This window comes from Engystomops pustulosus, chromosome 6 (genome assembly GCF_040894005.1).
Source record: "Engystomops pustulosus chromosome 6, aEngPut4.maternal, whole genome shotgun sequence".
NCBI classification, from domain to species: domain Eukaryota; kingdom Metazoa; phylum Chordata; class Amphibia; order Anura; family Leptodactylidae; genus Engystomops; species Engystomops pustulosus.
In genome coordinates this window covers 140,513,832-140,658,010 of record NC_092416.1, presented here as the reverse complement: position 1 = coordinate 140,658,010, position 144,179 = coordinate 140,513,832, and the positions used below count along the sequence as shown (strand labels likewise).

The following is a 144,179-nucleotide window of genomic DNA, read 5'->3' as shown; positions in this document are numbered from 1 at the left end:
CATGGACGCGCCTCCGCCGGCAAGAGAAGACAGAAGACGCTGCCGGGGATCAAGAGCCACCGCAGAGGATCGGGGGTGAGTATCGCCGGAAGGTGAGAATTAAGTTTATTTTTTTTAAATGTGCTCAATATACATGGGGGCAGGCTGGCTGTATACGTGAGGGGGCAGGCTGGCTGTATACCTGAGGGGGCAGGCTGGCTATATACCTGAGAGAGCAGGCTGGCTGTATACCTGAGGGGGCAGGCTGGCTGTATACCTGAGGGGGCAGGCTGGCTTTATACCTGAGGGGGCAGGCTGGCTGTATACCTGAGGGGCAGGCTGGCTGTATACCTGAGGGGGCAGGCTGGCTGTATACCTGAGGGGGCAGGCTGACTGTATACCTGAGGGGGCAGGCTGGCTGTATACCTGAGGGGGCAGGCTGGCTGTATACCTGAGGGGGCAGGCTGACTGTATACCTGAGGGGGCAGGCTGACTGTATACCTGAGGGGGCAGGCTGGCTGTATACCTGAGGGGGCAGGCTGGCTGTATACCTGAGGGGAAAGGCTGGATGTATACCTGAGGGGGCAGGCTGGCTGTATACCTGAAGGGGCAGGCTGGCTGTATACCTGAGGGGGCAGGCTGGCTGTATACCTGAGGGGGCAGGCTGGCTGTATACCTGAGGGGGCAGGCTGGCTGTATACCTGAGGGGGCAGGCTGGCTGTATACCTGAGGGGGCAGGCTGGCTGTATAGCTGAGGGGGCAGGCTGTATACCACTTGGGGCTGGCTGTATACTACACCCTCGGCTTATACTCGAGTCAATAGGTTTTCCCAGTTTTTGGTGGTAAAATTAGGGGTCTCGGCTTATACTCGGGTCGGCTTATACTCGAGTATATACGGTACCTTTATTTAGCCAAAATAATTAAAATTTCAAGATTTTGTTTTAATCCCTGTAAAACAATTAAAGGGTTAGCAAACTTCATGAAAGTTGTTTTACATACGTTAAGGGCTGTAGTTTCTATAATGGGGCCTCTTAAAGTGACTTGAAATTTTAGCAGGTCCCTCAACGATGTGACTTTGTGTTTTTTATGAAAATGTGAAAAATCGCAGCTAAAGTTCAAAGCCCCATAACATCTTACAAAAATGAGAAGATGCATAAAAACCATGTCCACATAAACCAGACATTCCATTAATGTTAGTTATCATTTTGAATTTCGAAAATCGCTAATCGCTAATTTTTTCACAAATAAACACAAAACATACTCCAAAATTTAGCAACTAACATGAATTACAAATTGTCACGAGAAAATCATTTCAAATCACTTGGATATGTTAAAGCGTTACAAAGTTATAACCACTTATAGTGACACAGGGAAGAGAAAAAATGGGCCGTGTCAGGAAGGTGAAAATTGGCTTCGGCATTAAGGGATTGTAAAGGGTTTTTAGAGCCCTTACCACTATAGGTTAATTCTTAAAGTCATTTAGACATGTTTGTGCCCTGCTGTGTAGCAGGAGTCACTCATGCTCGTAAATGAATGTAACTGAGCAGGAAATGACTTGCAGTACCAGACACTGCCATGTGCATGAAGATAGCGTTCAGTCTAGTTTGGTGGAACACTAAAACTAGATAGACAATATAATAGAAAGATGATGGATAAATTTGGATTGTAGCTTCCCTTCAGGGTCCCCTGAAGAGGAAGAATAAGCGGACCCAGAGCAGGAGCTCAAATGACAACCCATCTCTATCCACACCTTCTGGATCCTACTGTAGTCCTGGCAGCAAAGGATGTCCCTCTAAAATAGCGCTGAGCATGGCACATCCTGGGCTTTATTGGACCACAGGAGAAAGCCTTGATTCTTATCGGGCAAACTCTGTGCTGGGGTGAAGGCCTGGGTGCCCACAGAAAGGGCTCTGTACCCGTAGCACCCGTACCACCACTGTCTATAACATTCTCCTACAGTCCCATAAAACAGATTGTATTACCATACTAATGTGTGTAACTACATATTGTTATTATTGTGCAGGGCTAAAGGAGCCTCTTACTGAAAACAGTTTTATTTTGGGGCCCCACTTTAAGTTTTGCCCCAGGCCCCAACTTGTCTAAAACCAGCCCTGATTCCAGGCTTCTTTACCCGTGAATGTAACATAGACAATAATATTCCTTTTTATATAACCTTTTAAAGATAAGGTTGAAACTTTACATCTATAATAATTGTAGATGCTACTATGGTTGCAGGTCAGGTGTTGCTGCATCAAAACAGATCACACCCATCAGACCACCCATACAGTTTCTATCAAGTACTTTGCCAAAAAATAAAACATTATTATTAAAGAACAGTAGAGCACACATGACATATCATTAAAGGAAACCTACCACTTCCGATATGGTTTCTAAGCAGCACATGCCGTGCACCAGCTCAGGGTGAGCTGGTGCCGATGCTTATCTTCGTTATGTTTTTAAACGGTTTTAAGGCATTTAAACACTTTATTAATCTTTATATCTGAAGAAGCTTCCCTGCAGCGTGGTCCACGCTCGGCGCACCTTGCACACGACCACTTCCTATTCAGGCGCACGCACGGTCGAGCGCATGGTACTGCTTAGAAGCCATATCGGAAGTGGTAGGTTTCCTTTAATATGACACAATAAAACGCAGTTTATATGTGATCAATACAAAGCAGACCCTAACAATCAATCTTTAGCGTTGGAGCCTGGGCTTATTCTCTATTATTCTGGTGGGCCAGTCTGACGCTGATTCAATATACAGCCTGGAACATGATTGTTCTTCCTCGGAATTTGTTTGTCACACAGAAGTAGGTTTAAACTATTGTATAATAGTGCAAAAAATTTTGATAGATTCTCATATTGGGTTGACGTTACCAGTGGAGTGCCACAGGGGTCAGTATTGGGGCCACTTATTTTTAATATTTTTATTAATGACCTGGTAGTGGGTTTACACAGTCAAGTTTCAATATTTGCAGATGATACTAAGCTGTGTAAAGTAATAAATACTGAGGTCGATAGTTTAGCATTACAGAGGGATTTGTGGAAGCTTGAGGACTGGGCAGAGAAATGGTTGATGAGGTTTAATGTAGATAAATGTAAAGTTATGCACTTGGGCCATGGAAACAAAAGGTATAATTATGTTCTAAACGGTCAATTACTTGGTAAAACTGGACCTGAAAAGGACTTAGGGTATTGGTGGATGGTAAACTTAATTTTAGTGACCAGAGCCAGGTGGCTGCTGCTAAAGCAAATAAAATTATGGGATGTATCAAGAGAGGAATAGATTCTCATAGTTTCGCCCTTATACAAATCCCTGGTCAGACCACACATGGAATATTGTGTACAGTTTTGGGCACCAGTGTATAAAAAGGATATAGTAGAGCTGGAACGGGTGCAGAGGAGAGCAACCAGGATTATAAGGGGAATGGAGGGATTAGAATACACTGACAGATTACAAAATTTGGGATTATTCAGTTTAGATAAAAGACGACTGAGGGGAGACCTCATTACAATGTACAAATACCTGAATGGACAGTACAAGGATCTCTCCAAAGATCTTTTTATACCCAGGCCTGTGACCAGGACAAGGGGGCATCATCTACGCCTACAGGAAAGGCGATTCTACCATAGCCATAGACAAAGGTTCTTTACTGTAAGAGCAGTGAGACTATGGAACTCTCTGCCGCAGGAGGTTGTTATGGCGGACTCTATGTACATGTTCAAAAGAGGCCTGGATGCCTTTCTGCAGAGAAAAAATATCACGCGTTATGGGGATAAAACATTTATTTAATTCTTAAAGGTTGGACTTGATGGACTTGCATCTTTTTCCAGCCTTATATACTATGATACTATGATAATTATCCCCATAAGTCAACAGGTGAATCCCCAAGCAGGCCAAGTATGACTCTGTTTTCTTATTGTACTTTAAACCATTACTCATCATATTGTACCATCAATCATTGCCAGTTTTATGGCTTAGAGGCAGTGAAATAATCACACATTCTTGGGCGGTGCACTAAATTAAAATAGTGAAAATGCCACCTCCAAGCCATGTGGGCATGGAGGGTTTGTAGCGTGATGCAGCGGCCAGTGGAGGGGGAAGGCACAAGAGTTTTCCGTTCTTTGGAAAAACCAACAAACTTTTGCTCACTAGATTTATGCAAAACTATGCCAGTTCGGACCTCGCTTAGTTTGAACCAGCAGCCGTTCCAGGCCTAAGCCTCTTGATGTATCTAGCTGGACATGGGGGAGGGGGGATGTGAGCTATGAGAGGTCCTAAGGTGAAGGCCAGGGCCAGTAAGCAGTACTAATAAATCCAGTTCAATCCATAATAGTCCTAGACAAAGGGCTAGGAAGCAAGTTACTGCTGAAAGAAATTTGTGTCAACTATATTGATGAGATTAAAGCGGATGATGCTGCCTAGATGAAGCAATCACAAATACGCTAGCGCTGGTTATAAGTTCTTTTGCCAATACCGGGGCTTGCAATACTAAATTTCTAGCTGGTTTATCTATGCAGCCTTTACCTATAATGTTCATTTTTCTAAGAGCCGCTGAGCAGAAGCCTAGCTGCTGTGACCCACTCCTACCTTCCACTGTCTCAGGGAGCTTCTGTCTATTCTGCTAGCAAGACAGAATTCAGCAGGGATTTCAGTGTGAAAAGTAGATTAGGAAGGACAGAAGGGAGGTTAATACCAAAGTATCAAATACCAGAGTACCAAAGTAAATAGACTAGGAAGCTCTGATAACATATAAAAGAACATTTTTTTTATTTTTGCTTGTAGAAGAGATTCCTGCAAAGTCTGTTAAAAAAATTATTGACCATTAAAAGCCATCATAACACCTTTTGTTACATTGACGGACTATTACGATTTTATGAGGTGACGCTACATTGAATCCCTTCTGTACTGTGTAAATATCATAAATAATGATGTGTATCTTGTTGAAACATCTGTGCCAAAGACTTCCACTGTCCGCAGAGTGTGGCTTAGGTGGCGTTAATTTTCCTTTGTATTTTGTATTATGTGTGTGAACTGTGGCTAAGGGGATTGATTGAGCCACACCCAGCTCCCTGCAGCCCAGCCCTCTAAAACAAAGGTTACTAGAGTGATGGATGGCCTGTCCACTTAGCTTCTGGAAGCTGAATCCAGCAACTCCCCAGGCCCATTACACTTTGCTGGTTCTACTAGTCTCCTCATACCTGTTTCCCTTTACCTCATGTTATTACGTTCTGTATCTGTCCTCAGCTAAGTTTACTTGACCTTCCTTTAGTGATTCGATTCAGTAGTTTTGCTGCCATCTTGGTTTTGACCCGTTCCATCTGACTCCGTTTGTTTGTCGTGTATATGTTGTTTGTCCCTCTGTGTCCTTGTGTGTACACTGGTATATTTCTGACTTCTTGTTACCTGTCCGCATTCCCTGTCACCTTACGGAGTCTCTCAGGGTCCGTTAGTTAAGCTCCTGATATCAATTTGGCCCTTATCAGGGCAGCAAATCTGCTTTGGGCACTTGGTAGCCTGCAGGAACATTGCAGGGTGACTTCACCACCGGTCACCCAGTCTGACAGCATGTGTCAAGTCTGGTTGTGGTTACGATGTTTGTTGGACAGGTTTTTGACACCTGCTTAATGATTTGTTCTATAACCAGCATAAGAAAGGGCGCCTACGGATGCTGTCCTTCGAACAGTTAATTAAAAAAGCCTTGACCTATTCCGAGTGTCCTTTGCCTTTTTACCATTTGTGGTGTCTGTTTTTGACTTCCCACGGCTAAACTACATTATGAATATTTCATGTACTCTTCATAAATTAGGGATAAACATTTCTTTCATGCACTAATTGCACTAATATTTTTTTCACAGTTATTAAAATAGATACACGTAGTGATCTGAATAATGAACACACACCCATCTTCACTCAACACTTTGTTTATGGAGTTCTCAGGGTTAGCAACGGTCCTTAAAAGTATTAAGAAGAGGACAATTTGTAACCACTCTGGTTGTGGGAAAATCTGCAGATTAGATCACACCCCTCCATAATTCGTCATTCGATAATAATTAGGGACTAGATGTGTCCTAATTTAACAGGATAATCTAATCTTATTTTTCACTGAACTCATCCTAATGATATGTGCTGGGAATTCCTGCATTAATTGCTAAGTAATGTGTGTTATATATAGCTTGATTGAATTGATTATTTTATTGTTGTTAAAATACATTTGCTACACTATGGGGCTCATTTAATAAGGGTCCGCAGACCGCATTTTCGCCAGGCTTCCCGATGATTTCCGATTAGTGCCGCATTTAACAGGGGTTTTTGGTGCACGTGATCGGATTTTGGTGCATCGCGCCGGCTTTCACGTGACACAAATGTAGGGGGGTATCGGACGATCCAACGGATTTGGACAACGTGCAGGATTTAACATCGTAAATTGTGTCGCAAGACATGCACTTACAAGCACCCGGAAGAAGAAAGTGAACTCCGGTGGAACTCAGCGGGGAAGCGACACATGCAGGATCTTGGGCGCACACTGTTGGGGAATCGCGCTGGAAATTTGCATGGGTAAATGGTCTATGTTCTAGTGTCCAATGTTTTCAGCCAATATGTTCAGCCGGCTAATACACAAAGGGGGTCATTTACTTAAGTTTTTTCAGTTTTTATTTTTAAATGTTAAATGCACCCTACAAAGTTCTCCGCAACAAAGTTCCTCTTAAGGATCCAAATGTGGACAATTTATGCAATTTCAGTAAAAAGTCACCATTTTTGCTGCAAATAAACTCCAGTACAGAGAAGGCATAGCTAATAGTCTAGATGCATTAGCTCAAACACTTGTGACTTATAAGATAAATCAGGCAAGCCCAAAGCCTTAATAACTAAGAAAATGGTATCCCTCTAAGTGTTACAAGTTACAGATTTCATCTGGATTTTATGCACATATTTAGTTGCAGAAAATCCAGAGTGTATTACAGTAAAACATCATGTAGATTTTGCCCTTTTTTTCCATGGCAATTGCTGTTCAATGTGAAAAATAAAGTAATAATCATGTCACTTTTGTTGTACATCTTCACAGATTTTTGCATGCGTTTTTTTTATTGTCGTCTATGGGAGAGTAAAAAAAACCGGCATAAAATCTGTCTCAAATCTTCATCAGAACTGCATCATGACGTGAATATGATGTAGATTTTTGCTTGAAAGATTTGCTGAAAAAAAAGATGAAAAAAAGTTTAAGAAAAAGACACATATGAATCCACATCAAAAACATCCATAAAATGTGTGTGTATTTGATGTGGATTTTCATGCGTATTATTCGCATGACAATCCGCAACACGTGCAGGTAGCCTAAATGTCCTAAATCAGGCTGTCCCTCTCATTTCTTATCTGACCCATGGGACCCATTATGCTTTGCCTTTTTACTATTCTTTGGCAAAAACCCTCCAGTAGGCCTATCCTGATACAAAAGCACAGAGGTAGAGTATAAAACAACCTAATTTACATGCTAATTTGGTCTTTTTTGTAAGGAGACAATGGAGGATGTGCCCCCAGAGTGAGCCTAGGGTATCCACAGGTTGAGCCTAGGTACCCTGTTTGAAAGTACCTAAGGGGCATTGCTGAAGAGTTGTAGTAAATCAGTTAAATGTAAGAAGGTTATAAAACCTATTTTTTGTTATAGAAAAAATTGGTATAAAGTTAATGAAGCAAAATTACATACATATATCACTAATATGACATGATGTATGCACTGGGTGTTACTGGTGTCCTCGGGCTGGTACTGTTCTTGGGTGAATGCACTAATAATTGTGTTTAGTGACATTAAGCACCTAGGACATATGTCCCATCTTTCCTCCACCAGCTACACCCTTGCTTGAGATCTTGATTCATTCCCACCTATACCATGCAGTCCTGCCCTTAGTTCAGGTCACTGCCTCCTCAAGTTCAACATCCTCATCCCACACTGCTGTCAGCATTCATTTCAATGATGTTATTTCTTGTTCTAGCCTCATCATCAGTAAAGCTGGGACATCCGGTATAAGTGGTAGAATACAATACTAATAATACATCGATAATACAAATCCCACAGATTAGGAGACTACAAGGGGCCTAGGTACAGTTGACCCCTGTCTATAGATATTGTGTTATTCAGTTTGTCTCTTTAAAGAACAGCCCTATAATACAGAAATGAACCTGTCTCTGACTTGATCTAAGTCTTTAATTATGATAAGTCACATTATCCCATAGAATGGTTTAGTAAACAGGTGAGTCTTAAATCAGAGATGGGTGTGGGTTGTCTTTGTGATCAACACAAACATTTCTGTCGTGCCTCACAAGAGTGTCAGTCCGTCAGGCTGTCTCTGTGGGTTTAGTTGGTGCATTATTATAGTACTGACAATGTACAGGCTTTACACTTCTGGTCGGCACTAGACTCAAGACTTTTAGAGATGTATAATTGCATTGAAGATCATGTTTATAGGTAGGACAGGAAGGAACACAAGAATCTATTTAGATAAAGAAGACCTATATTTTGTTGGATATGTCCGGCACCATACTGCTCTGTACATGAGGAAAAGATAGGACATGGCCTATCTTTCCCCATTATATGGGCCATATGTAATGCATTGCAATGGAGAGGGGAGGGGTAACCCCTCCTCCTCTCCAACCCGGCAGACATATGCCCGCCTGGTCATAGCCGTGTGTGAATACCTGTGTGTGCATGAGGCCTTATTACAGTGATGGCGAACCTTTTAGAGCCTGAGTGCCCAAACTTCAACCAAAAGCCGCTTATTTGTTGCAAAGTACCAGCACAGCCATTTAGGCAGCAATTTGTTTCTTCTCGTTCATTGACAACTTTCAATCGTTCAACCTCCTAAAGACACCAATGCAGTTGAAAGGAGGAGGGCAAATTTGTCTATCATTGTAGGAAGATTCTGTAGGAAGATTCTTTGAGTCCTGTCTAAAGAACTTCATGCTGGGGTGATGGCCTGGGTGCCCAAATAGAGGGCTCCGAGTGCCGCCTCTGGCGCCAGTGCCATAGGTTCGCCACCACTGCCTTAGTATCTTCTTAGCTTTCATATTAAGTTTAGTCAATTGCTATTTTACTTGTATATTTTTTTTATTTTTATGTTTGGAAAACAAAATCAAAGTTCAAAAGTCAAATTGTGATGAATGAAACCTGAACCTTTGCTATTCGCAGCCTACAATCAGGAGCCATTAAATAGATAAGCTCACTCGTGTTGTCCTCAGCTCTTGTAGCCTAATGGCAGGGCCAAACCAAATGCTCTTGTGGACCTTGTATGGCCCTTTGCCAGAATTTTTGTTGTCTTTATCTTAAAGGAAAGCTCCGGAGGAACCTTCTTCACTTTTGCTATACCTGATACATGAGGAGACAGAACATGACTCAAGATTCTACTAAATGCAGATGCACGCAATAGTGAAAATTGGCCATGTGCCCTCTCCTCCCAGGCTCTCTGCACACTGCTAAGATAGGTGTAGGAAATGTGCAAGGAGATGATTCACCAAAGGATCATAATCTTATGGTGCATATAATGTTGCCTATTCATATCCTAATAGGTTTTGGATCAAATAATTAGGGCATGAAGAGGCAGGGCTGTGAGCCCAATTGTCTAGTTTATCCACAACACATGCAAATAACTACTTGTTATTGGGACATTTCAGGACCCTTCCCCAAAGGAAATCTACCCTTTGTTTTTATGTCTTTTGAAACAAATCTACCTTGAGAATGCTGTTGCGTCACTGATGCAGAAAAATATCTTGTTTAATCCCTGAACCGAGTTTTTTTACTTAAAAAACATTTTAAAAAATGTGGGACCATGGGAAAGCTGGTGACTACATAAACACATTACACACAGAGCTTCCTGAATTGTCCAGACAGGACTAATCAACCTGAGCTGGATGACTCATACACAGCAGCTGGGGGGTGGTGCAGCGATTGATTACTTCTGCCTGTCAGAGTAAACACAGTAATGACGTATTCTCGGCTTTGTTGGGCAGGACAAGGCTAGAGCATTGCGTAATTAGTATGAGGAGAAGCGCGGAGCAGCCACTGGAGCGCCAGAACCCCAATATTATAATTTGCATGCTGCACTTACCCGCAGGCATAGTAAAGGCAGGCAGGGGCAGTCAGAGGGAAGGCCGAGCAGGTACACCCCGTCGCGCGTTTCGCACATGCTTTGTCAGCCCATATATACACCTAACCGGCTACCACGTGACGTGTCCGTCCACTGAGGTTGCGCACCGGACATATGTCATCATGGTGCGCCCGGCCCGATCACATGATCGTGTCAGCGCTGACATGGAGACGCGTCCCATTATTGTGCACTCCCCCATGGGCCGACGCGGCGCACGCGCCTAGGCGCGTCGACAGGACGCCGTGATGCATATCTACAGGTACATATAGGTTAAAAATTATACAATGAAAAACAAAAATTAAGAATAAAGACCAAATGCCTGTCAGTATCACACATGGAAAGAGTTTGAGGAAAGGTGGAAATATTAGCCCAAATGCATTGTTACGTACATTGCGGTACACATCGCACAAATCTGCATTTTTTAAGATCCTATTCCCCCAAACATATGTATAATGAATCAATGAATGGACCAACATATTGTATACATAATAAATGGATAGATAAATAATTATATACTTTTAAATATACATAGTAAATAAATAGACAAATGCGTGCATGTATATATATCGAAGCACCCTTGAGGTCAAATAAAATTCATACCTCTATCAAAGTGGTCTCAATCTACATAGCCTATATAACAACGCACATACCAGATATCCTAAAGTATGTCCAATAAAAAGTGCCTACATTATATTGTGACATCACAAGTAAGAATAGTGATTAGTGCAAAAAAATACCGAATAAAGTGCAAATTAATGGTCCAAACATGTGTATGTAAACAGTAAGAGTAAAGTGACTGTGCAACATATATATGTACACAATAAGAATAAAGTGACCGTGCATTAGAAAAAGAGTTAATAGGGCTGGCATAGCCGCATATAATATAAAGATTATCAAAATACAAAGCTAAAACAAGAGGCAAGACAATAGTCATAAATATATATATATAATTATATATATATATATATATATATATATATATGTATACTGTGAGATGCACGTACTTAAAACTGTGTGACTGGGTGCAACATAACCATCATACACACATATTACAACCCATAGGGATGGTTACTACCTAAAAAAACACTACAAATTACCCAATAAACATATAGGGGGATATTTATCAGGACCTCTGCGCACCGCCAGTGGGGCGTGAAGGGGCGTGAAGGGGGGGGCGCGGCCGGCCGAGCGGGGGGCGCGGCCGGACGGGAGTGGGCCGGCGCGGGGCGTTACTGTCCCCGCGCCTGCGCACTCGCTGCTGCCGGCGACTTTTCATTCGTGAAGAACGCTGCGCAGCTGGCAGCCCGATACATGAAGAGGCAGAAGCCTCTTCATGTATCGGGCTGCGAATTTGCAGCGGCGGGGCGATCATACGCTGGCGCACGAGCGCCAGCGTATGATAAATATCCCCCATATAGTGTATGACATATATACATACATTAAAACATATAAATATACACTAGGCACCCATAATATGGCAAGTTAAAGATGTACGTATGAATCAATAAAAGATGGATGTCTCCAATCAAATTCTACTCCTCCCCTTGAGAACACCCTGCTCCAAAGTATTTAGCAGTCCTAGCAGGTATCCTGGGATGGAGAGACTGTATGTGCAAAGTATTTAGGAATCCTAGCAGTTATCCTGGGATGGAGAGACTGTATGTGCATCAAACCGTATCCACAAGAACATATGTATAATCTACAGGCAAAGACAAAAATTAGACACAACATCAAAATAACTCAAAAAACATTATAAAAAAGGTTTAAAGCTAGTTGCCTCATTAAGACCTTTTGGCTGTACGGTATCCAGGAGGGTGATCCATTTAAGCTCTTTTTGCAAGAGCCTTTTCTTCCCATCACCCCCTCTAGATCCCATAATGACCCTGTCTAACCCACGTACTGTGAGTCCACTTGGGTTACAATTATGTTTCTCGCGGAAGTGTCTAGGGACAGGTTGCAGTTTTAAATCTTTCAAAGGACCCAAATTATCATCATTCCTGACTGCTCTAATGCTCCGAACATGTTCAAGAACCCGTACCTTTAGGGGTCTGGTTGTCATGCTAACATATAGCTTCCCGCAGGGCAGCGCAGACAGTAGACCACAGACTCCGTATTGCAGTTGATATGGTACACAATTTTATATTCCTTCTCTGCGAAGGAGTCGGTGAATGTCCGTGTGCGCTCCATGTATTGGCAGGCCTTGCATTTGCCACAGCAATATGACCCCCATGTTGGACTGCTCCTCCCAAACCAGGTCTTCTCTATAAAGGGAACAAGTAATAGATGGATTCATCGTGAGGCACTGTGCTAGATCTTTATCTGTCAATAGGATGGACCAATGCTTATCGATAATCTCCCTGAACCCCTCCATTGAGAGTGGAAATCAGTGATCAATCTTACTGTTTCTGTTACGTTTTTCTTCTTTGGTCTACTCACCAGGAGGGAGCCTTGTTGGATTGTAGCTTCCCTGTAGCCTCTGTCCTGGAATCGTTTGGACAAGTTACTGGCCTGTTTTTCGAAAAATTGGTCCCTGGAGCAGATACGTCTCATTCTTAGGAACTGACCCCCGGGATGGCTTTTTTGAACTGTGGATAGTGGGAGGAAGATGCATGGAGGAGAGAATTAGCGGATGTCTCTTTTCAAAAAACATCGGTAGTAACAAAACTTTCCGTGTTTTTTCCAATAAGGATGTCCAGAAACTCTATCTGATCTTGACTGTACTTCTAGGTGAGTTTAATGTTCTGTTGGTTGACGTTGAGGCCCTGCAGAAATAAATCCAAGTCAGTGGCATAGCCCTGCCAAATGACCACGAGATGACGGCATTATAACCTGGGGTGTTATCAACGACTTCACTCTCCTACAGCCCCAGGAAAAGGTTGGCATACGAGGGCGCACAAGTCACCGCCATAGCCGTTCCCTGGAGCTATAGGAAAAATTGGTCGCGGAAGATGAAAAAATTATGTTTTAAAACAAAATCCAAAAGGAGCATAATGTACTCAACCAGGTCTGGGTCTAAATTAGACATTTCCAGAAAATACTTAGACGCCCGCATCCCGTGGTCATGGCATATAGATGTGTACAGGGCCTCAACGTCAAATGTAACCAGCCACACTGAGTCGAGGTTAACCCCCTCCAGACAGCGCAGAACATCTGTGGTGTCTTTTACAAAGGAGGGGAGTGTTTCCACACAACTTTGCAAATAGAAATCTATGTTTTAATAGGCTTTTTCACATAATTATGTATTATGTATTTATTATGTATACATTATGTTGTTCCATTCATCGATCCATTATACATATGTTTGGGGGAATTGGATCTTAAAAAAATGCAGATTTGTGCGATGTATACCGCAGTGCACGCAACAATGCATACGGGCTAATATTTCCACCTTTCCTCAAACTCTTTCCATGTTTGATACTGACAGGCATTTGGTCTTTATTCTTAATTTTTGTTTTTCATTGTATCATTTTTAACCTATATGTACCTGTAGATATGCATCATGGCGTCGGCCCATGGGGGAGTGCACAATGATGGGACGCGTCTCCATGTCAGCGCTGACCCGATCATGTGATCGGGCCGGGCGCACCATGATGACGTATGTCCGTTGCGCAACCTTAGTGGACGGACGCATCACGTGGTAGGCGCGTCTTTAAGCAGATACGCCGGTTAGGTGTATGTATGAGTGGACACAACACACACACTTTACCTCCTGACGAAGCATCTGCGAAACGTGCGTCGGGGTGTACCTGCTCGGGACTTCCCTCTGACTACCCCCTGCCTGCCTTTACTATGCCTGCGGGTAAGTGCAACATGCAAAGCTAAAAACTGTGCATACCGGAAGGTACCTCCGGTTTATTGAATTGGCTGAATTTGTAGTGTTGTTTACCCTCCTCTATTTCTGTGGCCCTATCGCTGGGCTTAGTTACAACTACTTTCTATATTTTGGCACGCTTTTTGGGGCATAGGAAGGAGGGGGGGGGCGTTTTGGTACTCTGTGTGGTCCCATTTCCATCTGGGTACCTTGTTCCCCTGGTATTTTGTAAATTCTTAAACTCCCTTTTTGGGAGCTGTATATGTATATGTGTATTATTTGGAACACTAATAAAATATATGTATAATTTTTCAAAAAACTTTTCTAGCTCTTTATTTTTGGTATTGCTGATTCTCTATTACTGAGAGCTGTATTGATACATTTTAAATGAGGGCATAGTCGGTTTTACTTTTTAAAATAAAAGGCTGAAAAGGCCCTAGGCACTTTGCATAGAAGTCAAATTTCCAAGGGAATTTGTCCCATTTAAACTTATTGGTTTGTCCTCCAAGTCAACTAGGGCTTAAAAAATTATATCCGAAGGATACACCATATGCAGTCCACCTATATCTACTGTTGTATGAGAACCACCAACACCTTTGCTGGTTCTTTTTAATATCTGCAATCATAAATCATAATCCAGACTCTCAGCAATACACATAAGATTTCTTCATATCTGGCACAAGATTGCGATGAGATCATTTAGAAACAGAAATTTACATTACAAAGATCTCTCCACCAGCTGTGCCAGTAGAGGCAGCGGCTTCCCTGTTTACACACACATACGCTCTGCCAAGACCTTTACATTATGTGTGAGTACATCATGTTCAGTCTTAGTGACCAATGTCAGCCAAGTGACTCATTGGATACCTCTCCACACAATAAATCTGATAACTTAGGGGCTTTGTTTTCACGGTGTTTAGTGTGTAGTCGGAATAATACCTACCTTTAGGGTACGGTCACACATGCGGCTAGCACTGTGTTTGTAAACGCACCACAAACGCACCGTGCAGAACACAGACTAATCACATATGCGTTTCCAGTTACCGATCACATGCATTTAATTGAAAACGCATATGCAATCCGTCCTAGCCCCGCCCCCAAGTGCAAGCTTTGTGTAAACGCTGTGCTAGTAGCACGTATGACTTCCCTCTCTTAGGTGTATGTAAAAGAAAAATAAGTGTACTTACCTTGCTCTGGCTCCCAGTTCCAACATCACTTTTGCAGCCTGTGCAATATTACTGACATGTTATAGGACCTTCTGTGGTCAGTCACTGTGGCCACTGATTTGCCACGGTGGCCACCAACACTAACTGTCCAAGAAACATTGTGAACAGGAAAAAGTCAATAATCACTTTTACAACGACCCCCGCAGGTCCTCTTCTTACTTCCGGGCCAGCAGGTCCATGTGCGCTGGTCACGCACACACTATAACATTAGCCACCGCTGATGTCAGCAAGCGGCTGACGTCATAGTCTGTGCACCACCAGCGGTCATGGACATGCCACTGACGGATGCTGGCTGGCCCCTGGGGGCAGAGGCTAGCTATATGCTGGGGAGCATGTACTGGCTATGTACTGGGGGATGCCTGGCTTTGTACTGGGGGCTAGCTTGCTACATACTGGGGAGATGGAGGCTGGGTAGCTATATACTTGGGGGCAGGAGGCTGGCTAGCTATATACCGGGGGGCAGGTGGCTGGATAGCTATATATTGGGGGGCATGGGCTGTTTGGCTACATACTGAAGGTCATGGGTTTATACTCAAGTCAATAGGTTTTCCCAGTTTTTTATGCTAAAATTAAGTACCTTGACTTATATTCGGGTTGGCTAATACTTGATTATATATACAGTAGGGCATATGTATCATAGTTTCAGCTTGCCAAATTGTCTAATTTTGCGACTTTTAACTCTGTTCTTTTTCAAGTACGCCTTTGTCTGCACCCTGTGCAGTGTGCCTCATGTATCTTAACTTTCCAGGTGTTCCGTGCAACATTTTTGGCGCAATTATGCACCTGGTCAAGGGCAGGTGCAAAGGAATTTTTTTTTCATGGACCCGATTTTAACATGTAATTTGGAATTATTTCACATGCTTTAAAAGGAACCTACCACCACGAATCTACCTATAAAGGTAGATCGGGTGGTAGGAGGATCAATAAGATGTGAGGATAGCCCTTTTAAGGGCTAATCCTCACGTCCCCGCACTGTTTTGATAACTTTTATTAGTTTTTTATGCAAATTTTCTACTGGGGTGTGGAGTAGCTGCATCTGAGGTTACACGAGGTGGCTACTCCGGTAGCCTCTTTTCGCCTCCTACTCACAATCTTCGGTGCGCAGCTCCTCGTAGTTTTGGAGCAGTGATCGCACAGCCACGGGCCTGCTGTTCTGCGCATGAGCAGACGGTAGGTTCGTCGGACGAGGGCCGCAGTTACGAGGAGCTGCGCGCCGAAGATTGTGAGTAGGAGGAGAAAAGAGGCTACCGGGACATGGAGTAGCCGCCCCGTGTAACCTCAGATGCGGCTAGTCCACGCCCCAGTAGCCGCATAAGAAAATTTGCATATAAATCTAATAAAAGTTATCGAAACAGTGCGGGGACGTGAGGATTTGCCCTTAAAAGGGCTATCCTCACATCCTTTTGATCCACCTACCAACCGATCTACCTTTATAGGTAGATTCGTGGTGGTAGGTTCCCTTTAAATGTTTAGCATATTTCACAGTAACCTCTTTTGTCAAATTTATTTTTTTTATTGGTTACTTCTAAGGGTGAGGTCACACGTAGCTGTTTAATTGTGTTTATAATGCATTTTGAAACTAATTACAACAGCTGAGGATAGATGATTTGCCTTATTTCATTACTGTTAACATTTGCATTTACAAAACGCAATATAAACGCCATGTTAACGCATGTGTTAACATTGTGTTTACTATGCTTTTTGTAAATTCAAATGTTAACAGTAATGTAATTAGGAAAATTCACTCTCCTCAGCTGTTGTAATAGGTTTCAAAATGCATTAAAAATGAAACATGTTAAATCCCAAATTAACAGTAGTGTCCACTTCTGTATATAACCCCCTCACGTGGCTTGTGTCCTTGTGGATTTGAGACATTTGCAACAAAAAGTCTCAAAAAGAAGTCATTTGCTCCTGCCAGGATAGGAAAAACTGAGCATGTATCACAAGTAAAAAGAAAGGATCATACATAAGGTGCAAAAACTAGCCGCCAAATGTCTCTAAAATGCACCTCAGAGAGACCAAACTATGATACATGTGCCCCAGTATGTTCATTTAATTTTTCCCTTTAGGCTTCCAAAATTGCCAGAAGACCCATTTAATCTGCTGATCTCTATGATCACATGATACTAAATTTACATACATATACATTTGCACCTTCAGAGTTTAAGGCTGCCATTTTTTTATGGGGTGAATTGTAGTTTTCACTTATATAACTTGGTATATTCAGTACTTTTTGACTGCTTCAGACATTGATGGTTGTTTTTGATATTATTTTTGGAACTTGATTTCATTAGGAATCCAGGGGTTTGGACTTGTGTCCAATGGATACCATCTGCTGTAAGAAAACATTGCTATCGAAGTCTATGGAAATCACACAGAAAGGTTTAATTAGTATATATACAATTTCAGGCAAGGGACGTCTCCAGTGATTATACAGAGGTAAGAATGGAAAGACTTGCTCCTGTTTTGTGTGTCGGACCTCTCCTGGTTTTGGCTTTGTTTGAGAATAACAAAGAAAATAACTGAAGATCCAACAGAGATGTGAACTGGCCTTTTACTCTAAGATACTGGGGCAGATTTACTTACCGGGTCCATTCGCGATCCAGCGGCGCGTTCTCTGCAGTGGATTCAGGTCCGGCCAGGATTCACTAAGGTAGTTCCTTCGACGTCCACCAGGTGGCGCTGCTGCGCTGAAGTTCCCCAAGGCCCGCTGGAATGCACTGAAGTTCACCGGCCTATTCCTAGTGAAGGTAAGCGCTAGTCCCGCAATTTTTTTTTTTTTAAATGCGGTGGTTTTTCCGAATCCGTCGTGTTTTCGTTCGGCCACGCCCCCCGATTTCCATCGAGTGCATGCCAGTGCCGATGCGCCACAATCCGATCGCGTGCACCAAAATCCCCGGACCATTCAGGGAAAATCGGCGTAAATCGGATATATTCGGGTAACACTTCGGGAAAATGCGAATCGGGCCCCACTGTGGTTTGAGAACTTAAGTCACGGGCATCAAAAACGAGGGCTGTGAGCTGCACGTTTATACGGCAGCATATGTTGTACAACCGTATGCAGCACGTATGCCACCTGTATTTTATACATTCCCATAGACTTCTATGGGGCACACAGAATGGAAATACTGGAGAAAATAGGACATGGTACGGCACAGTGGCCAATAGGGACATGTAAATGAATGGCTGTATTGCCCATTGAAATGAATGGGGCCATATGTATAGCCGTATATATGGGCATTTTCATACGTTAGTGTGAATGCAGCCTAATGCATCAAAATGTAACTGACTAACAGTTTGAGTAGACACATAATACAGTGATAAAATAACATTTGACCCCTTTTTGCTAACTATGAAGCTGGTGTGGCCCCCTATGAAAATGAGTTTGACACGCCTGGCTTAAGGGTTTGTTTTTTGAGTTGTCTATGATTATGGGCACTGCTGTCACTCATTTTCAGGCCTGTATCATGTATTATGATGCAGGCAGACAGGGGGCATTACATTGTGTCACGGGTGCTCCCGCGATCGCTCGGCCCCCGGTCCCGGGTTCCGCTCACCTTCCCTGGCTCCCGCGATGTCCTCCCTGGCTCCCGCAGCTCGGCGCGCGCGTCCCCGTCTCCTAGGGCGCGCGCGCGCCAATAATTGGCGCTGGCCTGCTATAAGTTTCTTCCCCTTCCTGTGACCCTTGCCGGATCTTTGTGCCTCATAGCCTTAGAGAAAGCTTCCAAGCGAGTATCCCTGCGTTCCTGTGTTTTCCTGCGTTTTCCTGCGTTCCTGTGTATTCCTGCGTTCCTGTGCGTCTCCGCTCCCAAGTCCTGTGTTTCCCGTGTTCCTCCGTGTTGCTGTGTTCCTGTGCCTGTGTTCCCGTCCCCTTCTGCCTGGACCTCCTGTTGCTGACCCCGGACTTGGACCTGACGTTGCATCTCTGCCGCCTGCCCTGACCCTGTGCCTGGACCTGTCTACGAGATTGTCATCCGCTAAGGTACCTCGACCTCGGCTGCCACCGTGGGCTAGTCACACCTGGGAACGACCTAGTGGTATCCTGCCGCAGCAAGTCCAACCCGCTTTGCGGCGGGCTCTGGTGAATACCAGGTGCCGCTAGGCTCCGGTTCCGGGTGTTGGCTAGTTACATCTCCCGCGGTGGTCCAGAGGATCCACTGATCCTGACAGTAAGATCCGGCCATGGATCCCGCCGAGGTTCCGCTTCCTACTCGTCCCAACTTTGCCGCCATTGTGGTCCAGCAATCCCGGGAGATTGCTGCTCAGCGTGAACAGCTGGATCAAGTCACCACCATGCTGCAACAGCTGCTAGCCTCCCAGCAACATCAACAGGCTCCTGTGCCCGCTCCAGCGACCCCTGCCGTTCCGGTCTGTCCTCCTGCCGCTGAACCCCGACTTCGGCTGTCTATGCCCAGCAAGTTTGACGGAGACCCCAAGGATTGCCGGGGCTTTATAACTCAGTGCTCTCTGCAAATAGAGCTCATGCCTTCGCAATTTGTCTCGGAGCGGTCTAAGGTGGCATTCTTCGTCAGTCTCCTCTCCGGGAAAGCTCTGGCCTGGGCTACCCCTCTTTGGGATAGAGGCGACCCAGTCACGACTACTCTCACGGCTTTTCTGGCAGAGTTCCGGGCCGTATTTGAGGAACCTGCACGGGCCTCTTCTGCCGAGACTGCTTTACTGAACCTGCGCCAAGGCAGCTCGTCTGTGGGAGAGTATGCGGTTCAGTTCTGCACCCTGGCCTCTGAACTTGCCTGGAACGATGCAGCCCTCATTGCTACCTTTAAGAAGGGACTCTCTGCGCAGGTTAAGGACGCTCTGGCTGCTCGGGACCTGCCGTCAACTCTGAGTGGTCTTATCACTCTGGCCACTCGGATTGATGTTCGGTTCAAGGAACGTGCCGAGGAACTCCGCACCGAGCACCCTTAAGCCCGGGTAAGACGTTTTCCTCGCCTGGCTCCTGCCTTTCAAAGACCTCTCCAGCCTTCGCCTGAATTGTCTGCTGAGGAACCTATGCAGGTGGACAGAATTCGGCTCTCCCTACAGGAACGTTCAAGACGACGACAGGAGAACCTCTGTCTGTACTGTGCCAGCCCAGAGCACTTCATCAGTTCCTGTCCTGTCCGTCCTCAACGTCTGGGAAACGCCAGCACCTAGGCTTCTTGGGAGAGGCGTCCCTAGGTGTAAGTACAGCTTCTCCACGTCTGACTCTTCCCGTACTCCTCAGCGCTGGCATCGGTACCCAGATCCAGGTTTCTGCCTTCCTGGATTCTGGCTCTACAGCGAACTTTGTGCATGCACCCTTGGTCTCTCAGCATCACTTCTCGGTGGTTCGTCTCGAGAAGCCATTGTCCATTGCCTCGGTCAATGGTCAGATTCTCTCCGTGCCCATCTGGTTTCGCACGGAACCCCTGCTTCTGCAAGTTGGTGCCCTACATCAAGAGAGACTTTCTTTTTTTGTGCTGCCCCAAAGCACATCTGCTCTACTGCTGGGTCTCCCCTGGCTGCAGCTTCATGCCCCTGTTCTGGACTGGTCTTCTGGAGAGATTCTCCGTTGGGGTCCGGATTGTTCCTCACATTGCATGCGGGTCCATTATCCACTGCCTGTCAGGACTTCTACGTTGTCTCTCAAATCCCTGCAGAGACTTCCCGATCCGTATATGGACTTCGCAGATGTGTTTTCCAAGAGACAAGCTGAGACACTACCTCCACATCGTTCCTATGATTGCCCTGTGGATCTCCTTCCGGATGCTACTCTCCCCAGAGGTAGGGTCTATCCGCTTTCTGTTCCTGAGATGGCTGCTATGTCTGAATACATCAAGGAGAATCTTAAGAGGGGTTTCATACGCAAGTCCTCCTCTCCTCTCCGGCTGGTGCAGGATTCTTCTTTGTCACCAAGAAAGATGGCTCCTTACGTCCCTGTATAGACTATCGTGGGCTTAATAAGATCACGGTTAAAAACCGATACCCCTTGCCGTTGATCACGGAACTCTTTGATCGCCTGCGCGGCGCCAAGGTGTTCTCCAAACTGGATCTTCGGGGTGCTTACAATCTCATCCGGATCCGCAAAGGTGACGAGTGGAAGACGGCGCTTAATACCCGGGATGGGCATTTTGAATATTTAATAATGCCCTTTGGACTGTGTAATGCCCCTGCTGTCTTTCAAGAATTTGTTAATGACATTTTCCGGGACCTCCTCTATACATGTGTCGTGGTCTACCTGGATGACATCCTGGTGTACTCTCCGGACCTTGAATCCCACCAGAGACACGTACGCCAAGTTCTTGATCGACTTTGTGCCAACCATCTCTATGCCAAACTGGAGAAATGCCAGTTTCACCAGCACAGTCTACCATTTCTTGGTTATATAATTTCCGACAAAGGCCTCCAGATGGATCCCGCAAAACTGTCTGCAGTTCTTCAGTGGCCTCGCCCAGAGGGCCTCTGAGCCATACAGGGGTTCCTGGGGTTTGCAAATTATTATCGACAGTTTATTCACCATTTTTCCACTGTGGTGTCTCCCATCGTGGCCCTCACTAAGAAGGGTGCCAATCCACGTTCCTGGTCTCCTACAGCTGAAGAGGCCTTCTCCAAGTTAAAGTCCGCTTTTGCCTCAGCTCCAGTACTCTCTAGGCCTGATACCGACAAACCTTTCTTTCTTGAGGTGGATGCGTCCTCCGTGGGAGCTGGAGCGGTCCTCACCCAAAAAGGGCCCAGGGGCCGAACTTCCACTTGCGGCTTCTTTTCAAAAACATTTTCCCCAGCTGAAAGAAATTATTCGATTGGTGACCGAGAGCTCTTGGCCATTAAACTTGCTCTGGAGGAATGGCGGTATCTTCTGGAGGGTGCTCTTCATCCTGTATGTGTGTACACTGACCACAAGAACTTGTTATACCTCCAGTCAGCCCAGCGCCTGAATCCCAGGCAAGCCCGGTGGTCATTGTTCTTTTCCCGTTTCAACCTGCTAATCCATTTTCGTCCGGCTGACAAGAACGTCAAGGCTGATGCTCTATCCCGTGCCTCTGATGTGACTGGAGAGGAACCAGCTCCTCGGCATATAATTTCTCCGGACCAGCTTGTTGTTGCAGCTCCTGTTGATCTTCGGCAGCTACCTCCTGGCAAGACATATGTTAGACCTGCTCTTCGGAAGAGGATTTTGTCTTGGGGGCATTCTTCCCGTGTGGCTGGGCACCCTGGGGTGCAACGCACCGTGGCCCTCATCTCCCGCTACTACTGGTGGCCTGACCTGGTCAAAGATGTTCGGGAGTTTGTGGGATCCTGCTCCTCCTGTGCCCGCAACAAAGCCTCTCGTCTCAAGCCAGCTGGACTGTTATTACCGTTACCGATACCCAGTCGCCCGTGGTCCCACGTGGCAATGGATTTTGTCACTGATCTGCCTGTCTCCTCGGGCTGTACTGTCATCTGGGTGGTGACGGACCGGTTTTCGAAGATGTCACATTTTGTTCCTCTTCCAGGTCTTCCGTCTTCTCCACAGCTTGCCAGCCTTTTCTTCAGACATATCTTCCGGCTGCATGGTCTTCCGCTGCACATCGTGTCCGATCGTGGAGTCCAGTTTGTGTCAAAATTCTGGCGTTCCTTGTTTAACCAACTGCAGGTCAACCTTGACTTTTCTTCTGCCTACCACCCTCAGTCTAATGGTCAAGTGGAGAGGGTGAACCAGACTTTGGGCTGCTATCTCCGTCACTTCGTCTCAGCCCGTCAGGACAACTGGGCTGACCTCCTACCCTGGGCTGAGTTCTCATATAATTCCCTGGACTCTGGGTCTACTGGCTTGTCTCCATTCTTCGTGGTCTATGGACGTATTCCTCGCCCTCCTCTTCCGCTGTCTACTCCCTCTGATGTCCCTGCGGTTGAGGATCTGCTGTTGGACCTCAACTCTATTTGGAACCAGACCCGCCAGTCTCTTCTGCGAGCTACAGACCGTATCAAGACCCAGGCTGATAAGAGTCGTCGCGCTCCTTCCGTCTTTTCTCCTGGTGAAAAAGTATGGTTATCTTCCAGATACGTCCGACTCAAGATACCTAGCTACAAGCTCGGTCCCCGGTTCCTTGGTCCTTTCGAGGTAATCAAGCGCATCAATCAAGTGGCCTACAAACTCCGCCTTCCTCCTTCTATGCGCATACCGAACTCATTCCATGTCTCCCTCCTTAAACCTGTCATCCTGAACCGTTTCTCCCGACAATCCCCTCCTCCTGCTCCTGAGGCGGATTCCCCAGACGTCTATGAGGTTAAGGAAGTTCTGGACATGAAGTTCGTGAGGGGTAAGCGGTTCTTTCTTGTGGACTGGAGGGGGTTCGGGCCTGAGGAGAGATCCTGGGAGCCCGCAGAGAACATTTTGGATCGGACTCTCCTCCAGAGGTTTATTGGCCGCAAGAAGAAGAGGGGGAGGCCGAAGGGGGGGGGGGGTACTGTCACGGGTGCTCCCGGGATCGCTGTCTCGGATCGCGGGCACACCCGTGTTCCTGCTGCTGCCCCCGGTTCCGGGTCCCGCTCACCTTCCCTGGCTCCCGCGATGTCCTCCCTGGCTTCCGCAGCTCGGCGCGCGCGTCCCCGTCTCCTAGGGCGCGCGCCGTCACTCTTAGATTTAAAGGGCCAGCGCGCCAATAATTGGCGCTGGCCTGCTATAAGTTTCTTCCCCTTCCTGTGACCCTTGCCGGATCTTTGTGCCTCATAGCCTTAGAGAAAGCTTCCAAGCGAGTATTCCTGCGTTCCTGCGTTTTCCTGCGTTCCTGTGTATTCCTGCGTTCCTGTGTGTCTCCGCTCCCAAGTCCTGTGTTTCCCGTGTTCCTCTGTGTTGCTGTGTTCCTGTGCCTGTGTTCCCGTCCCCTTCTGCCTGGACCTCCTGTTGCTGACCCCGGACTTGGACCTGACTTTGCATCTCTGCCGCCTGCCCTGACCCTGTGCCTGGACCTGTCTACGAGATTGTCATCCGCTAAGGTACCTCGACCTCGGCTGCCACCGTGGGCTAGTCACACCTGGGAACGACCTAGTGGTATCCTGCCGCAGCAAGTCCAACCCGCTTTGCGGCGGGCTCTGGTGAATACCAGGTGCCACTAGGCTCCGGTTCCGGGTGTTGGCTAGTTACATCTCCCGCGGTGGTCCAGAGGATCCACTGATCCTGACACATTGTACATTACATGGCCCATTTATATTATTTTATATGAATGTACCCATGTAGGCCTTGCATAGTAACTCACTAGATTATGTTATATGTGCATTGTGTGGTACACCACTATGTCTCAAGTGACAACTGTGGGAGATTTGGCCCAGTAGAGACCGTGGTAGCGGGGTGCTGTGATGCAGTTCAAGACAGTGACACCAAGGTTTAGTCCAAAACAGGTCTCGCCTGCATTTATTGTAGCAGCAAAATAAAACAGCCTTTACACTCAGGCATTAAATAAACAAAAAAATCCTACCCGTTAGGGTGCTAACTATACAGGTGTTCACTAACTCACCACTATACAAAATCACTTGGCTGCTCCAGGCACAGAGGTCAGGGCTGTGTGCTCTCCAGCCTCCTTCCAGAGAGAGACAACAACTTCAGCTCTGCTGAGTGGTTTAAAAAAAAGACTGATTGGGCTGCTCCCATCACCTGTGTCCAAGGTGCTGGACACCCAACCTCAGCACTAAGGCCTTGCATAATAGCAAAACCTAGGGGAAACATACCGCCCATCCACAGTTAACCCCTTCAGTGTCTCACATACCCTCCCCCTCTGTTTGACCCTGTGGGGGCGAACACTTTTGGCCATCAGACAGTAGGTACGAGACAGGGCATCGGCATTCCCATGCAGCTTTCCTGCTCGATGTTCTACTGTGAATTTGAAATTCTGCAACATTAGGAACCACCTTGTGACCCTGGCGTTCCTCTCTTTGGTCTGACTCATCCAGGTGAGGGGAGAGTGATCGGTCACCAGTGTAAACTGTCGCCCTATCAAGTAATACCTCAGGGATTCCAGAGCCCACTTTATCGCCAAGCACTCCCTCTCAACTATGCTATAGTTCCTCTCAGGAGGTGTGAGCTTGCAGCTCAGGAAGGTCACGGGATGTTCCTCACCCTCCACTACTTGGGACAGGACAGCCCCTAAGCCCACGTCGGAAGCGTCAGTCTGCACAATAAGGGTCTTGGTGAAGTTAGGGGTGATCAGTACCGGTCCCTCGCACAAAACCGTCTTAAGTCGCTGAAACGCCCCCTCAGCCTCTTCACTCCACTTTATCATCACCGCCCTGCTACCCTTGGTCAGGTCAGTCAGGGGTGCCGCTATGGTAGCAAAATCGGGGATAAATCGGCGATAATAGCCCACTATGCCTAGGAAAGCCCTCACTTGCTTCTTGCTCATAGGTTGTGGCCACTGCTGGATCGCCTCCACTTTATTTACTTGGGGTTTGATGACACCTCGCCCAATACGGTACCCCAGGTAACGGGCCTCTTCCAGACCCAGAGCACATTTTTGGGGGTTCGCTGTCAACCCTGCTGCCCTCAGGGAGTCTACCACTGCTTGCACCTTGGCCAGGTGACTCTCCCAATCGGTACTATAAACTATGATGTCATCCAGGTAGGCCGAGGCATATCTCCGGTGAGGTTTTAGGACGAGATCCATTAACCTCTGGAATGTGGCGGGAGCCCCATGTAGCCCAAAGGGGAGTACCACGTACTGAAAAAGCCCATCAGGAGTAACAAAAGCGGTCTTCTCTTTGGCCCTGTCAGTAAGGGGTACCTGCCAATACCCTTTCGTCAGGTCAAGGGTGGAGAAGAATCTAGCCTGTCCAAGTCGTTCTATCAACTCGTCAACCCTGGGCATGGGATAAGAATCAAATTTGGACACCTCGTTCAACTTCCTAAAGTCATTGCAGAACCGTAGGGAACCATCAGGTTTGGGAATCAACACAATAGGACTCGACCAATCACTTTTAGACTCCTCGATAACCCCCAGGTCTAACATCTGCCTGACTTCTTCGGATATGGCAAGCCGGCGCGCTTCAGGGACCCGGTAGGGTTTTTGGTGTACCCGGATGTGGGGTTCGGTTATGATATCATGCTTGATGACTGAAGTACGTCCCGGTAACTTAGAGAACACATCCACATTTTGGAGGACAAACTCCTTCGCTTCCTGAATCTGGGCCCTGGAGAGGGACTCCGAGATCCGTACTTCAGGCACCTTGGCATCGGGTACACCTACCTCGGGTGTCGCCTTCTTGGGGACAGACGCTTTTTCTACTCCCACGGCCATCAGGGACTCTCTTTCCCTCCATGGCTTTAGGAGGTTCACGTGGTATATCTGTTCGGGTTTCCTCCTCCCCGGCTGAGATACCTTGTAGGTTACCTCCCCTACTTTCTCCATGACCTCATATGGTCCTTGCCATTTTGCCAAGAACTTGCTCTCAACGGTGGGCACCAGAACTAGCACTCTGTCACCTGGGTTAAAGGTCCTGAGTCTGGCTGACCTATTGTAAACCCTAGACTGGGCCTCTTGTGCCCTTGTCATGTGCTCCTTTACAAGGGGCATTACCGCCGCTATGCGGTCCTGCATAAGGGAGACGTGTTCTATCACACTACGGTGGGGGGTCCTCTCCTGTTCCCAGGTCTCCTTGGCTATATCCAAAAGCCCACGTGGGGAACGGCCATATAACAGCTCAAAGGGTGAGAAACCCGTGGAGGACTGGGGAACTTCACGTATGGCAAACATCAAATAGGGCAACAAACAATCCCAGTCCTTCCCATCCTTGCTGACCACCCTCTTTAGCATCCCCTTCAAGGTCTTGTTAAACCTCTCGACTAGGCCATCTGTCTGAGGATGATACACAGAGGTGCGGAGCGGTTTAACCTGCAGTAACTTACACATCTCCTTCATTACCCTAGACATGAATGGGGTACCCTGGTCAGTCAAGATTTCCTTGGGGAGGCCTGTGCGTGAGAATACCTGGAACAGCTCCCTAGCAATATTTTTGGAGGAGGTGTTCCTTAATGGAATCGCCTCGGGATACCGCGTAGCGTAGTCCAGGATAACCAGGATGTATTGGTGCCCCCTTGAGGATTTGACTATGGGGCCAACCAGATCCATTGCAATCCGTTCAAATGGCACCTCTATGATTGGTAGCGGGACCAAAGGACTCCTGAAGTGGGACACCGGGGCAGTAAGTTGACACTCAGGGCAGGAGCTACAATACCGGTTTACCTCCTCCCACACCCCGGGCCAGAAAAATCTCTGCAGGATCCTCTCCCGGGTCTTCTCAGCACCTAAATGCCCTCCCAGCACATGTTTGTGTGCCAACTCTAGCACCAGCCTACGGTGAGATTGGGGTACTACAAGTTGCTCAACCTCCTCACCCCGTATCTGGTCGACCCTGTACAACAGCTCCCCAACAATCACCATTCGGGGGTATATTTTGTCAGCCCCTGGTATTTGGAGTACCCCATTTATTACCTTAACATTCTCCCGTGCTTTAAACAAGGTAGGGTCCTGTAGCTGTGCAGCCCCAAAATTCTCACGGGAAAACTCAAGGTCCGGCATGTCGGCCACCTCCTCGTGGCCCTCGACCTCACCAGCTAGGACCTCTAGGGGAGAGAATTCATCACATGGGGTCACCCCTACTGCTGGTGTGGGTACATCGGCCTCAAAGGGTTCAGGGGCCAAGGCCGGACATACCTGCCGTCCATTATCTGCAACAGCACCTGAGGTGGGTCTTCGTCTCCAGAGGTCCCAAAACACCGGTAAGTCTCTGCCGATAATAGCCTCATGAAACAGGGTCCCCACCACCCCCACTTCATGGGTAATAGTACCACAAGGGGTATGTAGGTTGATGACAGCAGTGGGATATTCGCGAGTGTCCCCATGTATACACAACACTCCCACTTTACACCCACTGTATAGTCCAGGATCAACCAAAGTTCCCCGCACCAGGGTAACCAGACTCCCTGAGTCTAGCAAGGCTTCCACCCTGTGACCACCGATTGTGACCATACACACTTGGGGTTCTGCATCCGTGACTGACTCGGCAGCCAGAACCGGCCGGGCAAACAGTGACATTCGCCGGGTCTGGTTGCAGTCCATTGGCTCCACTGACAGGGGACAGTTGGCAGCAATATGGCCCATTTCATGGCATCGCCAGCACTGGATACGGCTATGACCTCTGTCACGAGCCTCACTGGGTTTCTGTGTATCTAAGCCCCCCAGTGTACCCCCTCCCAACCTGACCTGTTTCCCTTTTTCTGCAGTAGCAGTCTTACCAGATGGTTTAATGGCCTTGTCACTGGCACTGCTTCGTGTGGGAGGGATAAGTAGAAGATCCTCCGTAGCCCGATATCTCTCTACTAGGGACACGAGTTCCTCAGCATTTGTGGGACCGGCCTGTCCAACCCACCGCTGGAGCCGAGAGGGCAGAGAACGGGTGAACTTGCCAAGAACCACTCTCTCGACCATCTGTGCTGGGGTGCAGTCCTCGGGTTGTAGCCACTTCCAGACAAGATGGATCAGGTCATGCATTTGGGAGCGCGGGGGTAGTTTTTCAGAGTATGCCCACTGGTGGACCCGGCTGGAACGAACTTGAACGGTGACCCCAAGACGAGCCAGAATCTCCGCCTTTAGCTGGGGGTACTCACGGGCCTCCGTTTCACTCAGGTCGTAGTAGGCCTTCTGCGATTCGCCTGTCAGGAACGGCGCCAGGACATCTGCCCACTGCTCAGCCGGTAACTCCTCTCGCTCAGCTACACGCTCGAACACAGTGAGATACGCCTCCACGTCGTCGGTCGCCGTCATCTTTTGTAAAGCCTTCTGCACTGCAGCCCGTGCGGAATGCTGGACAACCGGGTACCCTTGCAAACCAGTATGGGACCCCTGAGTAGTCGTCGCTTGCGGTGCTGCCATAACGCCAGAAAACTTTTCCAACATCAGCTGGAACATGGCTCGGGACTCTTCCTGCTGTTGCTGGAGCATGGCTTGCTGCTGGCGGGACCTCTCCTCCTGCTGCTGGAACATGGCTTGCTGCTGACGGGACCTCTCCTCCTGCTGCTGGCGGGACCTCTCCTCCTGCTGCTGGAGCATGGCTTGCTGCAGCTGTCGATTAGCCTGGGACTCTTCCTGCTGCTGGCGGAACCTCTCCTCCTGCTGCTGGAGCATGGCTTGCTGCAGCTGTCGATTAGCCTGGGATTCTTCCTGCTGCTGGCGGGACCTCTCCTCCTGCTGCTGGAGCATGGCCTGCTGCTGCTGCCGATTAGCTCTGGCCTCCTCTTGCAGGTATTTAATAAAGTCCTCCATCTTGGCTTTATCCTGCAATTTGCCTGCTGCTTTCACCCAGGCCATGCAATGTTGCAGGATGTAGCGAGCCTTTCAGGTGTGTGTCTTTTGAACTGCCCGCAATCCGAAGCACCATATGTGGGAGATTTGGCCCAGTAGAGACCGTGGTAGCGGGGTGCTGTGATGCAGTTCAAGACAGTGACACCAAGGTTTAGTCCAAAACAGGTCTCGCCTGCGTTTATTGTAGCAGCAAAATAAAACAGCCTTTACACTCAGGCATTAAATAAACAAAAAAATCCTACCCGTCAGGGTGCTAACTATACAGGTGTTCACTAACTCACCACTATACAAAATCACTTGGCTGCTCCAGGCACAGAGGTCAGGGCTGTGTGCTCTCCAGCCTCCTTCCAGAGAGAGACAACAACTTCAGCTCTGCTGAGTGGTTTAAAAAAAAGACTGATTGGGCTGCTCCCATCACCTGTGTCCAAGGTGCTGGACACCCAACCTCAGCACTAAGGCCTTGCATAATAGCAAAACCTAGGGGAAACATACCGCCCATCCACAGTTAACCCCTTCAGTGTCTCACACAACATACAACTATTATGTGACAAGGAGATGCTCCAGACATTACAATTCGTTGCATTTTGTGCATCTAAGGTGATATAATCTGTATAATAGTTAGTCATCTGTGGTATGAGGAAAACAATTAACACACCACAAGTTCATCTATTCATGTCAATTAAATGACTAAAAGAATATAAATGGTATGTATCAGCTGACCTGTCTAGTAATTATTTTACCAGGTATGTTAATAGCATAGATTATAATTATTGAGATTATAGTCTTGTAGAGCACTATTCTGCACAATGCAATTTCTATAAATTTGTTCACCATTTGGGTGTATATGTAATATGTGGAAGTACTCTCAGATCTTTGGTGGAGCAGAAGTTCATTTTCCCTGCAGCGCCTCAAAAGGTTAAATGAGGAATTACTCAGTTCTTACAGAAATTACAATGTACTTTAATGTTTTGGGTCCTCCACAATGAGAAAGACCATAATATCCGCCGAATAAGGGCCCTTCACTTTTAACTTGCCTAAAGAGAAACTTAAAACAAGTGTCATACATTTGGGCTAAGGCTAGATTCACCCAAACTAGCGGATTCTCTTGTGAGAAAGCGAGAAAAATCTGTAAAAAAAAAAACTATAAATAAGAGTGTATCCTAACAACCACCAATTTTTCACAGATGGCACTTGAATTCCATCCGAGTGCTGCTGTATGCATCTATACTTTAAGGACATCTACCATCAGATTTACTGACAGTAGACTGTCCAAACTTACCTGCTCACTCTTAACTCCAGAGAAGGCAATGTATTTTATCTTATCTGTATGTATCTTATCTTCTGGAACAGCCATATTCTTGTACAAAAAGTCTTAATACATTTATGCAGATATGCAGGCGCCCCAGCTATGTCACCAGAGCACCTCTTGGCTCTGCCCTCTGATTATTTATGGACGTCTGACTTATAGTAGTCGAGAAGGCAACCGGTGACAATCGATAATCGATGGGTGCGTTTTAGGGGTCTACCATCAGAATCACAGATGGTAGACCCCTAAAATACACCCAGTCCTTTAAATATAAAATCAGTGTTAAAAATACACAGCATAATGATACCGCAATATAATATAATATATGACATGCAAAATTAATTTATAACATCATGGTGTGCGAATGCAAATCATTTTATAGCATTATGTTAGTAAAGAATATAAGAAGACAGAATATCAAACAAAAGCAATAAGAAGATGATTTTATACAGATCAAGGGTGCTAAAAATCCCTTACACCTCTAAAGGCTTCATCAAAGGTAGCCTTGAGGTTTGAAACATGTGTTGGGATTTATATTTATGTTTAATATATAAAGATAATCTACCATCAAAATACAGCATGATAAACCAGGGGCACTTACACATAAATCCAGACATTTGTTATCAATGCTCCCCTTCCTCCTAAAATCAACTTTTAAAATTATATTTACAGAGCTCCTGAGTGATGTAGCTTCACAGGCTGTTACAATGAGCAGAGCAGATCTCCTCCCCTGCACTTCCTTCTGCTGCTAGATTACACATGCAGAGGGAGGAGGGAAATAGCAGTGTAACAAGCTCTATGGGCTCTATCTACGGCCATTATAATAATTTTAAAAGTTATATTTAGAAGGAAGGTCATGGATAACAAATATAAGAAGATTACTGCAGACACTGTGCCTGAATCTCCTTGTACATGATACAAAAAGTCAGGGCCGATCCTAGACGTTTTGCTGTCTGAGGTGTAAATTGAAATGCCACCCCCACCCCCCTCCAAAACCAGCCCACCCTTGTTCGGCCTACTGAACTCACAGACAAACTTTTAAAAGGAATCTACAACCTGGCAAAAGAATGCTGCCAACATTACTTAAAATGAATAACTGGTCCTCTGTGACTGACACTTTAAATGCTAAGTAGTCAGCCAGTGACACAGACAATAGTGGCATCTAGTACCTCACAGATGACGATCAGCCCCATCATTATGTCTTCTCTTACCCTGGACTGATGAATTTGCTGCCAGATGTCTTCAGCTACCAGCACTACATCCCCGTACTGCGCTTACATTATATCACAGCCAGCCCCCTTTACCACAGCCAGCATCCCTTTATCACAGCCAGCCCACCTTTATCATAGCCAGCACCCAGTTATCACAGCCAGCACCCCTTTTGTCACATCCAGCCCCCTTTTATTACAGCAATTACCCCTTTATCACATCATCCCCTTTTTATTGCAGCCAGCCCCCTTTTATCACAGCCAGTACCCTTTTATCACAGCCAGCCCCCTTTTATCCCAGCCAGCATACCTATGATCACAGCCAGGAACCCTTTTATTACAGCCACTCCTCGTTTATCACAGCCAGCAACCTTTTACCACAGTTTTTTTATCATATAGAGTACCCCTTTATATTTTTATCACATCCAGCACCCCTTTATATTTTTATCATAGCCAGCACCCCTTATTACATAATATGCCCATATCTAAAAATAATAAACTCAGCTCACTCCCACGCCACCGTTTGCCCCCTCTTCCTCTTCACGGGCGCAGGCAGCATGATGTCATCTCACACTGCCTGGGTCCTCCAGAGTAACAGTACATCAATCGTGTCTATATCTTAAAGGTACAGGCATGATTGATCTTTCATGTGGGCGATTCGGGCGGCAATGGGCACCTGAATCGCCCACATTATGAACCCATATTTTGCCTCTGCTGCCTGCATCCCTGTAGCATAATCGCACCATACTGATTACAAAACAATATTATATTACATTGTGGAGGTCTCGCCGGAATGTGGGAACTACTTGTATCATATATAACAATGATGCATAGACTCCCATCTCCAGAGTAGTGTTTGATCCATGAAATGTGACCATCACACCGTTAATGTTTCATGGGTCAAACATGTTAATATATTTTAGACCTAATACCATTACACCTGCTAACATGCTATTTAATACCTATATATCAGCACTTACACACCAAGCATCAGACACATAAATGGAATATAGGAGGAGGCCTTGAGCATGTTCCCGTTTTCCTTCGATATAATCAGGTTCTCCATGTAGACGGGGCATGACATGACCTGTTGATTTCTTTACCACCTCATATATAAATATAATTAACTTGATGACATTTTCTTTGCACCTTGATATATAGTTGTGATGAAAACTAGTACAAAACAAGGGTGGAGGTCACCATCCTGTACTACAACAATGAAAGCTATATACTGGCATTCTCTGTGGCCAACACCTGCAGAGTTTCATTGCACACAATTTTGTAAAGAACCCTATTGCTAATAAAAGTTGATGTTTCTGTATTATATATTGTATGATATTATTATGGCTTCCATTGTGAGTGGTTACCTAATCACTGACTAATATTTAGTGTTGAATATATAGATTCCCCGAAATACATCCCTATCCCGTGTGATTACTCAGTATTTCTCTGGAATTATGTAACACATGATTCACATTTCTATACATATCCCTGGTAATTAGACAAATACAGTTCATCAATAGCCAAAATGTGTCGAAATACAAAGAGTTTCAAGTTAACTTATATTTAGTGATAGAGATACAATGGGAATGTTTCCTCTAAGCTGAGAAATAAGGAAATGAGACTGATGTGACATGAGGTCATGCTCTCCAGGGCGAGAATTACATTTTCTACAACAGGTTCCCAGAATGTGGGGTGGATTAGGATGGGTTGTTACTTCATAACAAAACCCCCAAAATGGCACGAACAAAAGTGCCACAGAAATTTAATGCAAACTACTGAAATATTTAAATATTACCATATAGCTATTAAATATTACCACCATACTACCAATAAACAATACACAGCATACAGAGGTCAAAATAACACTATAAAAGGCCTAAGTAATACCACTGTACCCTAACCATTACAGTTACCATCACTTAATGGCTAAATAATAGCACCATACTAATACTAATATAAAACCAAGAAGTGCTTCTGCACAGTCTAACAGCCTTTGAAGCCAGATCACATAGGTGCTCTGGTAACACTAAGATAGATGAATCACCGGGGCCAGATGGCATATACCCCTGGGATCTACATGAACTATGTACCATGATAGACAAACCTGGACTGGTTATGTTTCACAGGATTGGTGCATAGCAAATGTGCTACCAATATACAAAAAAGGATCAAAAAGCAATCCTGTAAACTACAGACCTGTGAGTCTAACTTCTGTGGTGGGGAAAATATTTAAAAGTTTTTTTAGAGATGCTATCCTGGAGTATCTCACTGTAAATAACCTTATAACCCAGTATCAGCATGGGCTCATGAGGGATCGGTCCTGTCAGACTAATCAGATTGGCTTCTACAAGGAAGTAAGTTCCAGACCAGGATCTGGATCTGGAGGATGCTGTGGATATTGTATATCTAGATTTTTCAAAGGTATTTGACACCGTGCTGCATAAAAGGTTGGTATATAAAATGAGACTGCTGGGACTAGGGGAAAATCTGTGTATTTGGGTAAGTAATTGGCTTTGTGATAGAAAACAGAGGGTGGTCATTAATGGCACATTCTCAGATTGGGTTGACATTACCAGTGGAGTAGAGGGGTCAGTATTGGGGCCACTTCTTTTTAATATTTTTATTAATGACTTTGTAGTGGGTTTACACAGTCAAGTTTCAATATTTGCAGATGATACTAATCTGTGTAGAGTAATAAATACTGAGGCCGATAGTTTAGCGTTACAGAGGGATTTGTGGAAGCTTGAAGAGTGGGCAGAGAAATGGTTGATGAGGTTTAATGTAGATGGAAAGAAATAGTATAATTATTAGTTTTGGTAAAACTGGATGGTGAATTTCTTTTTAAATAACACAGAATATTATTATTTGCTTCATCTGAACAAGAGTTGGAATACTACTTTTCCACCAATATGTCTCCAATAATACAGCTATAATGTAACCTCTGTTGTTACCATTGCAACATCTGAATATTACCACCTTACAAAGACAGATTTTACCACAAACATTGAATTAACCGTATGGCCTGCATTTACCATTTTGCAGAAGATATACAGTAGGTATGGAAAGTTTTCAGATCCATTTAAAATTTTCACTCTTTGTTTCATTGCATCCAAAATTAAAAAATAATGATTTTTTTGCACACTAATGAAAAATACAGAAATGTAAATACTGTATTTTTGCTTATTTTTTAAATCAAGAAAAATTACCATAAGTATTCAGCCTTGTTGTTCAGTATTGAGTAGAAGCACCTTTTGAGCTGGTACAGTCATGAGTCTTTTTGGGAATGATGCAACACGTTTCTTACACCTGCATTTGGGGATCCTCTGCCTCTTCCTTGCAGATCATCTTCAGTTCCCTCAGGTTGGATGGTGAATGTTGGTGGAAGCCATTTTCAAGTCTCTCCAGAGATGCTCAACTGGGTTTACTCCGGGCTCTGTCTGGACTAGTCAGGAATGGTCACTGAAAGCCCATTTCAGTGCAGTATTTCGTGTTGTGTTGGGTATAGTAAACACAAATGTATCGCAGACACTTTATAAATACATGTGCAAGCAGTTTGCACTAGAAAAATGTGCAAAGTCAGACATCTTTCCTTTAATTGCACACAATCATTTTGTCCCTTCCCCCATAGCATGATGTTGACATTACCATGTTTCACTGCTGGGGATGTATTTCACAGATATGAGCGGTGTCTGGTTTTATCCGCTTAGAGTTAACACCAAAAAGTTCAGTCTTCCTGTCTAATCAGACCAGAGAATCTTATTTCTCAGTCGGGGAGTCCATGTGGTTTTTTGCAAACTGTATGCAGCTTTCATATGTTTTGCAATGAGGAGAGTCTACCTTCGGCACACTCTGTTATAAAGCCCCTACTGGTGAAGATCTGCATTTCTCCCATCACCCTACTGCATCTATGGAGCTCAGTGATCTTGGGGTTTTTCTTGACCTCTTTTGTAACATTGGCCAAATCTGTACTTTTCCAGAATTGTGTCTCTGAGCTCCTAGGGCAGTTCTTATACCTCATGGTTCTCATGTACTTTGACATGCACTTTGAGCTGTGAGGGCTTATATAGACAGGTGTGCACCTTTACTAATCAAACCCAATCTGTCACTCCCAAAAGACCCCCACCAAACATGCCCCCATAATCCTCTCCCTAGACCCTTTCTATATACGCTAAATTTATTTAAATTTATGTTGGGACAGTTGTTCCTAAAAGATCTGATCTCTTACCAAATAAGGGGTTGGGTCCTTGTATTCCCTATCCATGGTCATTAAATGTATTGTGAATGTTTCATTTTTGGGCCAAAATGAATGTATGAATGTAAATCGCATCTCCATTTTGCTTTAACTCCTGTAAAACACCTAAAGGGTTAACACATTTCTTAAAATAAGTTTCCATAATGGGGTTTTTATGGGTTTTACTATTATTTAGGCCTCTCAAAGTCACTTAAAAGCTTAGCAGGTGCCTCTACATATAGGTTTCAGTGATTTTCCAAAAAAATTGAAAAGTTGCACTCAAATTTTAAGCCACATTGTCAGGGAAGGACTTATATTCAAGATGTAGAATTCTTGAAATATATGACAATTAGTATCTCTTGAAGTATATTGGAGGTCCGAAAACCTGAACCGAATAGAAACAGTATAAAACATTGTGATATTAAGGAAAACAGGGTTCACTCTACGGGGGCTGCTTGACGAGCTGGTGTCTTCCATATTTCTCCCACCTACAGGGAATCAGGAATTTGCTTAATTTGTGAGTTTCTGTTATTTTTCTCCCTGTGTTGTGTGTCATTTTATTTTGTAATTCTTTTGTTTTTAGCATCTTTTTGGACGCACTGTACACCTTTTGCAATTAAAGTGTTTACTTTAATGTTGGCCCCTGTTTGCTCTGCGAACTCCTAGCCTTGTAAAGTGTGGTTAGCTCTATGACTGCTAGAGAGCTGAGTGTGCATGTCTAGTGGTATGACCCGGTGACAGCTAGGGAGCCAAGAGTGGATGTAGAGTGGGATACTTATTGGTCCCAGTGTAAATGCAATAAGTGTAAGTTAAATTATAGTTGTACCCCAAGTCAGGTGATGTGGTTGTCACGGGCAACTAGAACAGTTCTGCTTATTCTGATAAATCTCCCCAAATGTGTCATGAGAAAACAATGTATGTTATACCATTAGAAAGTCATAACCACGTATAGGGACACATGGAAAATTTGAAAACTGGGTCTCCTTTCAAATTTGATTCAGTATTAAAGGGGTTAATGGACATTATTATGATCCTGTCGCTGTCCTGCATGATAGGTTGGAGATGGTTTATGGACTTGTAATGTTGACCAGGAATAGTATGATACTGAGCTGTGAGAATCCCCTGATTTTGATCCGAGTTAGGCCTGAATTCAGTCCTAGTGCTATGAAATTACAGGCGGTCCCAAACTTAATGACACCCAACTTACAGACAACCCCTAGTTACAGACGGACCTCTCTGACCACTGTGACCTCTGTTGAAGCTCCCTGGATGTTAATATAGTCCCAGGCTCTAATGATCAGCTGTAATGTGTCTGTATGCAGCTCTGTTGATAATCCTTGTTCCCATGGTAGCACAAAATTTTAAAAAATCCAATTGTCACAGGGACAAAAAAATTTGGGGGGAGTTACAATTATAAAATATTCCTGTTCCAACTTACATACAAATTCAACTTAAGAATAAATCTGTTTCAAGTGGTTCCGTCCGTTTTTTACACAACCACCGACTTTAATTGGTAAGTTCATTCACGGCTTGGAAGGATAGCACACTCTTCCAGTGCTGTGCAATGTAGACCAGGGTAGCAGGTTCGAGAAAAGCATTTGTGCGACTGGCCTAAATAGAAGTTTTGAGATTGAGTCACAGTCTCTTCCCAGGAACTAGACATTTTAAAGGTTGAGGTCCGTGAGTGAGAACGCTCACACTAACGGGTCATTTCTGCATTAGGACGAGTATTCTCATCCTCATGATAGAGCTGACATTCTGAGAGTGTCAGCCCGATTAACAGCAGCATACCAGCGGTTACAGACATCTTAGTCTCTGCTGCATCCTGATCTCTCTGTCACCCCCATGGCGGGGGTTTCTTTGGCAATAGGAGGTCTGAACAAGAACACTGTAGGTATATTCATAACAAGGTCTATTAGGTCCAGTCCAAGACAGAAGTACTGCGATGTATTCTATAACAGATCAAGATATCCAAAGTGTAAGTCCCCTAGTGGTACAGTTAAAATAGTTGAATTAACGTTTTAAAGAATAAAAATAAATAAATATTTTAAAATAATTTTAAAAAACACTCCAAAAATCTCTTTTTCCCCCATTAGTCTATATACAGTGTATTAAAAATTAAATTTTGAAAAAAAACCCTACGAAATGGGCATTGCTGCGTTCATAGTGATTTTGGAAAATATTCCGTTATTGTACCCGTACTGTGAAGGGCATAGAAAATACAAACAAAAAAACTATTACAGAATTGTTATTTTACTGTTTCTCGCCTCCCAAAAAATTGTAATAAAAAGTGATCAAGAAGTCAGAGTACCCCGACATCAAACACTGTTTTGATTGAGAAATTATAATTATAGGCTTCATAATCATATGTATTTCCCCCAGAAATGTGTACAGGCGGTCCCCTACTTAAGAACACCTGACTTACATACGACCCCTAGTTACAAACGGACCTCTGGATGTTGGCAATTTACTGTACTTTAGCCCTAGACTACAATAAACAACTATAACAGTTATCAGAGGTGTCTACAATGAAGCTTTATTGTTAATCCTGGTTCTAATGACAATCCAACATTTTTAAAATCCAATTGTCACAGAGACCAAAAAATATTTGGCTGGGGGTTACAATGATAAAGTATACAGTTCCGACTTACATACAAATTCAACTTAAGAACATGTTACTCCATGTTACTCCTTAACTGTACTGAACCTACCAAACCTTAATCCACCAATCTCATTTTGTATACTCTAAGGATTAAATGTTTTAATTAAAAAAAAGCAGTGGAATCGCCTTAAGGTGTTAAACACAAATTTTATATAACTTTTCTAAAGGGACAGTAAAAATATACAGAACAGGAAACACACTCCCCTATTATCTTTGGGCAGACACAGCTTACTCTTATAGCTTTCATGCTTATGCACACATAGAGACAAACGACGCCTTTCACACCTGAAAAGTTAAAGAACTGACTTTGGACAAAGCTGATAAAGTCCATATGCAATATTCAAAAAGCAATAAAAAGTATTTATATCCTATGCAGAACCATTACAGGGAAATTAAGTAGTACACCATTCTTAATGGCATCAATATGCTGTCTGTAATTTTGGGTCCTCTAGGGGAAAGTAGTTAATAATTTGTTCCCCTCCATGGATGCAATGTTAACAAAAACAGTTTGTAAACTTATAAACAACTCAGTTGATGTGAGTTCAATTAATAGAGTACCACCTATTAAATTTTATTTGCATTGCCCTGCCTCATTTTTTCCTGATTGACAGGTCTCACTGCTAGGACATGCTGCTGTGTGGAACTTTGAGAGAGAGCTCTGTTACATCACTGATACTTTTCCCAGTTACATTTGCATCATCTACCCCTTATATGCATCTGATCAAATGAAATCACGTCATGTCTCCATAGAAGATGGGGAGAACTAGAAATCCATGGAGACATACTGTGATTTCATGTGATCGGATACGTACATGGGGTAGACATTGCAAATGTAACTGGGTAAAGGACTTTAGATAACATCACCGTGGCCACATGACAAGGAGAATGGGTCATGGGTAGCAGTTGATGGAAGGGGCTAGACGAGCAGGACACACCCCCTGTGAACATTAAATAGACTTAAGGGGATGTGAGAGAAACAATCTTAGCTAAAATAAGGCTGTCAGTTAGTTAATAGGGCACTATGGGAACCTGTCACTAGCTGTGTGAAAATGTGGTTACAGATTCCCTGTAACTGTGCCAACCAGATACAAATAGCTGAGAAATCAGTGCTGCACTGGTTAAGTCCATCTGATCCCCACTCACAGCAGTATCTGGCTGATGTGTACATAGGATTGGAATGTAGCACTGTTCTTGTATTAGAAATAGTTCCAATGACGTAAGCCTTGGGTGTTGCAGACTTAATCAATATATTGAAATTCCAGACGCACAGTTTCGGGGAGAGGAGAGGAGATCCCTGGGGCTTAGGTGCAGTTTAGGAATCAACAAATTAGTGGCAAAACCAATCGGAGAATAAAGGCACCTGCCCTGATTTAGTAAGGGTGTGCCAAGTATGTTTGCATAGTGCGAGGAAGAACCTGCAAGTCAGAAAACACACTTCAGCCGGATGACAGATTTCCAGGTCTCTCCTCTTTAAATCAGATTTCACTGATCTTTTTGTTGAAAGTCAAATGTAATACCTTCAAATAATAAACACTAGAGAGGAAGTAAGGCTAGAGGAAAGTGTCTTCAAGAGGTGCTGGCATCTTAACTGTTTATTACTCATACATGTTGTACATGGAGTGATACAATGCAAAGTGTGGTTTGGTCTAAGAAGACAGGAGAAGAGCCATATGCCTCATACGTTGGTTTATCTATGAATCGTTTACATCAGGCCAACATACATTAGATGGGGAGATCATCTGAAGGTGCCTGCTGACCAAAAAGTACACGATTAAATTTTGACATAATAATAGACCCCAACCATCCAGCTGAAGGCAACTCCATTGTCACTGTTGCTGGATTTACAGGGACCTTGTTGCCAGGTATTACTACTATTAAACTACTATTTCCCCAGGTGGGGTATAAAATGTTCTTTCTAGAATTCCCTCTTTTATAAGGAATACCTTACTGTAAGGTATCAAAGCTCAGTTATATTAGGTATAAATCTTGGCTCATTGGTAGGGCACAGAGTATACAGTCAGCTCCGAGTCAAGTTTGACATAGAGGAAGGACTAGCACATGTCTAACATATTTTACATTCTCCAAATATTTCAGACAATGGAGACAGCTCAACAAGTTACTTTGCTTTAAAGCTGACACAGCTCTACATCAGTCAGCGTGGTTTCTGTTATTAGTAAGAAGGGGTAAGTGAGCTACATATGTAGATAGGTCTTGTTATTACACATGTTTGTATTTACATACTGTCTACATATCCAATCCAGAACTGTCCATATCATATTTACATCAAAACATTTACAATAAGGTCAAAGAAGAGTCAGAATCACCAATACCAGAAGATCCAAATGGACCCAGCTTCAGCCTCTTTATGTATCTGGTGGGGTCTTGTGCAGAGTTTATCTCTACTCCAGGATCTGCCTGGCATAGAAATAAACTCAGCCATTGACTTCCACATGTGAAAATTTGCCGGCTGCAGCAATGTACTTCAGCAAATGTCCTCTCCTAGTTGTTGTATTAACTTTCAAAATGCATGTGTTAATGTCACGTGTGAATGTCTGAGCGCTGCACTGATTTCAAAGTGTAAGAGTATACCCTGCCCCCCCCCCCCCCAGCCTGAGTAGAGATGGTGCCCTAGACCACTGCCTACGTCTGCCTACCCCTTTTCCTGGGCCTAGAGCATCCACATAAAAGTGTTTCCAGAAAAAGTGCTCTGTTCAATAATTCTTACAGATTCAAAGCAGAAACCTATGACCTACATAGTGCAAGGGCCATGCTCTCAAATGTATGATGTGAGGATGTGAGACCGAGGGAGACTCATCCAATCACATGCATTCACATTTCTCTTTTTGTTTGTGCCTTTTTAAAGATCTTGAGTTGGATCTTTCCTTGTCAGATATTAGGCAAAGTTGTAACAAGCTTTTGGAGCAGAACGATTGCTCCAGTACCCTGGACACAGTGTCCAACTAGAGGGAACATGGGCTATACTGCATGTTACCTACTAAGAATTTATAAACTTAATCTTTTTTTTGTATAATTGTATTTTTATTGTAGTTTTTCCAAACAATGTAACAACCAATATCAGCATAAGAATAAGCAATAACAATTTTCCAATATTAACACACAAATACAGATCTTATCAGATCTAGAAACAATGCCCACATCAATCCCATGCTCTAGCTAGGAATTACCCACCCAGACAATACAATGAATATTCAGCAATCCTCAGGTGCGTAATCACGCAATATAAGATATGGACAATGGTTGAGACTAGAGATGAGCGAACATACTCGTCCGAGCTTGATGCTCGTTCGAGCATTAGCGTACTCGAAACTGCTCGTTGCTCGGACGAATACTTTGCCCGCTCGAGAAAATGGCATCTCCCGCCGTTTTGCTTTTTGGTGGCCAGAAACAGAGCCAATCACAAGCCAGGAGACTCTGCACTCCACCCAGCATGACGTGGTACCCTTACACGTCGATAGCAGTGGTTGGCTGGCCAGATCAGGTGACCGTGGAATAGACTAGCCCCTGCCTGCGCTGCTCGGATCATTCTGTGTCTGGATGCCGCTAGGGAGAGAGCTGCTGCTGGTCAGGGAAAGCGTTAGGGTGTTCTATTAGCTTACTGTTAGGCAGGAGTGATTCTACAACAACCCAACAGCCCTTCTTAGGGCTACAATAACGTTATACTTTTTTTTTTTTTATTTGCTTGTGGCTGGGCTTGCTGGCACTAGTAGTGCAGCTAGTACCATATTGTGAGGAATTTGCAGGGGGACTTGCTACCGTTGTGTTTGGCTCTTAGTGACACACATATCCACCTCAAACACCAAAGTGGGACAATTTATTAGGGCTTTGATTAGAATTAGGCAGAGTCTGCTGATTTATTTATTTTTTTACCTTTATTTCATTTTATAGCTCAAACTCATCTTGCAAAGCAGTGTGCTCTCATTGTAGGCTACAAAATAGCCATAGGAGAACCCCAACGGCTTACTTAGGCCTACAATAGCGTTATATTTTCCTTTTTTTTGTTTGCTTGTGGCTGGGCTTGCTGGCACTAGTAGTGCAGCTAGTACCATACAGTGAGGAATTTGCTGGGAAACCTGCGACCGTTGTGTTTAGCTCTTAGTGACACGCATATCCACCTCAAACACCGAAGTGGGACAATTTATTAGGGGTTTGAGTAGAATTAGGCAGAGTCTGCTGATTTATTTATTTTTTTTACCTTTATTTCATTTTATAGCTCAAACTCATCTTGCAAAGCACAAAATCCAGTTGTGTGCTGTCAGTGTAGGTTAGAAACTAGCCATAGCAATAGGATAGCATCGTTTTGTTAAAAAAAAATAAAAAACTAAAAAAAAATAAACACAAAATTTTTTTTTTTTTCAAGTTTACACTTTCATTTGGAAAATGTTTAACCCGAGGGCTAGGGGTAGAGGACGAGGGTGTGGACGTGGGCGTCCAACTACTGCAGGGGTCAGAGGCCGTGGTCCTGGGCGGGGTGAGACACCACCTGCTGATGGGGGAGCAGGGGAACGCCGCAGAGGTACACTCCCTAGGTTCATCATGTCTCAAGTTACTGGGACTCGTGGTAGAGCACTGTTGAGGCCAGAACAGTGCAAAGAGGTGATGTCGTGGATTGCGGACAATGCTTCTAGCCATTTGTCCACCAGTCAGTCTTCCACGCAGTCCACCCATGTCACCGAAATCGGCACTCCTCCAGCTCCTCCACCTCAGCCTCCTTCCCCCCAGTCTGCCCCCTCCCACGAAAATTTGGCATTTGAACCGGCATACTCTGAGGAACTGTTTTCTGGACCCTTCCCACAGTCACAAACCACTTGTCCTGCTGCTGCTGAGCTATTTTCCGATGCCCAGGTTTTCCACCAGTCGCAGTCTGTGGGTGATGATGACATTATTCACGTAGTGGAAGAAGTGTGTAAAGAGGTGTCGGACGATGAGGAGACACAGTTGTCAGACAGTTGTTGTCAGGGCAGGAAGTCCGAGGGGGGAGCAGACTGAGGGATCGGAGGATGATGAGGTGACAGACCCAAGCTGGGTTAATAGGCCGGGTGAACACAGTGCTTCTGAGACGGAGGCGAGTCCTATAGCAGAACAGGTTGGAAGAGGCAGTGGTGGGGCCTGATGGAGAGGCAGGGCCAGAGCTAGTGCATCTGCGCCAAATGTTGCCCGTGGTCAAGCTCCCGTGGTGAGGGCTAGATTTTCAGAAGTCTGGAGGTTCTTTAAAGAAACACCGGATGACCGACGGACTGTGGTGTGCAACCTTTGCCAAACCAGGATCAGCAGGGGTTCCACCACTACTAGCTTAACTACCACCAGTATGCGCAGGCATCTGAATGCTAAACACCCCACTCAATGGCACCAAGCCCGTTCACCTCCGGCCGGGCACACCACTGCTCCTTCCCCTGTGTCATCTGCTAGTCAGCCCCCTGCCCAGGACTCCGGCCCAAACACCTCCCATGCGAAAACCCCATATTTGCCTCCACGATCCTCCACAGCATCCACCAGCTCTCCATACCCCAGACGCTGGAGCGCAAAAGGAGGTATAGCGCAACCCACCCACACGCCCAAGCCCTCAACGTCCACATCTCCAAGTTGCTTAGCCTGGAGATGCTGCCCTATAGGCTGGTAGAGACCGAGGCCTTTCGAAACCTCATGGCGGCGGCCGCCCCCCGGTATTCGGTCCCCAGCCCCCACTACTTTTCCCGATGTGCCGTCCCAGCCTTGCACAAGCACGTGTCAGAGAACATCCTCCATGCCCTGACCAACGCCGTTTCTGACAAGGTCCACCTGACCACGGACACGTGGACGAGTGCTGCCGGGCAGGGCCACTATATATCGCTGACGGTACATTGGGTTAACTAGGTGGAGGCTGGGACCGAGTCTGACCCTGGGGCTGGTCATATACTGCCGACGCTGAGGATTGCGGGGCCTACCTCGGTCCAGGTCTCAAAGGCCTACTATGCCTCCTCCTCCTCTCACCCCTCCTCCACCTCCTCCTCTGAATTACCATCCGTGGGCATGGCGCCATTAGTCGGTAGCTCTAGGCACAGCAGCAGTGCCATCGCTAAGCGACAGCAGGCGGTGCTCAAACTGCTGAGCCTAGGCGATAAAAGGCACACCGCCCAAGAGTTATTACAGGGCATCACGGCGCAGACTGATCTGTGGCTGGCACCGCTGAACCTGAAGCCAGGCATGGTTGTGTGTGACAACGGCCGTAACCTGGTGGCAGCTCTGCAACTCGGCAGACTGACACATGTGCCATGCCTGGCCCATGTGTTAAATCTCATAGTTCAGCGTTTCCTCAAGACATACCCCAATCTGTCTGATTTGCTCACGAAGGTGCGCCGCATCTGTGCGCATTTCAGGAAGTCCAGCACAGATGCTGCCACTCTCAAGGCAGCGCAGCGCCGCCTCCAACTGCCCGCTCACCGACTGTTGTGCGATGTGCCCACGAGGTGGAATTCAACACTAACCATGTTATCCAGAGTTTACCAGCAGCGCAGAGTGATTGTAGACTGCCAGATGTCAACTTCCACCAGAACTGGTAGTCAGGTCAGTCAGCTTCCTCAAGTCTACAATGAGGAGTGGACGTGGATGTCTGATATCTGTCAGGTGCTGAGTAACTTTGAGGAGTCAACACAGATGGTCAGTGGTGATGCCGCCATCATCAGCCTCACCATCCCGCTGCTTGGCCTGTTTAAAAACTCTCTGGTCAGCATGAAGTCAGAAGCTTTGCGCTCGTCACAAGAGACAGGGGAAGAAGATTCCCTTGTTGATAGCCAAAGCACCCTTAGGTCTGTTTCTCAGCGCATATCGGAGGAGGTGGAGGAGGAGAATGTTGGCGAGACAGAAGAGGGGACCATTGTTCAGTCCTTTACTGTTCAGCGTGTATGGGCAGAAGAAGAGGAGTTGGAGGAGTTGGAGGAGGAGGAAATGGACAGTCAGGCCTGTGAGGGGAGTGAATTCTTGCTCTTTGGGACTCTGGCGCATATGGCATATTTCATGCTAAGCTGCCTATCCCGTGACCCTCGCGTTCAAAGAATTTATTCCAGCACCGATTACTGGGTATTCACTCTCCTGGACCCACGGTACAAGCAAAATCTTTCCACTCTCATCCCTGGAGAGGAAAGGAGTGTGAGAATGCATGAATACCAGCAGGCCCTGGTGCACAAGCTGAAACAGTATTTCCCTTCTGACAGCGCTAGCAGCAGAGGGCGTACTTCTGCGGGACAAGTAGCGAGGGAGAGTAGGCGACCAGGCAGCTTGTCCAGCACTGGCAGGGGTACGCTTTACAAGGCCTTTGCAAGTTTTATGTCACCCCAGCAAGACACTGTCACCTGTCCCCAGTCTCGGCAGAGTAGGGCTGATCTTTACAGAAAGATGGTGAGGGAGTACGTAGCTGACCATACCATCGTCCTAAATGATCACACAGCTCCCTACAACTACTGGGTTTCAAAGCTGGACATGTGGCACCAACTGGCGCTGTACGTCTTGGAGGTTCTTGCCTGCCCTGCTGCTAGCGTGTTGTCCGAGCGGGTTTTCAGTGCAGCTGGTGGCATCATCACCGATAAGCGTACACGCCTGTCGACTGACAGCGCTGACAGGCTGACGCTTATCAAGATGAATAAAGCCTGGATTTCTCCGCATTTCCATTCTCCACCAGGTGAAAGAAGCTGAACCTAAATAATGTATGCACTCCTCCTCCTCATTGTCCTCCTTCTCCTCCTCTTTGTACACTAAAGCAGAGGAAACTGGCTATATTTTTGCCAGTGCCAACTGGCTCTGGCTATAGTACTCTATGTATTTAATTTTTCTGGAGGGCCAACTAGCCTGTCCTCTGTTTTAAACAATTTTTGGGAGTGCCACATACAGGCACTCAATCTATGTAATTTTTCTGGAGGACCAGCTACCTGCTCCTCTGGTTTGAAAACTTTTTTGGACTGCCACATACAGGCACTCAATTTATTTAATCTTTCTGGAGGACAAGCTACCTGCTCCTCTGGTTTGAAAACTTTTTTGGACTGCCACATACAGGCACTATCCAAATTAAATTGTCTCCATAGCAGCCTCCACACGTCGTCTTTTTAGCTGCCTTCACACGTTGTCTCCATTGCTACCTCCACACGTCATCGCCATAGCTGCCTCCAAAAGTAGTCCATATAGCTGCCTCCATACATGGTCCCCTTATCAAACGAGCTGTGTCAGGCAGAATTTTGGATTGTTTTCATGGCTTCCATGTTAACTTTGTCGCCACCCTGCTGTTTAATTCACAAAATATACTGGCAAACTTTTATCATTTACCAATATTATTTCAGCGCTTCTTGCGCATCTGTTTACATTCCCCTCACCCGCCAGAACCCAAACTTATAAGAACGCTACTACACTTGATCTTATACAAAAGGTTCTTAGAAGTGCTGTTTGGGGAGTAGCCTAGAGACAGGGGCTTGGATTGGCGAAAGCTCGCCTGGCAGCGGAGCGCCAGCTCCATCCCAAGATCCAACTAACATAGTTTTAACTGCAGCACCTTTAATCTACTACTAGTTCACTGCCTCCATACATGGCCGCCTTATCAAACGTGCTGTGTCAGGCAGAATTTTGGGTTGTTTTCATGGCTTCCTCATCAAACTTGTTAACTTTGTCGCCACCCTGCTGTGTAATCCACAAAATATACTGGCAAACTTTTATCATTTACCGATATTATTTGAGCGCTTCTTGCTCACCTCCTTTGGTTCCTCTCTGCCACCCATTGGTTTTAAGCCTGAGTCCATTTGGACCATGTTACCAAGACACTCTCTAGCCTGCCACTGCTGCCGCTGCCTCTGCATCGTCCCCTATAGTGTCAGGGTCAATTATTGGATGTTTTAGATGCTATCTAGCCTCATTCGGTCACTCTGTCATTGCCATGCTGTTGCCCATAGTTTTGGCATAATGGTGCGATTAAGCAGCCTCAGAGGCATCCATGCATGCTGCCCCTGCTGTTTCCATCCTTTTCTGAGGTTCCCAGGTGCTTGGCCAAGCTTCCCTGTGCAAATCCTTGGTCCCCTTGAAAAATGCTTGAGTATTCCATTGACTTCAATGGGGCTCGTTATTCGAGACGAGCACTCGAGCATCGGGAAAAGTTTGTCTCGAATAACGAGTACCCGAGCATTTTAGTGCTCGCTCATCTCTAGTTGAGACCTATATATAAACAAGCATGTAACCCATATGGCTGACGAAATTGTTGGTCTCACTACCAATGCCTATGATTGTACGCACCACATTAGGTGCTAATACCTTCTTAGTAAAGACCCAGATAAATTAATAAAAAAGAAAGACCATTAATAGAAACACAGGGGTAACATTTATACTTACAATGACGACAAACAACATGCAAGAGGAAACAAAAAGGTCCATGTCACTCTTCCTCTCGCCCTAACTCCCCTGCCCAGAAGCGATCCCATTGATCCCATACTTTATCAAATGCTAAAGTGCGGTCATTCAGGGAGGCGGTCATGGATTCCATTGTGTGGATTCCCCTTATTCTAGAGAGAAGGTCTAGGCGGGAGGGGGGAGCTTGCCATTTCCAGAATTGCGAAATCAGACACCTTGCTGCAGTGAGTATGTGTAAACACATCTTGGTGGTTGCCTTGGCCAAAGGCTGGGGGGAGACACTCAATAGGTAGAAGAGGGGGGAAAGTGGGACGTCCATCGCCGTGACTGCTCGGATAAGGGTCCTCACTTCTTCCCAAAAGGGCTGAATAAATGGGCAGCCCCAGAAAATATGTTGGACGGTCCCACCAGCGAGGCCACAACGCCAACAAGTGTCAGGTGTATCCGGAAATTATACAATTATAAACTTAATCTTAAACAGGGGTCATTTTCTTAATTTATATGATTACTTTTTTTCCTGAAACAGCAGCACAATTGTCCTCCGATTGTGTCTAGAACTGCAGTCTACCCTGCTACGGTGAATGTGGTCAATCTGCAATAGCAACCTGTGGATAGATATGTAGTAGTTTTTCTCCCATACAACTGGTTCAATGCTCTGGGATACTTTTGAGGCTATAAGAATATTTACATGTTCTGTGTGACAGCTTTCAACTCATCTACGATGGAATTTTCTGGCATTTCGTATACATGAGAGTTTGCTTTAGATGGACCTTTTAATGTGAAGCTTAGACACCACTTTGTGGCAAGAATGTAGTACTGCAGGTACAAAGCACCTGCCACCTGTCTGACAAGGTGACTCACCTGAAACCCAGTAGCTGAAAGCAGTAGACAGCACGTGCTGTTCTAATGACAGAGGCATATTATATGAATCGCTTCATGTTCCCAGGAGGGAAAATACTTCTCTTCAATTTTCCTAATTTATTGATGTGCTGAAATACTAACACTCCCTCAGACTATTGCTTCATTCTGCTGTGTTACCATTCAGTACATACCATTCAGTACTGCTGACTGGTGAAAGCTAAACCCACCCAACATGTACCCAGAGAAAGAACATAAAACATGAAACATAAAATAGCAATGATCAGACCCGAAACCACATTGAAAACCCAAAGCCGAATATCAGCCAGTCATTCAGACTTTGGGTTCAGCCAACATGAAAGCTGGTTGGTTGACTGCATTTCAGCTCCTAATCAACCACTGCCATGTCCAAACTGAGCAAGGCAGGACATGTGAACCTGCTGAATAAGTGAATGCCCTTTTGAAGACAGATAGGGAGAGAAGACTGAAAGGGACATATATAAACAATTGCCCTTTTCAGGGCAGTCTGAAGAAGTGTGACAGAGAGATAACTGTACTGAATTACCATCATCAATTTGAGAAATTGCAGTACTCTTACTAAAAGAGTATATACCTAATTTGCTAAGTTCACTCCATCTGTATACATAAAAATTCCAGAGTTCGTGATCACTGCATCTGTGTTTTCCTAAATTACAATTATCCTGTGTAGGTCTTCCATACCTATCTAAATTGCAAAAACTGTCCTATGAGGTCAGAAACAGAATTGTGGCAAGGCACAGATCTAACCAAGGTTACAAAATAATTTCTATAAGGTTCATAAGAGCCCAGTGGCCTCCATAAATCTTAAATCGAAGAAGTTTGGAACCACCACAACTCTTCCTCTTCCTGGCTGCCCAGCCAAACTAGGTAATCATGGGAAGAGAACCTTGGTGAGAGAGGTAAAGAATAGAGATGAGCGAACATACTCGTCCGAGCTTGATGCTCGTTCGAGCATTAGCCTACTCGAAACTGCTCGTTGCTCGGATGAATACTTCGCCCGCTCGAGAAAATGGCAGCTCCCGCCGTTTTGCTTTTTGGCGGCCAGAAACAGAGCCAATCACAAGCCAGGAGACTCTGCACTCCACCCAGCATGACGTGGTACCCTTACACGTCGATAGCAGTGGTTGGCTGGCCAGATCAGGTGACCCTGGGATAGACTAGCCACTGCCCGCGCTGCTCGGATCATTCTGTGTCTGGATGCCGCTAGGGAGAGAGCTGCTGCTGGTCAGGGAAAGCGTTAGGGTGTTCTATTAGAATAGTGTTAGGCAGGAGTGATTCCACAAGAACCCAACAGCCCTTCTTAGGGCTACAATAACGTTATACTTTTTTTTTTTTGTTTGCTTGTGGCTGGGCTTGCTGGCACTAGTAGTGCAGCTAGTACCATATTGTGAGGAATTTGCAGGGGGACTTGCTACCGTTGTGTTTAGCTCTTAGTGACACACATATCCACCTCAAACACCAAAGTGGGAAAATTTATTAGGGGTTTGATTTCAATTAGGCACAGTCTGCCATTTACTTTTTATTTTACGTTTATTTTTTCATAACTCAGCGCCATCTCATCTGGCATAGCAGTGTGCTTTCATACTTGGCTAGAAAATAGCCATAGGAGAATCCAAACGGCTTACTTACACCTACAATAGCGTTATATATATTTTATTTCTGGTTGATCTGCTGGTGGCTGTCCTTGCTGCAGTGCATCTACTCGCCAATTGTGAGGAATTTGGAGTGAGACTTGCGACCTCTGTGTTTAGCACTTAGTGACGCACAAATCCATCGCAAAGACCGAAGTGGGAAAATTTATTAGGGGTTGGATTTCAATTAGGCACAGTCTGGCAGTTTCTTTTTATTTTACGTTTATTTTTTCATAACTCAGCGTCATCTCATCAGTGTGCTTTCATACTTGGCTAGAAAATAGCCAAAGGAGAATCCAAACGGCTTACTTACGCCTACAATAGCATTATATATATTTTATTTCTGGTTGATCTGCTGGTGGCTGTCCTTGCTGCAGTGCATCTACTAGCCAATTGTGAGGAATTTGGAGTGAGACTTGCGACCGCTGTGTTTAGCGCTTAGTGACGCACATATCCATCGCAAAGACCGAAGTTGGAAAATTTATTAGGGGTTGGATTTCAATTAGGCACAGTCTGGCAGTTTCTTTTTATTTTACGTTTATTTTTTCATAACTCAGCGTCATCTTATCAGTGTGCTTTCATACTTGGCTAGAAAATAGCCAAAGGAGAATCCAAACGGCTTACTTACGCCTACAATAGCGTTATATATATTTTATTTCTGGTTGATCTGCTGGTGGCTGTCCTTGCTGCAGTGCATCTACTACCAAATTGTGAGGAATTTGTAGTGAGACTTGCGACCGCTGTGTTTAGCGCTTAGTGACGCACATATCCATCGCAAAGACCGAAGTGGGAAAATTTATTAGGGGTTGGATTTCAATTAGGCACAGTCTGCCATTTACTTTTTATTTTACGTTTATTTTTTCATAACTCAGCGTCATCTCATCTGGCATAGCAGTGTGCTTTCATACTTGGCTAGAAAATAGCCATAGCAATAGGATAGCATCGTTTGGTTTTAAAAACTAAAAAACGCAAAAAAAAATAAACACAAAAAAACACAAAAAAAAGGCGTCCAACTACTGCAGGGGTCAGAGGCCGTGGTCCTGGGCGGGGTGAGACACCACCTGCTGATGAGGGAGCAGGGGAACGCCGCAGAGCTACACTCCCTAGGTTCATGTCTGAAGTTACTGGGACTCGTGGTAGAGCACTGTTGAGGCCAGAACAGTGCGAACAGGTGATGTCGTGGATTGCCGACAATGCTTCGAGCAATTTGTCCACCAGTCAGTCTTCCACGCAGTCCACCCATGTCACCGAAATCGGCACTCCTCCAGCTCCTGCACCTCAGCCTCCTCCCCCCAGTCTGCCCCCTCCCAGGAAAATTTGGCATTTGAACCGGCATACTCTGAGGAACTGTTTTCTGGACCCTTCCCACAGTCACAAACCACTTGTCCGGTTGCTGCTGAGCAATTTTCCGATGCCCAGGTTTTCCACCAGTCGCAGTCTGTGGGTGATGATGACCTTCTTGACGTAGTGAAAGAAGTGTGTAAAGAGGTGTCCGACGATGAGGAGACACGGTTGTCAGACAGTGGTGACGTTGTTGTCAGGGCAGGAAGTCCGAGGGGGGAGCAGACTGAGGGATCGGAGGATGATGAGGTGACAGACCCAAGCTGGGTTAAGAGGCCGGGTGAACACAGTGCTTCACGGAGGAGAGTCCTCGACCAGAACAGGTTGGAAGAGGCAGTGGTGGGGCCTGACGGAGAGGCAGGGCCAGAGCTGGTGCATCAGCGCCAAATGTGTCACGTAGTGAAGCTCCCGTGGCGAGGGCTCCCGCGGCGAGGGCTAGATTTTCAGAAGTCTGGAGGTTCTTTAAGGAAACACCGGATGACCGACGGACTGTGGTGTGCAACCTTTGCCAAACCAGGATCAGCAGGGGTTCCACCACTACTAGCTTAACTACCACCAGTATGCGCAGGCATATGAATGCTAAACACCCCACTCAGTGGCACCAAGCCCGTTCACCTCCGGCCGTGCACACCACTGCTCCTTCCCCTGTTTCAGCTGATAGTCAGCCCCCTGCCCAGGACCCTGGCACAAAAACCCCATCGTCGCCTCCACAATCCTCCACAGCATCCACCAGCGTTCAGCTCTCCATACCCCAGACGCTGGAGCGGAAAACGGAAATATAGTGCAACCCACCCGCACGCCCAAGCCCTTAATGTACACATTTCCAGATTGCTTAGCCTGGAGATGCTGCCCTATAGGCTAGTAGAGACCGAGGCCTTTCACAACCTCATGGCGGCGGCCACCCCTCGGTATTCGGTCCCCAGCCGCCACTACTTTTCCCGATGTGCCGTCCCAGCCCTGCACCAGCACGTGTCAGACAACATCATCCGTGCCCTGACCAACGCCGTTTCTGACAAGGTCCACCTGACCACGGACACGTGGACGAGTGCTGCCGGGCAGGGCCACTATATATCGCTGACGGCACATTGGGTTAACTTGGTGGAGGCTGGGACCGAGTCTGACCCTGCGGCTGGTCATATACTGCCGACGCCGAGGATTGCGGGGCCTACCTCGGTCCAGGTCTCAAAGGCCTACTATGCCTCCTCCTCCTCCCACCCCTCCTCCACCTCCGAACTACCATCCGTGGGCATGGCGCCATCAGTCGCTAGCTCTAGGCACAGCAGCAGTGCCGTCGCTAAGCGACAGCAGGCGGTGCTCAAACTGCTGAGCCTAGGCGATAAAAGGCAAACCGCCCAAGAACTATTACAGGGCATCACGGCGCAGACTGATCTGTGGCTGGCACCGCTGAACCTGAAGCCAGGCATGGTTGTGTGTGACAACGGCCGTAACCTGGTGGCGGCTCTGCAACTCGGCAGACTGACACATGTGCCATGCCTGGCCCATGTGTTAAATCTCATAGTTCAGCGTTTCCTCAACAAACTGCCTCCAACTGCCCGCTCACCGACTGTTGTGCGACGTGCCCACGAGGTGGAATTCAACATTAACCATGTTATCCAGAGTTTACCAGCAGCGCAGAGCGATTGTAGACTGCCAGATGTCAACTTCCACCAGAACTGGTAGTCAGGTCAGTCAGCTTTCTCAGGTCTACAATGAGGAGTGGACGTGGATGTCTGATATCTGTCAGGTGCTGAGTAACTTCGATGGTCAGTGGCGATGCCGCCATCATCAGCCTCACCATCCCGCTGCTTGGCCTGTTGAAAAACTCTCTGATCAGCATGAAGTCGGAAGCTTTGCGCTCGTCACAAGAGACGGGGGAAGAAGATTCCCTTGTTGATAGCCAAAGCACCCTTAGGTCTGTTTCTCAGCGCATATCGGAGGAGGTGGAGGTGGAGGAGGATGAGGAGGAAGAGGAGGAGAATGTTGGCGAGACACAAGAAGGGACCATTGTTGAGTCCTTCACTGTTCAGCGTGTATGGGCAGAAGAAGAGGAATTGGAGGAGTTGGAGGAGGAGGAAATGGACAGTCAGGCCAGTGAGGGGAGTGAATTGTTACGCGTTGGTACTCTGGCGCATATGGCAGATTTCATGCTAGGCTGCCTATCCCGTGACCCTCGCGTTCAAAGAATTTATTCCAGCACCGATTACTGGGTATTCACTCTCCTTGACCCACGGTACAAGCAAAATCTTTCCACTCTCATCCCTGGAGAGGAAAGGAGTGTGAGAATGCATGAATACCAGCAGGCCCTGGTGCACAAGCTAAAACACTATTTCCCTTCTGACAGCGCTAGCGGCAGAGTGCGTAGTTCTGCGGGACAAGTAGCGAGGGAGAGTAGGCGAGCAGGCAGCTTGTCCAGCACTGGCAAGGGTACGCTTTACAAGGCTTTTGCCAGCTTTATGTCACCCCAGCAAGACACTGTCACCTGTCCCCAGTCTCGGCAGAGTAGGGCTGATCTTTACAGAAAAATGGTGAGGGAGTACGTAGCTGACCATACCATCGTCCTAAATGATCACACAGCTCCCTACAACTACTGGGTTTCAAAGCTGGACATGTGGCACGAACTGGCGCTGTACGCCTTGGAGGTTCTTGCCTGCCCTGCCGCTAGCGTCTTGTCCGAGCGGGTTTTCAGTGCAGCTGGTGGCATCATCACCGATAAGCGTACTTCAGGAAACATTGGGTAGGAATAATGTACACTACTCTTGACAATGGTTAAAATTATATCTTGGAATGTGAGAGGGCTAAATGATAAATTAAAAAGGAAGGCAATTTTCGATCTATGTAGGTCATACTGTCCGGAGGTAATATGTTTCCAGGAAACACACCTTGTGTCGGATACTTGTAAAGCTCTAAGCAAGGCTTGGATAAGCCGATATTATAATTCTACCTTCTCCTCGTACGCTCGCGGAGTGAGCATTTTGATCCATAGAAAGGTGTGTTTCCAGGAATTAGAGATAAAAATAGACCCTCAGGGCAGATATATTATACTTCATGCCATACTAAACGGGATAAGATTAGTGCTGGTAGGCCTATACCTCCCACCAACAGCTTGTCTGGAAGTTCTAGTTAGCATAGCAAAAAAAGTCGAAAAATTTGATAATGCCCCCATCTTTTGGATGGGAGATTTTAATCATGTATACAACGAGGGACTAGATAGAAATAATCGAACTCCCACTCAGACAATCTCGGTATTTGGCAGGTTGATGACGGAGCTGGGCCTTAGAGATATCTGGAGAGAACTAAACCCGAATAGAAGAGCTTATACATGCCACTCTAAGTCATCTAATTCTTTATCTAGAATTGACCTTGTGTTAGTAAATGACACAGGGTATGAGCTAGTGGAAAAAATAGATATGGGAGCTAGAGGTCTGTCCGACCATCTACCAGTGTGGTTCTCGTGAGAGAAAATGGGGGTGACTGGTTTGGTTTTTTACAAAGTTAAACCTTTCTGGTTTGACTTGGTAAAAGATGATAAAGAGATCCTCAGGAACATTCATCTGTTTCTGGACATGAATATAGGATCCCAGGACATTGACATTGTCTGGGATGCCCTGAAAGCAAACCTGAGAGGACTTGTGAAATGCCAAATCAGCCGCTTCAAAAAAAAGAAACAAAAGAGGTTGGAAGAGCTCCAAGAAAAAACCATTGCCCTGGAAAGGGACTTTATTAATTATCTCACAGATGGGAATAAAAAGCTCTGGTTGGAGGCCCAGCAATGCCTAGAAAGATATTGCACAGAAAAAGCGGTTAGGGACAAAACAATACAAAGTCAAAAATTGATTTTGGGACAATATACTTCAACAAAAAGATTAGCTAATTTAGTTAAAAGACAAGATGAGAACAACACTATTAGAATAATCAGAGGAAAACAGGGCACACTAGCCACAACTCAGGAAGAAATCAGGGAAGAATTTAAACAATATTTTGAATTACTCTACACCTCAGAGAGGGTAACAAACTTAGAGGAGATCAAGGATTCCCTGACAGGGATTGGGATCCCTCAACTGTCCCATGACGAGGCACATTCATTAGATCAACCGATACTGTTAGAAGAGCTATCAGACGCCCTTAGAAAGATGCCAAAGGGTAAAGCGGTGGGAACAGATGGGATACCGCCGGAAGTGTTATCCCATTATGCCGAAATATTGCTGCCTCTATTGTTGAGGGTTTATAATCATTCACTCACTAAGGGCCAATTACCTGACTCTATGAGGGAAGCGATTATTATTATTTTAATCCACAAGAAGGAAAAAGACCCACTGGACCTAGACGCCTATAGACCGATCTCCCTGCTGAACACCGACTACAAATTGTTAGCAAAAATTTTAGCAACAAGGCTACTGAAAGTAGTCAGGACAGTAGTTCACGACGATCAGTCGGGGTTCATGCCGGGGAGGTCGGTCCGGAACAACATTTTACGTCTATGGTGGAGCATACAAACACCAAGTGACCCAGAAGGGGAACGGATGGTGGTCGCACTCGACGCGGTCAAAGCTTTTGACCGGGTCGAGTGGGACTTCATCTGGTGCACCCTGGAAAGAATGGGCTTTGGACCCCAGTTTATTAACTGGGTGAAAATCCTCTACAAGGGGGTATCGGCAAGAATAAGTGTTAACGGGCGGGCCTCCGCACCATGGCAGCTATATCGGGGCACAAGACAAGGATGCCCCCTTTCCCCACTACTATTCGCATTGGCCTTAGAGCCGTTGGCATGTGCTATAAGATCATCCAACCAGATAAAAGGATTTAAGTGGGGGGATAGAGAGTCCAAGGTTCAGTTATACGCGGACGATATGTTGATATATCTTGATAACGGTAGGGAAGGTATAAAAGAAATTATCACTCTAATAAAAAAACATGGCAATCTATCAGGCATATGTATTAACTGGAGCAAGTCCGCATGCCTCCCTCTAGAATCATTTGGCCCCCTAGGGGAAACAATAGACCAACTCCCTGTAGTCGAGAGTATGAAGTATCTGGGGATAATTGTAAGTAAAAATCTAAATGACTATATCTCTCTTAATATCAACCCCCTGATTCGTAAAATAAGACAGAAAGTAGCTGTATGGAGGAAAATGAATTTACCTATGGCAGCTAGATTAGTTTTATTCAAGATGATTATCTTACCACAAATTCTCTTTAAGTTTCAAAATAGCCCAGTAGTTATACCAAATAAATTTAGTAAAATAATTAATGCACTATTAAGGGAACTTTTATGGGATGGGAACAGACCACGTATAGGTTTAGAAAAATTATATTCACAAATAGATAAAGGAGGACTTGCGATCCCGGATCTATCATCCTACTTCATTGCAGCACAGTGGCAAAATTTACTAGATCACGATATATATATGATAAAACACATACTAGCGGAAAATTACAAAATTTTAGGGGTCTATGACATTTGGTCACTATTAGAATCAGGGTTTTTTTTGAACAAAGAATTGAAAACACCGTTCCCTATGTTAAGGCTAACACAATGGATATGGGAAAGGACTAAGGATAAAATGCACTACAAGGGTTATATGGACACAACACCCTTATTCACAAATAAAAATTTAAGATTAGAAGAGTATTCTAAGTTTTGGATAGGGAAAGGGGTATGGTTCCATAGTCAAATATTGAAGCAAGGACTATTAAAATCTTTTGAGGACCTGGCCGTAGAGTTCAACCTGCATACAAGAGATTGGTACCCTTATATGCAACTTAAGAATGCTTACAAAGAGTTTGCTAAGAGGGAAAAATTTACCCTGGAAGATCACCCATTAGAGCCATTCATAAACCACGAAGTAGCTAGAAAGGGTTTAATGGCACGTGTATACAAGCTACTTACTGAAAATCGTTTGCTGCCTCCGGCTAAAGAGAGATATATACAATGGAAGAAAGAGATCCCCGAATTATCTAAGGAAACATGGGTAGATGCTCTGGCAATGGTCAAAAGCAGCACTAAAAACATGCCACATACAATCTCCCAGATATTTATAATATATGGTGTCCACTACACGCCAAAACGGCTGAATCAATTTAAGAAAAGCAATGAGGAAAAGTGCCCAAAATGTAATTTGTTTGATGCAGACCTGGTACATATGCTCTGGCGATGCCCGAAGCTTCATATATACTGGGTTAAAGTCATAAGTAGATTAGAGACAACATTTAACTGCAATATCCCAATAAAAGAAAGTGTTTGCATCTTAGGATCAAAAATGGGTGTGAAAGGTTCAGTGGGGGCGGTGATGTATGTAATGAAGGGCTTATTACTGGCAAGGAAAGCAATCCTATTCAAATGGAAAAGTAAAACAGCTCCGAGTCTGCAGGAGTGGGAAGGCAGAATGGACCTACTCTTATACGCAGAACAACAGGAGGGAACAAGAAAAAATATAGAGGCCGAAAAAATAAGGAAATGTTGGTTTGAAAGACCAAGCCCAGAATATAATAAAGTAGAAATAAAGCCCACATCACAAGACATGGTAAATTAGGGGATTAATAATATCCCAACTATTGACCCCAATGTTTCCCAATTGTATATGTTCTTTATAGGCAACGCATCGACAACCACTCGGGGTGGGTTGGGGTGGGTATTTATAAGGAATAAAATGTTAAATTATATATGATTGTAATCATAAATTGTGTAACCAAGAGCATTTTATATGACTGTATATTGTGTATATTGTATGTTAAGTTAATTTTGCAAATAAAAATATTTAAAAAAAAAAAAAAGATGAATAAAGCCTGGATTTCTCATAATTTCCAATCTCCACCAGGTGAAGGAAGCTCAACCTGAATAATTTATGCACTCCTCCTCTTCCTCATTTTCCTCCTTCTGCTCCTCTTTGTACAGTAAAGCAGAGGAAACTGGCTATTTTTTGACAGGGCCCACTGGCTCTAGCTTTAGTACTTTATGCATTTAATTTTTCTGGAGGGCCACCTACCCGGTCCTCTGTTTTAAACAATTTTTGGGAGTGCCACATACAGGCACTCAATCTATTCAATTTTTCTGGAGGGCCACCTACCTGCTCCTCTGGTTTGAAAACTTTTTTGGACTGCCACATACAGGCACTCAATCTATTTCATTTTTCTGGAGGGCCACCTACCTGCTCCTCTGGTTTGAAAACTTTTTTGGACTGCCACATACAGGCACTATCCAAATTAAATTGTCTCCATAGCAGCCTCCACACGTTGTCTCCATTGCTACCTCCAAAAGTCGTCCATATAGCTGCCTCCATACATCGTCCCCTTATCAAGCAAGGTGTGTCAGGCAGAAATTTGGGTTGTTTTCATGGATTCCACATCAAAGTTGTTAACTTTGTCGCCACCCTGCTGTGTTATCCACAAAATATACTGGCAAACTTTTACCATTTAGGGATATTATTTCAGCGCTTCTTGCGCATCTGTTTACATTCCCCTCACCCGCCATATCCCAAACTTATAAGAACGCTACTACACTTAACTTGGTGCAGGCTGGGACCGAGTCTGACCCTGGGGCTGGTCATATACTGCCGGTCCAGGTCTCAAAGGCCTACTATACCTCCTCCTCCTCCCACCCCTCCTCCACCTCCTCCTCCGACGAATTACCATCCGTGGCCATGGCGCCATCAGTTGGTAGTTTTAGGCACAGCAGCAGTGCCGTCGCTAAGCGACAGCAGGCGGTGCTCAAACTGCTGAGCCTAGGCCATAAAAGGCACACCGCCCAAGAGATATTACAGGCCATTCCACATCAAACTTGTTAACTTTGTCGCCACCCTGCTGTGTAATCCACAAAATATACTGGCAAACTTTTATCATTTACCGATATTATTTCAGCGCTTCTTGCGCATCTGTTTACATTCCCCTCACCCGCCATATCCCAAACTTATAAGAACGCTACTACACTTGATCTTATACAAAAGGTTCTTAGAAGTGCTGTTTGGGGAGTAGCCTAAAGACAGGGGCTTGGATTGGCGAAAGCTCGCCTGGCAGCGGAGCGCCAGCTCCATGCCAAGATCCAACTAACATAGTTTTAACTGCAGCACCTTTAATCTACTACTAGTTCACTGCCTCCATACATGGTCCCCTTATCAAACGAGCTGTGTCAGGCAGAATTTTGGGTTGTTTTCATGGCTTCCATGTTAACTTTGTCGCCACCCTGATGTGTAATCCACAAAATATACTGGCAAACTTTTATCATGTACCGATATTATTTGAGCGCTTCTTGCTCACCTCCTTTGGTTCCTCTCTGCCACCGATTGGTTTGAAGCCTGAGTCCATTTAGGGTATGTCGCCATGCCACTCTCTAGCCTGCCGCTGCCTCTGCATGCCGTCCCCTATAGTGTCAGGGTCAATTATTGGATGTTTTAGATGCTATCTAGCTTCATTCTGTCACTCTGTCATGGCCATGCTGTTGCCCATAATTTTGGCATAATGGTGCGATTAAGCAGCCTCAGAGGCATCCATGCATGCTGCCCCTGCTGTTTCCTGTCCATTTTGTGGTGTTTCCATCCTTTTCTTAGGTTCCCAGGTGTTTGGCCAAGCTTCCCTGTGCAGAGCCTTGGTCCCCTTGAAAAATGCTCGAGTCTCCCATTAACTTCAATGGGGCACGTTATTCGAGACGAGCACTCGAGCATCGGGAAAAGTTCGTCTCGAATAACGAGTACCCGAGCATTTTAGTGCTCGCTCATCTCTAGTAAAGAACCTCAAGATCACTGTGGCTGAGCTCCAGAGATGCAGTAAGGAGATGGTAGAGAGTTTCACAAGGTTGACTATCATTACAGCTCTAAACCAATCGGGGCTTTATGGCAGAGTCTGCCGACAGAAGCCTCTCCTCAGTAAAAGATTTAGAGACCATTTTTTTTAGAAAACTATTTAAGCCTGCCTCTTCCTGCAAGCCCTGCCAGATCTTCGTGCCTCAAGCTGTTGAGAAAGCTGTGTTTGATGCCTTGCGCTATTATTGTGATTTCCCGTTTCTGACTTTGCTCCTTTGCTGCCTGCCTTGACCTGTTGCTACGTCTCCGACTTTCATCCTTTGCTGCCTGTCCTGACCTCCTGCCTGTCCCCAACTACGAGATTGCCTGTCGTCTCTGTACCTTGACCTTGACTGCCACTGCGGACAAGTCACGCCTGTGGAACGACTTGGTGCAGCAAGTCCAACTGCAGCAAGTCCAACCCGCTTTGTGGTGGGCTCTGGTGAAAAGTAAATAAATAAGTAAAGTAAATAAATTTTAGTAAAAAAAAAAAAAAAATTAAAGTTAAAATCCTCCCTTAGCCTATTCCTGATATAAAAATAAACAATAAAAATCATCAACATAAGATTAAGTATTTTGATGACCCCTCCCCACTCTTGAGTTCAGTCACCGGGTACACTTACAATAGGGAGCAACGCAATTTATGTCACGGTTTGTAGGGAAGAATCGTCTGAGAGTCTATGGGCAGAGTCTGTGGACTCCCTGGACCACCGCGCGGGATAACGATACTGGCAACCCGGGAGCGGAGTCTAAGTTGAGTTCTGTTCTTCGCCAGAGCCCGCCGCAAAGCAGGATGGTCTTTCTGCAGCGGGGAGCCACCAGGTCGCTCCACAGGTGCGACTAGGCCCGCGGTGGCAGCCTAGGTAGGGACACAGAAAAAGCATGACCTCAGGAAGGCAGGACCTCGGGAATGCAGGATCTCGGAAGGACGGCTGGCAGGACCTCGGAAGGACGGCTGGCAGGACCTCGGAAGGACGGCTGGCAGGACCTCGGAAGAACGGCCGGCAGGACCTTGGAAGAATGGCCGGCAGGAGCTCAGGAAGAGTACTGGGAAATCGGACCGCCACAGGATTACAAGACCGCCAAAGGATAACAGGACCGCCACTGGATTACAGGACCGCCGCAGGATTACGGGACCGCCACAGGATTATGTGACCACCACAGGAACCGCCAGGCTATATAGCAGAGCCGGGAATGCCAGAACCAATTAGGAGGAAGCTGGCCCTTTAATTTCCCAGAGAGACGGGCGCTTGCACCCTAGCTTTGTGAGCATGCGGCCTCAGCAAGCAGCAGAAGCATGACCTATGGAGGAAGCCAGTGTGGGACCAGGACAGGACCGTTGCGGAATCCGGAGAGGTGAGTATGGACCTAGGGGAGCAAGGAGAGCGGCAGCAGGCACCGGTGCACCTGCGATCCGTACCGAGGTGTACCCCCCCTTAGAGCCCCTCTTCTCTTCTTCTTCAGCCTCTTCTTCTTCCTTCGCTTCCTCCAATTCTTCTCGGTGACGGAACACCTGAGGAGGAGAGCAGGAACAGTGAAGACAGGACCAATGGTGTGGCGCTTGGACCTGGCATGGAACAAGCCAAGGGCATCTTAAGAACGTCTTGAACATCTTTTGGCTGCAGGCTGGAGCGACTCTTGGGTAGCAGCAGACTGGAGCGACTCTTGGGTAGCCGCAGGCTGCAGTGACTCTTGGGCAGCCACAGGCTGGAGAGACTCTTGGGTAGCCGCAGGCTGGAGTTACTCTTGGGTAGCCGCAGTCAGGAGCGACTCTTGGGTAGCCACAGGAGCAGCACTGGGAAGCTGCAGAGGCACTGCAGCGGCTTGTGGGAAAGACGGAGCAGCTCTGGGAAGCTGCAGAGGCACTGGAGCGGCTTGTGGGAAAGCCAGCATAGCTCTGGGAAGCTGCAAAGACACTGGAGCTGCTTGTGGGAAAGCTGGAGCAGCTCTGGGAAGCTGCGGAGGCTGAGGTGTTGCTGGAGCAGCTCTGGGAAGCTGCAGAGGCTGAGGCGCCGCTGGAGCATCACTGGGAAGCTGCAGAGGCATGGCACTGCTGGAGCAGCACTGGGAGGTTGCGGAGACACTGGGGACACCAGGGCCAAGCAGGACAAGCGTGGAATCTGAACTTGAGGTGATTCAAACCTGGACCGAATTTTTTCCAGAAACGTGATATAGGTAGCCATGTCCAGATCACCACTATCCCATAAAGGGGTATCCCAGGTGAGGGCCTCTCCAGTGAGCAAAGAAAAAACAAATGCCAGTTTGATGTGCAGTGAACACTGGGCAACAAAGCTCCTGCAAAAATTTGTTAGGCATCAAAAATTCGAGTCCAGAGTCTACTACCGAAAAACATGGCGGGATGACTGGAGCAACAGGAGGAGTGGCAGGAGCCTGTTGTTGGGAGACAATCATCCTTGAAGGGTGGCAGCAAGTTTGTCCAAGAGTTCTTTTTGGGCAGCAATTTCTTGCTACTGCTGGACAATATGGCTGGGAAGGTCACCCAGTAGCTGGCGTGGGTCCTTGGCACAGTCCAAGGTACAAGACCTTGGCGGAGTCCATGGCCGGATCTTACTGTCACGGTTCGTAGGGACAAACTGTCTGAGAGTCTATGGGCAGAGTCTGTGGACTCCCTGGACCACTGCGGGGGATAACGATACTAGCTGCAACCCGGGAACGGAGTCTAAGTGGACTCTTAGTCTTCGCCAGAGCCAGCCGCAAAGCTGGATGGTCTTGCTGCTCCACAGGTGCGACTAGGCCCGCGGGGGCAGCCAAGGTAGGGACACAGGGAAGGCAGGACCTTGGGAAAGAAGGACCTTGGGAAGGACTGCTGGCAGGACCTCGAAAGGATGGCTGGCAGGACCTCAAAAGGACGGCTGACAGGACCTCGGAAGGACGGCAGGCAGGACCTCGGAAGGATGGCAGGCAGGACCTCAGAAGGACGGCTGGCAGGACCTCGGAAGGACGGCTGGCAGGACCTCGGAAGGACGGCTGGAAGGACCTCAAAAGGATGGCTGGCAAGATCCCAGAAGGACGGCTGGCAGGACCTCAGGAAGACCACTGGGATACCGGACTGCCACAGGATTATAGGACCGCCACAGGATAACAGGACCTCCACAGGATTACTGGAATGCCACAGGATTACGGGACCACCACAGGATAACACGGGACCGCCACTGGATAACACGGGACCGCCACAGGATAACACGGGACCACCACAGGATAAACAGGAGCAACAGGAGGAGTCGCGGGAGCCTGCTGTTAGGAGACAATCATCCTTTGAAGGGTGGCAGCGAGTTTGTCCAGGAGTTCTTTTTGGGCAGCAATTTCTTGCGACTGCTGGACAATACTGCTGTGAAGGTCACCCAGTAGCTGGCGTGGGTCCTTGGCACAGTTCAGGGTTTTAGCAGGATACAAGACCTTGGCGGAGTCCATGGCCGGATCTTACTGTCATGGTTCATAGGGACGAACCATCTGAGAATCTATGGGCAGATTCTGTGGACTCCCTGGACCACTGCGGGGGATAACGATACTAGCCGCAACCCGGTAACGGAGTCTATGTGGACTCCTGGTCTTCGCCAGAGCCCGCCGCAAAGCTGGATGGTCTTGCTGCGGTGGGGAGCCACTAGGTCGCTCCACGGGTGTGACTAGGAACTATTAGGAGGACACTGGCCCTTTAAATTCCCGAGCGCCCTAGCTTCGGGAGCGCTCGAGCTCGGCAAGCAGCAGGAGCGCGGCCTACGGACGAAGCAGGCGTGGGACCAGGACCAGGAAGGTAAATATTTTCTGTTTGGATCACATTTTTTGCCATCAAAGTCAAATTTTAAGTATTTTTTTATAAAATGTTTCAGTTTGAATAAAAAATTGCATGAAGGCGTCTCTAATATCTATCTACTGTTTATATAATCTACTTTATAGTTCTGCATCTAGAAATCTCATCTTTCATATTTATCTTCTATCATAATAAGTATAATTAATAATTCCTTTATTTATATAGCGCACACAGATTACGCAGCACTGCACAGAGCTTTCCAAATCAGTCCCTGTCCCTATGGGGCTCACAATCTATTCAACCTACCAGTATGCTTTGGAGTATGGGAGGAAACCGTAGGACCCAGAGGAAACCCACACAAAGGCCAAGAAAACATCCAAACTCTTTGCAGATGTTGACCAGCGCTGCAAGGCTGTAGTGCTAACCACTGAGCCACCGTGCTGCCCATCAATCTCTCCCATCTATCTATCTCCTATAAAATTCTCCCATATTACAGTTTGTTTTACCATACTAAAGGGAGCCTCTTACTGACTGTTACTGGTCAGAAAATAGTTTTCTTTTGGGGCCCCACTTTTTGCCCAGGGCCCCACTTTGTATAGAACCGGCCCTGCCTGGACGCTGTTGGACCAGCAACCCACCTTGTGAGCCATATGTGGACTGTGGCCTGATACCTTTTCCTCCTCTGTTTTCATCTGCCACCATTACATTTTCCATTGCGGATGGTAGAGTTGCTGATGGCATCATCAGAACCAAGAATTGACTGGAATTTGACTAAGAACATTACCACCTTTACTCTCCCCCTTCCTTTTACCTTGGCAAGAGAAGATACACAGTCTGAGTTTAGGTGAAAGGCAGCAGCCTTTTATTAATAAACATTCTTAATAAACATCTGCAAAGAGTTTGTATGTTCTGTTTGTGTGGGTTTCCTCCGGGTCCTCCGGTTTCCTCCCACACTCCAAAACATGCTGGTAGGTTGCTTAGATTGTGAGTCCCATTGGGGACAGGGACTGATTTGGCAAGCTCTGTGTACCGCTGTGTAATCACCACACCACCGTTCCTCAAACCACAAACCTCCCCACTTCCTTATTCACTCCCAATTAATTCGATCCAGAGACCTTGCCACCATATCTGACCAAACAATAATGAGGCCTAGAAAAGAAGTCCACAAACTCAACAGGTCCTTTGTCAGTTCCTTTGAAGGGCAGAGATTTAAATCATTTGAAGGGTCACCTGAAAAAGTGACACAAACACTGGGGCTCATTTACTAAGGGTCTGCGGTCCGCACTATCGTCGGAATACTCAACGTTTTCCGATGTGCGCTGCATTTAGAAAGGGTTTCTGGCACACTCAATTGGATTTTGGTGCATCTAGGCCGGCTTTCACGCGACATAAATGGGGGCGCGGGCCATCGGACGATCCGACAGATTTGGGCAACGTGCAATATTTAACAAAGCAATTTGTGTCGCAAGCCACACACTTACATGCACCGGGAGGAAGATGGTGAACTCCGCCGGACCTCAGCAGGGAAGCAACAGGACCGGGTAAGTAAATGTGCCCCACTCTCCAAGATTACCCCAATTTCATTCAGTAATCCTACCAACACCGACCTGCGCTGATCACTGAATGAATATCTGCATATAGAAGCCTGCAATGCCCGTCTCACCCAAAAAAATTTTTGTCAAATCTATTATGCCCCGCATCTGGAACTAAAACGCCAGAGCAGTCATCCTAATCTTCAGTCCTGATACAGATATGCCCCCATCCACCCAGGAACCCACCAATGAAAGCAACAGAGGTAGCAACTCCTCATCACTCTCACTCCCAAACCATCTCTCTCAAGCACGGAATCCCTTGCATCTCTGCCCCCATCACTAGGTGGTCACCCACATTCTCAACACCCGGCACATGAGTAGCCACAAACCAAGCATTCAAAGACAACCCCTACAACATGAGCTGACCCAACACATGCACTACTCGAACCGAATTAGCAGACTGATTATTGATGGTCTGCACTGCCCCCATGTTGTTACAACAGAAATGCACCCTCCGATTCCTCAAAAGATCCCCCCCATATCACTACTGCCACAACTATGGGGAACAATTCCAACCAAACCAGTTTATGCTGGAGCCCTCCTTCAACCCGCTCTATGGCACCAAATCCCACTGATCCTGCCGTATCTGTGTATAACTCAAGGTCTACAGTGTCCACCACCACATCCATCCACACCGATCTTCCATTATATACGGGTAGAAAGAAGTCCCACACAAACAAATCCTCCCTCACTCTCTTGCTCAATCGCACTCAATGCGCTCCATGTCAATGACTATCCCCAAAAACTTTACACCCATAGCCAGACCCTCTGTCTGTATTTATGAATTGTCTACGCCTCTTATGTTGCGCAGCTGCACTGTGGGCTTTGTGGAAAACCCTCTTCCTTGTGGGGGTCGATGGGGGTGTACATTAAATGTGGGGGGTGATAGGGCCTGTATATTGAATATGGTGGTGATTGGGGGGCTGTATATTGAATGTGGGGGTGATGAGGGGCTGTATACTGAATGTAGGTGGTGGTGGGGGCAGTACATTGAATGTGGGGGGTAGTGGGGCTGAATATTGAATGTGGGGAGTGAAGGGGGCTGTATATTGAATGTGGGGGTGATGAGAAGCTGTATACTGAATGTAGGTGGTGGTGCGGGCTGTACATTGAATGTGGGGGGTAATGGGGGCTAAATATTGAATGTGGGGAGTGATGGGTGCTGAATATTGAATGTAGGGGTGAAGGGAGCTATATATAAAATATGGGGGTGATGAGGGGGCTGTATACTGAATGTGAGAGTGATGGGAAGCTGTATATTGAATGTGGTGGCGATGGGGGGCTGTTTACTAAATGTGAGTCTGTATATAGACTATTGTGGCTGTGATCACATGATGCTTTTCTATTGTGTTTTGAAGTGCATCATCAAACGCATACATGTTATATTAGTAGGAACTTGTGTTTTACATTGTTATCATCGATATTAATAATGATAAAAGACAAAACACATGTTGTAACTTATACATACATTTGATGATATGTTTTGCCTTGTGTTTTCGCAGTTGTTTTCAAAACACATTGCATATATAACAATAATTAACCCCTTTGCTCTCTTCTGGGCTTTAACAGTCTCTGCCTCACGAACGGCTCTCTTCGGGGGGGGCGCAATCGTTCCTACGGCAGCCTTGAGGTCCGATCAGGAGTCTGTGTCTGTGACACAGCTAATACTTTGCAATACATCAGAATTGCAGGGTATTATCATGAACAAGCAATCAGAGGATAGTAAAAAAGTAAAAAATAAAAAATTAATTAATAAATTAATAAAAATGTACATAAGCCCCATAACATATAAAGAGAAATATAATGTACAAAAAAGTCTAAATCATAACAGAAACCCCACATATATAGTATCACCGCGTCTGTAACAACCTGTAGAATAAAAGTAATTCTTGAATCCGCACGATGAACGACATAAAAAATGTTAAAAACATTTTTACCGCAAGTATAGAGCGACTTGTTTTCTTTTCGCAGGCTATATTCTACGGGGAATAGTAAGGAAATTTCCCCTTATAGATCGTTAAAGTGGTCTAGACATCCTTTACTTGTGTCTAAGAGGATATACTAGGTTCATCAAAGCAGGTTCAAGATCTGGGCCTCCATTTATGTTGTACTATATTTGTTAGTGATTGAATGAGTTGTATACACAATCAGGCACACAACACCATGTGCAAGACCCCTCCCAGGGCCCCTACTTCCACGTTATGTTTAGAATGTGTGAATGTAGTACCCTGGCTCCCCCCCTCAAATGAAGAGGCACCCGCCTCCCATATTAAAAGTACTTACATTAAGTTAAAGCCACAGAATGTTATTGTGGCACCACCCCCCGTTTGGTTTGAATGTTACACTCTGGTTGGCCTAAGTGTCAATAAGATGGAGGAGATTTCACGTAGCCCTCAAACTAGATAATAGATAAATGGCCGAAATAAAAGTAACCACTTTTAACGTGAGAGGGTTAAATACACCTCAAAAGAGGTCTCAAGTTTTTGCACTACTCAAAAAAGAGAAAGCAGACATCTGTATGTTGCAAGAAACTCACTTTAAACAAGGTAAAATCCCTAAACTCCCAACTAAGCTATACCCACATATGTACCACAGCACATTTTCAAAAGCAGCCAGAGGGGTGAGCATATTAATATCCAAGCAGGTCCCCTTCACACACACGTTGACCTGGAGTGATCCAGAAGGCAGGTTCTTACTGATTAACGGGAAAATAGGAACAGTGGCAATTACCCTAGTGGCTTTATAAGCTCCAAACACAGGTCAAATAAGCTGGCTAAAAAATATCATAAATGAGACTAACAAACTAAGCGAAGGTCTGAAAATTATAGGAGGAGACATTAATATAGTTCTAAACCCATTGTTGGATTCCTCTACAGGTAAATTCACGCATTCGAAAATAGCACTAAACTCCTTCGGCAAAACAATGGCCCAGTTTGACTTAGTGGACTCTTGGCGCATTTGTAATGCATCAAAAAAAGACTATTCCTATTTCTCGAAAACGCACAAATCTTATCAGAGACTGGACCATATATTAATATGCAGGTCAATGACTAGCATGTTAACCCCTTAACGCTGAAGCCACTTTTCACCTTCCTGACACGGCCCATTTTTTCAAATCTGCCCTGTGTCACTATAAATGGTTATAACTTTGGAACACTTTAACATATTCAGTTGATTTTGAAATTGTTTTTTTGTGACACATTGTACTTCATGCTGGTTGAGAAATTTAATCAATATGTTTAGTATTTATTTATGAAATAAATGGAAATTTGGCAAAAATTTTGAAAAAAACTATGTTTTCCAAATTCAAAATTTTCTACTTTTTGGAAAGTTGGTCATATCACTAAAATAACTTGATAACTAACATTTTCCATATGTCTGCTTTAACTTGGCATCATTTTTCAAACATCTTTTCCTTTTTTTAGGATGTTAGGAGGCTTATAACTTTAGGTGCAATTTTTCAGATTTTCACGAAAATCATCAAAACCTACTTTTGGAGGGTCAATTTAGTTAGAAGTGACTTTATAAGGCCCACATGACAGGAAACCCCCACAAATGACACCATTTTAGAAACTACACCCCTCAAAATATTCAAAACAACCTTTGGGAATTTTGTTAACCCTATGAACGTTTCATGAGGGTGAAAGATAAATGAAAGTGAAATTACAGAAATGTAATTTTATCTTACTATAGATTCATTGAACACTAAAATTTGCACCTTCACAATGGGTTAAAAAGGAAAATGCATTTTACAATGTTCAGGGCAATTCCTCCTGAGTATGCCAATACCCATTTTGTCACTGTACCCTTCTGTACGGGCACAGGGGGGCACTTGGAATGGAAAGAGCGTTGTTTCGTTTTTGGAGGGCAAATATGGCTGAAAAAGTTTTCATGTGTCAGGATGCATTTGGAGAGCCATAATGGTACCAAAACAGAGGAAAGCCCCAACAAGAGACACCATTTTGAAAAGTACACCCCTTGGAGAGTTTAGCAAGGTGTAATTTGTTTATTTGCCCCAACAGGTGTTTGATTCAATTAGGCCCCAAAAGGGAAAAAAGGTGAAAATTTTCTCAAAAAAGTCACTTTTACCCCAAATTTTTGTAAGCCACAAGGGATAAAAGATGAAATACCCCCCATAAATGTGTAGAACTATTTCTCCTAAGCACAGAACTGCACCACTTTTGCATATAAAGTGTTGTATGGGTACGCAGTGAAGCTCAGAAGGGAAAGAGGGGCTTTGGCCTTTTAGAAGCCAGATTTGACAATCATCCTTTACATGTGTCAGGATGCATTTGGAGAGCCCTAGTGGTACCAAAACAGAGGGGAACCCCAACAAGTGTCACCATTTTGGAAAGTGCACCCTTTGGAGAATTTAGCAAGGTGTAATATGTGTATTTTCCCCTACAGGTGTTTGCTTCAAATAGGTCCCTAAAAGGAAAAAGGTGAACATTTTCCCAAAAAAGTCACTTTTACGGCTAATTTTTGTATCCCATAAGGCATTAAAGATGAAACAACCCCCAAAAAATGTGTACTAGCATTTCTCCCGAGTATAAAATTGCCCCACACATGCAAATAAAATGTTGTATGGGTACGCAGTGAAGCTCAGAAGGGAAAGAGGGGCGTTGGACTTTTAGAAGCCAAATTTGACAGACATCCTTTACATATGTCAGGATGCATTTAGAGAGCTGTAGTGGTACCAAAACAGAGGGGAACCCCAACAAGTGTCACCATTTTGGAAAGCACACCCCTTAGAGAATTTAGCAAGGTGTAATATGTGTATTTGTCCATAAAGGTGTTTGATTTAATTAGGACTTAAATAGGAAAAAGTTAAAAACTTTCCTATAAAGGTCAGTTTACCCCTAATTTTTTATAGCCACAAGGGATAAAAAAAAATGTAATAACCCCCCAAAATGTGTAAAGCTATTTCTCTCAAGTGTAGAAGTACCCCACATGTGTATATAAAATGTTGTATGGGCGCACAGTAAAAGGAAAGGGGAATGTTTGCCTTTTAGAAGCCAAATTTGACAGAAATGTTTGACATGCATTTGGAGAACCCTAGTGGTATAAAACAGATAAGAATCCGAAAAGTGACCCTAATTTTTGAATGCACACCCCTTAGAGAATTTTGCAATGTGTAATATATGTATTTGCCCCTACAGGTGAATGATCCAATTAGGCCCTAAACATTAAAAAGGTGAAAATTTTCCTATAAATGTCACTTTACCCCTAATTTTTGTAAGCCACAAGGGATAATATATTAAATAACCCCAAAAAAGGAGTGAAACTATTTCTCCCGAGTGTAGAAGTACCCCACATGTGTATATAATATACTTTATGGGCGCACAGTAGAGGGAAAGAGGGATGTTTGTCTTTTAGAGGCCAAATTTGACAGAAATCCTTCACATGTGTCAGGATACATTTGGAGAGCCGTAATGGTACCAAAACAGAGGAAAACCCGAAAAGTGACCCTAATTGTTGAATGTACACCCCTTGGGGAATATAGCAAGGTGTAATATGTGGTATAGTGTAATACATGTGGTGAAATGAGCATTTTGAACATATAGGTGGTTTCCAAATATGATGTGCGATGGAGTCCAAGATGGAAATTGCAATTATTTCTGGAACGTTCAGTGCCCGTTATGTGGCGCCCCATATGAAATAATGGAGGGTTATAGGGAGCATCGTAACCTAACAGTTGTTACAATTATTCATTTTACCGAAATTAATTCACAACAGGTTGGGCGTGAATTGTGAATGTGTTGCGTATAAGGAGGTGGATTATACCAAGAGACCAACTAAACTTTTGTCACTCTGGAGTTGTCGCATGTCTCTTAGTAGTATATAGTGTCCATCCTTAGTATATAGTGTCCATCCTTAGTATATAGTGTCCATCCTAACTTCTCTTTTGGAACAGACTCTTTATTGAGTCCTACCATTAGAAGCAGCAGAATTCACCGGGAAAATGCTGTCCTGGCAAAACACAGGAACATCTAAACCAGAAGTACTGGGGCCCCGTCCTTCTTGTCCCAATATTAGTTTCCTAATATCTTCCTCTTGAAAATGGAGAATTGATACTGCAGGACCTGCACATTGGAACAGCACGTAAGAGTTGTACAGCATAATCTGTACAATGTGCACGACCAGCGCTTTTGTACCAAATCTTGTTTTTTCGTAGGGAAATTTTCGCCAAGTGTTGCTCTTATTCACCCTAGCGATGCCCATTGTGACGAATATTGCTGCTTTTGGCTGGACCAAATCGACCAGCCAATAGCGGCAAACATGGACAGAGGGGGGCAACAATACCCCTCTGGACCGCAAGGCAAAATTGGTGGCTGTCAGGAACAGCCGCGACCCTGCCCCGATCACCGTGTCTACAGACATGGTGACCGGTATTACTGACGTCATAAGTAAATTCGCTGCTATTGGCTGGTCTGAATTGATGAGCCAGTAGCAGCGATCATGTGGGGGGGACGTAACCCTTCTGGTCCATGGGGCAGGATGAATGGCCGTCAGGAACAGCCGCCGTCTTGCCCCGATCACTGTGTCTGAACCGTGTTGGCAAGTCACTACCCGCCGCACCGTTCTATAACAATGCGCGTTGGGAATAGGCTATACAATCTTTATTTATTTTTTAAGCTATTTAGACACATAATGGCTTATTTTTTGCGAGATGAGATGCACTGTAAAAAAAACTTAATTTTAGTGGGTTTTTAGCTTATTGAAGCAATTTTATTAACTTTTTACGTGTGGAGGAAAATAAAATCATCAATTCTTGTTTTGGATTTTTAGCATTTTTTTGGGGGGTGTTCACTGTAGCATAACAATAATATATTATCTTTATTCTACGGATCACTACGATTACGGTGATACCTCATTTATATAGTTTATTTCATATTTGTTCAATTTTATTGAAGGAAAACTAGAATAGAAAAAATTGCATTTGTTTTAGTATTTCCATTTTTATAGCAGCATAACTATAGTATTTTTTGGTTGACGGAGCTGGTTGTAAGCTTATTTTTTGCGTGACAAGTTGTTCTTTTCATTGGTATCATTTTGGTGCTTGTAACTTTTTCGGATAACTTTTTAGAACATTTTTTGTAAAGCAATTTGATAAAAAGTTTAAATTTTTGGCATGTTTTTGGGGGTTTTTTTTTACCACGTTCACCGAGGGGGTCCAATTATGATTAGGATTTATTGTACAGATTGTTACGGACGCGGCGATACCAAATAAGTGGGGTTTTTTTTGTGATTTAGTGTTTTTTATACTTTATTACTTGTGTACAGGGAAATGTGGTGTTTGGGGGGACTTTCACTTTCTTTTATTATTTATTTTTATTTAAAAAAACCTTTATTTATTTATTTTTACTTTTTTTTACAGTTACTGACATCTTAGCTTGAACAAGTGATCTTCTGATCACTTGTTCAAGCTTTTTTACAGGTTACACAGTGCAATACAGATGTATTGCACTGTGTAATGTAAGACACAGTGCTGCGCATGCTCAGTGTCTTACAGCCGGGTCCTGCCAGGAGGCAGGGACCCGGCACCGGGATGAAGATCTCGCAGCCCCGGGCACCGGCAGTCCCGGGGCTGCGATCGGAGCAGCGGACCCCCCCGGTAAGCGCCGGGGGGGGTCCGATTCCCTCTTGTCAAACTTTAAATGCCTCTAACACGCCGCGGTCAGCGCGACCGCGTCGTGTTAGGGGTTAACACCCGCGATCGGAGAAATCTCCGATCGCGGGTGTTAGGGGCAGGTGTCGGCTATGATATATAGCTGACAACCGCAGCTTCTGGCCCCGGCTCCGTTCAGGAGCCGGGGCCAGAAGCATGACGTAATAGTACTGCATTTTGCGGGAACAAAGGGGTTAAGGAGCTCACAAATAGGGCAAATTACAATAATAACAACGACACTATGCTTCCTAAACCTGCCTGAGAAAACCAATATATGGAGACTAAATGAAACACTTTTAGACTCAGAGAAGGATTGTCTAAATATAAAAGAGAAACTTAAAAAATACTTTTCAGATCCAAACTTAAAAGACCTCACACTGCCCTATGCATGGGAAGCACACAAAGTCTATATTAGAGGTGAGCTAATGGCCTTAGGTGCCTGGGTTAAAAAAAAAAAGAACATAGGAGCTAAATGCACTACTTAGTGACATAGGTAGACAAGAAGCTAAAAATAAACAAACAGTCACAAACACAGTAATGGAAGAACTAACTCGCCTCAGGAAAAAAGTAGTGGACCTGCTAAATATAAAGGCAGCAAAGCATTACCAAAGAGCAAAATTTAAATACTATGCACATGGGGACAAGGCAAATAAAGTAATGTCACAACTGTTCCACAAAGAAAAAGAAAAAAAATTCATACACACCATCACCACATCAGAGGGAACTAAAAAGACAGACACAAAAAGTATAGCAGAAGATATGCGGAAATTTTATCAAAAGCTATATAACATACCAAAGCACCAAAATAACCCACCAACCGGAAGCGAAGACTTCCTTGACCCTCTAAATTTACCCACTTTATCAGCAGAACAAAGCAATCACTTAACCACGCCTGTCACACAAAAAGAAGTCTTTGACATCATTGCCTCAATGCCACTAGGGAAAAGCCCTGGGCCAGATGGCTTCCCTATAGGATACTATAAAAAAATGAAAGACATCCTTATTCCACAAATCACCAAGTGGTGTAACGCCTTATTAGATGGGCAACAGCTACCCAAACAAACTCTAAAGGCCATAATTGTGGTAATACCCAAACCCGGCAAAAACCCTGAAGAATGCGGCAGCTACAGGCCCATATCTTTATTAAATGTAGACCTAAAAATTTGGGCTAAAATCTTAGCCACAAAAATAAGCAAGCTTCTACCAAGTCTAATAAAAAGAGAGCAAACAGGATTCGTGACGGGTAGAGAGGGAAACCATAATTTGGTTAGAATAATAAATGCCATACAATACGCACTTGACACCAAAATCCCATTAGTCCTTCTCAGCACGGATTCTGAGAAGGCTTTCGATAGGGTAAGTTGGAGTTACATGATGAAAACTTTAGATAAATTTCCCACAAAAATTTATAGGAGCAATAATGTCACTGATCCAAGTGCCAGAATTAACCTAAACGGGACCCTATCAGACACCTTCAAGATACAAAATGGCACCCGCCAAGGATGCCCCCACTCTATTTATCTTGATAATGGAGACTTTGCTCCAGGCACTTAGACAACACCCGAAAATAAAAGGTCTTGAACTAGGAGGTTTAACTCATTTAAACGCAGCATTTGCGGATGACTTATTGCTTATGTTGACAGACCCTTCAATGTCATTCAAGCATGTCATTGAAGCCTCCGGGGCCTTTAGTAAAGTCTCCAGAAGCAATGAACATTTCTGCCCCCCAGACGGTTGTACAAGATTTTAAAAATGCTATTTCAATGGCAAGACAAACAAATTACTTACCTTGGCATTCAAATTACAAAGTCAACTAAGGAATTGTTCCATGCTAATTTTATGAAGCTACTAACTCAAATCCGGAAACAACTTCAGTCACTCGACATACTATATGTGGCTTGGATAGGCAGGAAAAATCTTTTAAAATCATTTATTATGCCTACCCTATTATACACACTACAGATGGTCCCTATAGATATTCCCTCCACCTACTTCAAATCTTTGAGGTCTCTCTTTATTAATTTCCTCTGGAAGAATAAGAGATCAAGGATAAAATACGACAGACTAGTCAAGAAAAAAAAACTTAGGGGGTTTCGGGCTCCCTGACCCTCTATCATCCCATAGAGCAATACATCTGAAAAGATGGGTGCAATTATTTAATCCTGCATATGCAACACTAGGCACAGAATTGGAAATTGCTTCCTCAAATAGCGAAACAATAGCCCAATTATGGAACATCAAAACCCCAAATCAAAGTTCAAATCCAGTTACCAGGGGAACAATAAAAGTTATCAAATGGATAAGTGCAAATATGGTGGGCCTAACCAACCCACCGAGCTTATTACCCATCAGCACGCTATCTTATTATTTAAACCCCAAAGCAAACCCTACTCATAACCTGTGGAAACAGTTCAGCAAGATCCCTCTACGCACTTTCTTTAAAACGGAGATAGCAGATTTCTTAGGAACACATAGGCAATCCAGTACACCTATCACATTTATACATGAAGCAGAAATTAAGCTAGCTAAGAAAGAGCTTCACAAAAAACATAAACTATTGAAAGACCCCTCATGGCTTGAAAATTGGCTCTTAAAGTCGACCATACAACCTAAGATGATATCAATTTTCTACGACCTGCTGGTCTCTAGAGACAAGGGGATAAAACCCTCCTATATAGGACAGTGGGAAAAAGACCTTGGGATGACAATAACAGATAAACAAATTAGATTAATTCACAACAACTCACATGGATTTTCCAGGTGTGTCAAAACCCAAGAAAATGCGTATAAAATCATGACTAGGTGGTACAACACACCAGTAGTACTAAAAGAAAAGGGACTAGTACACACAGATGAATGCTGGAGATGTGGATCCCCTAAAGCATCATTATTGCACATCTACTGGTCATGCACTGCATTAAAATATCTAATACCAAGATCAAACTGTCCGCGGACTCTGTCTTACCCTGGCTGCCCAACACCTCATGGAGGCCGAAAAAACATGACTTAACAACACTGTTGGTACAAGCAGCTAAACTTACAATACCCACCAGATGGCTACAAGCCGACCCACCAAAAGCAACTGAGTGGATAGATAGAGTTGATAGCATATATCGTATGGAAGAGTTAACTCACTGGGAGACCAGATCACACAACAAGTTCTCTAAGATATGGGAACCATGGTCAAAATTTAGAGATAAGACATAGGATTACACCCAAAAGGGTGCCAACGAGGAAACTAAAATCCTGGCAGCTGCAGGGCACTCTTTCCCTGCTGTGCCTCGCTGTGCGCCCATAAAACATGTAACGGACACATGTGGGGGACAAATTGCAAGGTGGTTTTTCTCTTTTTATCTTTTGGAAATGTGTACATTTTAAGCCTAAATGAACGCTTAACCGACAAAATTTGACCATTCTAAATTTCACCTCCATTTTGATTTAATTACTCTGAAGATCTCTCATGGGTTAACTGTTAGAGTTTGGGATGCGTGGATCCTCTGGATCACCACAGGAGGTGGTACTAGCCGACACCTGGGACCGGAGTCTAAGTGGCACCTGGTCTTCACCAGAGCCTGCCGCAAAGCGGGGTGGTCTTTCTGCGGTAGGGTACAACCAGGTCGTTCCACAGGTGCGACTAGCCCGCAGTGGCAGCTGAGGTCCAAGTGATTTAGGAGGAGCCTCCTGGTCAGGTCCATGCACAAGGTCAGAGCAGGCAGCAGAGATGCAACGTCAAGGTCCAATCCAGGGTTAGCAACGGGAGGTCCAGGCAGATGGGATCAGGAACACAGGCACATGAGAGACAGGAAAGCAGGAACATGGAGGAACTCTGGTAACACTGGAACATGGAGGGACTCAGGTGACACAGGAACATGGTGTAATTCAGGTAACACAGGAACACAGAGGGACTCTGGTAACACAGGAACATGGCAACACAGGACTTAGGAGCAGAAACACACTGGAACACATGAATACTCAGGAATTGTTGCAAGAAAGCTTTATCAATGGTGCAAAGATCCAGCAGGGTGTGATGGGAGAGGCAGGTTTAAATAGCCTTCTGGGAAAATGGCCAGGGAGCAGGGACAGGTGAGAGGCGCTGGCGGTGCGCCTGTGTGGGTCGAGGGAACATCCGTGACATTAACAATCTTCCTTAAAGCTGTATCTGATAGTTTGAGGGGTGCAGATATGAAAATGGATTGATTATATAGGGGGTTTTTAATGCTTGATATTTTACATTTCATTCAATTATCCCCAAAATAGTCATTTCTGAAAATACGGAAAACTGACATTCGATTTGTAAGCTGCGAGACATCAGACATTTTAAAAATAATGAAAATGTAAAGAAGACATATGGGAAATGTTATTCACCAATTTATTTAGGTGGTAAATCTATCTGCCTGAAAACGCAATGATTTAGAATTTCGAAAATGGCAAATTTTTAAAAAAATTCATCATATTTTTCTTTCTTTTTTTTTTAAATAAATGCAAAACTTATCAACCAAAATTTACCACTAAAATGAAGTACAACATGTGAAGAAAAAACTGTCTTATTATTGTTTTGATAATTAAGTTTTCAAAAGTTATAACCATATAAAGCGACACATGTCAGAATACAAAAAAAAGGGACTGAGCTTTAAGCTACAAACTGGCTGCGTCCTTAAGGGGTTAAGGGCTCCTGTATGTAACACTATGTTATCCAGGTGACATTATACTATATTGGGGTATTTTTAGGGATGCAGTGTGGAGATAGTGCTGGACAGAGCTGAAGACATCTGGCGGTGGTATCAGCAGTGATTATCCATGGCCGGCAGAAATGATTATGAAGTTCTCTTCCACATGGAACTGATCATCACCTGTAGGGTACTAGGTGGCACTCCACTCCGGGTAACAGGTGAAACAAGCTGTGAACTTTATTTCAAGCTATAATGTTTCGGTGAGAAGCTATTTTCATGAAAAAAAAAACGGTTCATAAAATAGTTTTATTTTGGGGCCTCACTTTTAGTTTTGCCCAGGGTCCCACTTTGTCTAAAATTTGCCCTCCCTGCGATGGTCTGCTCTCAACATCCTCATCCTCCATAATAAGTTGTTGGCCATCTTGGAACTCTGTTTCTAAATCTGTGGCAGAGGCATGTGGATGGCCCACAGAATCCTAGCTAAGAGAGTTATCATGGAGCGTCAGTGACTGATCCATGACCTGTGGAAGAGACGTCCTTGCTATTTTGAAAGTGAGTGAGGTAGAGGGCTGTGCATCAAAAGAGGTGGAGCTGGTTGAAGATGGAACAATGAGGCACTTTGACCAATGCCTCATCTTTGTCTGACCTCTTCATTCTGAGAACGCTATTTTGGCCAACAAAAAAACACTGCAAATCATTGTGCCTGCTTGCACCAGAGAAAGTTGTAGCATGCACAGATATTACTCAACCTCTCTCCGCAGCAGCAGCTCCATCACCAGCATCAGCACCATGGCCATGGCTACGTTCCTTGTTTACAGCTTCCAACATACTTGAGTTGTTGTCAGTGCGCTATGAGATGGTACGAGTGTACATCCATAATTACTGTCCCTGCGCTATACGAAGGTATGATAATACACGTGCACTTCACAATGCCTTGAAAGGGCCAACTGTTATGACGTTACCAGCTGCCTCCTCTCCCATGAACAGTTCTGGTCAGGTTCCCCCGTGCCATCTTCTAGCGCAGTGACATTAACAGCATTTCTTGTATATTAATTTTTTTATCTTAATTTCTTTAATTTGTCAGTGAATATTTTCTGTTATTAACTTTTACTTACTAGCCCCATTTTACATCCGTTTTTTGGGTATTGAAATTTGTTTAATCCCTTCAATGGAGCCATTTTCACTTAGGGTGAATAAAAGTCTTTTGTACACCAGGAGTGCTGCCTCATTGTTTTTTTTTCTAAATACTAAGAGCAGTATTCATCACCATAAAGTGGTAGGTACCTGGTCTGCACAGATGCTATGATTAAACCCAATGGCCCACATTCATCAAAAATAGTGTAAACTGCACTGAGTGCCGTGTGTCTGTGTAGTGTGAGGGGGGCACCAGATTCAGGATTTCTGGTCCCTCTTCTTCATGTACCTGGTGCACCCTGCACTACTCCGACAGGGTGCACCAACTTTTTTTTCCTCCTTTAACATAGACTGTGCAACGCATTTCTGCCAGACTCAGGCATGATAAATGTAGTGCATGGTCTGACTGAGCACCGCATCGGGCATAGACACAAATGTGCCGCAGACACATGTGCAAAAGTATGTGCAAAGTCCCTTATAAAACTGGCTCAGGGGCTTTAATAAATGTGGGCCACTGACTTCCATTTTACGTCTTGATGTCTCTGATTGAGTCATTCCTATTTTCATTGTATCAGGTTTTCCTCACAATTTCTCCCACCCATGACTTCCACTAGATTTGTAAAACAGAAATCATTGCCATCATTTTGAAATATCCATTATTCGCCCTCCCTTCTTCAACCTACACTTCCCATTTTGCACCCGACAGATATTAATAATGACAACTTAAACGAAATCTACATCAAAATCCAGCAAGATAAACCAGGGACACTTACCCATAGATCCAGGCACCGACACTGGGGTTATCTTCTTCTAAAAAGGATTCCAGTTTTAAAATTATACTAATGAGCCAGAAAGGCTCTGGGTGGTGTTACTAGAGCTCCCCTTCTCTGCAGCCTCACAGACCTCCCTATCTTTACATCTTGAATGTTACTACCAGCACACAGAAACCCACGAGATGTCCAGTGTAGGCAAAAAACATCCCTACTTTGGTCCTATAGTAAACCATGGTTCTAGGTACTGCAAAACCCAAAATAGGGGCATCTAAAGTGATACTCCCCCTGCAGCCTCTAGAGGTAATTCACCTCAGACAAAAAGTGACTGCTCTCTGCTTATTCTCGCATGCCTTTGAGGGGGATTTTTTCATTGATATATGGGCCAGATTTCACATAAAAGAGGGAAGTTTAGAAATGACATTTCATATCCTACCTGAGAGCTCTGCTAATTGAGTTGATATACTCTACATTTGAGGGGGTTAAGGACATGATGCTCATATTACTGGTGACAAAGTTTTCTTCATGTATTTGGCTCAGTTAGAAAAGTTTCAAGGCAACAAGTTGTTTCAAAGAGTAATACCGCCACCTGGTGGACAGCATGAAAAACAGATTTTAGTTACACCTAAACACTAGAATGGCTTCTAATTATAATTGTTAGGAGGACCCTGAGCATAATGGGCTCACAATCTATGTGCTCTAGGCCCCTGCATGCACATAAAAATGAAAGTGTCTGCACACTGATATATGATGTGTCCTATAATGATTTAGTTTCTGTCTCCAACAGATTTTCTATACCATGGTCCCCACTATGTGTGCTAGAGAGATGTGGTAATAATATCTGGGATTAGGATGTTAGTACAATGGATGGGGTTTGTATCACTTTTCACAAACAACGTTTGTGCTCTGCAAAATTAGGAACACCTGTAGCTATTTTCTTATCCTCCAGGGGGCGTCCTCTGTGTGAGAGTCAAAGCTACATGTGATAACCATTTTAAACAGCAGATGGCAATATTTTTGTTAGAAAGCGAGAACTTCAGTGATTCTAGGGGCCATAGAGCATGTCAGGTTTTATGTGGAAATAAGAAGTACTTTCTACCTTTTTAGAGACAGGACCATTTTAGGGAAGGAGGGTAAACAACAATGGTCTACAACCCACTTCCACACAGGATCCCTTGGCACTTACGCATATAGTACTTTAATTTTTGCGCATGGTCACAATTAGAGAGGGCTTATAGTTGTGTGTATTTTTAATCTATGTATGTATCTTGTATTATCTTATATTGTATGTTTTTATGTTTGCTGTAGTGACACATTAATTTTCCCTTTGGGTACAATATAATTTTCTATTCTAGTCTAGTCTAAATCCATCCCTGTTTGGAGATTATCTCAAAATATCACTTGTACACATATAGCAGAGCTGAATTTGTTATTCCCCATGCTGTATAGCTGGTTATTACTGGTGAGTTAACATATGTCATAGACAGAAGAGAACGTATAGTTCAGTCATGGCCATACGAATATTATACTTTCACATGATCTGTTGCCCTCTGGTTTGTCAGATGTTTTTATCACATACAGAAATACTAGTGCAATCATATTATGAGTAACAAAAGCTTTTATTAACAGTTAGAAAGAGTTACTGCAGCAAGTCAATATTTGCAGTGTTGACCCTTCTTCTTCAGGACCTCTGAGAAGCAACCCCACACATGAATGGTTGCAGGATGCTTTACAGGTGGCATGAGACAAGACTGGTGGTATCGCTCACCTTGTCTTCTCTGAACAAAATGTTTTCCAGATGTTTCAAACAATCGGAAAGGGGATTCATCAGAGAAAATGACTTTACCCCAGTCCTCAGCAGTCCACTCCCTGTAGCTTTTGCAGAATATCAGTCTGTCCCTGATGTTTTTCTGGAGAGAAGTGGCTTCTTTGCTGCCCTCCTGGACACCAGGCCTTGCTCAAAGAGTCTCCGAGGCTCACACCTGCCTGCTGCCTCCTCCATCACACCTGCCTGCTGCCATTCCTGAGCAAGCTCTGCACTGCTGGTAGCCCAATCCCAAAGCTGAAACACTTTTATGAGATGGTCCTGGCGCTTGCTGGTCCCTCTTAAGCGCCCTGGAGCCTTTTTGGCAACAATGGAACCTCTCTCCTTGAATTCCTTGATGATGCGATAGATTGTTGACTGAGGTGCAATCTTTCTAGCTGCGATACTCTTCCCTGTTAGGGCAGTTTTGTGCATTGCAATGATGACTGCACATGTTTCTTTAGAGATAACCATGGTTAACAGAAGAGAAACAATGATGCCAAGCACCAGCCTCCTGTTAAAGTGTCCAGTGGTGGGATTCTTACTTAATCATGACAGATTGATCTACAGCCCTGTCCTCATCGACACCCACACCTGTGTTACTGGAGCAATCACTGAAATGATGTTAGCTGCTCCTTTAAAGGCAGGCCTGCAATGAAGTTGAAATGTGTTTTGGGGGAAAAAGTTCATTTTCTTGGCAAATGTTGACTTTGCAATTAATTGCTGTTAAGCTGATCACTCTTTATAACATCTGGAGTATATGCAAATTGCCATTATAAAACCTGATGCAGTAGACTTTGTAAAATTTAACATTTGTGTCATTCTCAAAACTTATGGCCATGACGGTAACTCTGCACTGCTACAGCTCCTTTTACCTGCCCCATACCAGGTGCTGCCGTTTTTTAGGGAATTCCTATGTTATCTGCACAAGTTGTGGATTGTCACATGAAAATCCGCATCTATTTTTATGTGCAGATTTGTCTGTTTGGTAGTAAGTTTTTTTGTGCATTTTTTATGCAAGATTTCCGAATGCATTTTCCATTACCTGTTTTGCGTCACTCGATCTGATGTAATTTCAAGCAAAAATCTGCATCAAAAATAGGCGTCATGGTGCGGCTTGGATCCAGATTTGATTATTATTATTTTATTATTGGATTATTCATTATTTAATTGTCTGCACTGAGCAACAATTTCCCTGCAGCAAAAAGGGTGAATGGGTCTTTTAACCTCTATGAGTTTTTTTTAATTTGAGCTCTCAAATGTTAATCCCCTAGTGATGTTTGCTAGGTTAGAATTATATATTTGAAATGCTGTATTTTTGTCAATAACAGTGAATTCGAGAATGTGTTATTTTGTTATCCTGAGTACATTCTTCACTCTAACTACCTAACTTTATACAGATTATTTCCCATTGACTAGCATGTGCAAGATATCTTATTGGCTGAAACAAAGTTCTAATAGCTGCAGTTGGCTAATTAGTGGGCACTGTTATTATGGTGACAACTGAACAAACTTCTTATTGAAGTTGTCAGGATAGACATTCATCTCTATTAAGACAATAGCCATAAATCGTATGGTTTCCTTTGTAAGAAGTCAACTACCACCTAATTCTTCCTGTCAACCGATTAGAGTTGTCTAGATATAACATTCGCACATGTAACCCTAAGTCTAGAACATTTTTAAGAGATACTTACGATATCTGATCTTTTCCTGCTCTTATCTACACATCAAACAGCACATTGAAGTTAGCATAAATAACCATCCATTGTTACCAGTTGTAATAGAACATCCTTCCAGGTCAGATCAATGCATACAGGAATTAAAACAATATAAAATGTATGCCTATATATGCCTATATGTCTCTTACTCTCCCTGCCTGTTTCTCATTCACTCTCCCTGCCTTTCTCTCTCTCTCACTCACTCTCCCTTCCTTTTTCTCACTCACTCTCCCTGCCTGTCTCTCTGTCTCTCACTCTCCCTGCCTGTCTCTCTTCCACTCATTCAATTTCCCTGCCTGTCTCTCACTCACTCTCCCTGCCTGTCTCTCTGTCAATCACTCTCCCTGTCTGTCTCTCATTCACTCTTCCTGCCTCTCTCTCTGCCTATCACTCACTCTCCCTGCCTGTCTTTCTGTCTCTCACTCTCCCTGACTGTCTCTCTGTCACTCACTCTCCCTGCCTGTCTCTCACACTTTATGCCTCTGTCTCTCACTCACTCTCCCTGCCTGTCTCGTTGTCTATCACTCACTCTCCCTGCCTGTCTCTCACTCACTCTCCTTTCCTCTCACTCTCCCTGCCTGTCTCTCAGTCACTTTTCCTGCCTCTCTGTATATCACTCATTCTCCCTGACTGTACCTCTGTCACTCACTCACTTTCCCTACCTGTCTCACTCACTCAATCTCCCTGCCTGTTCTTCTGTCACTCACTCACTCTCCCTGCCTGTCTCTCATACTTTATGCCACTGTCTCTCACTCATTCTCTCTGCCTGTCTCTCACTCGCTTAGTCTCCCTGTCTGTCTCTCTTTCCCTATCCATCTTACCACACCCATAAGCGTCTTATATTTGTTATCCATGATGCTAAGGCTTCACACCGTAAAGGCACAGCTCTACCTCTTCCCCCTGTTCCTTTGCACTTCCCTTTTCCCTCTGTCTGATGTACCAGAGGAAATTTCAGTTCGGTTCCCTTTAAACAACATAGCAAAGGTTGCTAGACGGCCTTATCCTGGGATGAGACTGACATCCAATAAAATGTATTTGTGGTTGTTTAAAAATCGGAGAGGTAGGCACCAATGAGAGTCTCATGAGGCCGGGTAGATTCCTATTCATAAATAGGATGATTTATATATTTATGAGGGTGTACAACCCTCTTCATCAGATCCAACATGGCTGTGAATGGAGATACTTAACCATGGTACATGTTGCAAAATATGCCCATTTATGTAGGAACAATACAATGCTTAATTTATACTATAAAAGCTAAGGAAGATGGACAAGGAGATCTATAAGGAGCATTTTCTCTGCAGCAACCTCCTAGGCATCCAAACATTTATCACTCCCATAATCCCCTTCCAGTCACCGTAACCTGGAGACCGGTCACAAAATATTTAGTGAACTTGGCAGATGACAAATGTAATTACAGAGTGGCAGAGCCAACAAATGAGTCATCACTGAAGAATAAGTCTCTGTTCCTGTCCTGATACGGATATCAGGTGGAAAGGCAATTTTTGAAAACAAAAAATCTTTATGGCAACCTGCAGCCCTCTCTAGAGTGAGCTTTAAAGTACAGTGCGATCTTAAAGGGGTTGTGCATGAATGTCTACTCATCGGGTCACAGTGGTTGGAACTTAAAGGGGTATTCCAGGAATCAGCATAATTCATATACAACTGGGTCCTTAAAATATAAGCTAATATGTAATAAGTTGTTATTTAAAATTGTGCTCCTCTTAGCACAAAATTCTGTGGACATAGACTATAAGGGCTACTGGCCCTTTAATCAGTCAATTGATTTCCTCCACCCGGTGCAGACACAGGACAGAAGATGGCCGCTGGTCACATGTCCACATCACATGTTCTGCACCTGCCTGGGCAGGTCATGTGATCACCACTATGTTTGGCTGTAGTCAGTTGGTGGGACATTATCTGAGTGCAGTGATGGCAGTCACATATCATTACTATGGTAACAGAGCAGAGCATAAGAGGGAGGAGGAGTTAATGAGAACTAAAGGATCATGGGATTTGTAGTTTCCAGAGCTGGCCATCTTGCTGATAACGTTGTCTATTTTACAGAGGCAGTAAAATTTTGTGAATCATAAAATCAAACTATTTAAGCTCAGTTTTGTGACTCACGACATTGAGTTTTGTTATATTCTTTTATTTATAGCATTATGGGTTTTTGTATCAGACGTTCATATTGCCAGAATACCCCTTAAATTACCACAGAATGTTGGATTTCAGGATAAAGGTACACTTAATCCTCCCCTAATGAGCCAACAGTGCTCATTGGAGCAGATTTAGACATTTTAGACTAGATGGGGAACAGATTTGCCTGATGCTGAATGATAAATCTGGCATAGCTTGATGGGGATGCTTTCTTACAAAGCTGGCTATAGTTTGTGCCTAATTTTCCAGCTCAGCTGGAAAAAAAATAATGGAGTTGCTCTATTTCTCATAGAAAGAAGCCATGTTTTTCAACTCCTGGACAACTCCTTTAATACTGTCTAATTTGAACCTCTTATTAGTTGGCTTGATTTATAAGATAAATATTCTAATGCATTAATATATAGTGTATGCATTATATATGGTGTATGGTGTATGACCCCATTAAGAATAATAAAGTGTGCTGCCATCATTTCCTCATCAGATTATAGTTCTGTGCCAAAAACCAATGCAAGACTATACTTGAAAAGTTCTTGTGAACTATCACTCTCAATCTGGGAATGCTAGGAGTCATAGTCTAACAGTTGTCTGTCACACACCCTATTTGGTGGAGAAGGCCTTTACTCACAAGTTATATATTGGATCGGCCTCTGGTTACTTGCACAAGATACTATTTTGTCGGGGCTGGTACTGTCATCTCCAGCTGCCGGAGGGAGAAGATTTTCTCCTGACACCTAACAATTAGCCGTATAATACTCCTCACACCCACATGCTGATAACACAGTAATAATCCCACAGGTGCGCTGCCAGAATCCCTACTTCTAATTCCACACAGGATTCTCAGTTTACACAATATTTTACAGCTTCAAAGTAGATCATTTTAAGAATTTCCTTATCTTTACTTAAAGGGATATTCTTTTTTTGACCACCTGTGATCAGCATACTGTGTGGGGAATTATTATAACTACCATATTTGGGGTCAGGAAGGAATATTCCCCTACTATTGGCCAATTGCCATCTGCCTTGTTGGGTTTTTATGCCTTTCTCCAGATCAACACTGTGGGGCACATCTACTAAGAACAGTGCAGTCTGTACTATGTGCAGTTCGCCTGTATAGCATGCAGAGGGCGCTAGATTCAGGATTTCTGGTTCTTCATGAATCTGGCGCCCCCTGCACTGCAACATTTTTTTTGTTTGGTGCATCTTTAACATGGACCATGCGACACACTTCTGTCAGACTTTACATGTTAAAATATTGGCTCACAGTCCCACTGAGCACCGGAACGCCCCTTTCAGTGCAGAAATTTGTGACGCATTGTTAAGGAGATTGCACTGGTTTCGAACGCCATCTTGACTACTGTCCGCCATCTTAGATACAGCAGACATGTTCGCTGACCACTGTCCAGTTAAATTCATAATTCAACTTCAGTTCTTTTTTATTTAAGATCTGCCTGTAAGGATTTCTCCTTGACACTTGTTATACATGATTGTTCTCCTTTTTATCTTGTTCTCTAGCATTGTTTATCTTCTGGAGTCATTCTCAATACTTTTAGTAGCTTTTGATTTTTGGTGCCAGTTTATCTCTTTCTTCTCACCAATAGCTTTGCAGTATACTATTCACGCCTCTTTGATGACTCTTCAGTCTGTGATATTTTGCATTTCAGATATTAAACGAGGGAAGATCTTTACATACACTAAGAGACTGACATGTGTCTTGGTTTTATGTTCAAGTCCCTGGTACCGGGACAACCATAAAAGGGTTAATTAGGACTCACCTTACAAAAGTCAAGAGGGCTGTTGGGGGCCTGCATAAAAATCCCTATCAATTGGTGTCCCTTTTTGTTTGGGTGGGCTTAGGAGTGAGCAAAAACAACACCGAGACAGCCTCCGTGAAGGGTCCCCGCCAGCTTGGTGAACAGAACTGACCAGAGAGCTCCCAGGGTAAGATATTAATTTTTCTTGTCTACCTTGATATGTCACTACTGTTACACTAATTGGACGAATTGGGTAAGACTGTCTCTGTGTCATATATTTGCCACTATTGTTCACTGTAACCTAAGCTCATAGTTTTGGCAAAGAACCACTTTGTCAGTTGATTGGACGGTGACTGACAGAGACTGTTCAGTGATGGATGGTCAGACAGTCTGTGGTGTTAGCTGAAGCAGGGAGACAGGAAGTAGTAACCCTTAGATGTCTGCAATGCTAGAGTGGGAGTTATTTTGTTGTGATTGTCATAGTGTCAGTAATACAGTTTTGTCATTAAGGCATGCCCACAGAAGTGAGTCTCAGAGATTTGCGGAGACCTGCCCTGGCCAGGTGAGCATTCGACTTTCTTTGGGAGTCTGAGCGGTCTCATATGACTGTAAGAACTAGTCGAGTCTGAAAGAGAGCGACTTGGAGAGTCAGTCTGAGGACAGTGACCTGAGAGTCAGTCTAGTCAGGCAGTGATCCAGTGTAGAGTCCCTTGTGGACTTGCAGGGTCAGTCTGAGGGCAGTGATTTAGTCTAGCATCAGTCCAGTCAGGCAGTGACTTAGTCTTGGGTCCTTTGTGGAAGACTCAGGTGTCTAGTTTCTTTGGGGTCAGTAAATCGAGGTGTCGGCATCCGTTGTGAAACCCACTTGAGTCTGTGGGGACAGGTTCCTTTGACAGTTTTGTGGTTATGGACACTTATGATGAGTAGTGAATTGGAATTGAGCCAAGTGCATTGCAGGCAAGAAGGAAGATTGTTTTTCACATGAGGGGAAAAGAAATGAAAAGTAATATTGAAGGTTTGAAGGTTTTGGGATGTGTCAGATGATCTGATGATTGTACAAGTGAGAAAACTTGATCAGATTTGCAAACAGACACTTAGAGCCTCTGACTTTGACGGAGGGACCAGGACAGAGTGACAGGAATTCTTTCAGAGTGCCCGTTGAAGAAAGAGACAGGCGATAAGGGACATTTCAAAACTTTTGATGTGGAAAGAATTTGAGAAAAAGAGATTTAATTATATTTTCCTTGGAGTGAAAGATGGCCCCTAAAATGCAGACTCCATCCCCTATATCTGGTGGTTAGAGAAGATGACACGCTCTACCATCCTTCAGTGGCGGCCATCTTAAGTTATATTCCCTTCAAGTCCCTGAAAGTTGATTGCCTATGACTCTACTCTGTGGGGCTTTCTTGTAGGATAGCAGCTGAGCATGCTTGAAGTGTCCTGGCAGACGTTTGAAAACAAACGCCGGCTGGTGATATTTCACCATTTCGGGTGTCTGCTAAGGGTCTTGGAGTGTGGGACGTTGTTTGGGTATTATTAAAACATATTTGATCCCGACAATTAGAGAAAAATTACTATAAAAAGTGTTGCAATGCGTCTGGTACCTGCTTTCTGGCGTTTAAGGGGTTAACGAGAGGGAGATCTCTCGTAGCTGTGTTTTGCTGTGTATAGAACTGACATGAAAGTGGCCTTCAAGTATAGATAACACAGGATTTCTCCCTATTGAGAAGTTGAAGTCTGGCCAGAACTTTATAGAGAGCACAGAACACTGGACTGGAGATGTTGAAGGGAGAATCCTATATATCTAGATGTTTCACAGACCACGCCAAAGTGAGACTGGTGGGACAAAGTGAGACAAAGTGGGCGTTGCGGGGAGGCGACATTACTGTAGTGAGTGACGGAGACGGCCCCAACAGGGCAGGACAAGGGGGGGTGGTTACAGACAAGGATGTCAGCGAGAACAGTCCCCCTTCTGAACAGCCCCCCCAAACAGAGTTATCACCTTTCATTGTAGAACTCTCCCCTGCTAGCCCGATGATGATTTTAACCTATTCCCAGTCAAGAAAAGACCCAGAAAGAGCAGTCGGATACATGTAGGATGGTCCATGATCTCCAAGTTGCCAATGAGTGTACTGAAGCCCAGTGGTCCCCAACCTAAACTGGCAGCAGTCCCCGAGAGTGACATATTATTCACTGTTATTGATTTGGCAAATGTTCTCCTCTCTGTGCCCCTACATGAAGATTGCCAGTACCTATTTGCCTTTACCAGTTCAGTATACCTGGTGAAGATTCCCACAAGGGGGTAAAACTCACCCAGCCAATACCCCACGGCCCTACAGGGAGAGGGAGTAGACTGGCAGACTAGCCCCTAACTGGATGTTCTCCTTTTCAGTATGCGGAGGACCTACTGTTTTTGTTTGCCAGGATGCATTTATTGACTTTATGTGTTTTCTGTTCCAGAAGGGTTGCAAAGTTTCCAGAGACAAACTGCAAGGAGAACTGCCAGGAGAAGGTGGTCTTCCTAGGCCACTGCCTCTCAGCCACAGGCAGACACCTGACAGAGGAAAGAAAGCTGGCAGTCCAGAATGTGCCCCTGCCCTGAAGCCCTAAGCCTCTTTACATGTTTCTAGGACTGGCCAGCTCCAACAGGCCTATGATAAGGTCTACTGCCTCCAGCCTTTTGCTGCCCCTTTCTGATTGAATTGCCTCGTCCCCATTTGCCATTAGTCAGGAGGCAATTGATGCATTCTATAGCCTTAAGCTGGCAAATCCTGTCTGCCCCTGCCCTAGGCACATTCCACTGAACCAGACCTTTTATTTTATTTTGCACCGAGTATCTAGGCCACAGGTGTCTATCCCAGGAACGTGGTGGCCTCCCCAGTGGCCCACTATTTGGCCTGGTTAGACTCAGTCGTGAGGGGAGCTCCTCGGGTGTCAGTAGCTGCAGCCAGCAATCTGCTCAGCAAGGCCAGTGAGTTGATGCTAGACCCTAGATCACTCACTGCAAACCCCACATACCTTGCACAGTGTCCTCACCCAAGTACAGCCCAAGCATCTGAGCAAAGGCCAGACAGCTCAGACTCCAGTGTGCACTCCCAGAGCATCACACTGACAAGGTGCACAGCTCTGAATCCTGCCTTTCTGTCACCAGTCTTCAAGGATTTAGAGAGGGGTGGAGAGAAGGGTGATTAACCCAGATGTTGAGTTTTTTTCTCATAGATGGCTCCAGGTCTGAAGGAGAAGACAGACGGTTCTACACTGGATATACACTGGTCAGTGGTGCACATGAGGTAGTACAAGCAGAACCACTCCCTCCAAACAGGTCAGCGCAGGAGGTGAAGTGACGGCACTCAGGGAAGCACTACAGCTGGTGGAAGGTAAAAGGGCAAACATCTATACTCAAGGTATAGTTCTGGGTTCTAGACACGACTATGAACCCATATGGAAGGCTAGAGATTTCCTCACCTCTGCAGGGACCCCCTTTAAGCATGGCACACTGATTAAAGAGCTCATGGATGCTCTCTTACTCCCAAAAGAGGTGGGGATAGTAAAAGTAAAAGCACGAACAATTTTGTAACTCCACAAGCCAAGGGCAAGTATGTGGCTGACGGGATGGCAAAGGCAGCTGCACAGATGGAACGCAGAGACTGTCCTGAAGTCTCAGCGGTGAGTTCTGAGCTAAAAGTTTGATCCACAGGTGCTCCAGTCCCTGGTGGCCCGAGAGTTATCAGAAGTGAAGGAAGTGTGGAGGAAAGCTGGAGCCCAGATGCCGATGGGATCTGGATGCTGGGAGAGAGGGTGTGCCTGCCCAGAGCCCTGCACCCGACAGTAAGTCAAGTAGCCTAGGGACACACACACACATATCCAAAATGGCCATGCTAGCGCTCATAAACCACCAGTGGTTTGCCCGGGCATTACTACCCCTGTAGACTAGTGAAAACCTTTATAGTCTGTGCTCACCACAACCCGGGTAAGGTGGTAAAGACCCCACAGAAGGTGACACCCAAGCTGCTGTATCCCTTCCAAAGACTGCAGATGGATTTTATCCAGCTACCAAAAAGTGGTACGTAGGAATACGTGCTTGTGTGCATTGATCTCTTTCCAGGATGACCAGAAGCTTCTCCCATGTTCAAGGCTACTGCCAGAGCTGCAGCCAAGAAGTTGATGAGTGAGATTTTTCTGCAGGTTTGGACTTCCAGAGACCATACAGTTCGGTTGCAGAACCCACTTCACTGGACAGGTAAAGACTGAAATCTTGTCCCTCCTGGGTGTAGAACAGGCAAGTGCTTTCCTGCTGCCCACCATTCAGTTGGGACCACCCCCAACAGAAAGATGGGATTGTCCCTCTTTGAAGTACTTTTTAGCTGTGCACCCAGACTAGGCCCCTACTTTCTATAGCTGATGGCAGGAAACAAGTCACACAGTTGAGCCAGGCCTTGGAAAAGGTCGGCAAAAGTGTTTCTGATTCCTTTTTCAGATCCAGACATAGACCTCAGGACACATAACCTGAAGCCTGGAGACGACGTGGTGGTAAAGAGACACCAGAGAAAGAGAGTCTGGAGCATCGCTACGATGGTGCTTTTCAAGTCCTGCTGACCAGTGCCACGTCTGTGAAGCTAGAGTTAAGTCAGCATGCTTCCACGCTTTCTATTGCAAACTTACTTATTCTTCTTGCTAGCTGGTCTCTTCTGACTGACTGTATTCTCAGGGACACCCCAACCATGACTATCACTGTATCCATAGGGCTGACCACGATGCCACCAGGGTAGGAGACTTTATCTACGGTTGGCGCAGGCAATGATCTTCTTTAACATTGACAGCACAGAGATTTGTGAATTATATCCAAGATGCTTTTCAGAACCGCATGGCTTTGGACATGACCCTTGCTGAGAAGAGAGGAGTCTGTAAGATGGTGGGAGTGGCTTGACGCATATAGATCCCAGATGATATCGCCCCTATGGATCCATTACCCATGCTCTTGGAAGGATTGGAGAACTGTCCAGGGAACTCAAGAAAAAACTCTGGAGTGGACACTTTGTCCTTCACTTTGTAGTTGGGGGATTGGAAGGGTTTGCTTTGTGGGGGTGATATTGGGGATTGTGATTTTGCTCTTGTCGCTTGACAAGGACTCACCTTACAAAAGTCAAGAGGGCTGTTGGGGCCCTGCATAAAAATCCCTATCACGCATGAAGTATAGTACAGCTGCAGCACAAAATGGTCACGTGCGACACAAATGTGGCGTGGACACTTCTAAAATACCTCTGCAAGAAGTTTGCATCTAAAAGACAGAAAACTGGTGCACATCCCTTAGTAAAGGTGCCCCTTTTTCAACCTTATGTACCATAAGTTGGTTAAACTTCACTAATCAACAACAATCCATCGTACACATAGCATATAAACATGGGTGTCGGCAGTGCCTCCCTAAGGAGAACTCTGACTTCCTGACCCTGGTCACAAGACCCTGGTCACAAGAGGGAAGAGAAGGGAATTGTTTTAGCTGAGTGAGAAGCTAAAACAATTCCCTACTCTTCACTCTTCCCTATTTTTCCTACAATTCCCTCGGGAATCTGTTCCTTCTGGAATAGATTTACCATTTTTGGCATTAAGGCGTTTGCCTTTCAAGGTAGCAAAAAGAGGCATTGTTTTTCTTGTGGCATCCTAGAAAATTTTTTTACATATTTGCCAAAATCCCTTTGTGAAGCATAAATGGCTATAAATCTTCACAAGACAGTCTTAATTGGCAAGGTCTCCATAAGGAGAACTCTTATTTCCTGCCCCTAGTCAACAGCCTCAGCAAAACCATTTTCTAACACTTTGCTGAAGAGACGCAACCACATTGGTACAGTGCTGTCTACAGTTGTGAATCTGTTCCTTCTTTGAGACATTCTTTTTTGGGCTATTCTAGAGTAAGGAGCATGTTGCTTTACGTGTTTGCCCCTATTCATGCTTTACGTAGTACAGTATTATATTGTGTTTCCAGTATCTACATTCCTTTTGATTCCTCTCTCCTGTTTTCAAGTCAAACAGCAAGTGATAATTTAGTAACTTTGAAGGCAACGGACCAATCCCTCTAAGCAAACATGAAGCAGGATCAATCTCATGGTTCATGCATCAAGCAGTTTTATTATCAGTTAGGCAGGAAACATTCTCCATAGAGTCTGGCAATCCCTCACAATGTAAAAGCAGATGAAAAACAGACAAAATACAAAAATGTTAGGATTTTTTCTAGTATAATAGCAACATAGTAGAGAAGTGGCTTAAGAGCCCAAGCAGTGGTGGAAGATGCTCAAACTTTGATTCTGTCATCTTTGTTCATTAAAGCAGAAGCATTAGGCATTTTAGGAAAGTTTCAGATGTGGGGTAGCTTTTCCAATAACATGCTGATGGGCCATGTTTGTTCCTGGGCTGGGTCTCATTTAAGCCCATCCTAAAGTATACAGCTTAGTGCTTTGTTTTAATAGAACAAGACCACAGAATCTACAAAGAGCACAGCTGGCATATTTTATCTAATTCTTTGAGTGAGAATAGCCTTCCTTAATGTCTTCCACAATAGTTCTTGGTTTTCCACTGCCACCCATTCCTCCTGAGCCTCCTGAGCCTCCTGAGCCGGCCATGCCGCCCATGCCGCCCATGTTGCTTGAGCCACCTGATCCACTGGAGATTGTGTCTCTGTTGTTTTTGTACCATGAACCCTTACTGGAAAAGAAAATGTAGATACTTAGTATAATTAAGTAGAATAATACATCTGTAGAAAATGTACATTTCATCCATTACCTGGGCATAGACGTTACCCAGGGACATTTTATACACATTATTAGCTCATTTTAGCTTCACATAGGGAAGTCGAAGATGCAATTTTACATCTGGCACTTCCTGCTTACTGCATGAGTGCTGAGGGAGCAGGGGAGAGGGTGCCACAGTGTAACAGTGTATAACTTATTAGCATAATTTTAAAGGGAACCTGTCTTCAGGAATTTAATTTTTACATGATGACTGGCTTAAAGGGCACCTACCACCCCGATTCTACCTATAAAGGTAGAACGGGTGGTAGGTGGATCAATGGGATGCGAGGATAGCCCCTTTTTTGGGCTAATCCTCACGTCCTGGGCTATCTTTTAGAAAAGTTTAATGAAGGCATATGTAAATTTTTTTATGCGGCTACTGGGGGCGTGGAGTAGCCAGACATGAGGCTACTAGTCGCGGCTACTCCACGCCCCAGTAGCCACGTTACTCCGCCTACCATTTAATCTTTGGCGCGCAGACTTCTGCGGCCTTCTGCGCATGCGCAGTAGCTCCGGCCTACCATCCGTTCTACCTTTATAGGTAAAATCGGGGTGGTAGGTTCCCTTTATATAGTTTATTGTTTGTTGATTTATAATATGCATTTGTGACATCTGAATAATTCAATTGCTTTTTAATATTTTCTTTAAGATTACTTGGTTGGCATTTTCTGGAGCGTGGTGAGTCCTGGTGGGGATAGAGGGGCAGTTCAAGTTTAAATTTAGGTTTTAGAAGAAAGGAGGCCATTGATATGCTAATGAGTCTGAAGGGCTCTGGGGAATGTTACCAGGGCCCAAAGGGGATGCAGATTCACAGGCTGTTACACTGTCTGACCCTCTCCCTCTTATCTATCAGCACTTTCCCCCTCCCTCTGCCTGATGTAATCTCACAGCAGCAGAGGAAGTTTTAGCACACAGCGGAAGGGAGAAGTTCTACTGCATATTGAAACAGCTTGCTAACAAGTAGCCTTAAGAGCTCTGGTAAAAAAAAACCCAGAGCTCCTATGGCTCATTAATTAATTCATTTTAAAGTTGATTATAGAAAGAAGGAGGTCATGGTTTATCAGTTCCCCTGCTTTTTGACCAATTCTTGATCACACCAGTGTAGAAAGACCACAGGAGCCTCTTAAATGGACTTTGCTATGCTGGACCTTTAAGGCCCATTTTTGTGTTGTTGCCTTTACCCACTGAAGTATCCTCTGTTACTTGCTTTACCCTGGTCATCCCCTGGATTTTTAACAGGAATTAATTTAATGCAGAAGTTGCCCTGTGGTTCCCTTACAGCAGGAAACTGGCAGTTCAAGCAGTTGTATACCCTCACTCATCATCCAGGAGGTTTTATGATGCAACTTTTGCTATTGGTCAACTTGTAGGATGTGACTATGCTCCTCTGGAGCTCCTGGAATAGATTATACACTGCAGAGCCATGACTTGAAACCTCTAGGTTCCAACACAAAATCTGCCGGATGGCTCCACCATATATCGTATGTCATTTAAAACACTAGTGTTCATGCATGGCTTTTGACTCTATCAGGCACTAGGTGTGACTGGTGCTTCTGTACCTTCGATAGACATGCCTAAAGCCAGAAGCAAGATGGTAAAAGATTTAGACTATGTTATTTTCATTGTAAATTGCAAAACAACTCCTATTCCTTAGGCTCTAGCACTACCTTCTTCATATCTGAAATCAGAACTTAAGGTATCAGAACAGGTCCACCCAAACCTAGATCGAAGCTCAGCCTATTCCCACCAACTGTCAAAAATTTCCCTACCAAATCACTACTTCCATTATAGATCTAAATGTATAAAAGACTATGGCTTAGCTTAATGATGGCTAAACCAACACTACACTAAAGGACATTTACGTGTGCCATGTGCAGAGTGGGTGAGCTCTTTTATACACTTCTGAGACCAAACCTGAATTCTTATTCTCTCCTTCTCTCTTAAGCCTTCTCCATATATAAATAATGGCTTAATAATGCAGAACTGGCTTTCCATACTTAGACCTAAGTTAAAGATTCCAGCTACATTCCCAATATGTTTGCCTTCCAAATCAATTTGGCAGGACATCTACATCCCTTAGTGATGCAAATGTATGAAAGTCTTTGGCTCCAGACTACACTAAAAAATAATTGCTTCCTATAATGTGCAGTGAGGGTGAGCTCATCTATATACCTCTATATAATTCCAATCTTGTATAGTTACCAGTATATATAATCATTACAATATAATATGCAATTCAGTAATGTTCTATTGGTTAAATACATACTTAATATCTTCTCCTTCGAGCAGGCTTCTGTATGTTGTTATCTCTCTTTCCAGATGGATCTTTATATCCATGAGATTTTTGTATTCAAAGTTTTGTCTTTCCATATCAGACCTCAGATCAGACAGTTGCTGCTCAAGATTTGTTATCATATCTTGAATCTGGGCAAGTTGGGATCCATATCGAGACTCAGTCTCAGCCAATGTGCTTTCCAGGGCCCCTCTCTTATTATATAAGAAAGAAAAGATAGGTGAACAAACAGTACAAAATGCCTTATGTTATCTCAATGAGAGATATGTTATCATGTATCCCATGATTTCACAAGCGTTACATGTAGACCAGCAAACTAGAAACCATCAGAGTATAAACACATGGCCAACTGGACTCACCATGTTGCTTTGAGTTTGAAGGTCTATTTCCAACTTTTGAGATGTTTGCCTGAGTTCAATTATTTCTGTGTTGTGTGTCTGAAGTTGTTGGGCGCTGCTTGTCATTTGCTGATTCAACTCTTCGCTCTATGATACAAGAATATCTTCACCATCTTGCAGTCCGGAATTAACCCTAACTTTTTAGTGTCCCTGCAATGCCTTACCTTTTCATTGTACCACTGTTCAACTTCTTGTGCTTTGTTAGCAATTATAGTGTCATACTGATCCCTTATCTCTGATATTACTTTGGTTAGGTCCACGGCAGGAGCTGCATTTACTTCTACATTGACTCTTGCACCCAGTTGTGTACGAAGGTGGCTGACCTCCTGCAAGAGAGTAGGAAATAATTAAGAAACTTTGGATTTATGTTAGGATTTTCCATTTTTTTATGCCTATTATATCTATAGATTGTAAACATCAGATTTATTGTTGAAAAATGTTCTTCTATTCTTTTTACCTCTTCATGGTTTTTCTTTAAGATAGTTATCTCTTCATTCAGAGTTTGGAGATGCATTTCCAGATCTTGTTTAGACAGATGAAGTTCATCAAGGACACGACGTAGTCCATTGATATCACACTCCACACTTGCGCGGAGAGCTGCTTCATTTTCATACCTAGAATATAATACAATCTAAGTATTGTCACAGTCCATTGACTAAATGTTAGCATAATAGAGAATGTATAAGGCATATTACGATCCTGCCTGGAAATATTGTATCAGCACCTGCCAAAAACTGAGTCATAGGTTATAAGCAAAACTCATACCTGTTGGGTTGATTGTTAGATCAAAATGATTTACCCAGGAAGTTGTAGAACTGGACATACAAATCAATTTTAAAACAAAGCATGTACTGCAATATATGAAAGTTTCAGAACCTACTTGGTCCTGAAGTCATCTGCAGCCAGCCGAGCATTATCAATCTGAAGCAGGATGTTGGCATTGTTGGTGCTTGCTTGAAGTATCTGAAAGATGTTTGAGAAACATTACAAAGCTGAAAAGGGTCTGGCTCATAATGAATAAACCAAAGCATATGATCAATGAATAAGGACATTAATGAAACGTTTACATTGAATTACTTGCTATTATAATATTCAAATGTATATTCACATATATTAAATATATGATCCATAATTATACCTTATTTTTTAATTCCTCAATAGTCCTGAAGAAGGGATGGAAATCAGGAGATGAATATGGAACCTGCTGGTCATAGAATTCTCGTATTTTCATGTCTAGTTCCTTATTTTCATGTTCCAAAGAGCGAACTTTGTCTAAGTAGTTTGCCAGGCGATCATTCAGTATCTGCATGGTTTCTTTCTCATTGATAATATTTTCTCCTCCAGATACGTAGAGACCAGATTGGCCACCACCAAGGCCAAATCCGGATCCAAAGCCTCCAGCACTACCTCCTCCATATCCAGATCCAAATCCTCCAGCACTACCTCCTCCAAATCCAAATCCAGAGCTGAAGCCTCCAGCACTGCCACCACCATAACCTAGGCCTAAGCTAATACTTCCAGTGGAACACCCGCCTCTCCCTACCTGACCACCATGCATGCTTGGTGATCGGTAAGATCCACTTGATACACGGGTAACACCAGAACTTCCACCTCCTAATCCCCTTACAGATCCAGATGAAGAAGATCTGTGGCTTTGCTTGACACTCATGATGGCTTCAATCTACAAATGCAGTAATGGCAATTGCTTCCTGGAATGTGCCAATGTGTGAGAGCCCTATTATATACCTCTATGTAGGGTGTTGCCCACTATGGCTTTTGTTTCCCAAGGGAACATGTCACATCAGGTTTGTGCAATGATCATGAAAAAAATGTGCCCATAAAATGCTTTATTTGGGGTTCCAGCTTGAATTTCTGAAGATACCATATTATTTTTCCTATAAAACAGCTGAATGCCACACCTTACCAAGAAATAACATTTTATGATGAACTGCAGCAGAACATCTATACACAGAAAATGTTTAACTTGGAATACAGGACCATGTGCAATATAATTATAATGGGATGCTACCCATTCATTATTTGTCTCCATGCTCTGAAATTACACATACTGAAAACCTTAGAGGTTCTTAAATGCCAAACAGGAAACCTGCTTACAGTAGCAAAATATTTTAGTATTGATATCACCGATAATGTTTTGTATAGGATATGTTGTTAGGGAAGTAGTCCATCTTTCTTTAAGCCCAAGATATAGCCCAACATGGGAATCAGATACATTTTCAGTTTCTTCTGAGTAAAGATGTTTGACTTCAAGGGATTTAAATAGAACCTGTCATGAGGATTTGGGATCACAATGTTTTACATTTATATTATCCACAAAACAACTTTGAATGTTGCATTTGTAATGTTTCTGCTTTAATAGCCTATTCAGAAAACTGGGTGTTATCCAGGACACTTCGGCATATGGCAGAGCGAGGGAGCAATAAGTTCCCTGCTTTACCATTGAACCATGTGTCTACACAGGACGTTGGTGTCTTTGCACTGGCGGCACAGTGTGCGACGTCACTGCGCCACCAGCAGCAGGAGGCCGATGTCCTGTGTATTAGTATGCTGACACCTTAAGAAAAGAGGAGGACAGCACGCACGGGGTTAATGGGGGAAGTTGAGTACAATTTTATTATTTTCTGGAAGCTCCCAAATATGTATCACTGGGGGTGGGGGCCATGTTTTATGTGTTACTGGGGGTGGGGGCCATGTGTATATGCGTTACTGGAGGTGGGGGCCATGTGTATATCTGTGACTGGGGGTGTGGGCCATGTGTATATCTATGATTGGGGGTGGGGGTCATGTGAATATGTTTGTTACCAGGGATGGATTTCAGGTATATATATTAATCACAGGGGGCTATAAAGATTAGTTACCCGGGGGTCTGTATATAATTATTCCGGTTCGGGGGGTTGTATGTAGTTATTACTGGGGGTATATATTTTGGGGGGCTGGTTCATTAAATGTTCATTGCACGTTCCCGTATTATGTGTTGCGAAGACCCTTTACCACTAAGTGACCAAGTCATTTTTGGGATTTCTTTTTTAGTTCACATACAAAGAAACATTTTTTTTTCATTTTTTCATCAGTGTAGCTGTTGTCTATGGTCAGATTCAATCCCAATAAAAGTACACGACAGCAATGCTAACCACAGACACAGACATTTTTATTATTCTTACAGCAATTAACTGGTTAACCAAATGCCCAATAAAAGTACAAGCAATAATTTTTCATCCCAAGAAGCGGAATTATTTTTTATGAAAATTATGTGCTTACATTATGATGAATTTTTTATGAGCTTTGACATATGTTACCACTAGTCTCATTTATAGGCTTCACTCTAAAATTAGTGCCTATTATTTTAGGTGTAAAGAGGATGACAGATAGAAATAGAACAATTATTTTATTTTATATGGTGTCCTGCTCTAATGACCCTTTCTGAACAGGATACTTAACCCGTTTCATTTGTTGCTCCCTTTTTTTAATAATCCCACGTTTTATTTTTCAGTGTAGAGAGCATTATAAGGGCTTGTTTCCTGCTTAACAAATTGTACTTCCTATTGTACTTCCTATTGCCAGTATTTCATTTTCTATGCCATGTACTGGGAAGCAGTAAAATATTCTGTTGTTTCTGTGCTCTGTTTTTACGGCTTTCAATGTGCACTTCAAATGACAAATAATTCTTTGGATTTTGGATCAGTGCGATTACGGAGATGCCAGATTTATATAGGTTTTATTAGCTTTTAATAAGTTTAAAAAAAAAAATTTCATTCAAATTTGACGCTAACATCCTTTTCATACTCTGGCGTATGTGGCTGTGTAAGGTGTCATTTTTGGCAGACGGTGATGACATTTAAATTGTTACCATTTGGAACAGTTTAATCACTTTTTAAAAATTTTTTTGTGAGTTGCAACATGACAGAAAAGTGCCATTTCGGACATTTGGGCGCCATTTTCCGTTACTGGGTTCACAGCCAGAATTACCGTTTGTATATATTGATATAACACAACTTTTAATATGCTACAATACCCAACATATTTAGTGATTTGAACTTTTCGTTTTTTTATTTCACTTTTTCTTTTACTTTTGTTTAAATTCTTTTCTACAGTATAGCACTATACAGTGTTTTTACACACAATGGGGCTCATTTACTAAGGGTCAGAATCGCGCAATTTCGCTGGGTTTCCCAAATTTTTCCGATATAAGCCGAATTGCCCCGGGATTTTGGTGCACGCGATCGGATTGTGGCGCATCTGCGCCAGCTTTCACGCGAAATGGGGGGGGGGGCGTGCCCGTCGGAAAACCTGTCGGATTCGGAAAAAATCAGAATTAAAAAAAAAAATTTGTGTCGCAAGGATAGCACTCGCATACAGCGTGACGGAGAAGGTGAACTCCGGCAGACTTCAGCACAGCAGCGACACCTACTGGACATTGGGCGCACAACCTTAGTGAATCCCGGCAGAACCCGAATCAGCAACGGAGAACGCACCGCGGGAACGCGACGGAACCGGGTAAGTAAACTATTAAATCTGTTACAATGTGCTACTGGCACATTAGTGTTAATGCTGCATGTTGCAGCAAACACACAGTCCTTAAGGAGAGGGCTCAGTCTGTGGGCCCTTTACATACCTCTCTTGCCCCACACCAACTTACTATTATGTTGGTTTGTGGCAAGGGGTTATAGCAAGCATTACTGGAAAAAGGAGAAAATAACTATTTATACAGTATATTTTATCATCCTCATGTTTGAACCTGAGGGACCCAGATTATGGGAGAAGACACAGATGGATGTCCTCATCCTCGTTTCTTGTTCTTCATAGGCGCGTCCATATTAGTACACAGATGGAATTTTACTAAGAACCTCATTGCAGTAATGGGTGACACATAGATCTCCTTATTATCCAGTACACAAAATATGTCACGGATACATTCATGGCACACCCCACATGGGAAACTTTATCTTTGGCTGGAGAGTCCCTTATTAAATGGCAAATGGTTTTTGCATCGTTCCTGGTTCTCAGACAAGGTTCTTTTTATGTAAACTGGTAAGGACCCACCTGGAATTTTCTAAAAAAAAATTCAGTACATCTTTTGTACATCTGCAAAGGGGTTTCACTTCTCTTCATGACATAAACTTGTACATGAAGTCTTATTGATATGTTGAATTTTCTTTCTCCTTTATAACAAAACAGTTATTAGATTTGCAGTTAGCCATTACTGTGACTAAAGAAGCAACTATATATACTGGCCGTTCCCTGGTTACATGCTAGATAGGTTTCTTAGTACCGTATTTTTCGGACTATAAGGCGAACAAAAAAAATCCTTTGATTTTCTCAGAAATCAAAGGTGTGCCTAATAGTCCAGTGCGCCTTATATATGAACTGTACTTACAGACAACTGCTGCCTTGAACTGTGCACATGTCTGCCACCTGCTGGTCATTCATCCTTATAATCAGGTGCGCCTTATAATCCGATACGCCTTATATATGAACCAAGACGCTTTAGCAGGCATTTACTGATGGTGCACCTTATAATCCGGTGCACCTTATAGTCCGAAAAATACGGTAATCCCGGGAGAAGTTGCTGACTCGTAATCAACTCTAGAGTCTTAGGGCTCGATCAGAGAGTCAGTTGGTAGAGGACAGACAGTGGGAGATGGAAACCCTAGTGTAAATTGTATAAAGCATATGAAGCCAAAATGAGCTGGAAATTCAGAACTCTCACTTTGCGTCCTAATATTTTGGACATAGAATATGTCAGAACTTGCAAATTTTATAATTATAACTTTAGACAAATCTTTTTTGTCCCTGTGACAATGATTATCAAAATTTTGAGCTGTCATGGGAACAAGGATAATCAATAAAACTTCATTACAGACACCTTAAAGCTAATCATTGCAGTCTGGGACTATAGTAACATCCAGAGACCTTCACCAGAGGTCACAGTGCGCAGTCTGTAAGTCGGGTGTCCTTAAGTCCGGGACCATCTGTATATAGTGTCTGAGATTTTTTACTTACACATCTTCTTGTTATGACCATCCTGATGTGGGTCAAAGGACTTAAAATTGAAGGAAAGGTTCGGTGGATGACCTCTAATGAGAAAGGACATTCTCTACGACCAAATACAAAGGATTTTAGAACTAATGAACCAGCTATGAGAAGATGGTTTTTTTTTAGTTAATTACACTGCTTTATTGTCTGTCTTACAGGTTTTATATGAGCAAATTTCACATTCTTTGAAAAGGCCATTAATCGATTTCCAGGACATAAGAGAGCGACGCTCACTCCACCCAGGCAGTATATAGTTTATAGTCAGAGATCTGTCTGTGCACACCTCAGCATTTGATTTTTGGAATAATAATAATTCATGTGAATAATATAGAGAGTAGAAATAATTTAAAACACATCATAGATTTTATAGAGAAATTTAATATGCAAGGGACCACCAGTGGCCAGACCAGAAAATGAATATTTCTCTGTTAAAAAGTCTCATTGGACGCCCAAATCTCTGGCTATTTCGCTGTACTTATATTCTTTGTATGTTCTCCTGTTCATCTAAAATATTAAGTTAATACAGTAATCTATCTTCTCTTTTAGCATTTTAGGGATAGTGAATGTTTACATAGCTCTCCATCTTACCTCCCTCCAAACCCATCACACATGGATAGTGTATGATAATGAATATGCCACAAATGTTTTAGAAGGAGCAATCTTGATGAAATAGAGATATGCTTAAGGCAGGGCCCATGATACTAACTTTCATAGAGCTATGTAAAGAGAATATCAGTCAAGGTCAGCTGTATGCATAACTCTTACAATGGTAAAGTGATGGTAAGTGGTGGTGGTAATGTGCGGGTAAGATGCTCTGCAGTGTGTATGATGGAGTGGCAATGATGTGGTATTGTGAAGGTGTGCACAGAAACAGTATAGATGATTTTGCAAGGTTTTTACAGTGCCTCCCCTCTACCACGACCTTCCTTCTAGGAAATGTCAGCACAGTCAGCAGCAGGAAGTTCACATGCAGGAGCGCTGCAGACAGAGGGATCAGGAAGTTCCTGATCTGCACCATGTGACTGCTCAGCTAAGCCACGCCCACAAGGCAGCATTTTACACTGAGCTAATGCTGAGACAAGAGCAAAAAGCTGCATAAAATTGCAAAGTAAGGGGTTAAAAGTTATCATTATAATGTTAGGATCACTAGGGGATTGAGATATGAGAACATTCCTTTGTCAGCAAACACCTTTAAAGGACACCTGTCATCAGGTCTCTGTCACTAGTCCTGTCACTACTACCTGTTGGAGCAGCTCACAAGGATCCCACCCCAGCCTTTATCTAGTTATTTCATACATTATTCATTGTAAAAACATCTATTTTTTATCATTTAAATGAGGCTGGTCACATGGTCAGAGGCAGTGATGTCACCCCTATTACCCCTCCCCTCTCCTCCCCCTGCTCATGTCTGTGTGTAATGTATAGTAAAGCATTTCTAGTGTGTGTGCTGCATCTGCTGACATGCTGCATCCTCCTAATATACAGGTGAGAGACACAGACATCAGCTACACATGAATCTGACATGTTCTGCTGTAACATGGCTGTCTGGAGCTGTTGTATCTCTCCTAAACACACACATGCACACACAGGCTGCAGGGGGCGTGGCCACCAGCACCAGGAAGCACATCATTATACAGCCTCACATCATTATACAGGCTGTCAGTCATGCACTGGGGGTGTGCCTGTGCCTCCCACTCATGAATAAGGTGGACAGCTTGAATATGCTAATGCTTCATTAGACATTTCACAGGTCATTTGCATACAGCTTTAGGAACTCATTGCTTAGGTTTACAGGCATGTAGAGGGACAATGAAGGGATAGAGGCAATGCTCTCCAATGGCAGTTTATGAAAATATATTTAGTTTAAGAGGGTTATTTTGCATGACGGGTTCTCTTTAAGTTGCCCTTTTAACAGTGTCAGCTGCATCACAAGGCTCCTCCTTGCAGTACCTGCTACCTAATGTTCATCAATGCTCTATGCAATAGACTTCTGAGAGTAGTACAAGTGGCAGATAAGAGAATCTGAATGTATTCAATTGTATAGAACAGTAAACGTTTTACTAGCATGCTCTAGATACAGAGCACACTTTGATTCTTTTGATTCTAGTCAAAGATCCAATTGAAATCAATATAGATCAACAGAATCAGATGAACAAACTGGTGATGTAGCAGGAGGCTGCTCGTACCTCTGCTCTGCTTTTTCCCCCATGTTAACACGGAGCCAGAACATCAGGGAGCAAGCGGTGGGCACATTACATGTCTAGACCGGCCTACACTGCAAGCAGCGGCATCCAGCCCTGTACCCAGAAACTTGCATCACCAATGGCCTCAAGCTCCAACGCCTAAAGTTGGCAGTGGCACACAGTAATTGGCCACTATCATCCTGTACTCATAAGCATCCTGTACCAGTGTCCTGTACTGCAAGCGTCCTGCACTCACAACCCACAACCAGCACCAGGCGTCAGTAAGCTGGCCTACATCACCCCCCTCCAGTGAAAATCTATCTTCCCCATCACCTTCCAATAGCTGCACATGTCCTGCCACATCAGTGGCACCGATGATGGAAGAATATGCTCCCCGGGCACATAGAACCGCCAAATTACCCCACTGCACCCATCTGCCAACCAATTGTAACAATGTCGAGTCTCCAAAGGGCCCAATACAACATCCCTGCAGCCAGTGGCCTCTAAATCCAGGTCACAAAAGGGATAGGGTAGCCCCAGGGGTGTACCAAGCCTGTCTGCTGCCTGAGGCGAGCCATAGAGAGATGCCCCCGCCCATATATGTAATATATCAGGGAGTGTCAGGACCAGATCCATCATATTGGTTTGGTGTGAAAATAAAGCAATGCAAAATGCATACAGCGTGCCGCCTTATAGTATAAAATGCATACAGCGTATTGCCATGTAGTATAAAATGCATACAGCGTAGCGCGATGCAGTATAAAATGCATACAGAGTACCACGATGTAGTATAAAATGCATACAGAGTGCCACCATGTAGTATAAAATGCATACAGCGTTCCACCATGTAGTATAAAATGCATACAGCGTGCCACCATGTAGTATAAAATGCATACAGCGTGCCACCATGTAGTATAAAATGCATACAGTGTGCCACCATGTAGTATAAAATTAATACAGCGTACCGCCATGTGGTGTAAAATGCACCCAGCGAGCCACCATGTAGTATAAAATGCATCCAGCGTGTCGCCATGTAGTATAAAATGCATACAGCATATCACCATGTAGTATAAAATGCATCCAGTGTGCCACCAAGTAGTATAAAATAGATACAGCGTACCGCCAAGTAGTATAAAATGCATACAGAGGACCGCCATGTAGTACAAAATAGAAGCCCTCATAAATATCACAAATGCTGCATATACATACAGCATATGTACACATAAACAAACAGTAGATACAGCATATACACACACACATACATATATACACATATATATGCACACATACATATATACACATATATACACACAAATACATATATACACATATTTACACACAAATACATATGTACACACACAAATACACCATATACACACATATACACACATATACATATATACACACATATTACATATATGTATATACACATATTACACATATATATATATATATATATATATATATATATATATATATATATATATATACATATATACACTCACCGGCCACTTTATTAGGTACACCTGTCCAACTGCTCGTTAACACTTAATTTCTAATCAGCCAATCACATGAGGGCAACTCAGTGCATTTAGGCATGTAGACATGGTCAAGACAATCTCCTGCAGTTCAAACCGAGCATCAGTATGGGGAAGAAAGGTGATTTGAGTGCCTTTGAACGTGGCATGGTTGTTGGTGACAGAAGGGCTGGTCTGAGTATTTCAGAAACTGCTGATCTACTGGGATTTTCACGCACAACCATCTCTAGGGTTTACAGAGAATGGTCCGAAAAAGAAAAAACATCCAGTGAGCGGCAGTTCTGTGGGCGGAAATGCCTTGTTGATGCCAGAGGTCAGAGGAGAATGGGCAGACTGGTTTCGAGCTGATAGAAAGGCAACAGTGACTCAAATTGCCACCCGTTACAACCAAGGTAGGCAGAGGAGCATCTCTGAACGCACAGTACGTCGAACTTTGAGGCAGATGGGCTACAGCAGCAGAAGACCACACCGGGTGCCACTCCTTTCATCTAAGAACAGGAAACTGGGGCTACAATTTGCACAAGCTCATCGAAATTGGACAGTAGAAGATTGGAAAAATGTAGCCTTGTCGATTTCTGCTGCGACATTCGGATGGTAGGGTCAGAATTTGGCATCAACAACATGAAAGCATGAATCCATTCTGCCTTGTATCAACGGTTCAGGCTGGTGGTGGTGGTGTCATGGTGTGGGGAATATTTTCTTGGCACTCTTTTGGCACCTTGGTACCAATTGAGCATCGTTGCAACGCCACAGCCTACCTGAGTATTGTTGCTGACCATGTCCATCCCTTTATGACCACAATGTACCCAACATCTGATGGCTACTTTCAGCAGGATAATGCGCCATGTCATAAAGCTGGAATCATCTCAGACTGGTTTCTTGAACATGACAATGAGTTCACTGTACTCAAATGGCCTCCACAGTCACAAGATCTCAATCCAATAGAGCATCTTTGGGATGTGGTGGAACGGGAGATTCGCATCATGGATGTGCAGCCAACAAATCTGCGGCAACTGTCTGATGCCATCATGTCAATATGGACCAAAATCTCTGAGAAATGCTTCCAGCACCTTGTTGAATCTATGCCACGAAGAATTAAGGCAGTTCTGAAGGCAAAAGGGGGTCCAACCCGTTACTAGCATGGTGTACCTAATAAAGTGGCCGGTGAGTGTATATATATATATGCAAAGATAAAGTAACCTTACCTCTTGTGTTCTTGGAAAGTTTGGTGCCTTGTCCTGCATCGGCGGTGGCGCGGTGAGTAAGCCGGGAGCGGGTAGATCGAGAACCGGGAGCAGGGGGCTAGAGGAGGGAGCGAGGGCAGGGAGCCGAGAGCCTGGAGGGGGGGACGTTAGCAGAGCGGGGTTGAGACGTGAGTGGAGGGGGAACCGGGAGCGCAGAGCCGAGAGCGGGTAGGAGCCTGGAACTTGAGAGGGGGCGGGGGAGCCAGGAGCGGAGAGCTGACACGTGAGGGGAGCAGGGTTGAGATGTGAGTAGAGGGGGAGCCGGGAGAGCGAAAGTATGCTGGGAGTAGGGGGCGGCAGCACATTGGGAGCATGGTGCCAGACAGAGCACTGGAAAGTGGGACTGGCCGGCAAGAGTTTGATGCAGGCCGGCAGGAGGGCGTAAGCTCAGTGCTGGCGGTGTCAGGAGGCGGGCGCAAGGTGCCGGCAGCGTCGGGTAGCAACGTGCCAGACGGAGGGCTGCAATGCGGTCCCGTCCGACGTGTGGGAGCTCAGTGCCAGCCGGTGCCGCCCCCTTGTTGAGCAGGAGGTGTGCCGCTTGAGGCGAGATGCTCAACTCGCCTCATGGCAGGTGCGCCCCTGTGTTGCCCCTCCACCTCATTAGAATGATTTTAAAATTCCATTTTAGTAGGAAGGAGGCCATGGATAACAAATATAAGAATATTACCACAGTCATAGAGCCCGGGTCTATGAGTAAGTGTCCCTGGATAATCATGATGGATTTTGATGATGATTTTTAACACTGTATATCGTGTCTCATGCCTAGGTCTTTGATGATGTTAATATATGTTAATAGGAAATGTAGGATCATGCTGACACTGTAAAAGAATTGCATTGTGAATCCACTAGATGTCCTCAGCAATAAGTTAAAAATGACCATTCCACTACAGTATGAGAATGTTTCATCTTCTCCCATGCTTTTTAGTCTAGTTTTGATGGATGCCATTAATGTCTTTGGTGAAAGACTTTATACTGTAATAATTTTGCCAATTTATGCCACAAATATTGCATACATGATATCTCATCACTGGTTTAGAGAAACTTGGTGTTATATAGGGTGACAATAGTAACTTCAAACACATTTGCATTGAAAACACATTTTGGGATATATTATGTAAAGGAAATCTACCATTTAAGAAAGAAACTGAGAATTAGCAGCACGGAGTGCACAACAAGATGTCCGTGCTCCAGGCTGATAATTATGCGCACGCCCTTCATGACGTCACCTCCCTCTCCCACAGGGGAGAAAGAGGCATCTCTCCCACAGGAGGCATGAATTCATGCCTCCAATGTGACGTCAACACCTTTTTCTAGCATGGAAGAGGAAGGTGCAGGGGAGTGCATAATTAGCAGCCCGGAGTGCCGGACATCTTGTCCCTGCGCTCCATGTTGCTAATTATAAGTTTCTTTTCTAGGTGATCTCGACGTGACAGTGATCTCGACGTGACGTGACGATGGACAGTGCTGGGATCAACATCCAGAGGAGCATAGGTGCGTATCTGTATCTTTGTGGACTTTATTTTTCACATTTATTTTTACATTGCTTTACCACTGCAACTAAGGTTGCTGTGCAACCCCAGTTAAAGGTGAAAAATGTAATTCTTAAGTGAATTTTGTAACCATTATGGATCTGCTAGGTCTAGACAGACCCAACAGCAACCTTTAAGTAACGGCATCCTGGCTATCACATGTTCAACCATATGAAGCATAGAGGATGGTTTACTGTACAAAGCTTGATAGAATTCTATGAATGAGATAAGGGGGTTATTTATTGCTGATGTCTTCTCCCCAAGGGTCCTCTGCAGCAGATGACCTGATATTCAGCTACCCGATCTTTCGGGCAACTTTCTAAAGCCAGAGTCAATAAATGTGCTATGCTGCTGCTATGGGAAACAGACCACGGTCAGGCTCCAGAGGTAGTATACCCACTGGACCAACAATGACATATGCTGAAACTGGGACCGGAGTCTAAGTGGCACTCGGTTTTCACCAGAGCATGGTGTGGCGTGGCGCCAGCAGGTCGTTCCACAGGTGCTACTTTGTCCACGGTGGTTGTCAAGGCGGGGTACAGAAATGGAACGCAGATTTGTGGTCAAGGACAGGCAGGAGGTCAGGACAGGCGGCAAAGGTTCAGCTTGAAGGTCAGGGCTGGACGCGGAGGAGCGTAAATGGAACAGGTCCGGGTCACAACGGGAAATCACAGTTGTTTAGATTGTGAGCCCCATGGGGACAGAGACCAATTTGGCAAGCTTTGTGCAGTGCTGCATAATCTGTGTCTGCTTTATAAATAAAGAATTCTTTATTATTATCACACTAATTGCAAAGGTTATGGGAAACAAGCTATTTCTAAGGCTGTGAGGCACAAAGATCCGGCAGGGTGTGCAGGAAAAGGCCAGTTTAAATAGCATTCTGAGAAATGGCCAGCGCCAATTAATGGTGCGCTGGCCCTTTAAACCTGCTGAAGCCGTGCGCACGGCCGAGGGACCGGAAGCAGGAACAGGGACAGTTAAAGGGGTATTCCAGGGGTATTCATATACAAGTGGGCACTCAAAATATAAGCTAATGTGTAATTAGTTGTTATTTAAAATTTTGCTCCCCTTAGCAGAAAATGCTGGGGACATAGACTGTAATGAAGAATTAAAATGCTACTGGCCCTTTAATCAGTCCGTTAATTTCCTCCGCGCGGTCCGTCGCAGAAAAGAAGATGGCCGCTGGTCACATGTCCACATCAAATGTCCTGTACCTGCCTGGGCAGGGTCATGTGATCACCACTACGTTTGGCTGTAGTCGGTTGGTTGCAGTGCATCCAGTATGGTCAGTGTTGTGGTGATGGCAGTTACACATCATTACTATGGTAACAGAGCAAGAAAACCTGTTACATCATCACTGTTAGCAGAGCATAAGAGGTAGGAGGAGTTACTGAGAACTAAAGGATCATGGAACTTGTAGTTTCCAGTGGCGGCCATCTTAGTGATAACTCCACCTACTTTAGAGAGGCCATAAATTTTGTAAATCATAAAAACATATTATTTTAGTTCCGTTTTGTGACTAATGACATTGAGTATTGTTGTATTCATTTATTTATATCAAGGGTTTTTGTGTCAGACGTTCATATTCCCGGAATACCCCTTTAAGATGCGCTGGCATAGTATAGTGTACACTATTATATATTTGATGCCTAATTTTTATTGCTTGTTGCTTTGTTGTAAAAAAAGACAAAAACCCAACATATTAGCTATTTGCATGAAACAGAAGAAGTTTAATCAAAATACATATAATAGAAACATGTGAATCATATATGTGACATATAATATGCATTCATTGCATCAGATCACCAATTACCATCACACTAATGTTCAATAAAAAATCAGTCAATAACACATATACACATCCACTGTAGCTTTCTATTAAAAGCAAAGACTGTGCCATAAATTATGTGCATAAGTAAAGTAGACATATATAATTAAAGATATTAATTTTACCAAGCTTTCCTGGTTGAAAAAGCTCTTAATATTAGATTGGAGGAGTCTAACACCAAGCACCTTTCAAGATCAGATACACAAAAAATACAGGAAGCAGACAGCTCCATTAACTATATAGTGGTCACACCAGGTTACTGCAATTACTATCTATCTATTTAAAATACATCTAAGTTGGCAGGTCCAGCCACTTGCCAAAGTACAAAAGTGTCTGCTTTATGTTTCGCTTTATGTTCCATTTTCTGTTCATCAGTTCTGTGTGGTCCTGGGACTCCCATCTTTTATTGAGGAACAATGGATAGGATAGGTCATCAATATTTTTAATCCAGAAAACCCTTTAGACTTAGTACATATTCACATACTGTAACAATAATGTCCCTTCTATAGAACAGGGTACAAGTGTTTTTAGTAGAAGCAACTGCCATAGATTTTTTTAAGGTTACTGCTGATGTTATATATATATAGCTGTGTAGCCAAGCATTATAAAACAATTATTTGGATACACATTCTCTATGGGTCTTTGAATAACCATTGGTCCCGGTTCTACAAATTTATATAAAATAATGAATCTAACAAAGAAAATATTTATGTAATTAAATATTTACCAGGCTATTTAAAGGGAACCTGTCACCAGGGACCTCATTTTCACTAAAGGCAGGTTGCAGAAGCTTATTACACCTTTTCTAAGCATTTGTATAACAATATAAGTGTCTGTTATAACTTACCTTGCACCCTGACAAAATCCTGGGGTAGTCACAGGGGCTGGACTTTGGTCTGGATGCATTTAAAAAAACAACATGTGCCTTGTCTGTGTTAATCACTCCTCAGATCTTAGCCCCCACCTTTTTGTTCCTGTACAGCTCCTCCTCCTGCTCCTTCTCAGAGGTCACAGCCTGGTCAGAATGACATCAATGGGGGAGGGAGGAGATGTACAGGAGCACAAAGATGGAGGCAGCCTGCAGCTCAAACAAGTCACATGTTGTTTTTTTTAAATGCATCCAAACCAAAGTCCAGCCTCTTTGACTACCCCAGGATTTTGTCAGGGTGCAAGGTAAGTTATAGCACGCAATTATATTGTAGAGCAAATGCTTATAAAAGGCAGGCAGGTGTCATGGGCTCTTACAATCTGTCTTTAGTGAAAATGAGATCCCTGGTGACAGGTTCCCTGTGAGATTATTGGATTCTATAGCAAATGAAGCTTGGTGTATGTCATTTCATGTCTTATTCATAGTCGGCTCAGAAAAGCTGTATATGTAGATAGAAATTCATGAAGAGTCAGAGTGTATATTTTTATCTTCTATGGCTTCTCCACAAAGAACACCTTCAGTTAGCATTTACTATGTACATGGCTTGTTACATGGTGAGTCTTCACTGAGTGATGAGATCCTACAAAAAAGAAGATAATAATCGACTAAAGGATTAGTTAAGACTAAAGTAATTTAAAAATGGTGCCATATATTTACAAATAACTAACAGACTTAATATGTGAACCTAAAAAGAAGGCTATTGCCAACACTTTTAGTGATATTGTTGAATGAAAATGAGAAATAGATTGCGAAGTGAGACGATAAGGGAGTTCTAGAAGAACCATTCAGAAGGTCCTTTAGTAATGTATGAGATTAAGCTTTTGGAAAGAAATTCAACAGTAGACCACAGGAAAGACAAAAAGTTGTTCTTATGAAGAGTTGTCCACTTTCAGGAAATAATTGATAAGGATTGTGTAATTAAAAGTTATACATTTTTCCAATATGCTTCCTGTATCTGTTCCTCATGGTTTTCTAGATTTCTACTTGCTACTATAGGAAGCTTCATTGTTTACTTCATTGTTTACTTACCGTCTGTGGTCATGTGATGTCACACAGGTGCACGGCTGGTTATATCACAGAGAGTAATTAGAGCTTTGTGTTATAACGAGCCGTGCACCTGTGTGACATCACATGACCAGGGACTGGTTTCTATGCACATGAAGTAAGCAATGACGCTTCCTTTAGAACAAGAGCAAGCAGAGATCTAGAAAACAGTGCGGAATTCATGCAGAAGAAAGCAGGCCTAAGTCTTATTGAAACCATTAAAATTGCATGGCTAGAACCATTACAGAATTGATCTTTCCAAAAATAGGGGAAGTAAAATAGAGATATGAAAAGACAGTCTACGTACCATGTTTAGTCTCCATAACATGATCATCTGAAGCACTGATAAATAAAAAAAATATTATATTAATGTTGCCCAAGAAATTCTTTTTCTGTCAAAATCCCACTCAAAAATCTTTCAAAAGTGTTTTAGCGCCTGACCAAATACCTACTGGATATCATGACCTTCAAGTAGATGTTTGTAAGTCGCTATCTCCATCTCTAGGTGGGTCTTTTGGTCCATAAGGATTTTGTACTCATGATTTTGACGTTCTAGATCAGATCGAATTTGAGTCAATTGGCATTCTACATTGTTGATGAGATTTTGGAGCTGGGCCAGCTGGGATCCAAATGTAGCTTCTGTCTCTGCCAGTGTTCCCTCAAGAGCAGATTTCTAGAACAATAATAAGAAATGTGTAAATAGACTCGACTATGGTTTCACCAAGTACATAGCCATATGATGTGCATATTTAACAGTCATACATGCGTCTTGGTGCTCACTAAAACAACCACAATTATTAATAGTGCATGAAAAATAAGGGAACTCTAGAGTTATACTATTGGGTCCAGATCTTATATAGTAACTGACTGAACCTGCGATAAAACTTACCATGCTTAACTGGCTTTGAAGTTCAATTTCTAAGGTTTGGATTTTGCGTTTCAGGTCAATGACTTCAGTTTGCACAGATTGCAGCTGCTCGGAGCCGGATGCAACCTCTCTATTAAGATCTTCTGTCTACATGTAGGGAAAAAAAATATATTGTGATATGAAAGAGGCAAAACATTCTATAAAAAAATGGCCAAGCATGTGACTTTTCAGATCTTAGAGTAAAGTGGTAATCCATTCGATGATGTTTCAAGTTTATTTCAGCTTATAAAAATACAGTCTTGGCAATGGGATTTGTACAGCAGAGTAGGACTGACATGCTCACGTTTCGGCTTTATATCTTCCTCATACTCCTATCCTTCATGTTTTTGGTTACATGGTGGTGGCGTGTGTAGGTCAACTATCTCTGGGTCTGTACAATCACATGAGGTCATAAATGTGCTACTGACCTTAATGCGTTCCCCAATGTTCCATCACAATGAAGGTGTCTAAATTTGGCAGATGTGATTTATATAAACTGTCTTTATGTAATATATCCATATACTCTTTCTACTGTATTGATGCCACATGTAAGTTAAGACCTGATATCCCCATTAGCAGTAAAAAAAAATCTGTCAGAATATAATTAGTTACTAGAAAAGAAAACATACCCTTTGCCGAAACATTGCCTCTACTTCTCTTAGGTTCCTTTCCATTAAATTCTCGTACTGCTGCCTTATTTCAGACAAGGTTTCGTTCAGATCTACAGATGGAGCTGCATCAAGCTCTACGTTGATTCTGGCACCTAGTTGAGCACGAAGGGAGTTCACTTCCTACAAGTAGAAATGCTCATAATTACTGCAATATTGAAGTACCTTGATCAACTCTTGGTTCTTCAGGTTTGATCATTTTTCAAGATATATATCATATATATATATATATTGTGTTTTCCTCTAAAGAACTGAACAGGTGCAAGGCTGTACCAGTGGATATTTCCCATGATATGCTTTATTTAATAACTCTACATGCTGGTTACTTTGTGTATTAAAAGAAGATTCAACTTGCACTGTACCTCATCATGGTTTCTCTTCATCTGCTGCAATTCTTCTTGAAGGTTTTGGACCTGGTTCTCCAGACTGCAAATCTCTCTATTAAGTTCTTCTAGGAGTGTTCTCAAGCCATTCACATCAGCCTCAACAGAGTTACTTAACTGGCGTTCCATTTCATACCTAAAAAAAATTCAATATAAAATATTGAAATACAATATATTTTCCTTTTTTCAACCTTTAACTGATAAAGTAAAGTCATAACATACTTGTTTCTGAAATCATCTGCTGCCAGTCGGGCGTTGTCTATTTGTAGAATAATGCGGGCATTTTCTATACTGGCTGAAGAAATCTAAAGAGAATTTTAAAACATATAAACGGAAACATACATTGTGTGTACAATTACCAACTGAGTTTTTTTTCTATGCAGATAAAGTTACCAGGCTTTGTAGCTCTTGGATAGTCCTGAAGAAGCAACTGAAGTCAGGTAAAGTGCTGGGTTGATTCCTCTGATACCAGTCGTGAATATTTCTCTCCAGTTGGGCATTTTGTTGCTCTAGAGAGCGAACTTTATCCAAATAGGATGCCAGACGATCATTCAGATGCTGCATGGTTTCTTTTTCATTGACACTAAATAGACCATAACTGTGAGACTTCCCATGACTATGGAGATTACTATGAACATGGGAACCACTATGAATGGTTACATGTGATGCTTGCTTAGAGACAGAGATTCCTTTGCCTCCTGATCCTCCATGAACACTTGGAGCTCTGTAGTGGTTTACAGGATGTCCTTTATGTGAACTTCCATGATGTGAGAGATGGGATCCTCCACCGTAATGGACTTTGTGAGAATATCCATGGTGAGAAATGTTGGAACCATGATGAGAAATGTTGGATCCAACAGGGTGAGAAATATGGGACAACCCATGATTGATCTTGTGAGATTTTCCATGATGGACACCATAGGCATGGCTTAAGATCTTAGGTGAATGACTGCCAACATGACATTTCCCATGATGTGATCCAGCAGATGAATATACACTGTGGCTCATGATTAAAGTATATGTGAGGTTTTAGGTGATAAGGAAGTAAATTATATCAGTCTTACTGAGTGATCTTCAGGTTATTGTCTGGTTCAGTCTTAGTTCCTTATATAGGGAAAACTGGGAGTGTGACATAAATCTAATTTTATTGTAGCATTCATAGGTTTTATATGCGTTATTAGAGGATTTAACATTAAACATTTTGTGAGTTATAGGAAAAGCATCAGATAGTTATTAAAGTTCTTGAAGATATTCTAAATTTGAGCAGTACATGAAAGGACAGTATCTTCTACCCTGAAGGTAGAACTCATAGTCAAAAAGAAATTTGTTCTTTTTATAGTTTATTCATAGTTCTACTGCAGTTTTGAGACAAAGCTGAAAAGTTTTGGTACTGCATTTTTTTCTTCATTCAGAATGAATGAAGATTTAATGGAGAACACATTGAATGCAAAACCAAACTATCTGTCGCTGAGCATGTCAGCCTATTCATGTGCATAGTCTGACTACTGTTATACACTGCCATGATTATTATTTGAACAAGTGATCAGATGATCGCTTGTTCAAGTCCCCCAATAGGACAGCAAAAAAATGTAAAAAGAAAGTTAAAAAAATATTTGCAAATAAAAAAAATTAAATGTGATAGCAATAGCCCGTAACAACCTGTACAATCAAATAAAATAATTTCTAAGCCCACACAGTGAACACCATACAAAAAATTATTTAAAAAAACTTTTGCACATTCAACCAAACAAAAAATGCAATAAAAAGTTATCAAAAAGTCACATTTACACCACAATGATTCCAAAAGAAGGTACAACTCATTGCAAAAAATAAGCCATAAAACAGCTCCATCACCAAAAAAATGTTATGTCTCCTAGAAGATGGCGATGCAAAAACAAATGATTTTTCTCTACAAATATGGTTTTCTTCTGCAAAATTATTCAAACATCAAAAGCTATATAAATGGGATAACATCATAATCGTACAGAGCCATAGAACATAAATGACATGTTATCTGTGCTATACAGTGTATAAAACAAAAACATTTAAGTAAAAAATCAGTATATGAATATATTTTTATTACATTTCCCATCAAAAAGGTAATAAAATGTAATCAATCAAAGCCACCCCAAAAATAGTGTTACTATACTCCTTGAGAGGTTTCATTTTCAAATGTGGTCACTTTTTAGGAGTTTCTCTTGCTCTGGTTTGTTATAGGCCCAGCAAATGCCACATATTGCCTAACATTTGTTTCAGCAAAATTTGTCAAAATTCTAATATTCTGTATAGAACCTCCATCTCCATTATAACAAGCTTAACAAAGGCTGTTTTGAATAGTTTGGGGGTTTGATTTAAAAATGTGGTGCTTTGTGTGAAGTTTCTAATAAAAATACATAAATATGAAAAGGACTCATAACATACTAAAAAAATAACATAAAAACATAATATCAACATGAAGCAGACATGCGTTTAATGTTAGTAAGTGACCTATTTTGGAGGTTAAACTAACTATTAGATGAGCATAACATTCCGAAATCAGAAAATCGCTAATTTTTCAAAATTTTGATCAATATTTTTTTATAAATAAATGCAAAACATTTCAACCATCAGGATGGCTCCATAAGATGAAAATTTGCTGGGTCCTTAAGGGGTTAAAGAGATTTTTGTGATCGTCAGCGTTAAGTAATGTATGATGATCTCTGCTTTGATGAACTAAATCAATAGGGTGGGTAAAAGTTAACATTTTGTCATTTGATATAATTAAGCTTTAAAGACAATTACATCTGATGACTGCCATTGCCGGACATGCCTTTTCCTCTGATGTTCTGAAAGTAGCCAAATAGAGCTAATTTAAGTAATATGCTGACAACAAGAAAGGGCTTAAAATTGAATAATTGAATGAAAATGGCACATGACTTTCAACACCCCTTAGCATTCATAACATATAAAAGGAGACTTCTACACTGCAAGATATCAACTTCACTTCTGAGGAAGATAGATTGAAATCCTTTCAAGCTCAAAATCCAACTTTATCAAAATGAGCCACAGCCAGCACAAGCAGACCCATTCACTTTCTGGACACTTCAAGCCAAGTGTTCATGTGACTGGTCACTCACCCAAGCTCCCCAGTCATATGCCAACCATCCACCATGGAGCTTCCCATTATGGCGGATACCATAAGGTTCACCATGTGCCTCACAGCTCTCATAGTGGACCAATCAAGCCAATTGTATTCTCCAAACATTCTTCTTTCAGCCATGGAAGTAGCTATGGAAGTGGGCACAGTAGCCACAATCTTGAAAGCCACTTTCACAATATTGGGAGCCAGGGCCATGGCTTTTTCAATGTCAATGAAAAGGAAACAATGCAACTTCTGAATGACCGTCTTGCTACCTATCTTGAGAAAGTTCGTTCTCTGGAACAAGAAAATACCCAACTTGAGAAGAAGATCTGTGAATGGTATGAGAAACATGCTCATGCATCACTACCTGATTTTCAGCACTACCACAAGACCATTGAAGAACTTCAAATTAAGGTAAGGTACTTGTTTCTTTGAGAGCCATTGGCCCTGCTGAAGATGATCAAACTATGGAACCAATTACTTATGTTTCAGTAGTAAAAGTACATGATTTGCATTGTAAAAAAAAGATGCATTTTTTTACATTCTTTACTACAGATTAACGCAGCATCTGTTGAAAATGCCAGGATTGTCCTTCAGATAGATAATGCAAGACTAGCTGCTGATGACTTCAAGAACAAGTAAGTTCAATCAGTATAAAAGTAAAAGAGAGAAAATAGAATATTAACATTTAGAGTAACAGGCCACAAGATAAATATGACAATTGTTTTCAACGTATTTTTATTCCTTTTCTTAAGGTATGAGATTGAGGTTAGATTGAGAAACTTTGTTGAGACTGACTTGAATGGACTGAAGAAAATACTAGAAAGTCTTAATATAGAGAGATCAGATCTGGAGATGCAACTGCAAAGTCTTCAGGATGAATTGCTACAGATGAAGAAGCACCAAGAAGAGGTAAATTATGTAATGCATATGGTCATAAGTTGTTAACCTTAAAGTAAAAGTTCAGCAGTACAATATGTATGATATTTACAAATTACTATTCACAATGCAACCTAGAAAAACCCTTTTTCAAGTCCATACAGTAATCTGTAAAAGCCATAGCTAAAAGACCAAAGGGTCTTGAGTGTTAGCCGCAGTTAGCAGTTGAAGAATCTTCTATAGCTAGTTCCCCCAAACTGAAATTTTCACAACGTTCATCTATACTATGACAAGATGTCATCAGATATAGCACAAGTTTAGGAAACTATTAAGTGAAAGACTCCAGAGGGTTTCCAATTATGTAAACCTTGTAAGAAATCAAGAATCTTTCAAAAATAAGATTTATTTGTCTTGTGTCTTGGAAGGATATTACTGCTCTGCGTAACCAGCTGGGTGCCAGGATCAATGTGCAAGTGGATGCTGCACCATCAGTGGACCTCAACGGAGTCTTGTCTGAAATTCGAGAGCAGTATGAAAATTTGATGGATAGGAACCTCAAGGAAGTTGAGAGCATGTTCATTGCTAGGGTAAATTAAAATGTCTCACTATATTTGGGATGTTATTGCTCTTTTGCCATTTACTTAAGGTTTCATATCAATGTTCTCATAGAGTGAAGATCTTAATCGCCAGGTGGCTTCTGGTTCTGAGCAACTGCAGTCAGTGCAAACGGAAGTTATTGATCTGAAGCGATGCTTGCAGACCCTGGAGATTGAACTACAGAGTCAGCTTAGCATGGTACATGTAGCTCTTCATAAAAATTCATGAGTTCATTAGTAAACTTAACGGCTATTTACAGGTAATAAGATGCTTTATAGAACCTTTTTACTAAAATATTTGAATCTTTTTGCAGAAATCAGCTCTTGAGGGCTCCCTGGCTGAAACTGAAGCAACATTCAGCTCCCAGCTTTCTCATCTACAAAGCTTGATTGACAATGTAGAAGATGAGCTCACTAAGATCCGTTCAGAACTAGAGCGCCAGATCCATGAGTACAAGATTCTTATGGACCAAACCACCTATCTTGAGATGGAGATCACTACATACAAAAGACTGCTTGAAGAACAGGACATCCAGTATGTAACATGATGTCCATGGCAGGGAAGGGGGGGTGAATGAGAGGTACAAAAGGTCAATACTTGGTTGAGAGACTAAGTTTCTTGCAACTGCTAGAATAAATATGATAGTTAATGATGTACCCTTGTAGGAAGTCCTCCACTTTCAGTCTACAATTGACAGCAAGCTATAGTTTGCGGTCATCGTAGGGTCACATGACCCAGATTTTTATATTTAAAAGAGTGCTACCTTAGACACCATACACCCAGCAAGCCATCTATTGAGGACTACTTCAATCCAAACAAATGATGTTAATTTTAATGTAATATTCTTGATACATTTTACGTTGCACATTACAATTATGGACCACTAATTATTTTGCAGCATCCCAGAACATCGCCATCAAGAAAAGATCGGCAAAGATTGTAAGTAATACAGTTCTGTGATATACAAAAAATTATAAATATAAAAGTATATACCGGTAGTTAAAAAGAAGTCGCCAAAAGCTGTAAGGAGATATACTGATATCCTGCTTATTTATACGGGAGATTTGCAGGTCCATCAATCTGATTTCCCTTGGAAATCGAAAATAGGGCTCCCACATACCATGAGCAATTTATTATACTGTCATGTTCTCATTTGGCAATGAGTCCTCTCCATCCCCACAAATTCTGTTTCTTTAGCCCCTACAGAATCATCAACGATTGTCATGAGATTAACCCAATAAAATTTTCTTCTTGCTCTTTGCAGTGTCACTCAGTCTCTCAAAACATCATTTCAGTTCCCATGAATCTGACCATGGAAAAAGCCACCAAACCAAGGAACATGTCCACCAAGCCAAGTGATCACCCGATCATGACGACGCAACATAGAATATATCACACACCGGTCAAAGCCTCTTCCACAGCCGCGTCTAATGCATGTGAAATGCATTAGTAAGACTGTAGGGTGAATTTGATCTGGTAGCTTCATGGGGCTAAAGTGAAAAAAAAAGGTCAAGGGGGAATTTTCTGCAAACTTCTCATCTAACAATATTAGTTGGATCTCTTTTTAGTTATTTATGTAGAATAGTATTTGGCAAATGAAGCAGTTGACACCACAGCTTGCGGGACAACAGTCAGAATAGACTCATTACTTGTAGTCGACGGTCTGTTACTTGGTTAGAAGTCTTTTCATTTCTTGTGTATTACTCTGCTAAGGATTTCTATGTATAAAACTGTACACCGCTACCATGTATCGCTGCCATTCAACACTTCATAAATAAAAGGTTTCTTCCGCCTATTGCACATGACTGTTCTGTGTTTTGAACTATAATCTTATAATTGTAATTAAATAGGCTGGCATCAAACTTTGCATAGATCAGTAGCACAGTGGGTGTCACTGGCTGTATTTCTGGCCCTTTGATTTCTTCTATTCAGCACATACATGTAAAGCATTATTTATATTTTACACAAAAGTATTAGACGTTTCATGTAGGACATTATTAAAAAGGACAAAGTGACAAACATTGATGTTAGTAAATCACTTAGGGTGAAGAAGCAACCTAATAGCGAGCTTTAGCAGCTTCTGTTTCTGCCATATGTCTCTCTTTTCTCACTCAGAAATGGCTTACCCCTACTCCTTCCCTCTCCATAGACTTCTATGTAATCAGGGATGAACCAGCCATGAGACGAGTTGAGCCTCTTGCCTCAGGCAGCACCACCTGTAGCAAGATGGGGGGCTGCTTCAAGGGAGCAGTCACCTGCTGCAAAGCAGAACTTGACACTTAAAAATAACTGCGTCACAGCAAATGTCAGCATGGGTGTGAGACAAGAATAACATGATATATTTCTATTGGAAGGAGTGGAGGTGGCAGTATTCTATTGCGCATCTCAGGTAGCAGAGAGTATAGTTTCACCCCTGTATGTAATTAATGGATTCAGGGATTTTCAGCGTAAACGTCAATTGAGTACAAATTCAGTAGCAGAAAAAAACTTGATGAGGACTTTCAAGCAGCATTTTGATGGATATTTTGGGCTTCAGTGGTTTCTACTATAGATAACAACTTAATATGTTGTTAATTCAGTTCTGCCATGATGTCCTGTCAGAGACGTGTCAGCAATCATTGATAGAACACATAACACAGACCATTCATTTCCATGAGAGAAAGATGCTTTGTTTCGCATGTAGTGCTATTGCAGTATCATTAACCCCTTCCCACCAATGCCCTTTTTCATTTTTCACTCCCCACCTTCAAAAATCTATAACTTTTTTATTTTTCCATGTACAGAGCTTATTTTTTGCATAGCAAATTACACTTGTTATGGTGGTATATTTAATATTCCATGCCGTCTACTGGGAAGCAGGAAAACAATTCCAAATGCAGTGAAATTGGTGAAAAAACGCATTCACGTCATATTCTTGTGGGCTTGGATTTTACGGATTTCACTGGATGCCAAAATTGACATGTCTATTTTATTCTTTGGGTTAGTACGAATACGGAGATACCAAATTTGTACAGGTTTTATAATGTTTTTATACATTTACAAAAATTAAAAATTGCCATCTTCTGGCGCTAATAACTTTTTTATACTTTGGTATACAGAGCTTTGGGGGGGGGTCGTTTTTTTGCAACTTTTGATGATGTTTACAATGCTATCATTTTTAGGAATGTACGACCTCTTGATCACTTTTTATAGAATTTTTTATATTTTTTTAAAATGGCAAAAAAGTGCTATTTTCAGTTATGGGGTTAAACGCAGTGAAAAAAGGTTATTATATTTTGATAGATCAGGCTTTTTCGGACACATCGATACCTAATATGTTTATGATTTTTACTGTTTATTTATATCAGTTTTAGGGAAAGGGGGTGATTTGAATTTTTATATTTTTTTATTATAAAAAAAAAGCGCCGAGTGCGCGAAACAGCTGTCCTATTTGTCATGCTGTGAGTCCCTGGGTCCTCCCCTCCCTTCGGCTTTGTAACGAACACACCTTGTTTGTTGTGAGTATGCACAAATAAATTTGCATTGGAAGGAGTCCACGCGGTGAGCGCCATTCTATTACTTGTTTATCTACATTTGAATGTCTTCACGCTAGGAATTTAGAGCACCACAGCGCTCCTATTTACGTTCCTCAATCCATGACCTACATGTCAAGTGCTGAGAATCCCTCACAGAGACTACAATGAAATATTGAGACCAGCATTCAGTATATTTCACGTTTACTCAGTAGTGCCACCCAGACTTCTTATTCTACATGTACAAAAATTATTTTTTATTTAAACTTTTTTTTTTTTTCCGACTCCCTAGGGTACTTTAACCCTAGGTTTTCTGATCGATCCTACCATATACTGGCATACTATCTTTTTGAAGCTACCGGCGGCGATCGGCAGAAAAACACCCGCAGTCGGTGCTAGCACTGATCGTGGGTGTTACCGGTAAGCCTTTGCTGCATATTGCCGTGAGCCCTCTCCATGCACCTACACCTGGCATGGGACGTAGTATTACGTCACATGTCGGTAAGGGGTTAAACACTTGCTGGAGGATTCCCCTCATATTACAACAGTTTAAGGGGTTTCTAGAAACAGTGGGGGACATGTATCATAGTTTTTTTTCCTTTGTTGTATAATTGAGACTTTTGGAAGGTCTTTTTTGGCGCTTTATGTATGATCATGTCTTTTTACTTGTGATACTGTAAATTTTGTGTCCTGCATTTTTAAGTACTAAAGTCACACCGCAGGGAGATGACAATATATGAGGCTGCAGTCACACGTGGTGTTAAGAGTGCGGTCACATATTACGTTGTGGTTGCGTTTTCATTGCGTTTTTAAAAGCATTACAACAGCTGATGAGAAGTGATTTGCCTAATCAAATTAATGTTAACAGTAGCATTTACAAAACATGTTAATATCATGTACACATTGGGGGACATTTACTATGGCGTTTCCGCCAGTGTGGAGCTCTCACTGCATGTTCTGCTCTCCGACATATTTATTAGCTGGCTGCGCCAGAAAAAATGACTTTTCACACCTGCTCCGACTCTTTTTCTAAAAGGGGCGTGGCTTTGGTGGAGTGGAAACACAGAGACAATTAATATGTGTCGCAGCCATTTTTGGGCGCTTTAAACTGGCAGGAAAGTAGTCCAAAAGAAATTTGCTCTAGCAGGGACACAAATCAGTGCTATTGCACTGTTGCCTGTTCTCCGACTGCAGGACACATTTCTGGTGCTCGGGACGGATTTTGGTCCCAGGGACAGAAAATGGTCTCTGCACCAGATGTATCTGCACAGCCCCACAATATTAAATGTGTGTCTTCTTTCCGAGAGCAGGTCGGTAACACTGCCAATGCAGACACCGACACTTTATGTAAATGTCCCCCATTGCGTTTTTGTAAATGCAAATGTTAACAGTAATGTAATTAGGCAAATCACCTCTCCTCAGCTGTTGTAAGGCATGTCAAGATGCAACAATAATGCCACATGTGATCCCACCCTTAGAAGTAAATACATTTTATTTTTAAAATGTAACCTCAAAAATTAATGGATTTTAAAAACTGGTTAATGTTCAAATTTTTAAACATTTAAAGCATGTGAAATAATTCAATTTCCATGTTAAAACAGGGCCTAAGAAAAAAAAAGCCCTGCCCAGGACCAGGTGCAGATTTGTGCCTAAAAAGTCACAAAAACAAGCAAAAAAAAGTGATACATAAGTGAAAAGTTGCATGTAACATTTGGAAAATAAAGGTACAAAAGGCACAAGGTGCAGACCAAGATGTAGTTGAAAAAACGACAGCAAAATAAAAGTAAACAACCCTTTGTGATTTGAAATAACTATTTTCTAAAATATGAATTTTAAATACACGATACATCCGTCGCTAAAGACAGACTTTCATGTACCCATAATGCTGACTTCCAACCCTATTGTGTTAGCTTGATAGGTGTGGTGAATATAACGCTGCTCTACAGCACTGCAATAAACTTGTCACCGTGTCCACCTCTCCTGTGATCTTTGTAAAACAATCACACAAATGTCTTTAATATACATCACATCAACTGCAAAATGAAACAAACTATGATGCCCGTAAAGCATACTGTTTTCTGTAACACCCCCTCTGACTGTTATAAAATGAGCACTTGTGCTTGAGATTTTTGAAGAAGCTAGGCTGATTCTTGAAGAACTGTCAACATGAGCCATTGCATCAAGTCAGGTCATTCTACAGCTGGATCCCTCAAAGGGACCAGTCATAAGCTCACCAGCCATATCACAACCCTTCACCACAAGGTGCATCATGGAGATTCACATAAAATTACCCATCATGGTCCATCTCATGGGTCTCTTCATGGAGGATTCCATAAAGTACATCATGGAAGCTCAAGCCTTTCCCATCATGGAGGTCACTACAGAACCCCAAGTGTCCATGGAGGATCTGGAGGAAAGGGAATCTCTGTTTCCAAACACACTTCTGTAGGCCATGGATATGGATTTGGAAGTGTGCATGGTCACAGCAGTCATTTTAGCAGCTTTGGAGGCCACAGTGCATGGAAGGGTGATGGCTTGTTCAGTGTCAATGAGAAAGAAACCATGCAACATCTAAATGATCGACTGGCGTCCTATCTGGAGAAGGTACGATCCTTAGAACAAGAAAATGCCCAGCTGGAGAGAAATATAAGAGAGTGGTATGAAAAGAACCAACCCAGCACCTTTCCTGATTTTAGCTGCTATTTTAGGACCATTCAGGAACTTCAAGGTCAGGTAAGGTTCAGAGGATTTTAATTTATACCAATACCATTTTACTATGGGAACTTGTAGGTCAAACAAATTTTCATTTTATTTCATTTAGATATCTAATGCTACTATTGAAAATGCCAGAATAGTGCTGCAAATTGACAATGCCAGATTGGCTGCAGATGACTTCAAGAATAAGTATGTTACAATAATACATTACAGTAACTCAAATTTAACATAAGTTAAATGTCTAGGACAGCACTTGTAGACCAACATTACTAAATTACATTTTAAAAACATTACTTGTCTTAATCTTTAGGTATGAGATGGAGCTAAGACTTAGAAACAGTGTTGAATCTGATGTTAATGGCTTGCGCCGTGTCCTAGAAGAGCTAAACAGGGAGGTATGTGACTTGGAGGGTCAAGTCCAGAACCTTCAAGAGGAGCTTCTGCAGATGAAGAGGAACCATGAGGAGGTTATTAAGCTTTCAATATAATGTGCACATATTTTCTTCCATATGATGTTACTTTTAGTAGAAAAATCTAATTGACAGCTGTTGACAGACACATGATTTTACTGTTGTTTCACTCAGAATCTGATTTTTGTAGGAAGTCAACTCTCTCCGTGCTCAGTTGGGTGCCAGAGTCAACGTGGAAGTGGATGCTGCTCCATCAATGGATCTGAACAGAGTTTTATCTGAAATCCGTGAACAATATGAAAACCTGATGGATAGAAACATGAGGGAAGCTGAAAACATGTTCCTTCAAAGGGTATTTTTTACTTTTACTCATACATATAGAATATGAAGAAGCATAGATCAGCTAAACAAACCAATATGAACATGGCAATGACAACACTTCGGGACACTGGTGCAGGTGTTCAGAGATTCCTTTTAAGTCATTTTTTGCTCCCAATATTAATATTTACATGTTGACTTGCAATTCAGGGCATAAACACACAGAGCACTTTTACCACAAGACATCTGTATGAAGATACAACACTTTCCTTTACCACTATCTGCCCTGCCGATCTGTTCTGATCTAAAAAAGATTATATAATGCAATGTGTTTCTTGAAACCAAGATAAAACTTAAGAGTCAAGTGTTTAAACATGGTTCCACACATCCATTCTGCCTAATAATCATATAAATTATTGTCTACACATTCTTCATATGACAATTGTGTTATGTATCTTGACAGATTGAAGAGCTGAACCGTGAGATGGCATCTGGTTCAGAACAATTACAGTCTGTCCAAACTGAGGTCATTGAACTAAGACGTAATGTCCAGACCCTTGAGATCGAACTACAAAGTCAACTGAGCATGGTAAGTGTAGCCTCGTTACCAAAATATTGGTATACTGCTTCTGTAGTTATACTATATTTTAAAGAGCCTGTGAGTACACAGGAGGATCCCTTAGTAGGTCCATGTTCATGAAAAAAAGTATCCAGTAAGGTCCAGGTAAAGTCCATCTCTATGTAATTTCCTTTTTTTTTTCATGCCACAGAAATCGGCTTTGGAAGGCACATTGGCAGAGACAGAAGCCACGTTTGGCTCCCAGCTAGCCCAGTTACAATGTCTGATCAATAATGTTGAGTCTGAGTTGTCGCAGATCCGTGCGGACCTAGAACGTCAAAACCATGAATATAAGATCCTAATGGACCAGAAAACACATCTAGAAATGGAGATTGCCACTTACAAGCGCCTGCTCGAGGGTCATGACATCCAGTACGTTATAATATCTTAATTATATATTTACAAATTTATTTTGGTAATTATTTTTGTTGGGGGCTCCTATTCTTTTTTATTGTATATGCTACTGTACACCCACATTGAGCCTAAATGAAACTAAATTATAAAACAAATGAATGAATTTTATCATATTCTGAGGAAATTGTGTCTTACCTTTTTCAGTGTTTCTGGACACCATTTTTCAAGCACAAAAGAAGGTAAGATTAAAACTTACTCATATGCTGATCTGTGGGGGGGGGGGCTGTTTTCTTCTCCACCACTCTGATGTTGAGGATCTATTCTGGGGATGTGTTGATAATATTATAGCCCTGAATACTGCTTTATGCTATTGTGCTGAGTTTAACTCAAATTTAGAAATTTCTTTAAAAAAGGTGTAGGGGTGCTGGGACTATCATATAACAGATACCACTGCTACATGGATCATTTAACTTGAAGGAAATCTACCATCAGGAATACATATAACTGAAGAATTCTTCGTGTAGAATAGCAGGAGCTATGGCTACTCCATACCCCTGTAGCCTATTAGGTCTTACCTACCAACATGACTCTGCAGCACAGTCTCTGGCTATTCATCCCATGTCCGCACATGTGCAGTAGCTTCTAGCTCTCACAGCTAAAATGGGAACTGTGTGGATTTAGTCATGGTGTCCCTCATTTTATCTGAAAATCTCTGCAACATTTCCCAATTTTTTTCCAAAAAAATAAAGTTGAATTATGTGAACTCAGCCTTAGGCGTCTCGCACATTGCCCTAAATGTATGCTGTGAGCTAGCCGCACAAATCAGGGATAGCTCACGGCACACATTGGCCCACAATTACTAAGGGCCATGCACTAGTTTTCTATTTGACTTTACAGGTTCTTAAAGATGCAAACTGCTCATATATCTAAGAAGTGGCTGCACCACAAATTATAGAGCAGGTCCTTTTTCCGCCCAATCATCTTCAATGGACTTCTTAAATGACATCCCACCGCGTGTGACTATATTTTATGGGATGATGGAATTAAAAGTTAAATTTCTCTCTCTGTTTCTTTGGCAGTGTCTCATCATTCTGTGAAGATCATTCACACTCCTGAACACATCCACCATACCAAATGTTAGCATCTCAACTGATAGGAAGACATCTTGCAATAGACTTCCTACATGAAAAGGCTGAGGAGACGCATTACTATATTCATGGTGGAATGCTTTGCTTCTTCTTATTGTAAGCTTTGTTATGGGTACTTTACTTCAATAAAGATTATTCTCAAGCAAAAATAAACTTGCCCTTGCTATGTTATTTGTTCATGTGTAAGAAAAAACGAATTGTTTTTAGATGATTGAATAAGCAGTTCAGCCAAAATGTGTAAAGTCTACTGCAAGGCTTGTGGAGGCTGATTAGGAATTCCAAAAACATCCAAAGCTGAATTCAAATGTCCACTTCCTATAGTCCTGAAATGAATAGCGTATTCCCAGCGTATTCTTTTACTTAGTGGGGGATTTTTAGGTCATCTCCATGATTTTTAATCAGGATTCTCTATCTAAGTGAATGGATTTAAATCACAAGCCACACCAATTCTGTGCAATATCCAACTCCCATATGTTTCCAACTCTAAACCTTTACAATTCTCTTGCTGATTTTTTATAGAAATGGGATCAGAAGTTGGCTCTGTCCACAAAAAAATGTTGAGCAAAAAATACATGTGGGCACTAATGCGTCTTGTATGTTCTATAGTTTTTACCATTTTTTACAACAGAAATATTTTTAGGCTATTTTTTGCATTAAACGTTGACAGAACCTTTTAATTAGGGACTTACAACATGTTTGAAAAGAGTCCAACATTCCTTGAACCAAGGGCGATACATTGCCTCCATATCCTTATTGACATTGATAGTTTTAGATTTTTTTTATTCTGGTTATGCACCAAACATAAGCAGCACAGTTATGACTAAGGGTGTTTTTTCGCCCAAAACGTGTCAGTTTGTCTGCATATATGTAGTCGCTCTTTTAATGTAGCCTAATAAAACATTGAAGATTTACGTTGTTACGTTGGTGTCCGGACAACCTGTTCCATGGCAGTGACCTGAAATGTGATCGGACCCACAGTTACAAGGATCTCTAGGGGTGAGCTGTATTGGACTTTTTTCCAATATATTTGACAACTGTCTTAAAGATTCAGTCCTTCTATTCTGAATGTACATCTTATTACCTTGGTCATGGCAGAGCAGATTATCTCCCATACCACCCAAAACACAGATGAGTTCCTGCCAACCCCTTTCTCTACTATGTCCCTTCACATAAAGCTGCCCCTTTTTTTACCCCTACGTAAAAAATGGGAAGTAAAGTGAGGAGAATGTATAAGTCATCAGTCACAGGGACAAATAAAAAATTCAACATGGCTTCCTCCATCCTCAAAAGCTGATCATTGGAAGTTAGAGAATTTGCACCCAGAGCAATGGGTTCATGAGACAATCCTTTTAGGACACTTTTTAAATTTGAATATTCCACCAGCATTTTCTCAACTACTTAAACAATAACAAGCACTCACCGCTAACCTTCAATGTTGCTGCTTTAATGTGCTTACATTGTCACAGATACATGGAAGGAATAAACATGTGAGAGACATGCAGGGTCACTTCCAATTTAAAGATGTTTGAGCCAGCTGGCGCGTCTTGCACCACTATTGGACTCTATCCAACACCCCAAACCTCCTAGCCAGAAGATGCACATATTGTATATATAGAAGGAGACCAAGAGTACCTCTCACCTCTCTTTAAATGCTTCCAAACTTTTACATAACATCCACAAAACTACCTTCAGTGGAAAAGAGGATTTTATTTAATAATTGATAGATAGATAGACAAATATAATATATATTTTATTTTGATGGTAGTAGCTGTTGCATCCTGTATAAAACAAGACATGGTTACACAATGTATTGTATGTTCTATATATATCGCTGCTGCCCCTGCCCCCCTCCAGGAGCAGACCACCCCTTTAAAACACCAATTTTCTGTTCAAAATTGGGCAGCCTGAATCATGAGGATTCACTATATGTACATCCATGGTCCTCACAGGGGTTGCTTCTCACCACGACACATATAAACAACCTTTAGCTTTATTAATTAAGTTACAATGCTAACCAAACACATAATGTAATGGCTTTGAATTTACATTAGAATTATTTAGTATAAAGTATTTTCAATTAGCTGATTAGTAATTAGTGAATTAAACAAAATTGTGACAATGGAATAGGTCAATAACAGCTCATTGTAAGGGTGTAACGCCTGGCATCCCTACCAATCCCGGAAATGCAGTGTAGTCAGTGATGCCATTACTTTACTAAAGAACACCATCTGCAGTATAGTTGCGATCCCATTTACAGGTGTCATTCACATAGAAGTGAAGAAGAGCAGACCTGCAGGAGTCAGGATGGCTGGTACTTAAGGATGTTCCGCCTCCACCCAAAGTGTAAAACACTTGATGGACTGAGGTGCCAAGTGTTGCACCCCGCCCCCCAATCACTTATAAGGATAAATGTTATGGATAGACCATCCCAGTTTAAACCCAGGAAATTCCTCTAATAATAGAGGAGCTCTTAAATTTTCCCGGCGTGTTACCCGAATATTTCCAATTTACGCCAATTTCCCCTAAATTGCCCCGGGATTTTGGCACACGCAATTGGATTGTGGCGCATCGGCGCTGGCATGCATGCAACAGAAATCGGGGGGGCGTGGCCGAATGAAAACCCGACGGATTCGGAAAAAACGCTGCATTTAAAAAAAAAAAATTGTCGCAAAACTTGCACTTACCTTCACTAGGAATAGGCCGGTGAACTTGAGTGCATTTCGGCGGACTTCAGCGCAGCAGCGCCACCTGGTGGACGTTCTTAAAGATGCAAACTGCGCATATATCTAAGAAGTGCCTGCACCACAAATTATAGAGCAGGTCCTTTTTCCGCCCAATCATCTTCAATGGACTTCTTAAATGACATCCCACCGCGTGTGACTATATTTTATGGGATGATGGAATTAAAAGTTAAATTTCTCTCTCTGTTTCTTTGGCAGTGTCTCATCATTCTGTGAAGATCATTCACACTCCTGAACACATCCACCATACCAAATGTTAGCATCTCAACTGATAGGAAGACATCTTGCAATAGACTTCCTACATGAAAAGGCTGAGGAGACGCATTACTATATTCATGGTGGAATGCTTTGCTTCTTCTTATTGTAAGCTTTGTTATGGGTACTTTACTTCAATAAAGATTATTCTCAAGCAAAAATAAACTTGCCCTTGCTATGTTATTTGTTCATGTGTAAGAAAAAACTAATTGTTTTTAGATTATTTAATAAGCAGTTCAGCAAAAAAGTGTGTAAACTCTACTGCAAGGCTTGTGGAGGCTGATTAGGAATTCCAAAAACATCCAAAGCTGAATTCAAATGTCCACTTCCTATAGTCCTGAAATGAATAGGCATACATGTGTGTTTTCCCAGCGTATTCTTTTACTTAGTGGGGGATTTTTAGGTCATCTCCATGATTTTTAATCAGGATTCTCTATCTAAGTGAATGGTTTTAAATCACAAGCCACACCAATTCTGTGCAATATCCAACTCCCATATGTTTCCAACTCTAAACCTTTAGAATTCTTTTTTTATAGAAATGGGATCAGAAGTTGGCTCTGTCCACAAAAAATGTTGAGCAAAAAATACACGTGGGCACTAATGCGTCTTGTATGTTCTATAGTTTTTACCATTTTTTACAACAGAAATATTTTTAGGCTATTTTTTGCATTAAACGTTGACAGAACCTTTTAATTAGGGACTTACAACATGTTTGAAAAGAGTCCAACATTCCTTGAACCAAGGGCGATACATTGCCTCCATATCCTTATTGACATTGATAGTTTTTGATTTTTTTTATTCTGGTTATGCACCAAACATAAGCAGCACAGTTATGACTAAGGGTGTTTTTTCGCCCAAAACGTGTCAGTTTGTCTGCATATATGTAGTGGCTCTTTTAATGTAGCCTAATAAAACATTGAAGATTTACGTTGTTACGTTGGTGTCCGGACAACCTGTTCCATGGCAGTGACCTGAAATGTGATCGGACCCACAGTTACAGCTCTAGGGGTGAGCTGTATTGGACTTTTTTCCAATATATTTGACAACTGTCTTAAAGATTCAGTCCTTCTATTCTGAATGTACATCTTATTACCTTGGTCATGGCAGAGCAGATTATCTCCCATACCACCCAAAACACAGATGAGTTCCTGCCAACCCCTTTCTCTACTATGTCCCTTCACATAAAGCTGCCCCTTTTTTTACCCCTACGTAAAAAATGGGAAGTAAAGTGAGGAGAATGTATAAGTCATCAGTCACAGGGACAAATAAAAAATTCAACATGGCTTCCTCCATCCTCAAAAGCTGATCATTGGAAGTTAGAGAATTTGCACCCAGAGCAATGGGTTCATGAGACAATCCTTTTAGGACACTTTTTAAATTTGAATATTCCACCAGCATTTTCTCAACTACTTAAACAATAACAAGCACTCACCGCTAACCTTCAATGTTGCTGCTTTAATGTGCTTACATTGTCACAGATACATGGAAGGAATAAACATGTGAGAGACATGCAGGGTCACTTCCAATTTAAAGATGTTTGAGCCAGCTGGCGCGTCTTGCACCACTATTGGACTCTATCCAACACCCCAAACCTCCTAGCCAGAAGATGCACATATTGTATATATAGAAGGAGACCAAGAGTACCTCTCACCTCTCTTTAAATGCTTCCAAACTTTTACATAACATCCACAAAACTACCTTCAGTGGAAAAGAGGATTTTATTTAATAATTGATAGATAGATAGACAAATATAATATATATTTTATTTTGATGGTAGTAGCTGTTGCATCCTGTATAAAACAAGACATGGTTACACAATGTATTGTATGTTCTATATATATCGCTGTTGCCCCTGCCCCCCTCCCGGAGCAGACCACCCCTTTAAAACACCAATTTTCTGTTCAAAATTGGGCAGCCTGGATCATGAGGATTCACTATATGTACATCCATGGTCCTCACAGGGGTTGCTTCTCACCACGACACATATAAACAACCTTTAACTTTATTAATTAAGTTACAATGCTAACCAAACACATAATGTAATGGCTTTGAATTTACATTAGAATTATTTAGTATAAAGTATTTTCAATTAGCTGATTAGTAATTAGTGAATTAAACAAAATTGTGATAATGGAATAGGTTAATAACAGCTCATTGTAAGGGTGTAACGCCTGGCATCCCTACTAATCCCGGAAATGCAGTGTAGTCAGTGATGCCATTACTTTACTAAAGAACACCATCTGCAGTATAGTTGCGATCCCATTTACAGGTGTCATTCACATAGAAGTGAAGAGGAGCAGACCTGCAGGAGTCAGGATGGCTGGTACTTAAGGATGTTCCGCCTCCACCCAAAGTGTAAAACACTTGATGGACTGAGGTGCCAAGTGTTGCACCCCTCCCCCCAATCACTTATAAGGATAAATGTTATGGATAGACCATCCCAGTTTAAACCCAGGAAATTCCTCTAATAATAGAGGAGCTCTTAAATTTTCCCGGCGTGTTACCTGAATATTTCCGATTTACGCCGATTTCCCCTAAATTTCCCCGGGATTTTGGCACACGCAATTGGATTGTGGCGCATCGGCGCTGGCATGCACGCGACGGAAATCGGGGGGCGTGGCCGAATGAAAACCCGACGGATTCGGAAAAAACGCAGCATTTAAAAAAAAAAAAGTGTCGCGAAACTTGCACTTACCTTCACCAGGAATAGGCCGGTGAACTTGAGTGCATTTCGGCGGACTTCAGCGCAGCAGCGCCACCTGGTGGACGTCGGAGGAACTACCTTAATGAATCCTGGCCAGACCCGAATCCACCGCAGAGAACGCGTCGCTGGATCGCGAATGGACCGGGTAAGTAAATCTGCCCCAATGTCTTAGGTGAGTGGCTGATCTGTCATTCTGACCATGTCATCATTGAATTGTCCATTTAGTGTTAATCCTAAAAAATTATCCTGGATTCGTATGAAAACTAGATGGGATAAAAATTATTTGTGTTATATATTCCATGGCCCTCTCTCCCATGAGAATGGGGTCCGTGTCCTTCCTAGACCTTGGTGTGAAGTCTCATCGATCAGACCTCAACCAAAAACTTTAATAAAATATTTGGTTCTAGGGGAAGTCACTTTTTAGGAAACAAATATTGTAGGGTAAGCTTGTCACACTTAGGCAAGACTATGTACACACTAGCATTGGACCAATTCTTAGGTATAAATATACTTCTAAATATTTCAACATCTTAATAAACATGGAGCTATGAAACATGGCCTGTGCATTGGTGAGACTAATGATTTCCTTGTCATTCAATCTTGTTCAAATTAGATTCCTGAAAAAACACAGGCCCTGAAATAATAATAGGCACCTAAGCTCTAATAGAAGTTTGTGCCCTGAATATGTGCGTGAGGTTACAAATACCCAATAACATGTCATTGATTGGATGTCCCATGTGTACAATAATGACAGTAAGGTATATGATGTTAAGTCAAGATGAAGAGTGGGGCCTTATTTGGATGTTCCAAAAATTTATATAACATAAAATACAAACTTCATAAGTATAACTTACAACATAAAATGATATAATAAAGGGAGCACAATATAAGCACAATATCATAATTTTAGGTGCTCTATAGAGCCATAGTTTTATCTATATCATTATTTTGTCAAATGGTTTGTTTCTATTTAGTGACACGAGTAAAGAGGTAACTGGGTTTGATGGATCTGTGATTCTAGGATCAAACTGATCCAGTGACAATGAAAGATATTTAGTATATATAGTAAAAACCATCCACCAGTCATGCTTCTAAGTAATTTAGTTTGTCCCAGAGATCAAACTTTACTCATAGTTATGATGCCTTTAATGGATATATGTGTCGTAGTAATTGTGATTATACTAAGTCATAAAAATTTACCTAAGAGCATAAAATGAGATAATTGTCTCTACCCGGATTTTCGAAATGAACTGTTTTAGTGCTTGGGTTACATTGCATAGCAGCACAAAAGCATGAGGGACTGGTTGAAAGACCAACGCTGATGAAATGTTCTTCACAGTGATAAAAATTGTGAAGTATTTCTAAGGTGGATCTATCATTTTGACAAAGTAGGCCTGTCCAATATATTGTAAGATCCTCTAATGGACCTGGTTAATTACACAATTCTGAATTTCAAAAGCAATATGGTCAAAAATAATCCATTAGACCTTAAAGAGCTGTGTATAGTGAAGACAGAGGGTGGTAAGGTAGACCTCAGTTGTATTTCTTGTGGTTGGTCTACAGATCCTCAGTCTGACATAACATGTTAAGCATTTCTAATAATTTTCTCTTGGTGACAAAATTTTTCTGCTTTCAATTTCTTGTGTAACGGAGACAACTCTTACAAGCTTTGAGCGAACTGAAAGAAAAAAGAAAATATTCAAAATGCTTGAATTTACAAACAAAACGTTTAGGGTATTATAGATGCCATTTGGCTTTTGGTTATTTGTAAATATTCTAACGGTAAAACATGGATTACATACAAGGACAAATTGTAAGAATAAGGAGGTAGATTTATCAAATGCCAACACTACTTGCGCCGGCATATGATTAAGCCCAACCCTCGCCACCATGGCGGGCTACATTGGGAACCCTTGACCTCCTGATGTACCTGCTGGCTGCGCTTGCATGCAAAACTACACCAAAACTACAGCCTTGCCCCGCCCACTTTAATGGTAGCCACACCCTTCACGCCCCCTACAGGACCATATTGTGTGGATGTTGGTAGTAACAGGAGTAATTTCAGCTTCGTCTTCAGAAAACTGGAATAAAAGCACTGATAAATCTCCTCCATTGTGTGTGTATTACCCGTATATAATACATGAAGACACAAATCACATCATACTATATAGACTTACCCTCAGCTGCAGGTGGTGAAACACTTGTTAAACTGCAAAGCAAATCATGATATATGTATATATTAGAGTAAGTATGAATTGATCATTGTGCTACATTGCATCTACTGTGTTATACAGTGTTATGAACACATTTTCAACATCTGCAAACAGTTTGTATGTTCTCTCGGTGTTTGCGTGGGTTCCCTCCAGATCCTCCGGTTTCCTCCCAAACTCCAAAACATACTGGTAGGTGGATTAGATTGTGAGCCCCATTGGGGACAGGGACCAATTTGGCAAACTCTGTGCAGTGCTGCGTAATCTGTACACTATATAAATAAAGGAATTATTATTATTATTAAATTTTGGTAGGACCGCGCAGGCCCAACTACTTTCACCTACACTCTCGTCTACTGTTTGAAGATAACCATGTAACACATAACTGTGATGTAAATTAGTGTAGATTTTGTGGTCTGTTACCATGGACACATGGACACAAATAAAGTAGATCTGCCTGTAAGCTATGTACACATAATGAAAAGGGATTTATAACTAAGACCGGTTGCAAAAACATATATACCTTTTTAGATGATTTGCTTGCTCTGTGTCCTGATCATCAAGTAGGAGTCGATACGTAGAGATTTCTCTTTCCAAATGTGTTGTCACATCCATTAAAGTCTTGTAATCTTCGTTTTGATGTTCTTGCTTTGATCGTATCTGTGACAGATTTGCTTCCACTTGATTGATGAGGTCTTGTAAATGTGACAGCTGGGAACTATAACTGGCTTCTTTTTCTGCTAATGTGGTTTCAAGTGCTAATTTCTGTAATGGTAAAGAACTCATTAGAAAGAAAATTGTTTATAAATTATTCTGAAATGTAAAGCAGAATGAGTTAGCTGTAGTGATGAGCGAGTATACTCGTCCGAGCTTGATGCTCGGTCGAGTATTAGCATACTCAGACCGGCTCGTTGCTCGGACGAGTATTTGGCCTGCTCGATAACGAGCATTTAATTAAAAAAAAAGAAGTGAAGAACAGTAAAAAAATACAATTAAAACATTTAATTTAATCGTTCATGTGAAGAAATTAGTGAAAGAACACAGTGCAGAATAGATTGCAGATGTTCGGGAACATCTGCGATCTGTTCCGGAGACATGCGCGCAGAACGGTGTTCTCCGCAAGTTGTTCTTCACACACATTGTTCTTCAAATACTATTGCGGAGAACACCGTTCTGCGCGCGTGTCTCCGGAACAGATCGCAGATGTTCCCGAACATCTGCAATCTGTTCTGCACTGTGTTATTTCACTGTGCTCGTATAGTTTGTAATTTTACTGAAAAATGCTTGGGTCTCCCATTGATTTCAATGGGGCTCGTTACTCGAAATGAGCACTCGAGCATCTGGAAATGTTCGGCTCGAGTAACGAGCACCCGAGCATTTTAGTGCTCGCTCATCTCTAGTTAGCTGGCACTCACAAGAAAAGAATACGTGACAATCAAACATAAACAGAAAAACTTAAGTTACCCCCTTTAATGTAGAAAGAGTATTCAAAAAGCTCCCCAGCTCCCTCTAGTGGTGGCTGCAATTAACAATTTACTTTTAAGAATCAACATTGTATTTATGTTTCCTTTTTAACTTTTTAGATATGTCTTTAATATATTTAATATAAAAGATTACCATGCTCAGTTGACTCTGTAGATCAATATCCAAAGTCTGAACCATTCTTTTTAGCTCTATTATCTCACCCTGGAAAGTAGGAAGATGTTCAGAGGAGCCAGATTCTACATCAAGTTTCAGTTCTTCACTCTAGAAACAGGAAAGGAGTGGAAAGAATCTTCAGATCTCACAAAAGAGAGAATCATCTTTTCCATGCAGCGATCGTTTAGCTTGAATGGTTACAGGTTATAAAGAGTGCAAAAATGCGGGTCAGGAAAACCTTTCACCGGCCTACTCCACCACCAGCTACAACTTCTTTCACATTGCTCCATCCACTTGGTCTGGAGATGGCATAAACGGGAAAATAATCACCGTACAGGCGTACAAGCCGTGATAAATGTCCCTCACTGATTCAGGTTGTTCTTCACATAGTAACTACTACTGGTTATAGAAGATTTGCTTGATAAAAAGAGATGAATAACAAAAACCTTTGCCAGGAACCATTTTTCTGCTTCTGCTTTGTTGTTTTCCATCAGGACCTCATATTGCTCACGAATCTCTGACAACACTTTGTTCAAATCTACTGTCTGGGGGGTATCAACTTCCACAGTGACTCTGGCACCAAGCTGATTATAAAGACTATTTATTGTCTGTTGAGATATGAAAGAATGAAAGGAAAAATAAGTCAACATTTGTCAAACTAAGAGTAAAAATACTGTGGGACCATTCACCTAAAAACAGATCTAAAGCCAAATCTATCTCAAACCAGCACCAAAATAATTTCCATTGTTTAGGGATTTGAAAATCCCAGTTGACCAACTCACGCCACTTTGTGGCTCAAGAAGTGAAGGGATTGGCTACTTTAAACCATTGGGGCAGATTTATCAAGCTGTCTAAAAGTAAGAATGTTCTAAGCTGTCCATGGCAACCAATGACAGCTTAGATTGCATTTTACCAGTGCTCATGAATATAAGGGTAGCTGTAGGTGGTTGCCATGGGCAACTAAGAACAGTCTTACTTTTAGATAGCTTGATAAATCTGTCCCATTGTTTTTTGCAATGTGTGTAAGGTCTCATGCACACAGCTGTGTGTGGAATATGGGTTGTAAACAGAGTAAAGATTTCAGTTCATATTGCACAGATGGAAATTGGTGGCTGAACACCACTTACTCTGCCCATGTCTGTGGGCTTGTTCATGGTTAAGGAAGACACAGTGCATGCATTGTGCCTCACAGTGACTGTGCACAATAGACCAGGGTTCACAGCACTCATATTTGATTGTGTGCATGAGACCTTAGTATGGGACACAGAATATTAGGTACATGACCCTTGACCCTTGACCCTTACCAAATATCCTGTCAGAGACATTTCTTAGTCCTAACCCTCTAGAATTCTACTTATTATTTTACTAGAGGAATATTTTAGTCCCCAAAATTCTGCATCAGTACATTACATCTTGATTGGCTTTCTTCTTCTGCAGCATATCTTGTTGAAGCTTTTGATGGCCGATATCCAGATCTTCAGTTTCTTCTCTGATAACCTCTAACTCAAGGCGCAGAGCCTTCACATCCAGTTCAATATCAGTCCTTAACTTGACCTCCATCTCATATCTTGGAACACAAAAAAGTAGTCAAATAGTTTTTTTGTTTTCCCTAACCCATAATTACAAAGGACAGAACACATAAGCTATATTATCAATGTTTACTTTTCATAAGATCCCTACTACCTGAATTAACCTGAGGACTGGTAAATTTAACCATGATATCTAAAAGAGGGAATAATCTAATTTTAAGAAGACCTTCAGTCATTTTTCCCAACATTAACTATGTGCATCCTTTAAAAGGCATTGGTCCACTATTCTGGTGAATTTATTTCTGTAGTCCCCACCCTAAGTAATACATTTGGTGTCTGATCATATAATCCAACCATCTAAGAGAAGAGAGCCCAATTAGCATAGATTTAAGGTAGTTTCAGTAACCAATATATTAATTAGGCTCTGTGCTGACATTGATAACATTGACAGAGGCTAAAGAGATAATTCCAAATTATCAAGAGTGCCACCTATGGAAGGCTGTTCAGAGATGGTGATGTTGAAAAGTTCTCTTTAACTCTTAAAATATTTTTTTGACTTGCAAAAATTAATTAAAGTAGGGAAGTGGAAAAAATAGGATGTATAGCTGCGTTTCTCAAGTAGTATTACTGCTTTATTTTCACAATTGGACAAAATAAAGCAGTAATGCTACTTGAGAAGTGCGGCTATAAGTCTACTCTATCTCCATATCCCGATTTCTGAGCAATCGGGACTCGGGACTCCGCAGCAATATCTTGTTTGACGATCATCACTCAATATACTACTGATTACCAGTTGGACTTTCTGATGCACTGTGTGCTATATATTTTTACTTTTCTGTTTGTTAAAAAATAATTAAAATCATAATCTAAATCTGTTTATGTCAAATAAGGTTTGGTGGCAAATATAATATAAAGGGCTAAATTACATAACAGAACCCAATAAATTAAATTCCCTGTTTACAGTATTTAGTGTTTGTCTCCTCATATGGGGGGCACGGAGATCTTTTGGGACCTGAGATATTCCTGTGCCTCATATTGCAACATCCAACTTTTATGCCGGTCTATTATTCGTACAGTATGTGTTAAATTAAAAACTCACTTGTTTTGGAAATCATCCACAGCTAAGCGAGTATTGCCAATCTGCCGAGTAAGCCTTGTGTTATCCATTGTAGCTTTTAAAATCTGGAAAAGAACAGTGTTATTTGTCTTTTTAAGTAATAATTTGCCGGCCATAAAATATTACTTCCTTATATATATTGGGATGTGTTTATACGGTATTGCAAAAAAAAACATTGACATCATTTAATCTGTATTGTCATCACTCACACCAGCCCAAGTCATAAACCCACTTATGTTCCTGAAAATAAACACATTTTCACAGAGAGAACACTTACGTAATCCATGCACTGACTTAAGCTAATTTTGAACTTAGGACCAAAATGCTGCAAAGCAAAAGTGTTGACTGCCCCAAATATAAAATATAAAATTAACTTTAGAAACATAAAAATCTTTGTAATTGGATTTGCTTTACAATTTAGAATATATGATATAGAGTATTATGATCCCACTGAGCTAGATCTGTTGGTTTGGGAACCATCTAAACCACTTAAACAGAAAACTCTTTAAATGATTATCTACTAATACACTAAGAAGGTGCAGTGTTAGATAAATAGACTTATCTTACTTTTCTTTGAAGTTCTTCAATTGTCCCAAAATAGTCATTAAAATCAGGTAGCATCTGAGGGTGATTTTTGTCATACCATTCTCGAATCTTCTTTTCCAGATGAGCATTTTCTTCTTCTAAGGAACGCACCTTTTCCAAATAGGATGCTAGCCGGTCATTCAGAGTCCTCATGGTTTCCTTTTCATTTGAGGTGAGTAAATTATGTTTCTTTGGGTCTCTGCTAGGAGAACATTCCCTGACAAAGCTTCCATGGGTTTGTCCAAAAGTAGATCCATGATTAAACGATTTGTGTTTGATAATTGGACTTCCACTAGGTTTTGCTCGGAAACTAATTGGTTTCCAGCTACAAGCAGTGGTGGCTTTACTGAAACCTCGGAGGTTAAGTGAAGTTATCTGATTGAGGACATGTGGGGATAGACTCCCTTTAATTTTGCATGGTTCAGACTGCTTGGTGTTGTAGCTCATTGTGTCAGTACAGCATAGATAATACCTGACAGAGGCGACAGTACAAAGAGTGTTTGTACAACTTTAAGACCTCTTTTAAGAAGCATGGTAAAGGGTGTGAGAATAAAGCATCTTCTTTACAGGCAATATAACCTAATCATTTCCTTTCTTTACTCACTAAGTGGATTTGTCAGACAAAACATCTAAGCGCATGGGGGTGGTGGGTCAGATTGTAGACATTTATCAGTTTAAAATGCTGCTTAGGAGATACTTTGACACACCCAGCTAAGAATCAGGGTAACGTTAAGTCACCTTTAAAGCAAGGAGGCTTAATGTTCTCACACACCACACACCTCCAATAATATCCGTAATTGGTACACTAATATATTTATACATGCATCTCAATAGCAGATCATTGGACAGTGATTCAGAAGAAGGGTACACCTAAAATCTCAGAAAGTTCAACTATTATCAGGTGACGTTTTCAGTGGAAATGCTTCAAGCTAAGCTAGCAACGTGTTTATTACCTCATTATGATTTTCATTCTTTGTAAAAAGTATATTTTTTCTGTTTAATATCATTCATACTGGGAAAGAGTAGACATAGTCTGAAAGTTTTAAATTAGATAAGGTTGGAAAAAGAAGCCTATTCACGAAGTCCACGCTATAGCTTGGTGTTTAGAGCACCATTGTAGAGGTTTCTAATTTTGTGGAATGAAAACATTGTAAATATTATAGAGAACTTAATATAAAAAAAGAGTCAGACAGTAGAGTGTTCCTCAAGTATTGGAGAATTTATAGGGATGGATTATAAATAGAGACTGCAGGGGAGAGGGTGATATTGTTGAGATGCTATTATCCTATGACTGACAAAATGCATGAAGGTCCCCTAATTTAACTCAACATATGGCTGAAAACTGGACCCAAATTCGATGTTTTACAAAGTTAAATAAACCATATTGTGATTTATTTTAAAGACATGTGAAGTTAAAAAGTAAAAAGGTATAAACTAGTTTGGGGGATTTAACACTTTTTAGGCAGAGTTCAAATGGTGAAATATGGAGATTATGAAAGACTTTGGATCCCTGGTTTGTCCAATTCCCCTTATTATATGGCGCAGAAGACATCTGACAGACTTTCTTTCGCAGAGGGACTTTATTGTTAAAAAGAAAAATAGGGAATTTAGCAAAGGATCTAGAGAAGGAAGAAAAACATAGTCCCTTATGGGTGACAGAATGTTGGGCTCATTTTGATTTTGTATCTTTCCTTCTTTTCTTTACACTATGATATGGTGTATTCTAAATTTGTATCCATATAGTTGTAGATTTGTATGTACTGTTTAACATATTAAAATTATGTATATTGTCTATACAAACCCACATTATTTGCTAATCTTAAAAAAACATAAATGACTCACTGAGATGAGGGTGGGAGAGGACAAGTCATAGATGAAATTAAAGCTTAGCATCCATCATGCTATAGGGATGACTAATACACTATTACAGAAAAAAGTCATTTTAATATGAGATATTTATGGTTTTCATTGACTGACAAGCTTTGATTTTACCACTTCTGTTTTTCTAAGAAGCTGAT

The 144,179-nt window shown here is 42.8% G+C and overlaps 5 protein-coding genes across 5 annotated transcripts; 2 read left to right on the top strand and 3 right to left on the bottom strand.

Annotated features, from left to right (window-relative positions):
* Positions 1-94,033: 94,033 nt before the first annotated feature.
* On the bottom strand, positions 94,034-99,114 carry LOC140064470 (keratin, type I cytoskeletal 19-like). Its single transcript, XM_072111401.1, has 7 exons — positions 98,542-99,114; positions 98,284-98,366; positions 97,861-98,017; positions 97,568-97,729; positions 97,365-97,490; positions 96,979-97,199; positions 94,034-94,626 (listed from the first exon to the last, which is right to left on the bottom strand). The coding sequence occupies exons 1-7, from the start codon at positions 99,070-99,072 to the stop codon at positions 94,437-94,439; spliced, it is 1,470 nt and encodes a 489-aa protein (XP_071967502.1). The 5' UTR covers positions 99,073-99,114; the 3' UTR covers positions 94,034-94,436.
* Positions 99,115-112,971: 13,857 nt separating this feature from the next.
* LOC140064466 (keratin, type I cytoskeletal 19-like) lies at positions 112,972-116,773 on the bottom strand. The gene is made up of 8 exons (XM_072111397.1): positions 116,103-116,773; positions 115,932-116,014; positions 115,689-115,845; positions 115,288-115,449; positions 114,641-114,766; positions 114,204-114,424; positions 114,059-114,093; positions 112,972-113,287 (listed from the first exon to the last, which is right to left on the bottom strand). Exons 1-8 carry the CDS (start codon positions 116,715-116,717, stop codon positions 113,229-113,231), a joined length of 1,458 nt encoding a protein of 485 aa, XP_071967498.1. The 5' UTR covers positions 116,718-116,773; the 3' UTR covers positions 112,972-113,228.
* Positions 116,774-117,997: 1,224 nt separating this feature from the next.
* LOC140064468 (keratin, type I cytoskeletal 19-like) lies at positions 117,998-121,858 on the top strand. The gene is made up of 8 exons (XM_072111399.1): positions 117,998-119,244; positions 119,386-119,468; positions 119,586-119,742; positions 120,135-120,296; positions 120,379-120,504; positions 120,620-120,840; positions 121,205-121,245; positions 121,571-121,858. Exons 1-8 carry the CDS (start codon positions 118,747-118,749, stop codon positions 121,663-121,665), a joined length of 1,383 nt encoding a protein of 460 aa, XP_071967500.1. The 5' UTR covers positions 117,998-118,746; the 3' UTR covers positions 121,666-121,858.
* A 4,108-nt stretch (positions 121,859-125,966) lies between these two features.
* LOC140064467 (keratin, type I cytoskeletal 19-like) lies at positions 125,967-129,535 on the top strand. Its single transcript, XM_072111398.1, has 8 exons — positions 125,967-126,551; positions 126,640-126,722; positions 126,844-127,000; positions 127,134-127,295; positions 127,725-127,850; positions 128,032-128,252; positions 128,439-128,473; positions 129,314-129,535. The coding sequence occupies exons 1-8, from the start codon at positions 125,985-125,987 to the stop codon at positions 129,373-129,375; spliced, it is 1,413 nt and encodes a 470-aa protein (XP_071967499.1). The 5' UTR covers positions 125,967-125,984; the 3' UTR covers positions 129,376-129,535.
* A 4,724-nt stretch (positions 129,536-134,259) lies between these two features.
* On the bottom strand, positions 134,260-142,637 carry LOC140064469 (keratin, type I cytoskeletal 19-like). Its single transcript, XM_072111400.1, has 8 exons — positions 142,144-142,637; positions 141,559-141,641; positions 140,341-140,497; positions 139,377-139,538; positions 138,910-139,038; positions 137,816-138,057; positions 137,260-137,291; positions 134,260-136,760 (listed from the first exon to the last, which is right to left on the bottom strand). Exons 1-8 carry the CDS (start codon positions 142,606-142,608, stop codon positions 136,678-136,680), a joined length of 1,353 nt encoding a protein of 450 aa, XP_071967501.1. The 5' UTR covers positions 142,609-142,637; the 3' UTR covers positions 134,260-136,677.
* Between the last annotated feature and the right edge of the window lie 1,542 nt (positions 142,638-144,179).

Bases quoted from the DNA above. Each gene is read 5' to 3' on its own strand.
- LOC140064470 (XM_072111401.1), bottom strand. From the start codon at position 99,072: ATGAGTGTCAAGCAAAGCCACAGATCTTCTTCATCTGGATCTGTAAGG. The intron at 97,730-97,860 runs GTAAAAAGAATA...ACTCTCTTGCAG, and splicing joins TAAAGAAAAACCATGAAGAG to GAGGTCAGCCACCTTCGTAC. The intron at 97,200-97,364 runs GTGAGTCCAGTT...TTATATAATAAG, and splicing joins TTCAAACTCAAAGCAACATG to AGAGGGGCCCTGGAAAGCAC.
- LOC140064466 (XM_072111397.1), bottom strand. From the start codon at position 116,717: ATGAGCCACAGTGTATATTCATCTGCTGGATCACATCATGGGAAATGT. The intron at 115,450-115,688 runs GTACAGTGCAAG...TTCTACTTGTAG, and splicing joins TGAAGAGAAACCATGATGAG to GAAGTGAACTCCCTTCGTGC. The intron at 114,094-114,203 runs GTAGGTATTTGG...TTTATTTATCAG, and splicing joins CTTGAAGGTCATGATATCCA to TGCTTCAGATGATCATGTTA.
- LOC140064468 (XM_072111399.1), top strand. From the start codon at position 118,747: ATGAGCCACAGCCAGCACAAGCAGACCCATTCACTTTCTGGACACTTC. The intron at 119,245-119,385 runs GTAAGGTACTTG...TCTTTACTACAG, and splicing joins TTGAAGAACTTCAAATTAAG to ATTAACGCAGCATCTGTTGA. The intron at 119,743-120,134 runs GTAAATTATGTA...GTGTCTTGGAAG, and splicing joins TGAAGAAGCACCAAGAAGAG to GATATTACTGCTCTGCGTAA.
- LOC140064467 (XM_072111398.1), top strand. From the start codon at position 125,985: ATGAGCCATTGCATCAAGTCAGGTCATTCTACAGCTGGATCCCTCAAA. The intron at 126,723-126,843 runs GTATGTTACAAT...CTTAATCTTTAG, and splicing joins GCAGATGACTTCAAGAATAA to GTATGAGATGGAGCTAAGAC. The intron at 127,851-128,031 runs GTAAGTGTAGCC...TTCATGCCACAG, and splicing joins TACAAAGTCAACTGAGCATG to AAATCGGCTTTGGAAGGCAC.
- LOC140064469 (XM_072111400.1), bottom strand. From the start codon at position 142,608: ATGAGCTACAACACCAAGCAGTCTGAACCATGCAAAATTAAAGGGAGT. The intron at 141,642-142,143 runs GTAAGATAAGTC...GTTCTTTTCCAG, and splicing joins TTGAAGAACTTCAAAGAAAA to ATTTTAAAAGCTACAATGGA. The intron at 139,039-139,376 runs GTTTTTGTTATT...TCCTGTTTCTAG, and splicing joins AAAAATGGTTCCTGGCAAAG to AGTGAAGAACTGAAACTTGA.